Source organism: Ovis aries, chromosome 2 (assembly GCF_016772045.2).
Source record: "Ovis aries strain OAR_USU_Benz2616 breed Rambouillet chromosome 2, ARS-UI_Ramb_v3.0, whole genome shotgun sequence".
Taxonomy (NCBI): domain Eukaryota; kingdom Metazoa; phylum Chordata; class Mammalia; order Artiodactyla; family Bovidae; genus Ovis; species Ovis aries.
The window spans coordinates 243405652-243510765 of NC_056055.1; the positions used below are offsets into that span (position 1 = coordinate 243405652).

General features: G+C 44.3%; 1 protein-coding gene across 9 annotated transcripts; it reads left to right on the top strand.

Moving 5' to 3' along the window:
* Positions 1–3107: 3107 nt before the first annotated feature.
* Positions 3108–104345, top strand: LUZP1 (leucine zipper protein 1). 9 transcript variants are annotated; one of them, XM_060411457.1, is made up of 6 exons: positions 10245–10334; positions 16904–17004; positions 71437–71619; positions 73604–73709; positions 95539–98720; positions 100356–104345. In XM_060411457.1, exons 5-6 carry the CDS (start codon positions 95658–95660, stop codon positions 100509–100511), a joined length of 3219 nt encoding a protein of 1072 aa, XP_060267440.1. In that variant the 5' UTR covers positions 10245–10334; positions 16904–17004; positions 71437–71619; positions 73604–73709; positions 95539–95657; the 3' UTR covers positions 100512–104345. The 9 variants fall into 9 exon arrangements, with proteins under 9 accessions (XP_012007853.3, XP_060267440.1, XP_060267439.1 ...); XM_060411456.1 differs by lacking the exon at positions 16904–17004 and adding an exon at positions 28683–60893; XM_027965544.2 differs by lacking the exon at positions 16904–17004 and adding an exon at positions 74920–75171.
* The last annotated feature ends 769 nt before the right edge of the window (positions 104346–105114 follow it).

Sequence of the window (105114 nt, forward strand, 5' to 3'; positions counted from 1 at the left end):
GTTATCCATAAGACACCTAGGGCACCCCGACAATCTGCCCAGATTACCTAGTGAAGAGAATGCTAAGGCTTGTCTGGACCAAAAGCCAATAAGAGAAATGACCATGTGATACAGGGCCCAGCTGCTGCTGCTGCTGCTGCTGCTGCTGCTGCTAAGTCGCTTCAGTTGTGTCTGACTCTGTGCGACCCCATAGATGGCAGCCCACCAGGCTCCCCCGTCCCTGGGATTCTCCAGGCAAGAACACTGGAGTGGGTTGCCATTTCCTTCTCCAATGCATGAAAGTGAAAAGTGAAAGTGAAGTCGTTCAGTCGTGTCTGACTCTTCGCGACCCCATGGACTGCAGCCTACCAGGCTCCTCCGTCCATGGGATTTTGGGGTGCCATTGCCTTCTCCGACAGGGCCCAGCAGTTGTTATAAATCTGATTAAGACATAGTTCATTGTATTAGTTGGGGTCCCTTATAGAATATATTCCTCTAAGAGTTTAGTAAAGGGAAAAAAAATTGTCTTTTGCAAATCACTGGCCTGATTCTTCCAATCAGACTGTAGCAATAGCTAATTCTTATACAGAATTCACCACATGTGATAGGCCTGTTATGAGATCTGAATATGCCTTGGCTCATTTATCATAAGAGCGTGGTTTTATTTTATATCATCCCCATTTTTTTAATTAAAAAAAAAAAGAAGCGCAGAGAAGTTAAATAACTGCCTAAGTAAGTGGTAGAGCTGGGCTTCAAAGCAACACAATCTGGTTCTGGGGTTTGTGTGGCTAATCAAACATTTACTGCTTCCTATATAATTTGTAACATCCCTTTTCCCTCTTTGCTTTGACTGCCAGGAAACTTGGAGCTGTGGTTTCTTTTTTGCTCTGTCACAGTTGCTATTCTTAGAAAACTTGACCTAGCATTTCTGCTATAATTAGTCAATTTTTCATTTTTCTTGCCTCCTTCTCCACTGGCCTTTGGTCCAGGCTTTCATTACTCCTTGATTCTTGCTCTTTAATTAAGCATCACGTAGGCTTGTGGCTACAATGGAAACCATCTCAAAACCCTTTTGGGAATAGAAAGGATGAAGTGAATCAGTGAGATGAACAGAGACTATTTCTTGCCCAACTGAACCAGCTGGACACAGTCAGTACCAAATGGACATCTTTAAGCAGCTTTTCTATGACCAACACCTTGCTTTGTGAAGTGGAGGTCATAACAATGAACCCAAGTTGGTCCCAGTGTTTGTTAAAGTGATGCCAACTGCCAAAATAGAGAAATCCTGAAGAGATCAACATCTGACACCAGGCAGAAGTTGGTTCAGTGTGGTACCATCCAGTCAAACGACCTGAGTGAAACCGGGGCTGACCAAGGTTCTCCCGTGTTCAGCATGTGATTTCCTGAGTTCGCCTGTGTTGGCATGCAGTTGGCATGCAAGTGTGCTAAGTCAGTCGTGTCCAACTCTTTGAGACCCTATGGACTGTAGCTCACCAGGCTCCTCTGTCCACGAGATTCTCCAGGCAAGAATACTGGAATGGGTTGCCACACCCTCCTCCGGGGGATCTTCCTGACTTAGGGACCGAACCTGAGGCAGTTTCTTTACCAGTAGCGCCACCTGGGAAGCCCATGCCGTTGGCAGACAGAGAGAAAAGACAGAGCTTTGAGACAGCATACATAGTTTTTAACTTGGATTGGGCCTGGACAAGGCACACATCGTCCTGCCCATAGCCCATTGTCACATACTTAGTTGCAAGGGGTGCTGGAATATGTAGTCTGGGCTGCTTTTCTCTGAAACAACTCTACACACGGAAGAGGAACGTCTTTGGTGAATAGCTGGTGTTATTTCAGTTCACAAAGACTTGAAATTATTGAACCTTTGTAAAACGGCTAAGCATACCACGCGGTGTATACTATGGTTATGAGAAGGGCAATGGTCTTCCTCTGTTTACAAGGAACCATGAGCAAAATGAAGTACTTACATTTCAGACCAAACATATTTGTTCAACAGAGGAAAGGATTATGGTGGGAGAGAGTTTGTCATGGTAGGAACTATTGAAGCAGAGGCTGAATTTTCCCTATGATGAAGGCTCCAGAAGGAGTCAGATAAGATGCCTCCTACTAGTCCTGATAACTTTGAGCTTCTCTGCTAGGCTCCAGGGGGCTTCCTGGGTGGTGCAGTGGTAAAGAATGTGCCTGCCAATGCAGGAGGGGCAAGAGATGCAGGTTTGATCCCTAGGTAGGGAAGATGGCAACCCATTCCAGTATTCTTACCTGGAAAAATCCCAGGGACAGAAGAGTCTGGTGGGCTATATAGTCCGTGGGGTTGCAAAGAGCTGGACATGACTGAGCATGTACGCAACACACTAGGCCCCAGAGTCACCTCCGAGCACTTATTTTGTGTCAAGTTCCAAGTGGCGTTTGGGGGACCCAGAAACAAAGGAGACGGGGTTCTGACTCTCAGGTTACTCACTGTCATGAGTTGAAATAGGACATCTGGGAAGCAGGACAGTGGAGTGGCCTGAGCTCCAGAAACACAAGGCTGGCATTTAACTCCTAGCTGTGTGACACTGCAGAAACCACTTGACCTCTCTGGTTCTCAGTTTCTTCATTTATAACATAGGGACAATAGTTATCTTCATAGATTCTGAGGGCTCAGAGACAGTTACTTTAGCGCATTTGTAGCACAGCACCTGGTAGGTAGTGAGCACTTCTTTTTATCAGTAGCAGTGTTTTTATGATGTCACTTCACTTTTTCAGCCTTCGATTTCTCATCTGTAGAATGAAATTAACCAACTTCCATCAGGGATTGGAGTCTCGCTGGGCTGTGGGGTCTGGGGTCTGCCGTTTCTTCTTGCATCGTACTCATTATGTCAGGACGAGAAGATTATGGACCACAACCGGCATCGTCCTGGGACACAGCAGGAACCTGAGCGAACCAGGACGCGATTTCCTGGCTGCGCTCCCAGGAAGGACGTTTGTGCTGGGTCCCATCCCCCGGCCAGTCCGGCTCAGGAAACGCGGAGAGAAAGCCAGGAACCAGGCCTGCCGGCCCCGCGGCCCCTCCGCGCCTCCCCCACTCGGCTGCCCCCGACTGCAGGAAGCCGGCCGGCGGGAACGCCCTGCCCAGCGGGTGGGAACGGCCTCGCCGGCTTCCCAGGCCCGCGGCGGCGCGGAGCTGTCACTGCGGCAGGCGCGCCGCCTCCCCCGCCGCTCGCGCTCCCGCTGCAGCCGGTCCATCAGGATCGCAGGCAAGCGCCGCAGACCCGGTCCCGGGCGCCCGAGCCGAGTGCCCTGGGTCCCGCGGACGCCAGCGCCCACCTGGCACGGAGCCCACGCCGCGGGGGGCCAGACTGGGGAGGGAGAGGTGGCCGAACCTCTCTTTGCGGAGGTGAGACGCTGAGGCCCGAGGGTTTGTAGGTGAGTGGTCCAAGGTCATGGCTAGTAAACTATAGGGCCGGAATTCGATCCATGGGCTGCTTGACTCTAAAGTTTGTGTCTTGAGTCTGTGGACCGGTTCGTGAGGGGCTCGGGAGGGTCCAGGTTGTATGGAGGCCCGAGAACAGGAGGCCTGATTCTGGGGGTAATTGACGACCTCCTAGAGGTCTGTGAACGCCTGGATTTTGTGCAAAGCCTGTTGTAGGTTGCATTTCCCCCGCCTCAGTTTCAAAGTGTCAGTGACTCCAAAACGGTCTTAGCTTTCCAAGGCGCAGGGGTTGATGCTGGCTTTTTTAGGGCCTGAGCCACCTCTATAGTCTATAGCATTTAAGAATGTCTCTGCAGGGGAGGGGCTTGGGATCCTTACAGGTTCCCAGGATCTTTCTCCTGGATCTTGAGAATCTTTTTATGGAGTTCCGGGGTCTGTCTCTGAATGTGAGGTCCTGGTGTCTTGTCTGAGGTTCTGAGAATCTCACTGTAAGGTTCCCGTGGTGTGAGTTCTAAACCTGGGCCTCATGATCCCTATGAACCCCTTGAAACTGCAGGCAAGATTCTGTGGGTCTGTCTGTGTCCATGTAGTTCCTAGGAGAGGTTTCATGGATTTCACCAGATTCTCAAAGAGTGCTCTGACCCCTCAATCTGGGGAAAATATTGCTTTGGAGCATCCTACGTTAGACAGGCCTTGCTCCCTCTCCCTAGTAAGAGTCAGGAAAAAATAGGAGAGAGGAGATAAAAGGTGGTGTTGTCTAGTAGAGGAATATGTGTTTGGGAGTGAGGCCTTCTGGGTTAAAATCCCAGCTTTACCACTTAGCAGCTGTGTGACCTTGAGCAAATTTCTTAACCTCTCTGAGCCTCAAGGCCACCTCCTGTAGGAAACCTTCCCTGTGTCCAGAATTCAATTAGGTCCCCACTCCACATTCCCCAAGCTCTCATTGCACCTGGCCTGATACTCTGGGGGATTTAATGCAGTTGTTATGAAGTAATTGATTGTGCTTAATATTTTCTTGTCCCTCCACCCACCAGTCTTTTTTGTTTGTTTTGGTTTTTGAAACTTTTTTTTTTTTTGAGCACTGCTTTAAAAAAAAAAACCACAAAAACTTTTTATTTACTTATTTGGCTGCCCTGGGTCTTAGTTGCCGTATGGGAGATGTCTGTTGGATCACGCAGGATCTTTCATTGTGGCTCGTGAATTCTCTAGCTGTGGTCCATGGGCCTCTGTAGTGGTGGCATGGGCCTAGTTGTTCTGTAGCATGTGAGAGTTTCGTTCCCAGACCAGGGATTGAACCTGCAGCCCCTGCACTGCAAGGCGGATTCTTAACCACTTCACCACCAGGGAAGTCTCTTCATCAGTCTTAAGGTCCAAGAAGGCAGGGACCTTTGCTGTCTTACACGTTAGGCTCTCAACCATTTGTTATGAAATAAAGAAAAGAATGAAGGAACCGAGGAAACACCAGACCCTGTCCTGGAGGCAGAAAGGGATCAGAAATGAATAAGCATTGTTCCCCTCCTTGAGAAGGTCCCAGGCTAGTGGGGGGACTAATACACGTTTATGTGAGGAAGACTGTCCTAAATGTGTTAATGGGGAGTAAAACATTCGTGGGGATACACACAAACAGGAATGTGCCAAGCAGAATCATTCCCAGAAGAGCTGATGTAACAACTTCTCTTTGTGATACAACTTCAGTTCAGTTCAGTTCAGTCGCTCCGTCATGTCCAACTCTTTGCGACATGAATCGCAGCACGCCAGGCCTCCCTGTCCATCACCAACTCCCAGAGTTCACCCAAAGCCATGTCCATCGAGTCAGTGATGCCATCCAGCCATCTCATCCTCTGTCATCCCCTTCTTCTCCTGCCCTCAATCTTTCCCAGCATCAGGGTCTTTTCCAGTGAGTCAGCTCTTCGCATTAGGTGGCCAAAGTAGTGGAGTTTCAGCCTCAATGTCAGTCCTTACAATGAACACCCAGGACTGATCTCCTTTAGAATGGACTGGTTAGATCTCCTTGCAGTCCAAGAGAAGCTCAAGAGTCTTCTCCAACACCACAGTTCAAAAGCATCAATTCTTTGGCCCTCAGCTTTCTTTATAGTCCAACTCTCACATCCATACATGACCACTGGAAAAACCATAGCCTTGACTAGACAGACCTTGGTTGGCAAAGTAATGTCTCTGCTTTTGAATATGCTGTCTAGGTTGGTCATAACTTACCTTCCAAGGAGTAAGCATCTTTTAATTTCATGGCTGCAGTCACCATCTGCACTGATTTTGGAGCCCAGAAAAATAAAGTCAGCCACTCTTTCCATTGTTTCCCCATCTATCTGCCATGAAGTGATGATGGGACCAGATGCCATGATCTTAGTTTCCTGAATGTTGAGCTTTAAGCCAATTTTTTCACTCTCCTCTTTCACTTTCATCAAGAGGCTCTTTAATTCTTCTTCACTTTCTGCCATAAGGGTGGTGTCATCTGCATATCTGAGGTTATTGATATTTCTCCTGGCAATCTTGATTCCAGCTTGTGCTTCCTCCAGCCCAGCATTTCTCATGATGTACTCTGCATAGAAGTTAAATAAGCAGGGTGACAATATACGGCCTTGATGTACTCCTTTTCCTATTTGGAACCAGTCTGCTGTTCCATGTCCAGTTCTAACTGTTGCTTCCTGACCTGCATACAGGTTTCTCAAGAGGTAGGTCAGTGGTCTGGTATTCCCATCTCTTTCAGAATTTTCCATAGTTTATTGTGATCCACACAGTCAAAGGCTTTGGCATAGTCAATAAAGCAGAAATAGATGTTTTTCTGGAACTCTCTTGCTTTTTCAATGATCCATTGGGTGTTGGCAAAAGCATTTAACTTACGTAAAATATCCAGGTATGCGCTAACTCCCAAGAGATGGGCAAACTGCTCCTGGAAGAGTTCAGGACTTGCCTGAAGCCATGCAGGCAATCACAGTGGCCTGAAGCCACGCAGGCAATCACAGTGGCCTGAGTGCACAGCTCACTCACTTTGGAATTCAGTCCTTATACTTTAGGAATTGGGTTTTAATGTTGTGAAGGTCTTCCTTTAGATTCCTCTAGATGTGAGACTTTGGGCAAGTTACTTTACTTTCTTAAGCCTTGTTTTTCTAATCTGCAAGGTGGGAATAATGACTTTCATAACCTGTGTGGTGCTTGGTTTATAGTGAAGGATCTATAGGTGTTTGTTGAGTGAATGTGTTCACTCACCAAATGCGTGTGTTGATGCGTGGTCTGAAATGTGAGGAGACTTAAAAGCATGCCATTTGAGGGTTGGAGGAGAAACTGAGGGTGATTTTATCCCTTCCCACTCTCACTTTCTATGATCCTGTGAGACTTAAGCACTGGCCTCAACCACATTGTTCGAATGTATTGTTTGCAAACCAACAAAAGTGAACCAACTTGGGCTTGGTTAGCTTTCTATTTACGTGTATCTTTACTGCTTCTTTTCTGATGACCAAGTGATACATCCTTGTAAAAAATTTAAATTACAGAAAGATATAATGAGAGAAATTAGAATGCAGACAGGTTTAGGCACGGTGGGTATAAGATGCTGACAGATTGTTATTTCTTGGGAGGTGGGAATGGGGCACAGGACAGGGAGCAAAAAAAAAAAAAAAAATTCTTCCTGTGTAAAGGTCTCTACTACTGGCCTTGCCATGGTTCCTGGGAATTCTGTTCCGAGTCCTGCTTCTGACTATAGCATTGAAAAGTTCAACTGCAGCTAAGGGCTAGGGAGAAGGAGAAAGTGAGAGTTGTCTAGGTGGGGCTTTCCTTGGAATGCCATGAAGAATGAGATGGAACCTGTAGAATTTTCTATGGCTTATGAAGAGTTGGCCCAGATGTCCACTGCTGGATACACCTTGTAGCTATGTCTTCATCCTTTTTCCTCTCTCTTAGCATTCAGTAGAGTCTTTTTTGAAAATTCCTGCTATATATATATATATACACAGGCACAGAAGAAAGCAAAGCAAAAAGCAAGGAGAAAAGGTGAAGATTTCTTATTTAGTTTTTTATATTCTCCATTAAAAAATTTATTTTTTTCTTCTTTGGCTGTGTCAGGGCTCAGCTGTGGTACCCCAGATCTTCTTTGCCACACAGACTCTCTAGCTGTGGCACACAGGCTTCAGTAGTTGTGATGCGTGGGCTTAGTTCCTACTTAGCATGCAAGGTCTTAGTTCCGACCAGGGTTCGAACCTGCATCACCTGCATCGGAGGGCAGATTCTTAACCATTGGACCACCAAAGCAGTCCTCAATACTCTCCATTTTTAATGCAGGTACTAAGTATATAAGTATAATTATGAGATCCTGCTACACCTGTAATTCTGCAACTTTTGTTTGTTTAACAATATCTGGTAGACACGTTTTATTGGTTATTCATGAAAATCTCCTCCATTCCTTTTACCAAATGAGCTTCTCGTGGTCAGGACTGTTACTTCCAGTCCACATGCCAGCACATGAGAGGCCTTACCGGGAGGTCCTGCTGGAATAGTAACAGCAGCCCCCGTATCCTGACATGAACTAGATGCCAGGCTCTGAACTCAGCTCTTTCACACGTTATACCATTTGATCCTCACAGTCCTTGTGCCACTGTATGAAACAGGCACTGTTATTATTCACATTTTTCAGATGAGAAACAGAGATGCAGACACTTGAAAGCCCAAGGTCACACAACTGGTAAGTGGTGGAATTGAGATTTGAATCCTGATCTGTCCTGTGCCAAGGCTCAAATGAATGAATAAGTGGCTGATGGGGTCATGGGTCCCGGAGAGAAAGTTCTATCTTCAGAACCTCCCCTGTATGTCCTGGGTTCTCACTTCCAAGTGTCTGCAATGCTTGGAATCAGCACATAGGAGGCACTCAGTCAAGGCCCTTTCTTTGCTGGCAGCAATCCTGTGGCTGTGCCTTCCTTTCATGGGAAGTGGCATTTTTGAATCTCTTATTCTAAAAATAAGCTGCAATTTGTTAGGAGCCCTTGAGGACCAGCCCAGGCAATTCAGAACAGCCATTTGCCTGTCAGTCTCACAGGAAATTAATCAGAACCCCAAAGCCTTTTCCCTCTTCCCACAGGCCAGCACTCTGGAAACGCCCAGTGCCTTGCTACAGTTCTGCTAGAAGACTGTCGGGGGTGTCAAGGGCAGTTTAACACAGATCCATCTCTCTGTAAGGAAAATGAGAGGAGAGAGGCCTGAGGGAGGACCGGGTCAGCTCTGCTGCCAAAGATGAGAACTTGGAGTCCACAACCTGGATGGATGCTGAGTGACAGAGACACCCCTGGGTATCAGCTGTGACTCTGCAGAATCCACGTGGGGTCTAGAAACTGGAGTTCCTATCCCAATGGCCATGCTGGGCAAGGCCCCTCTCAGAGAGCCTATTTCTTTCTCAGCTTCTTAAAGTCTCCCACTATGAAATGATTGGGTGTATCATTACTAGGGATGCTATCTGGTGTTAGGAACTAGAAACAGTATTGCTGATAATAATAATAAATACAAATGGCAGCTACATCATTTGTGGAGCACCGTGATTGGCGCTTCCCACACAGTGTCTTCTATGATTTTAAAACAAACGCCACAGTGACTGTCTTAATGTGCCCATTTGACAGATGAGGAGAATGGGTTTCAAAGAGAGGTAGTACGGACCAAAACATGGATATATCATCCCAAGGTTTTCTGACATCAGAACCTGAGCTCCACAAACTTATGTGTGGGTTCTGACCTCAAGGAAGTGAGGAAGTGCTAAGAAACAAAGGGGAGGTCAGTTTGACACAAGTTAAAATGTGTTTGTGCCCACATGAGAGTTAACACAATGCCGTGGGTATTCAGGGAAGGGAGAGTCAGCTTCTGGCTGGGGGAAACTAGGAGGAGTTGTAAACTGAGATGAGACAGTAAGGGCACAGCATGAGCAATGGGCAGATGTGGGAAAGCAGTGGGTGTGCTAGGGGAAGTTTGGATAAACTCTGTGTGTGTGTGTGTGTGTGTGTGTGTGTGTGTAAAGGTAGGAAGAGATCAGACCAGGCCAGGCATTTGGCCTTTATTCCATAGGCAATAAGGAGCTTACACAAGCAATGTCTCAAGAGACCAGCTATGCTGCTGCAGCCGGAGAGGAAGCGGGCCTCCGTGCATCTGTGTCCCGGCTTGTGAATGCAACTCTGTGCCAGTACGTGGGAGGGCACCAGCCAGGAGAGCCTCTGGAGCTGTGTCCTGTACCATGCTGGGGCTGGGTCTTGAACTCCCTTCAAAGGCCCCCCTCCCCACTTCTCTGGGCCCCCAAGGTGCTTTGCACATAGTATAGTTCCACAGGAAAATGTCACAGGATTACTGGAGGGCCCTTTGAGACCGTCTGGTCATGGCCCCCTCCCATTTTAAAGACAACAGTAGGGAATGTAGACAGTAAAGGACTTCCCTAGGATCACACAAGGAATTAATAGCGGAGGTGAGGACTGGAACCCACCATGCCTTCTGAGTTCAAGCTGAGTTCCTTTTCTACATTTTGCTGAGTAATAGAAATAGTATTTGTTGAGAGATTACTCCATACCAGGCTCTGGGCTAAATACCTTTACATGGATTATCTCATTTAATCCCACAATCCCCTGAGAATGCCCCTCTTGAAAACAAGTCTTGTCTTCCATTTCGATTTGCCACCGCGCCTAGCACAGGCGCTGGGCACTCTAGCTCGACCGGCAGTAAAAACTTGGAATAGTTCAAGTCCTAGAGAGGGGGGGAAAGGCAAGACGAAGGGGGCGGGACCGTCTATCAACCCCGCCCCTCAACGAAGCCACGCCTCCCAGAACTCTGACGTCACCAGATAGCCCCGCCCCTCATTGTCAGTCCCGGGAGCCGGAGGAGGCGCCGGCCGCCGGGAGCTGAGCGCCGGAGCCCGTGGCGGGCGGGATCGCGGGCTGGAGCCGCTGAGGTGAGGAGTCCGCGGGGAAGGGGCGGGAGGGCGGCGCGGGAGGCCGGGCGGCCGCGCTGGCGGGCGGAGAGGGGAGAGCGCTCAGAGGGGGCGGCCTGCCACGCCGAAGGGGGTCGGGGCACCCAGGGGTGACCGGGCAGAACCGGCGGGCGCACCCCGGCGAGGGCGGGCGGGAGTGAGGTGTGTGAAGTTGAAGGGGGTAGAGTTTGAGCGGCATTTCGGAGAAAGAGCTCCGAAGGGGACATCTCTGGAGCCAGACCTTGAGAATTCTTTTGGAGTTGAGAGATTCTTTTTCTCCTTTGGAGGGTGGGTGGTGGGGGGGAGGAGGGAAGGTTCTGAGAGACTTCTTGGTGGGAGAGCGAGAATCTGAGGTTAAAAAAAAGGTTCGGGGCCAAGAGCTGAGGGGAACGTGTTTGAGGGGGCAGAGGAGGAGTTTTGGGGTCGAGTTTGGGAGTTGTGTGTGTGGGGGTGGGGGGGGGGAGACGCGCGGGGCGCAGGGGCCCGGTGGGGGGCGGGGCGCGGCTCGGCCGGCAGGGGTGGCTGGGGGAGCCGGGACCGCCGGGGAGGGGGGCTGCGCGGGGCCCGCGGGCACCCGGAGAGGAAGGAAGTGATCTTACAGGAAGAGCCCGGGAGCTCCCGAGGAGGAGGAGGAGAGAAGGAGGAGGAGGAGGAGAGATTTGGGAGCGCGCGGGCCGGCTTGCGGGCAGGGCTGCTGGGCCCGGCGGCGGGGGCGGGGGCGCGGGCCGGGCGGGGGAAGGGCTCCGCCGCAGCCGTCGGTCGGCCGGCAGCTCCGGCCCCGCGCGCCCCGGCCCGATGCTGCTCTCGCGGCCAGACCGCTGGGCCGGGAAGGAATTCGAGGCATTCGCTTTGTTTAAGTTGCCAGTAGACAGTCCTCAGGACTAATTAATGGTGGAATCTGCTGGGGGACGCGGGCGAGCCGGGCCGGGGCCGCCCCTCGCCCGCCCGCCCGCCGGCCGGCCGCCGCGGTGAACTTTCCGCAGCGCGCGCGGCCCGCCTCTCCGCGCACTGCACCCCCAGCCCCGCGCGGGGCGGGGAAGGAGCCATGGCTTCCCGGAGCGCAGGAATGAAGTGCGGTTTCTGGGGCCGGTGGCCTCGGGCGGCGAAGGCTGCTGAAGGAAGCTCGGCGTCCCCGGGGCGGCCGGGCTGGGGGTGTTCGGAGCCGGGAGTAGAGAGCTCCCTGGGGTGCCTGCGGTTTCTGTTAATAACCTTGGAGGAGGCTCTGCAAGCGAGAAAGACCATTTTGCTTTGGAGCATCTGTTTCTTCATCGCGTCAGCCCCTTTCCTTACGCTGCAGAGCTTGTTGTGGCTTGTTTCGGAAATGCCGAGACCAGTGCTCACACTTGAAGGGTGGGAGAGGGGAAGAGAATAGGCAGCGCCCCCCCCCACTCTCTTCCAAAAAAAAAAAAAAAGGAAAAAAAATTCCCTGCAGTGTGATCTCCAGAAAGCCAGAGAGACTGCAGATTCCCCGTCGCACCTCCACTGACTTGAATGACCTTGAATGAAAGGAATTGTGCCTCTAGTGCGTTATCTGTCGAAGAAGGAAAAAATACTCTCTGGACCTCCCTGCCTTTTAGGGAATATTTCGAGAGGTGGGGTTTGTTCAGGGCATTTTACAGACTGCTGCACTTCTGGCCTAAGGAGCTGGACTGGTGTCAGAGCCGGGGGAATTCAGATCGCCTGTTAAGATTTTACTACCTAAGATTAGGGAGGGAGGTGTTTGGTTTTTAGGGGGATGTTTCCCTTCGGAGGATCTGTACAGTATGTTCCAGATGGTTTTCTGTTACTTTGTGTGCAGCCTTGGCGGCATTCATGTGGTTAAAATGAATAACCCCCATTGAAAAAATTCTTTTCTTGTTAGAAATAATTATTTTGCTCAGAATTCCCCTTGGGGCAGATGAAGGTTTTGCTCAATTTACTCAGAAGAATTTTCCAGGTTTCTAAAATTAAATCACTTCTAAACATAGTAACTGAAGTTTGAAGAACTGGAAATGGTGGGATGGGAAGGAAGTTGATGTGGAGTATGAACAAGGCAGAAAATAGGAATTGTAAATTAACTTTGATTAATAGATATTTTCTTACTCTTAAATAATTGAAGACCAAGAAAAGGAACTAATCATGTCGTGCCCAGTAATTGTACTGAGTGGTATTGGTCTCCTATAGTCTTCACAACAATGCTGTGAGATGGTAGTTGGCATCCCTGTTTCACAGATGAGCAAACTGAAGCTGACTTTGCTAAGTGTGTGCATGTAACTAGTAAGAAGTGGGGCTGGAATTCAAACCCAAGTTTGTTTCTAAGGTCCACTGTGCATATTGAGTTGGGAGCCAGGAGGCCTAGTTTCTAGGCCTTTGAGTCAGCTACTGGGTCACCATGGATCCTAGAATGAGTCAATTAAGTCTGTTCCCTGATAATACTGTCTTCTGGTAATGTTGTCAGTAAGTTTTGAGATACTTCGTTTTTTTTTTTTTCCTGATAGATAAACATAAGGCTGTGGTGGTGATATATGCAGTAGGTGCTTAATTTTTTTCTTGTGATGGAAGCATTTATATTAAAATAAATAGCATAGATTTCATTGATGTGATGGAAGATGATGGATAGCTAATGGTCCTTCTGCTGTAGAGGCCATCATTAAGGTGACATTCATAATAAAAAATGGAGCCATTTTTCATGGAACATGGCTTTTGAGGACAATATTAGTTTATGAGTAGAGCATACACATTACATACAGGTAGGACCCAGATAGTCAAGCTGAAAGATGTGATATAAACTTTGATGTACATAGTAGATGCTCAGTAAATATTTGCTGGATGAATGAATGCATGCATTCTCTTGTAAAAAAAAATCAGCTTTATTGAAGTATAATTTACATACAATAAGATTCACCAGTTTGAAATGTACAGTTTAATGAGCTTTGATAAACACATACAGTTGCGTAGTCACCACAACCGCCTTTGTTTGTTTAAACGGTATGTTATCTCTTAGCTGTTGGTTAGCAGAGTGATCATTTGGGAATGCTGTGAAGTTTCTATGCTTAGAATCAATACTGGTGAGATCAGTGAATACTAGAGAGTCAGTGTGCCAACTTTGTAGGAAACAGCGGGAACTATAAGTGTTTAATGGTGAGGTGCATGAGAAGAGTGAGAGGTAGAGATGGGGACCCTTGTCAGATCAGCAGAAAGATAAATTCATGAGGAACCAGGTTTTCCTTACTTTTTAGGACAGGGATACACTGTGGGGAAAATAAAAATTACCTGAAAATTTGTTAATGACATGAACTTTTATTTTTGTATCTTTTTGGAAATGGTAGCTCTTGAAATATGAAACTTAGCATCTTTGGCTATACTTCAGGAGTACCTTACACATTATGGTTGTTCAAATAATTCTGAAGGGTGGGGATGCCATAAAATGATTAAAGGCCTTGCCCTTCCACCTTCGATAGAATATCCTTAGTGTTAATCTCTAACTTGCTTTAGCTAATATTCCACAAAGGGAATGCATTAGGTAGGAACTGCATCTTGCTGGGGAAACATAGATTGTCTTTTCTTCTCTTAATTTCTCAAGTCACTGCACCTGTCCCAGTCTGCTTTAGGACAAGTCTCTGTCTTAGAAAATGCTTGAAACCACTTTATCTGAACTGCTAGAAGACACATGTTTGTCTTTGACCCCTCATATTATTATTATTTTTTTTCCCACTGCACGGCATGGGAATGCAGGGTGTTAGTTCCCCAGCCAGGGATTGAACCTGTGCCCCCTGCAGCGGAAGAGCAGAGTCTTAACCACTGCACTGCCAGGGAAGTTCCTTTCTTGTTTTTCCTTATCCATGCTGTTTCTGTATGTTGACTCTTATATAATTTTCTTCTCCCACCTTTGAATCTTGATAGTGGAAACCGACTTGACCCTCCATATACCATTACTGCTGCTGCTTAGCCACTCAGCCATATACCATTAGGAGATGATAAATTAAAATACCAGTCTACCAACTCAACATTTTAGGTGGTGATAGAAAATAATAACTATGAGGTAGCCATTATCCTCTTTGTCCATGAGGGAGGTGAGCTCAGAGCAGTTACTGCCAGAGCTGGTGAGGGGCAGACTTGATTTCAGCTCAGATATGATTGATGCTCAAGTTTAGAATCTTTCTCTTTCATCACACTGTTGTTTTGGAGTTGGGACAGCAAGAGAAGAGCTTGAAAATGCCATATAAAAATATAAGTTAAAAGATAACAAGCATTGCTAAACTTTTTAGACATTGCTATTTTCATCTATTCTTTTTTTAATTTCTAGAGGTACCTCCTTACATTCTAAGGAATTTATAGCTTATCTTTTATTGTATAACTCCCTTTCTAGACCTAACTTATTCTTTATGAACATGGTACTTTGTATTCACTGGTTGCTTGACTCACCCTTTCCCTTATATTCTATGTTTCTGGAAACTTCCACCAGGTTAATTTGTCAGTCAAGTCCTTCCCTATTTGCATGTGCTCCTCTGTTGCCATTTTATCTGGACAGAGTAATATTTTTAAAACATGTTACTAAAAACTTGCCAAAAAAATTGAAACATTATTACAAGTTTTTATTGAAGTATGTAGTATTTATATGTAGGAAAGTACATATAAGAGTACAACTTGATATTTTTCACAAACTGAATATTCTCATGTAACGAGCACCCAGATCAAGAAACAATGTTACCGGGACCTGGACCTAGAAGAAGCCCCTGTTGAATTTCCTTCAGGTTCTTGCAGCCCTTCCACCCACCAAGGGTAATCACCATCCTGACTTCTATTAGATGCGTTTTTGTACTTCTGTGAAAATGGAATCATACAGCATATATACCCTTTTGAGTCTGCCTCCTTTTATTCAGCAGTGTGTGAGTATGTAGAAACTTTTATTTATTTGGCTGTTCTGGGTCTTCATTGTTGCTCAAGGGCTTTCTGTAGTTGGGGTGAGCGGGGGTTACTCTCTAGTTGTGGTGTGTGGGTTTCTCATTGCAGTGGTTTCTCTTGTTGCAGACCACAGGCGTTTGAGCACATGGGCTTCAGTAGTTGTGGCACGTGGGCTCAGTAGTTGTGGGGAACAGGCTTAGTTGCCCCTCAGCATGTGAAATCTTCCTGGACTAGGGATCGAACCCATGTCCCCTGTGTTGGCCAGCGGATTCTTAACCACTGGCACACAAGAGAAGTCCTGCAGAAACTTTTAATGGTTTTAACTTTCTTTGAGACTTAAATAAAATCCAAATTCGAACTCTGTCTTGGCCTGTAATGCTTTGTATAACCTGGCCCCAGAGTACCACTTCATCTTATGTTAGTTTCATGATCCGTTATGCTCCTCTCACACTAACTGCTTATTTATTTTTAAACACAAGTTCTTTTCCTGTCTCAGGGCCTTTGTACATGTGGCTCTTTTTTGAACACTCTCTCCTTTGCACTTTGCCTGGCTGCCTCCTTCCAGCCTCAGCTTATGATTCAGAGATACTTTTCCCTCATCATCTTATCTTGCTAGTCCTTTCCCGTTATTCCCTGTTACTGGCGTCTGTTGCCTCCCTTTATAACACCTGTTACAATTATAATGATATATCTGCTTGCCTGATTATTATCTGTCTTTCCCAGTAGACTTCACAGGGGCAGGAAACTCATCTGCTTTGATCATCTAGTACGTAACACAGTGATTGACATGTAGTAGGTATTTAATAAATATTTAATGACCATATTCACAATTTAGCACATTTATTTCCACTATCTTTTGTCCTTTTCTCTCTTTTGCTGTTTAATTATTTCATTTTTTCCATCCTTCAGGGCTCAGCTCAGTTCCTCATCTTTGAAGTCTGTCCTGACTTTGCAGTAGTGTTTCTTCTCTAAAATTTTGACATTTATTGCTGATACTCCTCAAGTTCTTGGTTAAGTCACACTAGCTTGTATCTCCTTAGTCAGGTCAGAAGCTTCTCACTTTCTCAAAAATCTTGTGGCTTGTAATGTTCATACCCTTCGTGTTCTTGGTTAATTTGATTAGTTCGTATCTTAATTAATTAATTTGATCAGAAGGTTCTTGATCAGAAGCTGGGTTTGTCTTAACTGGTACTCACCTCAATTCCTTTCACTGAGTTTTGCACATACTAGACCCTCAGTAGAGTTTTAGATGATTGATCATAGTGATGCTTATGTATAGGTAACAGTTTAATTTCTTAGGCTTATTAACATTTTAACAAGAATTCTGCTTAGTGTTTTCTCTAATCGAAAGGCTGAGATGCCCCAGTTGCTTCAGGTGAGAAGGTACAGGAGTCTGTTCATGGTGCAGCTACCTCTTTGGAATCTCACTGGCAAAGAAGTGTACAGTTTCTTCCTGGAATGACCCTTAATCAAGTGTTTGTCTAATGCTCAGATTAAGCTCTTACCTGAAATGAAATACTGGGTATACACCTCATTTGAATTACTTTGTTGAATAACATTTTATTTTGATATCAACAAAGAAAAATTTAAGTCACTTACATCTGTTTAAAGCCACCTTCTCTGACTTGCCAATAAGCTCTCTCAGTAATTATTCTTTTTTATTAAAGGTAGAAAAATGTGGGACTTCCTTGTTGGTCCAGTGGTTAAGATGCTTCCAATTCGAGGGGATCCCACATGCTTCCCAGTGTGGCCAAGAAAAGAAAAAAAGGTAGAAGAGTGTATGTATGCATTTCCTATGTGTTTAAGCCAATTTAAGTGCAAATTTGAATTAGTAGTAACCGGGAGAATTTAACTTAATATAAGTGTAACACAATTGTGTGATAAATATAAATCTGTTTTAAGAGATACCTACTATGTATTCTAAGTTTCTTTTCTTCTTTTTTGGCTGGCTGTGCAGCTTTGGGGATTGACTAGGGATTGGCTCGGGCCCTCAGCAGTGAAAGCACAGTCCTAAACCTACTGGACTGCTTGGGAATTCCTGATACTATGTGTTTTAAAGCAGTGAACATTTGACTTTTCTGATGGAACTATATCAGAAGATTATAGGGTAGCTTAATAATTGTTTTTATGGAGTTATTGGACAGAGGTGTTTATGAAGTTTCTGAGGCAATGCAGTAATTTTTTTAGCTTTCATAATCTTCTGTTACATTATTCTTTAGCAATTTAGGAATATTTTATGAAATCAGTCTACTGGTTTTTAGCTTTTATTCCAATTAGGTCAAGATAATAAGTATAGGTGAAATGCATTTACATTTATCCATATTCAAAACAGTAGTAAACTTCAGTAATCAGAAGTTTCTTTTGAAGTGTGAAGAAACAAATGATAAGCTGTGGTGAATTCATTAAAAAATTTTTTTTTCAGAATATATTACAAAGTTAGTATATATTCAGCCTAATCTCCTACACTTTACACATTCACTGTAGAATTGTTCGTAACATTGGCTTCTAAGCATCATGAGATCTCGAAGTACATTTCTGAATCATTAGATTTTATTCAAATAAAGCTTTATTAATGTGGTTTATTGTTTTCTGATTCTTTGACAGATTATTCATTTGTGTCTTATTTTCATACTTTGACTGTTTTGGTTAAATAGCACCTTACCTTATAATAAGGTTATGTAAAGCTCTTATGATTCCAGTTCTGTAGCCTCAGAAAGCCTTCATTTCCCCATTTTTAAGATAGAGTGGTTGTGAGGATTAAATAATTTAATGTATAAAAGTCTTTCCTGGTGGCTCAATGGTAAGGAATCCTCCTGCCAATGCAGGAGACATGGGTTTGATCCAGACCTGTGGGTTGAAAATATCCCTGGAGAAGGAGATAGCAACCCACTCCAGAATTCTTGCCTGGAAAATCCCATGGATAGAGGCTCCTGGTGGGCTGCAGTCCATGGGGTTGCAAAAGAGTTGAACCCAGACTTAGTGACTAAACAAAACAAATGGATAAAAACACTTAGATCATAATGTTAGGGTGGGTCCCTGGTGGCTAAGATGGTAAAGAATCTGCCTGCAGTACAGGAGACCTGAGTTTGATCCCTGGGTTGGGAAGATCCCCTGAAGAACAGAATGGCAGCCCACTCCAGTATTCTTGCCTGGAGAATCCCATGGACAGAGGAGCCTGGTGGGCTACAGTCCATGGAGTCACAAAGAGTCATTCACCACTGAGGCAACTTAACACACATGTAGTTTACCCAGACTGGTGTGAACCAAATTAAATTTTCAAGAGAAATGGATGTTAATAACCTTATTAAATGCTGTTCCCTCAGAGGCACTCAAGGGAGCAAATATGGAAGCATGATAGTTTAATGGTTCAAATTGAAAGCCTTTAGTCATTATCCACAGTACTATTTTCCTGCTTTACATAGATTCAGTACTAATTCATATTTCTAGTTTTGTTACTATGTAGTTTTTTTTAAATGTTAATTTTTATTTAATTGTTTGGCTGCACTGGGTCTTAGCTGTGGCATGTGGGATCTAGTTCCCTGATCAGAGATTGAACCTGGGCTCCCTGCATTGGGAGCATGGAGTCTTAGCCGTTGGACCATCAGGAAGTCCGTCTGAAGGGTATGTGTAAGGGAATATGACCGCTTTTTAAAAACAGTTTCCAAAATGAATATTTTAATGAGGTTTCCAAACTGAAATATTTGGTATACTTCTTTTGAATGTATCTATATAACATATTTCATGTTCTTAATCCTATTAAGTCTTCGTTTGGGGGAATTATACTTAATTTTTGGAGATAAGTCTGGTGAATGAAGTGAGTAATCAACATTATGTTGGTCATAAATGAGATGTAATTCTCAAGGTGGAGACTAGGATTTTTTTGTGTGTATGAGGCCTGTCTTAAAGAATCTTAGAAATGAAGTTTCGAAAAGGTTTTGAGCCTTGGCGGCATTGTTGAAAGCAAAACTTGCTTCCCAGGATGATTTGTATAACACTACTCATTTGACCCTCTAAAAATAAAAATAATTACATGAACTTATTTAACTTGTATTGTGATTGAGTGGAAACTCTCTCTAATGAAAGCATTATCTTGTGTTAATATTAACATGGTTTTATTTGTAGCCTTTTAAAAATTAATCTTTTTTTTTTTTTTTTTTTTTACTAAAAAAGAAAGTTTTTGAAAAGGGGGAAAAGGAACATTTTTAGTGTGCTGGGAGTCAAATCTATATGGGAACAGATTTGAAATTACTTACAATAAAAAATTCTGAAAGAGATGGGAATACAGACCACCTGACCTGCCTCTTGAGAAACCTATATGCAGGTCAGGAAGCAACAGTTAGAATTGGACATGGAACAGCAGACTGGTTCCAAATAGGAAAAGGATTATGTCAAGGCTGTATATTGTCACCCTGCTTATTTAACTTCTATGCAGAGTACATCATGAGAAATGCTGGGCTGGAAGAAGCACAAGCTGGAATCAAGATTACCATGGGAAATATCAATAACCTCAGATATGCAGATGACACCACCCTTATGGCAGAAAGTGAAGAGGAACTAAAAAGCCTCTTGATGAATGTGAAAAAGGAGAGTGAAAAAGTTGGCTTAAAGCTCACCATTCAGAAAATGAAGATCATGGCATCTGGTCCCATCACTTCATGGGAAATAGATGGGGAAACAGTGGAAACAGTGTCAGACTTTAATTTTTTGGGCTCCAAAATCACTGCAGATGGTGATTGCAGCCATGAAATTAAAAGACGCTTACTCTTTGGAAGGAAAGTTATGACCAACCTAGATAGCATATTCAAAAGCAGGGACATTACTTTGCCAACAAAGGTCCATCTAGTCAAGGCTATGGTTTTTCCTGTGGTCATGTATGGATGTGAGAGTTGGACTATGAAGAAGGCTGAGCGCTGAAGAATTGATGCTTTTGAACTGTGGTGTTGGAGAAGACTCTTGAGAGTCCCTTGGACTGCAAGGAGATCCAACCAGTCCATTCTGAAGGAGATCAGCCCTGGGTGTTCTTTGGAAGGACTGATGCTGAAGCTTAAACTCCAGTACTTTGGCCACCTCATGCGAAGAGCTGACTCATTAGAAAAGACTCTGATGCTGGGAGGGATTGGGGGCAGGAGGAGAAGGGGACGACAGAGGATGAGATGGCTGGATGGCATCACCGACTGGATGGACATGAGTTTGGGTGAACTCCGGGAGATGGTGATGGACAGGGAGGCCTGGCGTGCTGAGATTCATGGGGTCGCAAAGAGTCGGACACGACTGAGTGACTGAACTGAAACAATAAAGATAAAGGTATTTTCCCACTTACCAAGGCATTATTTGTATAGACTTTCTGCAGAGGCTAAAGAGTTCAGATAGAAAAATGACAGCATTTTCCTGTTTTTAAACATGAAATCTCTACTTTCATCCAGTTTCAAGCATTTAACTGGAAAAGTTTAATGCTGAACAAGATAATAGAAGCAGTTTTGGCTCTTTAAGCAGATTTATCACAAATATACTATTTCTAATTACGTGGGATAATTTATCTGGTGTAGGCAATCTGAGTGATTTATATCTAATATCAATGAATCAGCAGCTATTTAAGTCTTATACTTGAAAATTTTTCTAGGGATTCTTTCTTACTGAGGACTAATAATAAAACCTTTCATTTACTGACTGTGTTCCAGCCACTGTACTTAAGTGCTTTTTATATCTTTATTTAATCTTCCTCTTAACAACCCTTTGGGGGCAGATACTGTTAATTATCCCCATTTAATAGATGAAAAAGCCTTAAGATATGGGCTCAGTTTGCCCAGAGTCAACACAACTGGTAAATGCCAAGCTAGGTTTTGACTCCGTCTTTGCTCTTGAAAATTACATTACTCAAAGGAGAAGACGAGATGATTTTATGAACTGTGTGTTTTTAAGATCTTTGTTACCTGAGTAAATGAGGTCAGCTTTGGCTTATGTTCCTTAGGATAGGAAGAATACCATTTTTAGGTCTTGATAAACTTAAAGATTACAGTAAGTGTCTTTAACTGTCATAACTTACAGTAAATGTCTTTAACATGAAAGACTATTATGGAATATACAGAAGCTAATTGAAGACAGAAGATATAACAAATGTAGTCAGGCTGTTTGTGTAACAAAGTAATGAACGCTGGTAAGTTTATGTCAGGAATACCAATTTTTAATACTTTCTACCACAGCTATCCTGGAGTGCAGTATGGGATGGTTTTAATACAGTTTGATAAAATTATGTACTTCTTAACATTTGCTAAATTTCTTTTGGAGTAGGAACTTGAGGACTGGTGATTATGTTAGACTTTTGTTTTTAAGTCTCCATCCCAAGGATCTTATAGTAGTATGTTGGAAAACTAGATGGGTGGGTAGTGAGGCAGTTAATGGAACAAGGAGAAATAAGAAGGAAACAGGGATAAAATTTCAGATTATAAAGAGAGGTGAGAGGGGTGGGATCTGAGCAGAAATACTGGAGGATAGTAGTCGTTCACTAAGTAGGTACAATCCCCAGGGATGCAGAGAACCTTTAGAGAAGAGGAATGGAGAGGAGACAAAGAACACAGGTTTCAGTTACATTTTTGGTCAGTTTCACATTAAATTTTAAAGTCAGGAATTTTGTGAATTTTATTCATTTTATAGTTCTGGTGTTATATTTGATCCAGGCCTAGTTAATGTGGAGAAAACAAAAAGACAAAGGAAGTGCAGTATATAGCCTGTTTTCTTAAGGAATTTAAAATTCTCATTGGGCAGACAGTACGTAGTTTTTAAAAAATGGTTCTGCAAGTCTTGGAGCATATATAAATGCCAAAATGGGGGTTGTAGACTTGTGGTTCCAAAGCTTGGGTTTCATAAAACCAGTCATATTTCAAAAGAGGTTTTTGTTTTCCAAGTAAGGACATGAAAATGGAAAACAGTTTTCTCATCTAATACCACCATTTTGTATTAGATGAGTTTTTTGTATTGAATAATTTAGCCTCATGAAAAGTTTACTTTGGTGGGTTTTGTGTGTGTGTGTGTGTGTGTGTGTGTGTGTGTGTGTGTGTGTGAAAATGCCATTGGATCTGTTGTACAACAGCACTGCTCTAGGAGGTCTGTTATGCTACCAACATATCAAAATGATAGGTCTTAGTTTACTGAGATGAGTCTGGGCTGAAGTGGTCAGTGAGCTTCATGGAAGCAGTTAGACTGGAGTTTACAGTAATGGAAGGGCTTTCCTGATAGCTCAGTTGGTAAAGAATCCTCCTGCAATGCAGGAGACCCTGGTTCCATCCCTCGGTCCTTAAGATCCCCTGAGAAGGGATAGGCTACCCACTCCAGTATTCTGGCCTGGAGAATTTCAGATTGCAAAGAGTCAGACACGACTGAATGACTTTCACTTACAGTGATGGGTGGATAGGATTTGAATAGGCAGAAAGGAAGGGGATAGGTTTCCAGGCCTCAGCAAAGCAAGAGCAAAGACACTGAGATTGGAACAAATTTGTAATATTGTTTGATCCTATAATAGAGTTTAGATTATGGACCGGGAGGAGATAAGATTAGTGAGGTAATGCTCAGTCAGATTATAAACAGTCTTGAGAGTTATACTGAGTAATGTGGACTTGATCTTGCCAACATTTGGGAATCATTGAAAGTTTTGAGTAGGACCATGACTTGATAAGCTTGGAATTACAGGCTGATTAATCAGGAGTGGCTTCCCTTATGGCCCAGCTGGTAAAGAATCCGCCTGCAATGCGGGAGACCTGGGTTCAGTCCCTGGGTTGGGAAGATCCCCTGGAGAAGGGAAAGGCTACCCACCCCAGTATTCTGTCCTGGAGGTTTCCATGGACCGTACAGTCTTTGGGGTGGAAAAGAGTCAGACACAATTAAGCGACCTTCACTTTCATTATGTAGATTGTTAGAAAGGAGGCCAGTTAAGAATTGTTTTAGAAATTCATCTGTGAACACTATTGAGACCTGAATTTTGGAAGTGAAAACTGAAAGGGGGGGATATGTTGGAGAGAAGTTTTGAAGAAGGAAGAGATAGGACTTACTGATGATGTAGAGAAAGAAAGAAATAACTCTAAGATTATAGGACTGGTAAAACTGAGGAACATTTGTGATATTAGTTAACTCTGATGTTGGGGAAAGGGGCAGGATGTAGCCTTTTGCCTCAAATTCTCTGCAGGCTACTTTACATCTCTGTGTTTTTACAACTCCATTTATTTGAGATATGTTGAAAATCTCTGATTCTGCCCTGGTGTTGAAGGTTTCCTCTATTATGGAAGTAATAATTACTGGGGCTTGGGGGGAAGGTGCGTTTTAAAACACTAAGTTCTTAGTTATGGACATTATACCACAAAAATAACATCATCATTAGATTATCAAGCGTGACAGAATTTTTGGAACACATTTTTCCTTTAGAATTTTTTAAAACAGGACTTGTCCTGTGTATATTAGCAGTGTAGCAATAAACTTGTTCACCTTAGATGGCTTAATTTATAATAATATTAGTTGAAATAGTCTTCCAGTTTCTGTTGTTGCAACAAGTTTTAGTAGAATGTATTACCTGATATTTCTTTAGCATCTGCTGTGTAACAGATACTTCCTGTCTAATTCTTTACAACTACCTCATGAAATATAGGTACTGTTATTCTACCTTATAGAGGGGGAAACTGAAACTCATAAGGGCTTGAGAAGTATCCCTGGGGGACTGGTAGTGTTAGGACTCTAGATCGCCATGACAGAAAACACGTGTTCGTTCAGTTCAGTTCACTGAACTGTTCACTCAGTCGTGTCCGACTCTTTGTGACCCCATGGGCTGCAGCACACGAGGCCTCCCTGTCCATCACCGACTTCTGGAGTTCACTCAGACTCATGTCCATTTGAGTCAGTGATGCCATCCAGCCATCTCATCTTCTGTCGTCTCCTGCTGCCGCTTTCAACCTTTCCCAGCATCAGGGTCTTTTCAAATGAGTCAGTTCTTCACATCAGGTGGCCAAAGTATTGGAGTTTCAGCATCAGCATCAGTCCTTCCAATGAATATTCAGGACTGATTTCCTTTAGGATGGACTGGTTGGATCTCTTTGCAGTCCAAGGGACTCTAAGGAGTCTTCTCCAACACCACAGTTGAAAACCATCAATTCTTCAGCACTCAGCTTTCTTCACAGTCCAACTCTCACATCCATACATGACCACTGGAAAAACCATAGCTTTGACTTGATGGACCTTTGTTGACAAAGTAATGTCTCTGCTTTTTAATATGCTGTTTGGGTTGGAACTTTTCTTTCAAGGAGCAAGTGTCTTTTAATTTCATGGCTGAAGTCACCGTCTACAGTGATTTTGGAGCCCCCCAAAATAAAGTCTGTCACTGTTTCCACTGTTTCCCGTCTATTTGCCATGAAGTGATGGGATCAAATGCCAGGGTCTTAGTTTTCTGAATGTTGAGCTTTAAGCCAACTTTTTCACTCTCCTCTTTCACTTTCATCAAGAGGCTCTTTAGCTCTTCTTCACTTTCTGCCATAAGTATGGTGTCATCTGTATATGTGAGGTTATTGATGTTTCTCCTGGCAATCTTAATTCTAGCTTGTGCTTCATCCATTCCAGCATCTCTCATGATGTGCTCTGCATATTAGTTAAATAAGCAGGGTGACAGTATACAGCCTTGACATACTCCTTTCCCGATTTGGAACCAGTCTGTTGTTCCATGTCCAGTTCTAGATGTTGCTTCTTGACCTGCATACAGATTTCTCAGGAGGCAGGTCAGGTGGTCTGGTATTCACATCTCTTGAAGAGTTTTCCAGAGTTTGTTGTGGTCCGCATAGTCAAAGGCTTTGGCTTAGTCAATAAAGCAGAAGTAGATGTTTTCCTGGAACTCTCTTGCTTTTTCGATGATCCAGTGGATGTTGGCAATTTGATCTCTGGTTCCTCTGCCTTTTCTAATCCAGCTTGAACATCTGGAAGTTAACGGTTCATATACTGTTGAAGCCTGGCTTGGAGAATTTCGAGCATTACTTTACCAGCATGTGAGATGAGTGCAATTGTATGGTAGTTTGAGCATTCTTTGGCATTGCCTTTCTTTGGGATTGGAGTGAAAACTAACCTTTTCTAGGCCTGTGGCCACTGCTGAGTTTTCAAAATTTGCTGGCATATTGAGCACAGCAATTTCACAGCATTATCTTTTAGGATTTGAAATAGCTCAACTGGAATTCCATCACCTCCACTAGCTTTGTTCATAGTGATGCTTCCTGAGGCCCACTTGGTTTTGCATTTCAGGATGTCTGGCTCTAGGTGAGTGATCATACCATTGTGGGTTGTGAAGATCTTTTCTGTATAGTTCTTCTGACTATTTTTGCCACCTCTTCTTAATATCTTCTGCTTCTGTTAGGTCTTTACCATTTCTGTCCTTTATTGTGCCCATCTTTGCATGAAAAGTTCCGTTGGTGTATCTCATTTTCTTGACGAGATCTCTAGTCTTTCCCATTCTATTGTTTTCCTCTGCATCTTTGCATTGATCACTGAGGAAAGCTTTCTTATCTCTCCTTGCTATTCTTTGGAACTCTGCATTCAGATTCTTCTATTCACAGCTGTTTGTAAGGCCTCCGCAGACAGCCGTTCTGCCTTTTTGCATTTCTTTGTCTTGGGAATGGTCTTGATCCCTGCCTCCTGTGCAATGTCATGAACCTCCATCCATAGTTCTTCAGGCATTCTATTAGATCTAATTCCTTGAATCTATTTGTCACTTCCACTCTGTTATCATAAGGGATTTGATTTTTAGGTCATACCTGAATGGTTTAGTGGTTTTCCCTACTTTCTTCAGTTTAAGTCTGAATTTGACAATAAGGAGTTCATGATCTGAGCCACAGTCAGCTCCCCGTCTTGGTTTTGCTGACTGTATAGAGCTTCTCCGTCTTTGGCTATGAGGAATATAATCAATCTGATTTCGGTATTTTGTGTTCTTTATACTATTCTGTTCTTGAATTAGACCTCTTAAGAATAAAAATAAAGTGTGGGTTGGTTGAGATAATTGATTAGGTGGCAGTTCAGATTAGTGAAGTGCTCCCCAGATTTAACTGTTGTTATCTACCCTTTTCCATCCTGTCTGTGTGGGTGGGGTGGGGTGGAGTCAGCTTAAAAGACCACAAATAGGGTCTGTAGCTCTAGTTCTAGTCAATCACACTCACTTATATTTTGGATGATGTTCCTCAGATCCTTTTGTAGAGTGCTTAGCAAATCCTTATTAAGAACAAATGTTCAATTCAGAAAACAAAAAAACCCCAAACTTTTGAGACCGTTCAGCAAATTGCTAATCTTGGCAAATGAAATAAAAGGAAGTTTCAGGGTCCAGCTTCTGGGAAAGTGGGGCTGAAGATCATTCTACTTGGAAGTGTAGTTCGTGCCGGAGACACACTGTTGGGGATCCTCAGCTCTTTTTTGGTCTGTTCCTCTCTTCATTCCTCTATCAGCTGCAGCCATAAAATTCTTTAGCTTGCTCTTCTTCATGTTTGCCATTGATAATTACTTCAGAATTCTATTTTTACCGTCTCCTCAACATTATACGTCTAAGCGCTATCCATTTCCACCTCATTTCTGGTGTTCCTTTACGAGCTGCTTCTTCTGGATCTGGTAAAACCTGTGCACAAATGTGAGCTGAGTCCTAGGCTCTTAATCTTTTCTCCCAGTGTTTCTCCATCTCTTAACCCATAACTGAAAACTCTTCTCTCTGATGAGAAGAGTTACTCCTATTTTTGCTGATTGAATACGGGGATAGGTTAATAGACGTATTTCTGGTTCTTCACTGTCACTTCCAGACCATTGTTTGCCTGTTACTTGTGGCTTTTGAGTTTTCAAAGCCCCTACCGGCTGCCCTCTCCATTTTCGCTGCATCTGTCTGGTGACTTTTAGGGTCCGCATGGGTCACTTGTCCCCTCCATTCCAGTCCCTAGGGTCCACTTTGTTTAGTACCTCCCTCTTAGCACTTGCTCTCTTTCTCTTGTATTTTTAGCTTCACTATTCAAAAACAAACAGACAAACACATGTTTATTTCTGAGTCTTTGCTGCCCTTGGGCTTCCTCTAGCTGTTCGTGGGTGCTCCTCTTCATTGTGGTGTGTGGGCTTCCCACGGCAGAGGCTTCTCCTGTGGAGCATGGGCTCCCGGTCAGGTGTGGGCGCAGTAGTTGTGGCCCATGGCTTACTTGCCCCGTGGCATGTGGCATCTTCCCAGACCAGGGATCAGTCCCGTGTCCTCTGCATTGGCAGTTGGATTCTTAACCTCTGGACCACCAGGGAAGTCTGGCTCCACTCTTTATTGAGTCTTTCCTTTCAGATTATAAATACACTGAGGTCTTTGCTATCCTAAAACAAAGAAAAATCTCTTTGCCTGTCTATCTCTTAGAGTTATTGGGATTTTTTTTCTTTCACTCTGAAACATCTTTAAAAAGGGGGCATTTTGTATGCAGCTTTTTCTTTTATGCTCATTGGCTTATTCTTTAACATCTTTCCTGTCTTGTTTCTGTCCCTAACATTTTATTGTAAAGACCCTTTCAGAAGATCCATGTCCTTGTATTCAGGCATTTTCATAACCTTAATCTCTTGATCCTTAATCTCTCTGCAGTATTTAAGATATTGATCATCTTCCTCCTTGAACCTCTGTTATTTGATTCGGAGTTAAAAAAATGTGTTTGACCCCATCGAGCCTGGTAGGGCCATTTTACTCAAAACTTGGCTGGTTGTTGAGGACTCTGTTGTTCATCTTGTAGCCTCTACTGACTAGAAGAGAAGGGGTGGAGCAGATTGGCACTGTGCAGCTTACAGAGCTCTGTGCCTTGTGGACTTTTAAATAAATAATTGATTTGACTTGCCAGTCATCCTGTCTCTTTCTCTTTCCCTGATTCTGCTTGCATGTAACATGGATTCTAGTCTTAACTCTGGTTATACTATAATGCCAGAACAAACATATCTCTTTTAGAGCAGACTTTTTGAAAGAGTGGTATGAATTGAGTTCTCTGGTAAACTCATGTGAGATTTGAAATGCTCCAGAAAATTTGGGAAAATTGAATGAAAATTAACGGAATGAATGAGAAAAATTTTGTCTTCTTTCTTACTTGAGAATGATTTTCATGAAAAGGTATTTCTAGAAAAACAGATTGGCTTCTATCACAGCAAAAATAACTATACTGAGAATGTCAGTAGAGTTTCTAAGCCCTGCTTATTAAAATTTTCAGGAGCATTTGCTATAGTAACACTGTGCTGTTCTCCGGAGCTTATTAGGATTTTGACCTGACTTTGCCAAGACAGTTTCAGAAAGTTGCAGAAACAGCTGGGAAGGAGTAACCTGAGTACCTATGGGTTAGCCTAACACAGTTAGAACTGGATATGGAACAACAGACTGGTTCCAAATAGGAAAAGGAGTACGTCAAGGCTGTATATTGTCACCTTGCTTATTTAACTTCTATGCAGAGTACATCATGAGAAATGCTGGGCTGGAAGAAGCACAAGCTGGAATCAAGATTGCCGGGAGGAAATATCCATAACCTCAGATATGCAGATGACACCACCCTTATGGCAGAAAGTGAAGAGGAATTAAAAAGCCTCTTGATGAAAGTGAAAGAGAAGAGTGATAAAGTTGGCTTAAAGCTCACCATTCAGAAAACGAAGATCATGGCATCTGGTCCCATCACTTTATGGCAAATAGATGGGGAAACAGTGGAAACAGTGTCAGACTTTAATTTTTGGGGATCCAAAATCACTGTAGATGATTGCAGCCATGAAATTAAAAGACGCTTACTCCGTGGAAGGAAAGTTATGATCAACCTAGATAGCATATTCAAAAGCAGGGACATTACTTTGCCAACAAAGGTCCATCTAGTCAAGGCTATGGTTTTTCCAGTAGTCATGTATGGATGTGAGAGTTGGACTGTGAAGAAAGCTGAATGCTGAAGAATTGATGTTTTGAACTGTGGTGTTGGAAAAGCCTCTTGAGAGTCCCTTGGACTGCAAGGAGATCCAACCAGTCCATTCTAAAGGAGATCAGTCCTGGGTGTTATTGGAAGGACTGATGCTAAAGCTGAAATTCCAGTACTTTGGCCACCTCATGCAAAGAGTTGACTCGTTGGAAAAGACTCTGATGCTGGGAGGGACTGGGAGGAGGAGGAGAAGGGGGCAACAGAGGATGAGATGGCTGGATGGCATCACCAACTCGATGGACATGAGTTTGGACACATCTGGGAGTTGGTGATGGACAGGGAGGCCTGGCATGCTGCAGTTCATGGGGTCACAAAGAGTCAGACACGACTGAGTGACTGAACTGAACTGAACACAAATAGAGTAAATTTTTTGAGATAATATGATTTTTTGGGGAAGGAAACAGTACTGAGTAATGCCACTTTTTTTGTTGTTTGTTTTTGCTATATTAAATGAACATTGAAGCCTTGCATCCTGTTTGTTTGTGTTTTTTCACCCTTAGAGGTTTTGAGTCATTCTCTGTTCTCTGATGTTTATCACCTTTTCCTGACAGGAAATGGAATTATTTAGCCCAGAGAGATGATAAAGAACTTTGGACTGGGTCTGGAGGTTTTGGCTGAGTCTTTGTCATAATCTAGCTCTACAAACTTGAGCAAGTTATAGTTTGGACTTCAGATTTGTCAAATGAGGAGCTGGAGTAATTAGTTTCTAAGAAGATACTACCATTTAATTGGGGGAGTTTGCAATATGTTGTTTGACATGTAAGAAATACAGTGTAGCATGAATTCCTTGTGGTAGGTATTACAGCTGTCTTATATGCGAGGACCTTGAGGCACAGTTAGTAACTTGTCTGTGTTCTTCTTCAGAGTGACATGTTATCTGTGACCAGCTCCTGTGTCCTGCATAGCTGTCTCTGTTACATGTTAATTTTATAATGCTACAGACGATGGCATATGGTGCTGGGAACAAGGTAGAATTGAGATACTTGTTGCATATTTGACTAGGTCATTGAGTTGCTTCCTTAAGCCATGTGTTATAATATTCTAACATATTTTCCATTACATATTACATTAGTATAGAAATATATACTCACAGTTGTTAACCAGTACACCTCAGTTTGTAGTTCTGCCATATTATATTTGCATAAACTTGGAAAAGAACTCCATCTCTTTGTGCCTCAGTTTACTCATCTAAAAAATGAGGTTAATGTTATCTGCCTCATGCCATTGTTGTGAGAAATAAAGGAAGTCTAGGCTTAGACTGACACTAAGTAGACATACAATAAATGCTAGTTATTGTTATTATATTATGCTTTTAACTTTCCCAAGTACTTTAAATAACGTTTCCTTCACACATTCCTATGAAAGGGGTAAACATACAGAGTCAAGCATATTTAGTCCTGTTTTACAAATAAATGCATGAAGAAACTTTTGTAAGAATATGATAACAAAATTAAATGGAATAAAATTTAAAAGTATATTTGACCAAAAAATTGGTTTGAAATGAGTGTCCTAATAGTCGCCTCTTTTATGTAGGTAGGACAAACCTGAGGTGTTCGGAATGGGAAAGAAAGCCATTCCCAGCTACCCTTTCTTCTTCTCGGCCTTGGTTCTCTTCCTGCTGTTAGCAGGGAGCTGAGGGGGACGTTGCTGCGTCATTCCTCTGTCTTAGGCTAGCCATCTAGCAAGCTGAGAAATGCATCCGATTTGCTGCAAGCTGAGGAAACAGCCTACCTTTTCTGTGGGAAAACAAGGTGGAATGTGTGGGAGTCGCCAGCAGGAGCCCTTGGCTGTGGGGAGCTGCTGTCACGGGCTTAACTCTTGCACTGCTTCGGCTTGGTACCGCGTCGTGATCTTCCGTCTGTGTCAGTTTCCTGCTCTGGTCTAACTCTTCAGTGCGTCTGTGTTTCCCTCCCCGCCCCTTACACCGCTTGTTATCTCTCAGCTGTCAGCCCCTGATTTTGCGGCAGTGTGTACCGCATGATCTCTGCATTGCTGTAACCAGATCATGGTCAGGCTTGCCCTTTCCATCTTTTTGATGAAAAGATTTCTTCGCATCTCTCACTCAGGGGTCTGCTGTAGTCGGCTGTAGCTTTGGAGGCTCTTTCCTACCTCTTGGAAAAATCTGAAGAGAAAAGAATTTTCGAGATGTCACCTTGTTTGGTGGTGTCTCCTGGCTAAGATTTCTCCTGTTAACCTTTACTTAGGTCTAATACAAAAATTGGGGGCGGGAGGAGAAGGGGATGACAGAGGATGAGATGGCTGGATGGCATCACCGACTCGATGGACATGAGTTTGAGTGAACTCTGGGAGTTGGTGATGGACAGGGAGGCCTGGCGTGCTGCAATTCACGGGGTCTCAAAGAGTCGGACACGACTGAGCGACTGAACTGAACTGAATACAGAGAAACAGTGTCTTCAGCAGATGTATGTTGTGCTTGTTCATGTAAGAGACCACTACTCCTAGTCACTGGAAATAGAGTATAAACGTTGAAGCATATTGAATTAGACTGAATAATGATTAAGGATAGATGAAGCAGATGATCTGTGTATTGGGAAGATCCCCTTGGAGAAGGGCATGGCAACCCTCTCCAGTGTTCTTGCCTGGAGAACTCCATGGACAGAGGAGCCTGGCAGGCTGCAGTCCATAGGGTTGCAAAGAGTTAGACATGACTGAAGTGACTTGGCATGCATACATGCATAGATGAAGCAATATATCTAGAAAAAAAAAGCTTCAGGATCAAGCAGGCCTGGACTTAATTCCCAGTCCTGCCTTTCTATTACCAGTGCTACTCCAGGCAAATTGCTTAAACTCCTCGAATCTTAGTTTTCTTATATACAAAACAGAAGTACTGGTAATACGTGGTCCTGAGGGGTTTTTTTTTTGGCTGCGCGGGGTCTTAGTTGCGGCACATGGTGTCTTCCGTGTTTATTGCAGCGTGCAAGATCTTTAGTTGCAGCAGCTGGGATCGAATTCCCTGACCAGAGATCAGACCTGGCTCCCCTGCATTGGAGTGTGGAGTCTTAACCACTGGACCACCAGGGAAGTCCCCTTAGGGTTGTTCTCAGGATTAATTGAGAGAATGAATTTATGACACTGAACAGAATGCATAGGTATAGTATTGTGAGCTGTTACTAACTTTCTGAAGTTGAGTTCCTCTTTGAAATCATTAAGACTTAGTTCAAGTTTGTTGTAAAGATTAAGTGAGGACAGAAAGATAGATAGCTGACATAGATTTTACATGTGCAAGAAACAACTGAAATACTTACTGTAGGCAGTATTTCTTTGGAAGAAACAAATTAAAATGCTGCCCAGGCCATACCAACATGAGCACCTAGTCAGTGCTACTTTAGCGGTCTGTTTAGGATTCTTTTGCTGTGCTGAGCTAAATATGTGCATTTCTAATTGTATTTTGCCCTTGATTCATTGTTTCCTCGGTTTGTCTCAAAGTCCAGTCCCTTCTTTTTTATACATAATCATATTCTACTCATTTTCAAAGACCATTAAATTTCACCATGAAACTCTTTTGAATCACTCCAGAGAAATGATTTGCCCCACTTTTAAATGCCTTTATGACACAGCTTGGACTGATAAATATATAAAAGTTTTGCTTCCATTATCTGTCTGGAGATAATCTAGTTATCTAGTTTAGTCTTCTATGAAATCTTTCTTTACTCCATAATCATCTTCTGTACTTTTTTCACCTTTTGTTGTGGTTGTATCCTGTTGTGTTGTAATTATTTGCTTACCTTTGTATACTTACAGTCTTACGAATATCCTGAGAACAGAATATTTCTGAATTCCCACCTTTAAAAAAAATGATTTAAAAAATGTATTTATTTTTGGCTGTGCTGGGTCTTTGTTGTTGCCGCAAGTGGGGCTGGTCTTCCTTGCCTTGCTCAGGCTTCCCGTTGCAATGGTTTCTTCTGTTGCGGAGCACAGGCTTGAGGGCACCGAGCTTCAGTAGTTGTGACAAGTAGGCTCAAGAGCTGTGGTTCTTGGGCTCTAGTGCAGAGGCTCAGTAGTTGTGGCCAGTGGGCTGAGTTGCTCTGTGGCATCTGGAATCTTTCTGGATCAGGGATCGAACTCCAGTCTCTGCATTGGTGGGCGGATTCTTTACCACTGACCCACCAGGGAAACCCCTGAATTCCCACTTTTACAACACATGCCTTGCTCAATAACTGCTGAGGCTGATGCGTTAACTTTGTGTTGGTATTCTTTTCACAACCCGAGAGGGAATGAGTGGGGATTTCACTTTGATGTCTCTCTGTGTGTTTTAAAACAAAACAAATAAAAGCATATATTGATTTGATTCACATACCATAAAATTCACCATTTGAAGGCATGCAATTCACTTTTCTAAAAAAAGTATATTTACAGAGTTTGTGCAATCATCATCACTAATTTCAGAATATTTCCATCACTGCAAAAAGAAGCCCCATGCCCATTAGCAGTCACTGTCCACTCTTTTCTGCCTCCAGTCTCTTTCAGCCATAATGTACTTTATAATATCTTTATGGATTTACCTATTCTGGACATTCCACACAAATGAAAACATGCAGTCTGTAGGCTTTGTTTGTCTGGCTTCTTTTCACAGTGTTTTCAAGGCTCATCTGCATTACAGCTCGTATCAGCGCTTCCTTCATTTCTAGGGCTGAGTGGTATCCTGTTGTATAATGCACCACATTTTGTTGATCTGCTCATGGGTTAGTAGACATTAGGATTGCTGTAACTCTTGGCTCTTGCGAGTGTTACTGTACAAGCTTTTATATGGGTGTAAGTTGTCTTTTCTCTTCAGTGTGCGCCTAGTGCAGAATTGCTGGATCATATGGTGCCAGCAGTTGGCTTTCTGCAGGGCTCCGCGTCTGTTTCCACGGCACCTGCACCATTTTGCATTCCCACCGGTAATGCACGAGGCTTCCAGTGTCTCCACGTTCTCGCCAGACTTGTTCTTGTCCTCCTTGTCGATTGCTTATGGCTATATTAGTGGGTGTGAAGTGGCGTCCGTTGTGACTGTGATTTGCATTTCCCTAGTGACTAGTGATGTAGGAGCATCTTTTCATGGTTTATTGGCCATTTGTGTATCTTCTTGGGAGACATGGCTGTGCACATCCTTTGCCTGTTTAAATTTGTCGCCTTTTAATTGTTGAATTATAAGAGCTCTCTCTAAACTTTGGGTACTAGTGTCTTATCACATATTTGCAAGTATTCTCTGGGAGTTTTTGGATTTATTTGCCTAGAATTCTTTGCCCATCTCATACTACATATGATCTAGTGGAACTAGAGGTCCTGGAAGAGCATGTGTTGGTTGAAGTGGTTGCTACTGCAGGTAGCCCTGCAGTTAGATAGTTCCAGGAGCCTTGGGTTACAGGAAGGATGGCATTTGACTGGGAACTGGGGAAACAGGGTTTCAGTCTTGGCATTACCACACCCAGATAATATCTGTAAAGTGGTTTGGATTAGATGGTAGTTATTAATCAGTCCTGAATACTCATTGGAAGGACTGATGCTGAAGCTGAAACTCCCAATACTTTGGCCACCTGATGCGAAAAGCTGACTCATTTGAAGAGACCCTGATGCTGGGAAAGATTGAGGGCAGGAGGAGAAGGGGATGACAGAGGATGAGATGGTTGGATGGCATCACCGACTCAATGGACATGGGTTTCAGTGAACTCTGGGAGTTGGTGATGGGCAGGGAGGTCTGGTGTGCTGTGGTTTATGGGGTCATGAAGAGTCAGACACAACTGAGCACCTGACCTGAACTGAATTAAGGTCACCATTAAAGTTGTTTGAGTTGATAAGGTCCTTGGGGGCACATGCATTGTAAGTCAAACTATATTCCATCTCACTTGTTCTTAAAAAGACGTACAGGTTTGTACATCCCTTTCCTGTGTTTTATGTTTTTAATGTCATATTTTATATCTTCATGTTTATCACTTCACTCTTTATTGTGGTAATAGTTGCTTTCTGCCAGTTAACCAGTGTGTTTTCAGTGAGACTTGCTCCACAGGTGTATTCTTCATGTTTTCACGGGGGGAGGTGAGCCCCACGTTGTCCTCTCCCACTGTCTCCCTTTCTCTCATTTGTTAACACTTAACTCTTCTTCATGTTGTTACTTTTGCTGGAAAACATTTTTTCTGTTTGATCAAGGACCCTCTCTTTAAAATTACTCATAATTAATTCTGACCACCTCCAGTCGTATTAATAAACCTAGGTTTTGTTAAAGAATTTATAGCTTAAAAGAGACCTTCAGAGATTTTTTTAATCCTGTGTTCTCTATTACAAATGAATTAGAAGTTCAAAAAAGTTAGGTTTATGGATTTAACATCCCATTTGCTGGGTGTTTACTATGATCCTGGGTCAGGATGTTTGACTAGTTAGTGGCAGAATTGAGATGAGAATTGAGGTGTCCTGGACTCCAGTTCACTACTGTTTCTAGTATACTACTTTGTCATGGATAATTAAATTGGAATTTAGTTGAGATGTAGTATCAGAAATTTGTTAGTATTTCAGCTAAGGGCTACAATAATTTGCCTCCGAATTCTGATTCCTAATTAATTTGGATTTTTCTGACCCAGGGATTGAAACCTGGTCTCCTGCAATGCAGGCCAATTCTTTACCGTCTGAGACACCAGGGGAACCCAAATAATTTGTAGTATCAAATAGAACTGGCATATTTGTTACCTTTCAGATGTACATTGAAGCATAGTTCTGATCTTTAATCATGACTGCTAGAAAAACCATAGCTTTGAATATACAGACCTTTGTCAGTAAAGTGATGTCTCTGCTTTTTAATACACTGTGTAGGTTTGCCATGGCTTTTCTTCCAGGGGGCAAGGGTCTTTTCATTTCATGGCTGCAGTCACCCTCTGCAGTGATTTTGAAGCCCAAGACAATAAAATCTGCCCCTGCTGCCTCTTTCCGCCCTTCTGTTTGCCATGAGTTGATGGGACCAGATGCCATGATCTTCATTTTGTTTCTGTTTTTTGCATTTCGCTCATTCATTTTGGCTGTGCTGGGTCATTCTGTTGCTGCACGGACTTTTCTCTAGTTGTAGTGAGTGGGCTTCCACTGCAGTGCCTTCTCTTGTAGTTTCGGCTCCCGGGCTCTAGAGCACAGGCGTTAATGGTTGTGGCATATGGGATCTTCCCAGATCAGGGGTTGGACCTGTGTCTTTTGCGTTAGCAGACAAATTCTTTACCACTGAGCCATCAGGGAAGCCCCATCTTCGTTTTTTGAATGTTGAGTTTTAAGCCAGTTTTTTCACTCTCTTCTTTCACCCTCGTCAAGAGGCTTTTTAGTTCCTCTTTGCTTTCTGGCATTAGAGTGGTATCATCTGCATATCTGAGGTTCTCCTGGCATTCTTGATTCCAGCTTGTGATTTGTCCAGCCTGGCGTTTCATATGATATGCTCTGCCTTTAAGTTAAATAAGCAGGATGATAGTATACAGCCTTGACATGCTGCTTTCCCAGTTTTGACCCAGTCTGTTGTGACTTTTACATAAGATTATTCCTTATCTGGTTCTAACTGTTGCTTCTTGACCTGCATACAGGTTTCTCAGGAGACAGGTAAGGTGGTCTGGTATTCCCATCACTTTAAGAATTTTCTAATGTAATCCACACAGTCAAAGGCTTTAGTGTAATCAATGAAGCAGAAGTAGATATTTTTCTGGAATTCCCTTGCTCTCTCTGTGATCCAGTGAATGTTGGCAATTTGATCTCTGATTCCTTCCTCTGCGTTTTCTGAATCCTTCTTTCACATCTGTAAAGTTCTTGGTTCATGTACTGTTGAAGTCTAGCTTAAAGAATTTTGAGCATTACCTTGCTAGCATGTGAAATAAGTATACAATTGTATGGTAGTTTGAACATTCTTTGGCATTACCCTTCTTTGGGATTGGAATGAAAACTGATCTTTTCAAGGGTTGTGGCCAATCCTGAGTTTTCCAAATTTGCCAACATAATGAGTGCAGCAACAGGATCATCTTTTAGGATTTGAAATAGCTCAGCTGCAATTCATCACCTCCACTAGCTTTCTTCATAGTAATGCTTCCTAAGGCCCACTTGAGTTCACACTCCAGGATGTCTGGCTCTAGGTTAGTGACCACACCATCATGGTTATTCAGGTCATTAAGACCATTTTTTTTTAATGTTCTTTATATTCTTGCAACCTCTTAATCTCTTCTGTTAGGTCCTTAGTGTTTCTGTTTTTAATCATGCCCATGCTTGCATGAAATATTCCCTTGATATCTCTAATTTTCTTGAAGAGATCTCTAGTCTTTCGCATTCTATTGTTTTCCTCTGTATTGTTCACTTAAGAAGGTTTTCTTATCTCTTCTTGCTATTGTCTGGAACTCTGCATTCAGCTGGGTAGTTAGTATTATGAGTACTCATATATCTTTCCACCTACATTGGTGGTTCTGGAAGGGTTATTCACAGGTTGTCAGGAGGTACCCAAGACCTTTTAAGGGGATTTGCAAAATCAAACTATTTTCATAATACTAAGATATAATTTGCATTTTTCACTGTGGTGACATTTGTGCTGATGATGCAAAAGCAGTCAGTGGTGGATAAAGCTGCTTGTGTTATCAGCACAAATCAATATAGCGGTATCAAATTGTAATAGTAATAATTGTGTTTGTAACATACTTGCTGTAAAACAAAAATGCTGTTTTCACTTAAGAATATCCTTGATGAAGCAGTAAAAATGATTAATCTTGAACTTTGAGTAAACATCTTTTTAATATTCTATGTGATGAAATGAGAAGTACTTCCTTGCATCAAGATAGTGTGATTATTTGAGGAAAAATACTAGTATGAGTGTTTGAGTTGCAAGCTAAACTAACCTCTTTTTTCATGAAACATCATTTTTACTTGAAATAATGATTGACAGATTAACTGGTTATTCAGATCTGGGTATTTGGTAGACATTTTCTTGGGAATGAATGAAATGATGCTTGTTACTTCAAGGAAAATAACTGACAGTATCTGTTGTCAATGATAAGATTAGAACTTTCAAGGAAAAATTCGAATTGGGGTAACTTATTTGCCATGGTGAGCTTGGCAGCTTCCCAGCACTTAGTCTTTTCTTTTTCTTTGGCTCTGTCGCTGTGAATGGGCTTTCTCCAGTTGCACTGAGTGAGGGGCTACTCTCTAGGAGCAGTGTGCAGGCTTCCCAGGGAGGCGGCTTCTCTCGTTGCGGGGCACAGGCTCTCGGGTGCATGGGCTTCAGCAGTTGTGGCACATGGTAGTTGCCCTGCAGGATGTGGAATCTTCCCAGACTAGAAGGTGGATTTGCAACTACTGGACCACCAGAGGAGTCCAGTGTTCAAGTCTTTTCTGATGAGATTGATGGTGATAATAACAAAAGTGATTTTTTTTTGATGTTGTACAATGAAATGTGTCAAGAGATCTGCATATCTGTCAACTTAGTGAACCAGTATTTTCCAAATGATCAATACATGGCTTTTTAAGATCATGCCTGGGTAAAAGATCCATTCAAACTGCAAGATAGGCCAATGGATTTTAATGTAACACAGTCTGAATAGCTGATACATTTGGCTTCAGATTCCACAGTGTAACTAATGTGTAAGAAACTGCCACTTGTGAAGTGGTGTTATCAAAGAAGAATTATCTCTAATCATCTTAAAAGACCTAAAATACTCAATTTTTGGGTACGTATTTTGTGAAATTGGATTTTCTTCATATACTTAAAATACTTTAAGGCTTGAATGCAGAAGCAGATGAGAATGGAACAGACATTCAAAGAAATTTGCAAAAGTCTAAAAGCCAATGTAACCTTTACTAAGTTTTTTGTTTTTGAAAAGTGTAGCTACTTTTCATAAAAATATCTTATTTGTGTTACGATAGAATGAATGAGCTTGTTGTTACTTTAAAATTGACACATGTTTAAACACTGTCTCAGTTTTCATTTCTTAGACAGCAAATGTATGTAGATATAACTCATGAACTAAAGTCTTTTGGGGACTTTGGCAGTCTTTAAGAGTAAATGAGTCCTGAGATAATCAAGTTTGAGAACTACTAACTCAGATTCACAGTTAATATTTTGTTAACATTTGCTTTATTTGCTTTTTTCTGAAACACTTGAAAACAAGTACATCATGACTTACAACACCAAGATACTCTGCATTCAACATTCAACGACGTCTCATAATAATTAGTTCATGTTCAGATCTCTCTTTTGGTCCATAAATGTTCTTTGTAGCTTTCCCTCCCCTTCAGAATTCACTTTAAGAATTTCTTGTTACATTTATTGTTGTGTCTTTTAGTCTAGAGCAGATTAGCAAACTTCTGTAAAGGACCAAATGGTAAGATATTTTTTTTAATTTATTTAAAATTTTAAATTTTTTAGTGATTAAGTATTTTTTACTTTGGGGATCATACTGTCTCTTGCAAGAGAAAAACAGCCATAGACAAATGTGTAAATCAATGGGTATGCTCGTTCTCCAATAAAACTTTAGTTTGAAGACTCTTTATTTAGAACAGCCCCACTCTTTTTTTTTTTTCCCTGTATATGTCTTTAACAATAGTTTTCTTTTTAAGAGTCAGGGCCGGTTATAGTGTCCTGTAAATTGGATTTTTCTTATTGTTTTCTCATGCTTAAATTCAGGGTAAACATTTTTGGTGAGACATATTACATGGATGATGCTGTCCACTTCCGCTTGTGTCATATTGGGAGGCACATGATATTAGTCTGTCCCACTATTGTTGATGATAAGTGTGATCTCATCATTGTAAAGGGACCTGCTTAATCCCCTTTGTAAGTAATCTGTGGGGTGACTTTGAGACAATGTGAATATCTTTTCTCCTACCAAATAGTTTTAGGATCCACTGCTGAGGATTGCCTGCATCGGTGTTTTTGTTTTCATTGTTGTCATTTGTCTGTGCCGTTTGGCTGTGCTATCTTATCTTAGTTCCTTGAACAGGGATCGAACCTGGGTCACAGCAGTGAAAGCACTGAGTCCTAACCACTGAACTACCAGGGAATTCCCTGAATCAGTTATTACTATGGTGGTTGTGATTATAGTTCTTAATATCTGCTTAAGTAACAACAGCGATAAAGATCGAATTGTATTTTCAAAATTCTCATGAGCTTATTTAGAAAGCCCTATTTGTATATATTGTTCTTGTGGTTCTGTGGTTTAATTTCCCATCGTAGACTATGTCTGGGAGAGTGAGGCTGAAAGATTGGGTTTGCATGCGTTGTGCTGAACAACTGCCTTCTAGAAACAGGATTTCAAAATACCTTTTTTCTTCCACGGCTGCTTAAGAAGAAGGGACTGGTCTAGTCTAGACTAGAAATTGCCTTTGCTTAGGGTAGTTTTTCCTTTCCCTGACCTCTTTTGTCATCACTTCTTGTATTTTAATGGTTGTGAATCCTGTGGTACTCTCTGGACCAATTATATGTTAAAGCTTGTATTGAAAACCAGCCAGTAGTTATAGCTTAGAGAAATGCACATATTAATATTTTAAGAGAAACATTTTTTCTCCCATCAATTTCTTAGGAAAAAAATCTCAAACTTATAGAAAAGCTAGGCTTCTCCGGTGGCTCAGTAGTGAAGAGTCGGCCTGCTAATGCAGGAGACGTGGGTTCCATCCCTGGTCCGGGAAGATCCTCCATGCTGCGGAGCAACTAAGCCCGTGCCCCACAGCCGCTGAGTCTGTGCTCTGGAGCCTGGGAGCTGCGGCTGCTGAAGACCACGCTCTGCAGCAAGAGAAGCCACCGCCCTGAGAAGCCCTGCGCACCGCAGCGAGGAGTGGCCCTTGCTCACTGCAGCTGGGGAACAACCCACGCAGCAGCGACGACCCAGCACAGCCAAGAAGAGAGAGACAAGTAAAACAACATACATGCAAAAGAAAAGCTAATACAGTAGTCTAAGTAATGCTCATATGTTTACTTGGATTCATTAATTAGCTATTGGCTTTATTATACCTGAGTAGCTGCAAATCTGTATATATATCCATTTTTTTGCTTAATTACCCGATAACTGCAGATGTGTAACTCCCTAAAATAAGGACGCTTCACTCCATAGTCACCATACCATTATTACACCTAAAAAAATTATGTTTCTAATGTGTAATACCAGTCCAAGTTCAAATATCTCCACATTTCTCAAGGATGTCTCATAGTTTTTTTTAAAATTGAAGTATAGTTGATTTATAATATTGTGTTAATTTCAGGTGTATAGCATAGTGATTCAGTATTTTTGCAGGTTATATTCCATTATAGGTTATTACAAAATGATGGGTATAATTTCCTGTGGTATCCAGTATATCTTTGTTGCTTATCTTTCTATATACAGTAGTTTGTATTTGTTCATTCCTTACCCCGAATTTGTTCCGCTCTTTCCCTTTCCCCTTTGGTGACCATAAATTTATTTTCTGTATCTGTGAGTCTTTTTTCTGTTTTCTATATACATTCATTTGTATTATTTTTTAGATTCTACATAGAAATGATATATTATTTGTCTTTATTTGACTTCACTAAGCATAATATCCATGTTGTTGGAAATGACATTGTTTCATTCTTTTTATGGCCAAGTAATATTCCATTGGATACATACACACCATATTTTCTTAAACCAGTCGTCTGTAGATGGGTACTTGGGTTGCTTCCATTCTTGCCTGTGGAGTTGCTGGATCATGTGGTCGAAAGGAACCTCCATACTGCTTTCTGCAGTGGTCGCACCAGTTTGCATCTCCGCCAACCCTGAATAAGGACTCCCTTTTCTCTGCATTCTCTCCAACAGTGAGAGATGAGAGATTGAACAGTATGTGGTCTCTGGTATAGAAAATAACTGCAATTGGCCTTCTATATCTGTGGATTCAGCCTACCACAGTGGAAAATAATTCGGGGGAAAATTCCCTGAGAGTTCTAGAAAGCAAAACTTGAATTTGCCGTGCATGAGACAACTACCTACCTAGCCTTTGCATTGTATTTACATAGCATTTATGCTGTATTAGGGATTATAAGTGGTCTGGAATTGATATGGGAGGATGTGTCTAGGTTATATGAAAATGCTACATCTTTTTATATTAGACTTGGGCATTGACAAATTTTGGTATCCATAGGGTGGGTGGTGATTTTAAGATGACTGTACTAAGTTTTTATGGTGTCTTGCAGGTAGCTGCAATAAGTTACATTTCATTGATCAAAAAAATGAGGTCATTTGAGTGTCAGGGAGGGGATTCAGGTCGTCTTTAGCTTATGACCAAGTATTGGATCATTCAAAATATCAGTCATGAACACGATAAATTAGGAAAGTAAGAAATTAGGATGATACCTCACCCTAATGCTGGTGCCTGGCTCATAGTCAGTACTTAAGATCTGTGACTTAAAGATATAAATGGAAGGGCGTGTGCAGTCAGTCACTTGTTGAGTGACTAATGCATTCAGTCTGCTAGGCGCTCTGGGAGATAAAGGTGTAGGAAACAGTATTCACACTCCTGAGAACTACAGTGTTAGCTGAGGGGGAACCCCGTTTTTTTTTTTTTTTTTTTCCGGTTAATGTTTATTGACTGTTTTCTATGTGCTGGGTAGCTTTTTAGGCACTGGAATACAGTGGTGAACAAGACTGGCAAAGTTCTTGCCCTCATGGAGTTTATATACTAACTAGTTGGGAGAGATAAGCAGCAGACCTATGTCATCGAGATAATTCAGATATAAAGGAAAAGAAAATAGCTTGATACAGTAGAAGTAATGGGAGGAAGGGAGTATACCTTTAACTAGGATTGTCAGGAAGGCGTCCCGAGGAAGTGACATTGGAACTGTGACTAGGATTACCAGGAGGCAGCAGCCATGGGGATTTCTGGTAGAAGCAGAGGAAGCTGAGGGTACAAAGACCCTGAGGTTGTGATTGAGCTGGCCTCGGTGAGGAGCCAAGGAAGCCAGTGTGTAGGGAGCAGAGGGATCAGAGAGAGTGCTGGAAGAATATGATGGGAGACGAAGGCGATGACCACATCGTGGAGGGTTTTTATTTTAAGTGATAGGAAACCATTGAGAAATACAAATTGTACTGTATAAAATAACTGAAGGATTTAGATCATTGATAATGGCCTGATTTTAATATTAACGATATAGCCTGAGGATACTGCTCTCTACTTTCCTTTATTGAAAACCTCTTACATTTATAACATGCATTTATAAATGCAAAGAAACAATAAGTCCATACTGCATCTTAGTTGGACATTGTACTTACATTGTAGTTGGAGTAATAGGGTGTACATGCAGAAATTATGGCTGTGTGGTGTATCAGAGAACAGTGCGTCCACCATATATGAGCATGTGTGCTGAACGGCAGAAGGCGCTCAGGAAGGGAGGGGCTAAGGTGCAGTGGGTGTGGGAGGGCTGCGCTGAAGAGGTGGTATTGGATTGTTTCTTGAATAGTTTTGACGGAGATGGAGGTAATTCCAGGCAGGGGAAGTGTCTGAGTAAAGATGCAATGTGAGCAATTGGTCCTTAGGAAATAATGAGTAGGTCACTCTGTCTGGAGAAGGAGAAAGCTAATGGCCAGCATGCTTAGGGCCTGGCATAACAGACTAAGGAATTCAGACTGTGATCTGCTGTTGCAGTGGGCGCTCCTCACAGACCTGACTTGTGCGTTAGTCACTTGTATGCTGTTTAGTCAGCTAACATTTATGGTCTTCTGTTTGCACTTGTATTCTGTGAAATTGTAACAGCCTCGATCACTTGGAGACATAAAATTGAGTTATGATTCTGGTACATAGAGAAACGTGCAGAAGATTAATGAACCAGGAAAAAAATACTTTTAAGAGACCTTATTCCCTTAGGTAGGTTTGATGGAGTGGGATTTGTATCACTGGTAGGTGCTGAATAGTTAGTTATAGGATTTTATTGACTGATGGATTGGGGGAAACGTTGAAACTATAAGAAGGCTATGCTGATGTAAAAATATGTTGCAAGATTCCAGATCTCATTGTTATCGTTATATTCTGGATCTTGATAAGCAATGGTTGTTAACATTTAAGGGGCTGAAAATAAGAGAATGGTGAGCCTAATGATGAGACTTTCTTATCTTGATCGTTATTTAAAATACAACCACAGGGGCTTCTCCGGTGGCCCAGTGGTTAAGAATCTGCCTTGCAATCAGTGCAAGGGACACAGGCTCAAATCCTGTTTGGGAATTAAGAACCCGCATGCAACTAAGTCTACACGACACAACCAGAGAGACAGCTAGAGAGTTCGTGCGCCGCAATGGAAGATGCCGAATAACACAAGGAGGACCCCACAGCAGCATTAAAAAATACAGCGTGTGTGACAAACATGCGGTCCCAGTAGCTCCTTAACTAATTGGTTCCTTCCCTCTCCCTCCCCTTTTCCTTCTCCCTCTCCCCATATCTCCTACCCAAGCCCCATGGGCTTTAAAAAGACATTTATCATTCCTTACCAATTGCAATGATGTCACTGATAAACGCACTTTATAGCATTAATTAGGACCATTGCTCTAATCTCTTATTTAACATTATTGAGAGTCTTGTGTATTTGCTGTTTAGCTTATGGAGCACTGAGCCGATATAGGCATATGCTGGTAATGTTTATTGGCTTTCCTAAGAATTACAGCTTTCATAGCTGGAAGAAATCATTTTGACTCTTTTTCACCCCATTTTATAGATCTGACAACTGTTATTCCTTATCCGGAAGGAGGGGATTATTATTTGGATATAGAGGAGCCTGCCTTTCCCATACCCTCTGTGCATTGTAATGAAGTCATTGTTGGTTCTTCTCAAAACATAGCAAGATATTGATGCTCACATCCTAGTTCTCTGTTATTAAAATGGCAGTTGAAGAGATAAGACTTAGACATAAAAAGATTAGTAATGGGTAAGCCATGAAAGAGTTAGTTGCTCAGTCATGTCCTACTCTTTGCAACCCCATGGACTGTAGCCCACGAGGCTCTTCTGTCCATGGAATTCTGCAGGCAAGAATGCTGGAATGGGTAGACATTGCCTTCTCCAGAGGATCTGCCCAACCCAGGGATCAAACCCGGTCTCCTACATTGCAGGCAGATTCTTTACTGTCTGAGCCACCACGGAAGTCCAAGACTTAGACATAAAAAGATTAATAATGGGTAAGCCATATCCTTTTTTTAATTAAGGATAAACTAGTTAGGGTTTAGGACACTTACCTCTTTCCACACTCCAGCTATAGTGGGACTTTTAATAATGCTGTCCTTATTGGTTAATAGTCTTATTTATATCAGGTGTTTATCCTGTCATCAGGTTCAAATTATACTAGCAATTATCTTTGTATAACATGTTATATACATATATGTATAACATAATATGAAGCCGGGTGAAGGCTAAGAGAGTTTTGCCAAGAGAACGAACTGGTTATTGTAAACACCCTCTTCGAACAACACAAGAGAAGACTGTACACATGGACATCACCAGATGGTCAATACGGAAATCAGATTAATTTTATTCTTTACAGCCAAAGATGGAGAAGTTCTATACAGTCAGCAGAAACAAGACTGGGAGCTGACTGTGTCTCAGACCATGAACTCCTTATTGCTAAATTCAGACTTAAATTGAAGAAAGTAGGGAAAGCCACTAGACCATTCAGGTATGACCTAAATCAAATTCCTTACGATTATATGGTGGAAGTGACGAATAGATTCAAGGGATTAGATCTGATAGACAGAGTGCCTGAAGAACTATGGATGGAGGTTCCTGACATTGTACAGGAGGCAGGGATCAAGACCATCCCAAGGAAAAGAAATGCAGAAAGGCCAAATGGTTGTCTGAGGAGGCCTTAGAAATAACTGTGAATAGAAGAGAAGCGAAAGGCAAAGAAGAAAAGGAAAGATATACCCAATTAAATGCAGAGTTCCAAAGAATAGCAAGGAGAGATAAGAAAGCCTTTCTCAGTAATTAATGCAAAGAAGTAGAGGAAAACATTAGAATGGGAAAGACTAGAGAACTCTTCAAGAAAATTAGAGATACCAAGGGAACTTTTCATGCAAAGACGGGCACAGTAAAGGACAGAAATGGTATGGACCTAACAGAAGCAGAAGATATTAAAAAGAGGTGGCAAGAATAGTCAGAAGAATTATACAAAAAAGATCTTCACGACCCAGATAATCACAATGCTGTGATCACTCACCTAGAGCCAGACATTCTGGAATGTAGTCAAGTGGGCCTTAGGAAGCATCACTATGAACAAAGCTAGTGGAGGTGATGGAATTCCAGTTTTGAGTTATTTCAAATCCTAAAAGATGATGCTGTGAAAGTGCTGCACTCAATATGTTAGCAAATTTGGAAAACTCAGCAGTGGCCACCGGACTGGAAAAGGTCAGTTTTCATTCGAATCCCAAAGAAGGGCAATGCCAAAGAATTTTCAAACTACTGCACAGTTGCACTCATCTCACACGCTAGCAAAATAATGCTAAAAATTCTCTAAGCCAGGCTTCAGCAGTATGTGAACTTCTAGATGTTCAAGCTGAATTTAGAAAAGGCAGAGGAACCAGAGATCAAATTGCCAACATCCACTGGATCATCAAAAAAGCAAAAGAGTTTCAGGAAATCATCTACTTCTGCTTTATTCACTACGCCAAAGCCTTTGACTGTGTGGTTCACAACAAACTGTGGAAAATTCTTCAAGAGATGTGAATACCAGACCACCTGACCTGCCTCCTGAGAAATCTGTATTCAGGTCAGGAAGCAACAGAATTGGACATGGAACAACAGACTGGTTCCAAATAGGAAAAGGAGTATATCAAGGCTGTATATTGTCACCCTGCTTATTTAACTTATATGCAGAGTACGTCATGAGAAACGCTGGGCTGAATGAAGCACAAGCTGTAATTAAGATTGCCAGGAGAAATATCAATAACCTCAGATATGCAGATGACACCATACTTATGGCAGAAAGTGAAAAAGAACTAAAGAGCCTCTTGATGAAAGTGAAAGAGGAGAGTGAAAAAGTGAAAAAGCTGGCTTAAAACTCAACATTCAGAAAACAAAGGTCATGTATCTGGTCCCATCAGTTCATGGCAAATAGATGGGAAAACAGTGACAGACTTTATTTTGGGGGGCTCCAAAATCACTGCAGATGGTGACTGCAGCCATGAAATTAAAAGATGCTTGCTCCTTAGAGGAAAAGTTATGACAGACGGCACATTAAAGAGCAGAGACATTACTTTGCTGATAAAAGTCCATCTAGTCAAAACTATGGTTTTTCCAGTGGTCATGTATGGTTGTGAGAGTTGGGCTGTAAAGAAAGCTGAGTGCTGAAGAATTGATGTTTTTTAACAGTGGTGTTGGAGAAGATTCTTGAGAGTCCCTTGGACTGCAAGGAGATCCAACCAGTCCATCCTAAAGGAAATCAGTCCTGAATATTCATTGGAAGGACTGATGCTGAAGCTCCAGTACTTTGGCCACCTGACGCGAAGAGCTGACTCATTTGAAAAGACCCTGATGCTGGGAAAGACTGAAGGCAGGAGGAGAAGGGGACGACAGAAGATGAGATGGTTGGATAGCATCACCGACTCAGTGCACATGAGTTTGAGTAAACTCCGGGAGTTGTTGATGAACAGGGAGGCCTGGTGGGCTGCAGTCCATGGGGTCGCAAAGAGTCTGACTCGACTGAGCAACTGAACTGAATGTGTTAGTTACAGTTTTTGAAGTGTTGTATAGGCATTATCATGTTTGCATTTTAGGGCACTATTGTTAGTTGGAGGGGCAGGAGAATTTGGAAAGTGCACTGCTTCTGTGATTTCATTTGCTTTATATACATTTCTCCATAGTAATGAATCATGTTTTGATAGTTTCAATTGGGAGTAAATCCAGTATTTCTATTTATTTAAGGTATTTGCTGCACTGGGTCTTACTTGCTGCGCTCGGGATCTCTGAATTTTGTTCCGCATATTGGCTCTTTTAGCTGTGGTGTGCAGAATCTTTAGTAATGGTGTGTGGGGTCTAGTTCCTTGACCAAGAATCAAACCGAGGCCCCCTACATTGGGAACCTGAAGTCTTAGCCACTTGGCCACCAGGGAAGCCCCAACCCAATATTTTTTAAACTGAAAAAGCTGTATTTTCCGTTCCATTTTTAAAAATTATTCAAAGGGAATTGAATTAACTTGATTAATTTGGTTTTTAAAAGGTGAAGGACTGAAGAATTTGATCTTAGGTGATTTCTTGAGTTTGAATTAAAATATCCTATTTAACACTTGTGGATCCAGCAAATGTGTATCGCATGTCTTTTATGTGCCAGGCTTAGTACAGGGCGAGGGAGATAGTGTGTGGGGGGTGTGGGGAGGGGTGTGGTGGGGCTTAAGAGTCAAAGTGTTAGAATGGAAAAAGCAAGAATTTAAAGTCAAGTAGAGGGACTTCCCTTTTTGGTTATGGGTTTCATCCATGGTTCCAAAAGATCCCACATGCCTTTGGGCGGCTAAGCCGGTGGGCTGCAACTACTGAGCCTGCGCTCTAGAGCCTGTGAGCCATAACTGGAGAAGCCAGCCCCTAGAGAAGCCCATGCATGGCAGCGCAGAAGCTACGCTGCCACTTGCTGCAGCTAGAGAAGGCCCACACACAGCAGCGAAGACCCCGCGCAGCCAAAAATAATAAATACAGTAAAAAGTTGGGTAGACCTGCATTCAAATCCCAGCCTGCTACTTATTAGTTGCAAGTTGCTTAACTTTTTAGTTGCAAATTTTCTGTAGGGTTTTCCGGATTGGGGTGATGTTTATAGAGCATATAAAGTATGTGCTCTATAGGATATCGTTGCACATAATGGACGAACGTGTGGTGAGAGCTGAGTTTTGACAGAAAGTGTTTGGCTGACTTAACGTAGAATAGAGTAAGGTGGTTCTGGCTGCCAGCATACTATGTTTTGCTTTGTCAAAACTTGCAGCTTTCACGTTGGTGTTTGCCAGCAGTGTGTTTGACTTCTCGCATGGTAGGAGTCACATCATTCTTATGGAGGGTAAGTCATTTGGAAATATCTGTAGCCTAGACCTTTGAAAACTCTATTGTAGTTTAGTTGGAAAAAAATCTCACATTACTATTGGGTAGTGAAAGTCACATGGTGGGGAGCCTTCCTGGGCTGACACCTAGATTGAATTTTCTGAATGATGTCACCATCGAAAGGAAGAATTATCATCACCCAGGCTGTAAAGTCCTGTGACAGTGAGTAAATCGAATAGGACAAAAGACCAAGAACCTGCTTTGTTTTCTGAAATGGTGCTTTACTTATAAACATTTATTGAGTACCTACTATATGCTAGGCACTGTTTTGGTGCAGGGAATACAGTGGAGGAGGGGGACCCCCTTTTCTAATAGAGCTTACCTTCCAATGAGGGAAGAGTGTAAATAAATGTTAAATATAAAGTACAATGAATCTTAGGTGATGCTAAGTACTGTCAAGAGAAATAAAGCAGGAGAAACAGGTTGCAGGTTAGAGAAGGGGTGCCTATTTTCAGATAGGATCTCTTTTTTTTTAACTTAGAGACTTTTAAAACTGATTTGTTTATTATTCATTTATTTTGCTAGATCTTAGTTGTGACATGTGAGATATAGTTCCCTGACCAGGGATTGAACCAAGGCCCCCTGCAATGGGATTTCAGAGCCTGGACCGACGGGGAAGTCCCAGGTTTAGCTAGGGTGTCATGGAAGACTTCCTGGAGAGGTCTCAGAATGAAGCCAGTGAGTGACCCTCTAAGATAAGGAGCGAGGCTCTTTGATATAAGGAGTGGAAGAAGCACTGACTTGAGAAGTTGCTTTAGGAGGTCGAAGGTAGAATGACCTTAAGTGATTGAAATCAACCCGTATTTATTCTCAAGAACCTATTGAAGGGAAGGAGCAGGTTCAGTTCTATTGAAAATCAGCCTGCATGCTGTCTTTGGAATATATATTGTAGGTTGCACCACTTAAGAAAATGTACACTTTGGTGTCTAGGAGACCTAACAATTCCAACCCCCGCCCCCCCCCCCCCCCCGCAATAGTATTTTTACAGGTATAGTGTTTTTATCATCTGAATCAGGATACGAATGGGAACTGACAAATAGAAATTGGACCTCCACAACAGGTCCAGTTAACCAAAATTTATGTGGATGGTACTTGGGAATTTGCAATTTTCGCAAGTAATTCCATATCCATACTGAAATTTGAAAATTACTGTTCGTTACCTCGTTGATAGGAATCAACTTTATTTCTGGCTTAGTGGGTGGGTAGGCAAGTCCTTGCTTAGTTAAGATTCATTACTTTTAATAATTTATGCTGGAGTTTCCATTTCCTTTTATATTGATTTAATTTTTGTCTTAAATCTCTGATAGACTGTAACTTCCATATTACGATATGTTGATGAGAGACCAGAAAATGAGACTCTTTTCCTCTTTGCTTACATTGTTTTGCGTTTTCCCCATTAGCCACATCCCTGGGAAGGAGCACCCACTGAGCAAGGAGAACACTGAGTTGGCTATGTAGACTGATATGGTTTAGAACAGAGCTTGCCTACACTTAGTAGTGTTTTCATTTTCTATTAATTGAACATTAGAGTTTTTAACTTGTATTTGGTTGCACTGGGGTTTAGTTGTATCATGTAGGATCCTTCGTTGTGGTGCGTGGACTCTCTAGTTGTGGTACGTGGGCTTAGTTGCTCTGAGGCATGTGGGATCTTAGTTCCCTGTGCAGGGATCGAACCCATGTCCCCTGCGTCACAAAGATTACTCTTAGCCGCTGAACCAGGGGAAGGCCCTCTAGTTATTTATTTGTGATTAAAGTTTTTTTTTTAATTTCTTTCATAGGTCTTTAAATCTCTAATATGCAAAATGCTGAATGAAAGAGTAAAACAGAATGAGGATATTGAGAAAGTGTTTAATATGTCTAATGGTAGACACTCAATAAATAGGGTTTTGCTGGTAGTTCAAACAGTAAAGAATCTGCCTGCGATGTGAGAGACCCAGTTTCTTTCCCTGGGTTAGGAAGATTCCCTGGAGAAGGGAATGGCGACCCACTTTCAGTATTTTTTCCTGGAGAATCCCTTGGACAGAGGACCCTGGTTGGCTGCAGGCTTTTAGAAGTTGTCTTTTAAAAATGTGCCCTCTTCCCCCAGAGGATTTTATTTTTCTGTTTAAGGGTTCTTGTAGTGTTTCATCCCTGTATTTGGTTGATTTTTAAAAACGTTCGTTTGTTTACTCGGCTGAGCTGGGTCTTGGTTGTGGTGTGTGGAGTCGTCAGTCTCACTGCAGCAGGCACACTCTTTAGCTGTGGCACATGGGATCTAGGTCCCTGACCATGGATCGAACCCGGCTCCCCTGCATTGGAGTGTTTAGCCACTGGACCACCAGGGAAGTCCCTTGGTTGACTTTTGGCTTTGCTCATCCAGTGATGAGGAGGCCCTATTAGTGTGTGAATGGCAGTACGTATCTTGCTTTTAGTAAAAATTCCCCAGTGGCTCAGTGGTGAAGAATCCACCTGATGGTGCAGGAGATGCAGGAGACGCAGGTTTGATCCCTGGATTGGGAAGATCCCTTGAAAGAGGAAATGGCAATCCACTCCAGGATTCTTGCCTGGGAAATCCGATAGACAGGAACTTGGCAGGCTACAGTCCAAAGGGTTGCAAAGAGCCAGCTGTGACTGAGCACAGAGCATGGAAATTTAATATTTAAGAGACAAGCTCTTAAAATTAAGGCATTTGGAGGAGCAGTAACTGGCCCTGCGAATTGTCCTGCTCCAGCAGCAGAGGAGAATTCTCAGAGTTGGTCTCTTTGTTTGGCACCTCTTTTTTTTTCTTTCCTTTCCCATAGCCACTTGACTCCCATAAACTCAGTCTTCAGCGGAGGTATGGTGTGGCGTTAAGAGTCCTGAATTGGGAGTCTGGACACCTAGGTCTTAGGTTCAGCTTTGCGCCAAGCCTCCATTTCCTTTCCTCTGACCTTATTTTTCCTACTTTTAAAATGAAAATCAGGGAATTGCCTGGCAGTCCAGGAGTTAGGACTCTGCAATTCCACTGCAGGGGTCCAGGTTCCATTCCTGGTTGGGGAGCTAAGATCCTGCAAGCCACATAGCCTGGCCAAAAAATAAATAAATAAAGTGAAAATCAGGACTGGATAATTGACCCCCAGAGATCTTTCCAGCTCTGATAATTCTTTGATTTCATGAATCCTAGAAGGGCCACAACTTGTACTTTGCTCTCACAGCATAGGATTCTGCGTTGGAACTTTACCACAGTGAAGGCTTTTTCTTTTTTCAGGGATAATGTTTCTGAGAGTATACATTTTATAGATAAGCCAGTTTTTGTTTTGTTTTAAAGAGATGCGTGCGTGCCAAGTCGCTTAGGTCGTGTTCGATTCTCTTCGACCCCTTAGACTATAGCCCACCAGGCTTGTCTGTCCATTGGATTCTCCAGGCAAGAATACAGGAGTGGGTTGCTGTGCCCTCCTCCAAGGGATCTTCCCAACCCAGGGATCGAACTTGCGTCTCTTTAACGTTTATGCCCATTGGCAGGTGGGTTCTTCACCACTAGTGCCACCTGGGAAGAGATAGTAAAAGGTTAAAAATAGGAGTTAGAGAACATCCCTGGTGGTCCAGTGGTTAGGGATCCGCCTGCCAGCACAGGGGACTTGGGTTCCATCCTTGATCCAGGAGGATCCCACGTGCCGTGGAGCAACTAAGGCCACACGCCACAACTGCTGAGCTTGTGCTCTAGGCGTAGCTACTAAGCCCGTGTGCTGCACCTGCTGAGGCCCACGGGCCTAGAGCAGAGCTCCGCAAGAGAAGCCCCGCAGTGGGAAGCCTGAGCTCTGCGGTGAAGAGCAGCCCCACTTACTACTGCTAGAGAGGGCCCTCTCGCAGCGACGGAGACCCATCACAACCACAAACAAATGAGTGAAGTAAGAATGGAGAAGACTTGAAAGTTGGGTCTTTGGAAAGGAGCTGTTCTGCAACAGCAGGTGCTTTGTTAGGTCCATAGAGGGTGGCCGAGTATTGTGGCATTCTCTTGATGCTGTTGCAGGGAAAATGGGGCCATGAGGAAGTTCAAAGTCCGTGTTAGTTTCCACCTCTGGAAAAGGCTTTCCTGTTATCAGGGCTTCACTGATAGCTCAGTTGGTAAAGAATCCTCCTGCAATGCAGGAGACCCCGGTTTGATTCCTGGGTCAGGAAGATCTGCTGGAGAGGAATAGGCTACCCACTCTAATATTCTTGGGCTTCCCTTGTAGCTCAGCTGGTAAAGAATCTGCTTGCAATGCGGGAGACCTGGGTTCGATCCCTGGTTTGGGAAGATCCCCTGGAGAAGGGAAAGGCAACCCACTCCAGTACTCTGGCCTGGAAAATTCCATGGACTGTATGGCTATGGGGTCACAAAGAGTCTGACACGACTGAGCAACTTTGACTTGGAAAAGGAATGCTGGTTTATCTCCAGGACATGAGAGGAGGAGAGCTTCTGATGATTCGGGCCCCTCTCTCGGCACTCTGTAGTTCCCTGGTCACTCAGTTGGTAAAGATTCTGCCTGCAGTACAGGTGACCCAGGTTTGATTTCTGGGTCGGAAAGCTCCCCTGGAGAAGGAAATGGCATTCCATTCTAGTATTCTTGCCTGGGAAATTCCACGGACAGAGGAGCCTGGTGGGCTACAGCCAGATGTGACTTAGCAACTAAACCACCACCACTCAGCACCTGATGACTAGAAAGTCTGCAATTTAACCCTGACTTGTTTGATTTAGGTTATGGAAGTTTGTTTCCCCTAAAAATGTCATTTCAACCTAGAACAGACTAATGGTTCTTGTGGGATACTCAGGGCTCTTTGGGTATGCATTTGTCCCCAGAGGAGGCTTGATGGCTGTATTGTCAGATGATAAGGTACAGTCTTACTCTGTGCTGGAAACCATTCACCCTTAAGCTTTATTTTTCTAAGCGGGTGGAGTTCCTTCCATTTCTGCCTGAATGAAAAGCATGTACCAACTTCCTGATCATGCCCTGTCTTGTCCTTCATTTTTCCTTTGCTTTTCATTATTAGCTGCAGCTCAGCCCATCGTCCATTTGTGGCTCAACACAGGGCAGGGGCCACAAAGCTTTGTACATGCTTGTTGTTTAAAAGCTTGAGTTGGAAAAAGGGTTTATGTCTCTTGCTGCAGTCACAAGGTTAGGATGAAGAGAGAAGCTGGAGGACATGGGGAGACTTGGATCCAGTAAAACACTCTGGATGAAGGATTTGAGGACATGGAATTTTGGGTTCCTGACAGGGCAGAAATAGTTGAGGAATGCTCCCGATTTGATAAATAGGTTATTTTTAGCTTGCTGAAAAAGAGTAATTTCATCAGTGTAGTGGAATCTTGCAGTTGTGTTTATAATCTAAACTAATCGGCTTAGGTTGTGCCAGAAAAGTGTCAGGTGGCAGGCTCGTTTCCTCCTCACCTTGAGTGCAGCCGGGTTTAACTCCTGCAGCCCTGTGTCTGGACTTCAGGACAGTGGCTGGGGTGGAACCGGGGGGAGGGACAGCTACTGCTGATCTGGCTGCTGGTAGAGGAGAGAGAATTGTGAGGTAGCTTCCTGCCCTAATGCAAGCTCTTGGGCTCTGGAGTCTCTGCTGTGGGTGGCGTGCAGTGCTTAAAACCAGCGATTCCTTGTGAGACCCCCCCCAGCTATGACTTTGGGTGGGACTGACTTAGAATCAGACTTGTTTTTTTTCCAGTTAATTTGGCATTCTGTTTCCATTTCTCCTGGTTCTTGGTGACTTTATCCTGCTTTAATGATTTTTAGTGAATTTTGGGCTCTCAGTTATCATTCAGTCAGCTCAGTATTACTGAGTTCCCGCTCAGATGTGTGCTTTGTTTTTTAGAGACTCTAGATTTTATATGTTATTATGTTTAGAATGCCAACTTGCTAACTACTTAAAACTGTTTAATATCTTAAGTAATTTTAAAAAGTGTTTACCTTTTTAATTTTGGGAAAGGCCGTTTATGTAAATTACAAGGTCAGAAAAACATGGTCCACTTTTGGTTTGGGTACTGTGTGCTCATTTATAGGAGACAGACCTGCCCAACTGGAATAGGTGACCTTTGCTCTTGAAGAATTTGCTGTGGTGAGGAGAAAACGTAGACAGTGCAAATTGTTGAAGAAAATATAAAAACAAGTACAACCTAAATCCGCTATGCATAACTGCTTGCTTGCTGCAGGCGTGTTTGGTTAGTAGGCTCACTCCTCCATGCTGGAACAAGTCTTGCTCTTACCTCTAGCTTTACACACAAGGACATTAGCAAGAAGCTGTTGAGTATGGCTGTTTGTAGACATGAGATTTTTCTCCTTAGACTCGATTTATTTTTTCTTAAAACGTAAAAATAATCCATATGACTGATTCTCATAGGGACAAGGAAAATTTACAAGGTAGTCAGCTCTGTAATCTTGCCTGGAAAATCCCATGGACGGAGGAGCCTGGTAGGCTGCAGTCCGTGGGGTCGCTAAGAGTCGGACACGACTGAGATTCTGAGCTATATAAGTACATGTATACTTACAAGAACAAAAGTATAGGCACTCATAATTTGCAGCTATTTTAACTAATGAACATTTAATGAATTATTATTGTGTGCCAGATTCTATGCATATGCTTTGATTCAGAAACAAAATATATAATCCTGGCCTTTCAAGAGCTCTAGGTTTGGTGGGAGGAGATAAACCCACCAGTAGGTAATTACAGTACAGAATGATAAGTGCTGTGCTAGAGATAAACCTAGGGTCCTTCAAAAAGGCTTGTTCTTACTTGATCCCTCTCACCTTCCTCTCCAAACTGTTTAAAAATTGAAGAGATCTTAGCGGGGCCTCGGAGAAGGCAGTGGCAACCCACTCCAGTACTCTTGCCTGGAAACTCCCATGGATGGAGGAGCCTGGTAGGCTGCTGTCTGTGGGGTCTTGAAGAGTCAGACACGACTGAGTGACTTCGCTTTCACTTTTCACTTTCATGCATTGGAGAAGGAAATGGCAACCCACTGCAGTGTTCTTGTCTGGAGAATCCCAGGGACGGAGGAGCCTGGTGGGCTGCCGTCTATGGGATCGCACAGAGTCGGACACGACTGAAGCGACTTAGCGGCAGCAGCAGCAACGGAGCCTAGAGAAAGGAAGCAGTTTGTGGAAGGCCATGGCCATAGCTAGTCAGAAGTGAAGCTGGAACTAGAATCTGAGTTGTCATGCCCACTATCTCTTTCAGCTGTATTCCTTTTTTTAGCTCTGTCAGCGCTGACTTTGGTTTTTTCCTCCCTTGTTCTGAATTCTTACTTTTAAATTTCAAAAAGTACCCCTCGCTCACTCCCTGTACCACCATCTTTCCAAGCTTCAGTTTTATTTTTTAATTGCCTTGTCTCACAGTTACTATTGAAGTAGAATTAGGAAGACCTGGGAGTCTTAAGTTTGAGCCTGTTGAGGTAGATCATGTAGTTGGGGATGGACAGGGAGGCCTGGTGTGCTGCAGTCCATGGAGTCGCAAAGAGCTGGACACGGCTGAGTGACTGAACTGAACTGTGGAGGTAGACGAATGTTTCTTAGCATTGGTTGCACATTAGGATTGCTTCTAGAGCTTTTATAAAAATACGATACCTAAGATTCTGATTTTTACTCCAATATTTGTTTGTTATTGAATATATCTATGCTGAAGTACACAAAAATACTCAATGATTTTTATATGTGTAAGCAGTCATGTGAGGACTACTCACATCAAGATATGCACTGGATCAAAATACATAACATTTCAAAACTCCAGAAGGCTCCCCCATGCTTGTTCCTTATCAGTTACTGGCTGCCTAAGTAATCACTTGGACTTCCCTGGTGGCTCAGATGGTAAAGAATCTGCAACGCAGGAGACCTGGGTTTGATCCTTGGCTCAGGAAGATTCCCTTGAGAAGGAAATGGCTACTCACCTCAGTATTCTTGCCTGGAGAATGCCATGGACAGAGAAGCTTGGTGGGCTACAGTCCATGGGGTTGCAAAACGTAGGACATGACTGAGTGACTAACACACTTTCAAATAGTCACGTAGTCTGACTTCTGTCATCATTGATTCTTTGCGACCCCATGAACCGCAGCATGCCAGGCCTCCCTGCCCATCACCAACTCCCTGAGCCCACCCAAACCCATGTCCATTGTGTTGGTGATGCCATCCAACTATCTCATCCTCTGTCGTCCCCTTCTCCTGCTCCCAATCTTTCCCAGCATCAGAGTCTTTTCAAATGAGTCAGCTCTTCGCATCAGGTGGCCAGTGGAGTTGGAGTTTCAAGCTTTAGCATCAGTCCTTCCAATGAATATTCAGGACTGATTTCCTTTAGGATGGACTGGTTGGATCTCCTTGCAGTCCAAGGGACTCTCAAGAGTCTTCTCCAACACCACAGTTCAAAAGCATCAATTCTTCAACCCTCAGCTTTCTTCACAGTCCAACTTTCACATCCATACATGACCACAGGAAAAACCATAGCCTTGGCTGGATGGACCTTTGTTGGCAAAGTAATGTCTCTGCTTTTGAATATGCTGTCTGGGTTGGTCATAACTTTCCTTCCAGGGAGTAAGTGTCTTTTAATTTCATGGCTGCAGTCACCATCTGCAGTGATTTTGGAGCCTAAAGAAGTAAAGTCAGCCACTGTTTCAACTGTTTCCCCATCTATTTGCCATGAAGTGATGGGACCAGATGCTATGATCTTAGTTTTCTGAATGTTGAGCGTTAAGCCAACTTTTTCACTCTCCCCTTTCACTTTCATCAAGAGACTCTTTAGTTCTTCACTTTCTGCCATAAGGGTGGTGTCATCTGCATATCTGAGGTTATTGGTATTTCTCCTGGCAATCTTGATTCCAGCTTGTGCTTCTTCCAGCCCAGCGTTTCTCATGATGTACTCTGCATAGAAGTTAAATAAGCAGGGTGACAATATACAGCCTTGACGTACTCCTTTTCCTATTTGGAACCAGTCTGTTGTTCCATGTCCAGTTCTAAATGTTGTTTCCTGACCTGCATATAGGTTTCTCAAGAGGCAGGTCATGTGGTCTGGTATTCGCATCTCCTTCAGAATTTTCCAGTTTGTCAAAGGCTTTGGCATAGTCAATAAAGCAGAAATAGATGTTTTTCTGGAACTCTCTTGCTTTTTCAGTGATCCAGCAGATGTTGGCAGTTTGATCTCTGGTTCCTCTGCCTTTTCTACAACCAGCTTGAACATCTGGAAGTTCATGCTTTACATATTGCTGAAGCCTGGCTTGGAGAATTTTGAGCATTACTTTACTAGCGTCAATATGAACTTCAAAGATTGATTCTCCAACCTAAAAATCAGAGAGACTGACACGAAAAAGCAGATATGATCTCTTCCTTGTTGAAGTTTTTTTCGTGGGGAACTGTCGACCTGAGATTTTCTTTTTTAATTAGCTGAACAAAATTGAAGATTAGAAAATAGGTCATACCAGTTGAGATACTTGAGGTGTAATGAAAGAAAGCTGTAAGGGGTTAAAAAATTAAATTTGCACACAGCATAGGGAGCAAATGTTAAAATACTTATACTGGCCAGATACTGGTGTGCCCTAAGGGTGGCCAAAATAAAGCACAGCAGGTAATGGTTTCCTATATGAGGGAGCCCTAGGGCGGTTCCTCCTAGTTTTGGCCAGGTGGTTCGGTCGCTAAGTTGTGTCTGACTCTCTGTGACCCCATGGACTTGCAGCACACCAGGCTTCCCTGTCCGTTCTTTGAGTCAGGGATGCCATCCAACCATCTCATTCTCTCTTGCTCCCTTCTCCTCCAGCCCTTGGTCTTTCATAGCATCAGAGTCTTTTCTGGTGAGTCAGGTCTTTCTCTCAGGTGGCCAAATTATTGGAGCATCAGCTCCAGCATCTGTCCTTCTCGTGAATATTCAGGGTTGATTTCCTTTAGTATTGAGTGGTTTGATCTCCTTGCAGTCCAAGGGGCCAAGAGGCTTCTCCAGCACCACAGTTCGAACAGTTGTCTCAAGGATCTTCTAGCAATTAGCCATCACATCCCTCCACCCACCAGGGCTGCATTGTTTAAATTATCTTATTTTAACTAACTCATCAGCTGTAGGTGCTCAGTGGAGTTTTTGTGGGAAAATGATAATGTAGGTCACTGGCATGGACTGAAATGTTAAATCCAGTTCACGAAACCTGGGGAAGGTTAGAGCATAGGGTGTGAGGTGCTGTGGGCTCAGATTATTGGAACTAGGAGGACCCTTGGGTCTTGGATTTTACTCATCCCTCCCTCTTAGGCTTTTTGTTACAGAGAGTTTGAAACTTAAACAAAAGGAAACTTCATAACAAATTCCCATGTACCCACACAGCTGAAGAGTTATAAACTTATGGCCATCTTGTTTCATTTTTATAATTTATACCCTCATCCACTTGACCCCATCCTGTATTATTTTGAAACCCCATCCTGTATTATTTTGAAGCAAATTCCAGACATCATATAATTTCATCTGTAACCATTTCAGTGTGTATCTTTAAATAAAAGTTAACTTAAAAAAAAAAAAAGTAACCTGGGAATTCCTTGGCAGTCCAATGGTTAGGATGCCATACTCTCATTGACAAGGGCCTAATTTCAGTCCCTGGTCCGGGAACTGAGACAACCCCCACCACCCCGCACCCTGCTCCCCGCCCCAAACTGCACGGTGCAATCACAAAAACAAACAAAAAAACCAACCAAGCAAACCCACAATTTTAATTTCATATCAAAAAGTTAATAAGAATTCTTTAATATCATCAGATATCTAGCCATTCAACTTCTAATTACTTCATCAGTGTAATGATTCTGTTTTTTTACAATTTTAATGTGGTCCATACTTTGTGATTGGTATGCCATTTAAGAATCTTTTAATCCATAGCTTCTCTCCATCCACCCACCCTGTTTTGTTTTGTTTTTTAATACCAGAGTGTCTCTGTTATATGTTGCCATATAACACAATTTAACAGCATAAAACAATATGCATTTATTATATCACAACTTCTGTGGGTTAGGAGCCTGGGCAGGGCTTAGCTGGGTCCCCTGCTTCAGGATCTCATACCGGGCTGCAGTCACCTCATCATGTGCCAGCTTCAAAGTTCTCTCAGTGGTCATTGGCAGGATTCAATTCTTCTGGGGTGTGGGACTGAGAACCTCAGTTGTTTGTTGGTTGGTGGGTGGTTGTGAGCATTCTGAGTCGCTTCAATTGTGTCTGACTCTTTGTGAGCCTATGAACCGTAGCCCACCAGGCTCCTCTGTCCAAGGAATTCTCCAAGCAAGAATACTGGAATGGGTTGCTGTTTCCTTCTCCAGGTGATCTTCCTGACCCAAGAATCAAATCTGGGTCTCTTATATTGCAGGCAGACATTCAGTTCCTTTCCACATGGGCCTCTCCAGGGTAGCAGCTAGCTTCATCAGATAAGAGGTGGAGAGAGAGGGAGTGAAGAGCAAGAAGGAGCGAGAGACAGGCAGCAAGAAAGAATTCAGTCCTTTGTGCCTAACCTCAGAAATGACTCTCATAACTCTTGCCGTTTTCTGTTACTAGAAGCAAATCATTCGGTCCAGCCCACACTCAAGGGGAGGAGCCCCCATGGAACATGGAGAGCAGGAGGTGGAGACCGCTGGGAGCCGATTTGGAAGATCGCTTCCCTTCTAGAGATGAGCTTAGAGTCCAGGCCTGCTGCCTCTGCCTTTTGACCATGTTATTGATGCCACTGGGGAGAAAAAGTGCCTCTAAGCCCTGCATTCCACTTGCTTCTATCCATGTAATAACTCTGTTATATAATTTCCTTCTATGAAGTCTGATAAATGTCATGTTTATTTACGTCAGTAACCATTGGCAGTTGTTAAAAATCACAAGTAGGATAGGTTGATTGGCTCAGAGGTTGATCAATATAAAAAAATCTTAAGAAATGAACTAATCACCAGTTCTTAAGAAAATACTGTGTTTCCCATTCTACCAGGCTTAGGGAGCTACAAAAGGAATATGAAAGGATAAGATAGCATATACTTACTGTGTGGAATCGACAGGAAGTGCAGAAAATGAGAAATCAGCATTGAGTCAATTCAGCCAGTACTTTTTGAGTGCTCTCTGTGTACAGACCTCCATGTTAAGTGCTGTGGGGAATGTTAAACTCAGTAAGACAACCTTCTGCTCTCTCCTTAGGAGATGATATGAGATAAAGCTTCAATGCAGGGTAGACTGGGAATTACTCGAGTAGCAAGAGGAAGTGCTTTGAAAGGTAGGATGGAGAGGCTTAGAACATCCAAGCCCAAAGGGCCCTTTCAGATCAAGTCTAACGTCTTTTACTTTTTTGGGGACATGGAACAATTTAGTCAGAGAAGTTCAAGAAACCTTGCTAAGATAAGGGAATCATGTGGAATTAGAAAGAATATAGATTTTTCAGGTGCTAGGGACAGAGGGACTTGGGTTGGAGATAGGTAGCCTTGGGTCATAGAACAGAGTACAGCAGAACTAGGGACGTTTTCAGTCAAACTTACACCTAAACTGGGGTAAACTCTGTAACTGCTTTGTGGACCTATCATATAACAATAACCGCATGTCATAGTGTGCAAAGTACTTTCACATTATTTCACTTGATACTGTCACTCTTGTAGTCACGGCAGATGGTTATTTCTGTCTTAACAAATGAGGAAACTTTGAGTAAAGTTTTTCTGAGTAAGAGAATTAGAGTAATTCTCTTCAAGGGTCCAGAACTAATAAATGGGAGAAAGGCTAGGACCTAGGATCCTTCTGTACATCCCAGTATGTCTGTATGAGTGTTTTGTTTATTTTTAATACTGAAGACATTGGCTTGACACTTGTTGGCAGGCATGACTTACTAAAAGAGCATGATACAGAGACACAGCCTCAACTGCAAGAAGGAGCTTGGAGGGGGTCATGGGAGACCCTGGCAGGGAGCCTGACCTGTTTCTTCTCACTCAGGAATCCTCCCTGCCCTTTGAGGTGTTGCTTGGTTACACCTCCAGCCCCACCCATCCGCCTTTTTTTAGCACTGCTTTAAAACTCTATAGGTTGGAACTGGGCAAGTTAATTTCTCAAGCTTCTTCCCTTTTTCCTGGTGTACATAGAGGAAAAGAGAGACTAAATGAACTTGGGCAGGGGATGTAAGGTTTAATCAGAATGGTAATGAGAAAAAAATTGAATTAACATTTGTAGCATGTATTTGATGCTAGGCCTGTGTGCTTAGGCACTTACATAACTCTTACAACAAACACTCCCATGAAGTTTGGATATTATCATTTCTGTATCCACTTGGAAACAACTGAGATCGTGAGATTTAGCCCCTGACCTGATAGGAGACTGAATTATAGTGGGAACCCAGATTCCCAACTCCTAAGACTATGTGTGCTCTTTCCATTATAGTGTGTTGCCCGGGGAGCAGGCAGGGTGGAGAGGGAGTGTGGAAGAAAGACAAAGGGGAGTGCTCTCGGGGCTATAAAATGGAAAGAGCCTTCTTGGTGGGGTAGAAATAATGCCCCCCTCTCCCCTGTTGTGCCTTGAAGTTAAAATGGCAGCAGAAAGCCTTTAAAACGCAGGCCTTTTGGTAAGAAAGCCCAGTATTCTGTTCCTGACAACACTTAGTGAAAGAATATAGAAGGGCGTTTTTATCTTGCACTGTGGTGAGGGAGATGAGATGTACATGTAAACAAAAACTTGTAGCGACTCTAGGCATTTCAGAACCAGTCTGAGGCAGGCGGTGTCCTGAGCTGGGTGCGAGCGCGTGAAACTTCTGGGTGGCTTGCAGCGTGTGAATGCCGCAGTGCTGCTTGGATGAGTGACCCAAGAAACAAAGCAACTCTTTAAACAGAAACAGAACAACTCTTCTTCCTCAACCCCACATTCTCTCTAATCCATCACCTTTGCTTCCAAATAGCCAAACTTTTCAAGAAAAAAGCTGTCTATACTCGCTGCCTCACTCCCCGCACTCAGCCTGCCCCCGTCTGGCTTCTGCTCTTAGCGTTTCAGTGCAACGCCTCTTACTCAGGTCACTAGTGTTCTCCATGAAGCTGAATTCAACAGACACTTTCCGTCTTTAATTTTCTCGGTGAAGATGACACTGTTGACCACCCAGTTTTTCCGGAAACAAGCCCTCTCTTCTCTTGGCTCCTGTTCTTCCTCGTTGTTTTTGCAGGCGCATCCTCCATTCTTCAGCTGTTAAGTGCTCTGCTCTCCCAGGCCCTCCTCTCTCCTTGTAGTGGACGCTCTCCCTCGGTGATATCATCCGCCCCATTGACTTCAGTAGCCACACCCCTTACACATGACTCATAAATGCATGTCTCCAGCCTAGATCACTTCCCTGTGCTGAAGATTCATCTCTTTATTGTCAGACCTTGGGGATACCGTGAAGGGCTAACCGAAGGTGATGTTAGGGGTGGGGAGGAAGAGGCAAGCAATGAACAAATAGACAAAGTGTCAGATAGGGTGGAGTGTTAAGCTGAGCATAAACTAGGGTGATAGGTTAGAGGGTGAGAGCTACTTTAAATCAGCTGGTCAAGTCTTCACAGAGGTGGTGAAATTTAAGCTGAGTCTTTAGTGACCAAAAGGAGCCAGCTGTATAAAGGGAAAAGGGAACGGTGCAGAGACCCTAAGATGACAATGAACAATGTGTGTGCAAGGAACAGGAAGTGAGGAGGGAACCTGGTGGGAGATGAGGTCCGAGAAGTAGGGGCCAGATTATGTAGGGTCTTGTAGGCCGTGATGAGGACTTTGGATTATACTAAGTGAAAGGGAAAGCCATTAGCGATTAGAGTCTTGATCTGATTAAATTTTTAGAAATTTAATTCACCATTATGTGGTGAATGAGGACAGCTGGTAGCAGGGAGACTTAAGGAAAGGCTACTGTAGTTGGTAGGGTGAGAGTCTAGGTGTTTGGACCAGAGTGCTTATTTGGAGTGTGGAGGGCAGGGGGACAGAGGCCAGAAAACCTGAAAGTAGAGTTGATGGGACTTGCTGGTGCATTTGCATGCAGCATGTGAGGGAAAGAAGAATCCAGGATGATTCCAGGTGTTTGGCCTGGACAGTTGGGTGGATGGTGTGGCTGTGAACTGAGATGGGGAAAGAGGAATGGCATTGGGGAGAGAAGAGTAGACAGCAAAGACCAACAAGAGTATAAGAAGGTTTTTCACAAAAATGGCACCGAAGGTGAAGAAGGAAGCCCCTGCCCCTTCCAAAGCCAAAGCAAAGGCTTTTAAGGCCAAGAAAACAGTGTTGAAAGGCATCCACAACCACAAAAAATAGAAGATCCAGACGTTGCCCACCTTCCGGTGGCCCAAAACACTGCAGCTAAGGAGGCAGCCCAAATATCCTTGGAAGAGCCGGCCCTTGGAGAAACAAACTTGACCACTCACTACGCCATCATCAAATTCCGCGGCCCCCACCCCCCCCCATCAGCCGTGAAGAAAATAGAGAACAGCAGCACCCTGGTGTTCACTGAGGATGTCGGGACCAGCAAGCACCAAAGTAAACAGGCTGTGAGAAGCTCTAGGACCCTGATGAGACTAAGGTCAACACCCTGATCAGGCCCAACCTGAGGGAAGGCATTTGATTGGCTTCTGACTAGGATGCTTTGGCTGTTGCCAACAAATTGGGATCATCTAAACTGCGTTCAGCTGGCTAATTCCAAATATAAAAGTTTTCAGTAAATTTAAAAAATATATGAGACTGCATGGCTCTGATGTTGACTAGATGTCTGGGTAGGGATGTCAGGTGGCTTGTTGGATATGCTGCTGGAGTTTGGGGGGTGGTCACTGCTGGGGAAAGCTTTTGCAGCCATTGTGCTTCAAAAGTGCTGGGACTGGATGAGGTTACCCAGAGAAATGAGGTTCCGGATAAAGCGGCTCAGGACTGGCCCTTGTCGAGTAGAGGAGCAGCCATCAAAAATGAATAACAGGGAGCCAGTGGAGTAGGAAGAAGCTCAGGAAAGTATGATATCCTGGAATTAAGGAAGAAAGTGTTTTTTGATGGAGAAAGAGTGGTTATTTGTGTTAATGCTATTTAGAGGTCAAAGAGATGGTCTAGAATTTGGCAACACGGAGGCCTTTGACCCTTATGGACAGTTCTGGGGTGCTGAGGGTAGAGGACTGGTTGGAGTGAACTGAGAGGAGGAGAGAGGAGGAACAGAGTGTAGACAGCCTTTCAAGAGAAGAGACATTGGAGCTGGAGTGGCGGAGGAAGTGAGCTCGAGAGAGTTTATTCTTTTTCTTTTTTGGTCTTGTTTTTTTAAGATGAGAAATCCTAGAATCTTGCTTCTCAAATGTGGCCTTGGATCTGAAAGTGTGAGGTAAAAGTGCTAGTCGCTTGGTCGTGTCTGACTCTTTGCGACCCCATCGACTGTAGCCCGCCAGGCTCCTCTGTCCAGGGGATTCTCCAGGCAAGAATACTGGGAGTGAGTTGCTATTTCCTTCTTCAGGGGATCTTCCCAACCCAGGGATCAAACCCAGGTCTTCTGCATTGTGGGCGGACTCTACCATCTGAGGCTCCAGGGAAGCCCATGTATGGGAGTACTATGTATGGTCTGTGCATAGCTCACTTCACACATGACTCACTGTTTGAGTTCACCAGTATCCTTACTGGTCTACCATTTGAGAAGTCCACTGATCATGTGCTTGGATGTCACAGCAGTGTCATGTTGCCACACAAATGTCTACATACTTCCTCTCAATTGCTGTACCTATAGTGGTACAGAAATAGTCAAATGGTTATTCCAGTAGTCATGTATGGATGTGAGAGTTGAACCATAAAGAAGGCTGAGTGTGAAAGAATCAGTGTTTTTCAACTGTGGTATTGGAGAGTCCGTCCCTTGGACTGCAAGGAGGTCAAAGTTGTCAATCCTAAAGGAAATCAATCCTGAATATTTATTAGAGGGACTGATGTTGAAGCTGAAACTCCAGTACTTTGGCCACCTGATGCAGAGAGCCGACTCATTGGAAAAGACCCTGATGCTGGGAAAGACTGAAGGCAGGAGGAGAAGGGGACGACAGAGGACAGGATGATTGGATGGCATCACTGACTCAATGGACATGAGTTTGAGCAAGTTCTGGAGATGGTGATGCTTGGTGTGCTGCATCCATGGGGTCGCAAAGAGGTGGACGTGACTGAACGACTGAACAGTATCATACTGGTAACAGTTTGTGAGCCAGTGCCAAATTTGTGGGTCAAACTTCAAGTGGCCAATTTCTTGAGCATATTTGTATGCTGCTGGACGTGAATCTTTAAAGAGAGCAAACAATGATGTAAGAGGGAGTGGGGATAACTGTATATGAAGCTAAGAGGAAACCAGAGCCATAGTAGGTATGAAAGGTTGTACTTTATATACCAGTGGAGACTCTTCATTTTCGCAGTAGGGGAAGCAGAATGCCGGTGTGTGGGTAGATTTGAAGTTAGGGAAATGATGGTCTGACTGTTGCTTCTTGGTTTTGATACTGTTTCAGATTTGACTGGGGAGCCACCTTGATGTCAACTTGTTATTTAACAAAAGTTCCATTTCAGCAAGGATACATGCATATCAGATAAAGAACACAGTAAACTGGATACTACTGGGTGTTGCCTCTTGGGGACAGGGTTATTAGCTGCTGGGGGCTGGAGGTTTATCGGGAGGGAAAAAAGGTGTGAATCATTTTGGGGAGTAGAAAAGTGACCCTACTAAGAGAAATGTAGCAGGATTGCTGACAGCGTTGAGAGAACATTGTTGGAAACTTGTGGCGATCAATTTAAAATCTCATCAGTCAATACGGTGATGTTTTCTCTAGAGATACACGTTAGTTTATAATTCAGATGCCTTGGTGTGGGCCTGGAGAGGCGGTTAGTTTGATTTAACAAGGACTGAAGTTTTACTGGTTGAATATGAAGAGGGGAATGCGCAGGACTAACCGGGAGGGATGTAATCCCGTTAAGTTTCTTAACGTTACATCTATTTAGTACTGATAATAGTGTCTGTCTCACAGAGTTGCTGTGAGGATTAAGTCAGTTCATATAATGGCCCCGGACAGGGCCTGGTGCATCGTGTGTTCGCGGGGGCATCATGTCATGCGCCCTGTTCCTGCTGCTTCTGGACCCCAGGACCCGCCTCCTTTCTGATCTCTTGGCACCATCTTTACCTCCTTCATCTGTTGTTCATACTGAAGGCAAAGTGATCTTGAAATGTGTACATTTCAAAAGTTATCTCTTTTTAACACTTAGTTGACTTAAACTATTTCGATAAAGACGCAAACCCGTAATTTGGGCTCCAGGGGCTTACATGGTATGCCTCTCTCCAAATGTCTCCCGCCTCATCGTGTCTCTTGTGTTTAATGTCTCTCCCTTCTTTGGTTTCATAGACTTACTTTAGTTCCGCTAGCTCAACTGTGCTTCTGCTTCTACTTGGAACGTTCTCACCCTGGTTGGAGCTTTCATAGACCTACGCCAGCGGGTCACTTTCTATTAATGGCATTTTCATGTATTTTGTATTTTATATGATTCTTTAGTCCTCTCCCACATGGTCTAGCAGTTAGGATTCCTGGTTTTCACCCAGGCGGCCCGGGTTTGACTCCCAGTGTGGAAAGGAGGAACTTTCTGGGCTTCCCAGGTGGCGCTAGGGGTAGGTACAGCAGGAGTCATAAGAGACGCGAGCTTGATCCCTGGGTTGAGAAGATCCTCTGGAGGAGGGCATGGAAACCCATTCCAGTATTCTTGTCTGAAGAACCCCATGGACAGAGGAGCCTGGCGAGCTGCAGTCCACGGGGTTGCAGAGAGCAGTCAGCGCTTAGAAAAGTATCGTATTAAACAGTAAATGCCTTGAAGACAATCTGTTTCTACTCACTGTTTTATTCCCAGTGCCTGCCCCAGAGCCTAATGCATTGTCAGCCAATATTTGAGTGAATGAACAAACTACCCATCAACCTCATGAAGGTTTGTGACGTTTGGACTGTGGATCAGGACTGACTTTTCTTTGGGTGAGATCTGAGAGCTGATTGCTTAGAGAGTTATAATGGAGAGGAGAAAGCAAATTTTGGGACAGAAATAGCTAGGTGAGACTCCACTTATCAGTTACCACTTATTAGCTCCATGACTTTGAACCTTTAATTTCCTCTCATTTACAAAATCAGCGTGATGGTATTTTCCTGATAGGGTGACGGTGAAGATTAGGTTACAGAAGCACTTCGGTTCCTGTCTTCTTGGGGTAATTTCTGCGACTCGCTGTTGAAGTGCATCCACCATTGTTGTTGTTTAGGTGCTCGGTCACGTCCAGCTCTTTGTGACCCCATGGACTGTAGTCCATCAGGCTCCTTCAGTCCATGGGGTTTCTCAGGCGAAAATACTGGTGCGGGTTGCCATTTCCTTCTCCAGGGGATCTTCCTGACCAGGGATCAAACCTGCATCTCCTGCATTGGCAGGCAGGCTCTTTACCCCTGAGCCACCAGGGAAGCCCATTTGCCATTACTTGATGCAATCCTTGTGGCTCCTTGATGCCCTAATGATAGGCTTCTAGAGGTTAAAGGCAGCCAGCATGTTCTTCTGAAGCAGCCAACTTTGTTAAAGCAGGTGACTAACCAACAATTTCAGGCATGTGGTTCGGTTGCTAAACCCCACAAACATGGGCTAATTGCAAGGAGGCCTAGTCTCAGTTATAACCTAATAGTTAGGAAAGGAAGCCGAGAGCCAGGTGGCATCCTCGAGGGCCTGCATTTAAACAGAAATGCTAATCGCAAGCTAGTCTGCCCAGTTGTTTGTTAGTAATAAGTTCTTAAGAGCCTAAGCCCTTTCTTTTCAATTCCAGTCTGTGTTTTTAACCCTTTGTTGGGCAAAGCTTCTTTAGTGAAGTGAAGAAAAACCCTGTAGCTCAGAGGTGGGATTACTAGATACCAGTCCTGTCTCTGTTTCCTAAAAGGTTTCCTAAAAGGGTCACATGGCTCTCAGTCTGTTTGCTCATCTGTCATATGGAGGATAAGAGAGTATCTTCTTCTCATCTTAAGAGTTTCAGGAGTAATAAGTTATCCTGGGAGGAGCAGAAAAGGAAAGACATTATTCGAGCAGAGATAATTTGAGCAGACATTATCCTCCGTCAGAGATAAGTGTTGAAATCTCTGTTATTAACACAATTTAAGACTTAATCGCAGCTCTTGAAGACAGAGCACTTGTACTGGATTCTCTTGCCTGCGGGCAGGTGGCCTAGGTGGAAAGGCGGGGCTTACGGAAACGGACAAGTCTTGCAGCTGAACTCCAACGCGATGACCTACGTGTGGGGTGCTGGCCGCTGGTGGCACGAGGTTGGCCATCACCAAGTTGCTCTCTTCAGCTCCAGACCACCGTCTGGTTGGTCCCACCCCATCCTGCTAGTAGCCTGTTTCCTAGGTTGGATTTTTGTTGAAGAGACCGAACAGGGCAGAGAAAGGTTAAAATCCCTCCTGACTCTTTTCACTAATAATCCTGAGAATGCCACGTCAGCAGTTATAGGGGAAGACCTGACTATCTCCTGGCTTCTCAGTACAGACGGTGGAGCATTAGATTCGAATCTGAGGACTTTGAATAGTCTGGTTGTCTCAGGTTTACATCTTTCCCCTGCCTTCTCATTTTTCACATTTATACTTTCTTCTTCGCTTATGTTTGAAAGGCCGCAAGAGGTTAATTAGTAGATGGGGGTAACCTGGTCCAAAAGAATTGCAGGTAGTGGTTTCTCTGTGATCCTTAGTCATTCTGGTTCTCTCTGATACCTGCTTGTCTGGTAACAGAAAATAATCACTGCATATTCTTAGGTGAAAGGCCTGAGGATGAATTTTCTAGAGACTGTGGATGACCCAGTTATTTCAGTTTGAATAATTTCTCTTGATCTACAAGTTCCATTGAGTCTTCTGTGTGATCTCCATTCTCTTCTTAAGCCCACCCATTCAGAGAACTTTAAAATTTCAGAACCTGCATTTCTGTTCTAAAATGTCCACCCCCCTCCCCGGCCCCCCTCCCCCACCACCGTCAATTTCTCTGCTTTTAATAGCTGTTACAGTAGCTGCTTTAATATCCTTGTCTGATAATCCCAGCATCTGGGGCATCTTCGTGTTGCCCTCTGTGGGTTTGTTGTTGTTTCCCTCTTGCAAAGGGGCTTACTTCTTTTAGTTCTTCATGTAATTTGGGATTGTGTCCTTGACATGGATGCGTGTGAATGTAACGTTACAGAGGCTGGTTTCCGTTGCTGTGTCTATTTCAGCGGGCAGGTGCCTTGCTCAGACTTCAGTTGCACGTTCTGTCTCACGTGTGGCAGGTGGCAGGCCACATCTCAGTCCGGTCCTTTTGTCCTTGGCTGAGGTCCTTGGATTCTACCCTGTGAAGTTGTGGTTCAGGGGTCAGCTGGAGGCTGGGCAGAGCATCACGCAGAACCTGGGCGCTCCATCTCTGGCTGTCTTCTTCTTATTGTCTGCAGCTGCCCTGGTCTCCCTGTCCTCCGGTTCCAGTGAGCAGAAAGCCTTGGGTTGATTTTTAATTGGAACCTCAGCTGGACAACCCTCAAGTCATACCCTGCCAGTCCTTTCTTCCAGTTTTCCAACTCTCTAAATTCTGCTGCTAGCCATTATGCACTTCAGATAGTCATTTCTTTTTATATTTTATTCAGAGCATTTGGTTGTTTGTCCATGACAGGAGTGTACTGGAGGCAGAACTCCCCACTAGCATTTTTAGCCATTATTAAAGTGTTTTGGGAACAGAGGTGATACACATTTAAGAGAGTTTTGCTGTTATGTGAATTAACTCATGTATTCTAGGTTAGCACCATTTCAAATGGTGGTGCTCCTCCTGGTCCTTCAGCCCCTCAGTCTTCTGATGCTGGCTTTACTGTGACAGCGGAAGGAGCGCTGCAGGTCCGCGCACCACAGCGCCAGCTACACTCTCACGCAGAAGCGCAGGGCGAGTGGCCCGCAGACCGGCTCTGCATCTTGGTTTTGCCACAGAAGGAGCAAGTGTGCTTGGCGTGCTGGCTGATGCCAGCTTCGCCGGTCTCCTGACGGGGTTATTAATACTGTAATGGGTCCTGTGCTTACCCACGATTCTGACCTTGCTGCCTTTAGTCATGTCACCGCAACCTAGGTCTGAGCCCAAAGAGTAAGAGAACTTTTACATTCAGCAGTCAAATGAGGATGGACTGATGCGTGTCCTTCCTGTGTCTTGTTAATCATCTCAGGTGGACTCAATGTGTTCACTTCAGCCAGCTTTGCTACCTTGGGCCAGTTTCTTCTCCTTTGCTGGGACTCTGTTTCGTCTCTGGAAGATGAGGCAGTTGGACTCCCCGTGATCTGTAAGGGTCCTTTTATCTCTTTTCCTAGACAAATAGCACATGCACGCAGAACCACCACCACTAGCACCAGAAGAAATGCCTCAGGGAAGCGGCGTGGCGAGATCTGTCAGGGCGGAAAGGCTCTGAAGAGGCAGCGCTGAAGAGTTGGAGGATGTTTACAGTTATCCTTTGTTTCTGGGGACAGAGGACCAGTACACCGAGGATGCGAGAAGTAAGTGGCATTCAGGAGCAAAGGAAAGAAATCATCTGCCCTTAGAAGTACGGAGAGACCCTGTGTCAGTGGGAAACGAATGAGGATCATCTGGAGTTCCTGTTTGTTTGATTTTTGGCAGGGTGCTCTTTCCTGTTTGGAAGAGACGGGCTCCTGGGCTTCACCAGCCCGCCAGCAGGTTTGCCTGGAGGTGGGGGCAGCAGCTTCAGTAGAGGCGCCGCTGTCACTGTCAGGGCTGCAGAGGCCTTGGTCGTGGCAGACCAGATTGATGGGGCCATTTCTTGGAGTTTAGAATTTTTATGTAGGAAAGGTTCTAGCCTATGCAAAGGAAGGGATGTGTATGTGTGTAAAAGGGGGTGGAGGGGGCAGGACAGAAGGTCTGTGGGCCAGTGCTGCTGTTGGAATAGCAACCACACTTAATCTGCTTCGACTGATTTCTTTTTTTGAAGCCCGCCCGCCCAAGCCATCCCTCAGGTGCTTAGTACAGGTCCTTTTTCTACTTCTTTTCTAGCTGTGTTCATTGCTTATCAGTAATTCTCTCTTAGGTCTTACTGGCTTGAGGCTTCAACCCCCATCTTTTTAAAGGTCATTTGGGAAAAGCTATCATTTTATTACTTCTCCATCTTTATTCTAGCCTTTCTCCCCAGGAGAATGGAGGTACAGGCAGATTCTGTATATGTGAATGTGTTATGGGGTTGGTAGTGGAGGTGTGGAAATTGGATTAAAGGGGACCAGGCAACCTTGCAGGGAGGTCACAGGGTGGTCTGCGGGGTGTGCAAGGGAGGGATGGGAGCTGTGATGGAAGGGGGTGCCATGGGTGCAGGACCAGGTACGGAAGCCTCTAAGCTTGCCACTGGCTTAGAAGCCATCTTCCCATTCTTCCTTAAGACCGGGAGAGACAGATGTTTAACCCAGGTCTTCCACCTTCATTTACTCTTCTCTAGAGCTGGGGTGAGACTGAGTGGGTTAGCAGGCTTTTCAGCTCTCTTATAGAAGGTTTGTTACAAAACTGGGGAGGCTCTATTTTTTAAATTCTATTTTCTTTTCTATTTGGCTGCCCTGAGTCTTGGCTGCTGCACGGACTTCCTCTAGTTGTGAGCAGGGGCTGCTCGCTAGTTTTGGTGCCCAGCCTTCTCCTTGCAGTGGCTCCTCTTTGTGGAGCATGGGCCCGAGGACACATGGGCATCAGTGGTTCAGTGTGCAGGCTCAGTAGTTGCTGCGTATGGGCTTACTGGCCCCGAGGCATGTGGGATCTTCCCAGAGCAGGGATCAAACCCGTGTCCCCCGCATTGGCAGGCAGATTCTTAACCACTGAGCCACCAGGAAAGTTCAGGAGGCTCTGTTTTTGTTCTAATTGATATTGGCTGGTTCAGGGCTGTTTTGAGAACCAAGTCTGGAAGGTACCCCAGTGAGAGTCAGCATGGTGTCATGACTTTTGTAATTGGACAGTCTTGGATTTAAAGTCTCTGTCACTCACAGCTAAGATGCTGGACAAGTCACTTGTCTTGTTGGAATTTAGATTCTTTGTCTATAAGGGGGTGGCGTTATTGTGGAATTGTCTGGTGTAAAACATAAAACCTACTGTCCAGGGTGTGGTGGATACTCCACAGATGTTTGGGTTTTTTCCCTTGCCCGTATTCCAGAACGTCTGATTGTTAGTGGAATCCCAGCTTCAGCCCTAAGCAGTTGTGTGGCTCACCCTTTCCAAGTTTAGTTTCCTTCCTTAAAATGAGGGCATTGAACTAGACTTCTGAGATCCCTTCTGGATGTAAGCTGCCGTATGAATGTTTAGGCCACTGGGGAATGTATAGGTCTGTTAATTTCAGGAATGACAGTGTAGTCTCGGGACCATGCCATCTGATAGGAAAGGGGAAGTTTCCGGAGCCAGATGCCCCCTCTTCCCTGAGGAGGGAGACAGGCTCAGCCCAGTCTTGTGTAATTCACATTTTACCTATCTCTACCCTTCTATTTATATTCTCTCCAGGTCAAGAGGCAGCTGCCACTGCAATATAGTGCGTGACCGTGTCCACGACAGCAAGCATCAGGGGAGCAGCCAGAAGCATTGACAGGACACTTCAGTCCCCTAAATGGTAAGTGTGCTCAGCCGCCCTGGGGCGAGAGGGAGGTTTCTGCAGTCTCTGCAGTTTCTCCTCCATTGCGAGAGGGGGAGGTGTTCGTCGATGCTCTGTTCTGAACCAGGTGCTGTGCTAAGCACCTCACATGCTTTCTCATTCAGTCTATCAGCCAGTCTACCATTTACTGAACACTTACTATAAGCCAGGCATTATCTCCCTTCATATTTACACCAACCCTGTGAGGTAAGTGTTGTTATTTACACCACAAACAAGTGAGCTTTCAGAGGTTAAATAACTTCTCTAAGTTCATACACGTAGCAGATGGCAGAACTAGATTTTAAACCTGGTTATTTTCATTTCACTAAGTTTCTCTTTCGAGGAAGCCACTTTTTGGTTGAGGGAGTGACTGACAGCTAGTTCCTTTTCCTAGCCTGTCTGGATTCTGTGTGCCAGTGTTTTATTGGTGGTGCTGAATAAGGAAGTGGAGGGCACTAATGAAACAGAAGATGCTTGAGCAGGCCAGAGGACCTCATGGTCTTGGGCCCTAGTTGGTAGCTGTGGACTCGTTGGAGCAGGGTTCTCTGGAAGGTGGGGCAATGGGGCAACCAGAGGGTGAGTCTGGGAAATGGGTTCTATGCATGGGAGTGACTGGACATAGGAAAGGAATCTTAGTGAGAGTTCTCAGTCTCACAGGAGCTCCTGGAAGCAGGCACAGTTAGGGACAGGACAGGCTCTTCTTGAGAGAGTGGAGAACTTTAAGACAAATTCTTGATCTGTTAATTGGTTCAGGATTCTTGTTCTGTTCCTTTCCCTGGAGCATTTTTCCTACCTCAGGGAACTGGGTAGGTAATGAAATTCATTTTTGGTTGGGTGGAGTGGCAGTCAGTATTCATTTGTTCATTGATCATTCTGAGGGTGCTTTAGTCTCTTTTTATTGGAGCACCCCTCTTTCTTTTTTTTTTAATATACTTGGTGAATTTGGGAGGAGGGAGTAATCATTTTCATCAATAAAATTTATTACATGTACCTCTCATACATATTTTGCCATGTACCGCGCTTATGTCCTGAGGGTACCACATGCCTAGCATGGTTCTTAGAGCTAAGTATTCAGCATTGAACAAAACAGAAAAAAATTCTTGTTCTCAGGGAATATACTCTAACGGGTCGAAACATTAGAAAAGTGAACAGTTAGATACAGTAAATAAGTAACACCTATATGTCGTAGGTGCGCAGGAGAACAAAAGCGGGGTACGGTGGTAATTGGAACTGACGAGGAGCTGGGAGACTGCTGCTTTATGTCAGGTCATCTGGAAAGGTCTCTGATGAGGTGATACTTTAAGCCAAGATCTGAAAGAAGTGAGAAACACACTCAAGAAATTACGTGGGAGAAGAGCATTCCAGGCAGAGGGAAGAGCAGATGGAGAAGCCCGGAGACACAAGCGTGAGTGTTCCTGTCTCAGGACTGGCAGGGCCGCCGGTAGGTACGCAGGAGAGGAGTAGCGCTGGAGAGGAGTAGAGGGGAAAGCGCGGAGGGGACCGGAGCAGAGCAGAGCCGGCCGCCGCTCACCCCGGGCCCGAGAGCGGGGGAAGGACCTTTGCAGTCAGTGCATTTTATTCTGAGATAGGAGCCACTGGGGAGTGAACAGCAGAAGAGAGACACGACTTGACTTGTTTGTTTCTGTTTTTCTTTTTAATAAATGCTCATCTGTTTGGCTGTGCCAGGTCTTGGTTGTAGCATTCAGGGTCTTTTTTGACTGTGAATGTAGGATCTTCAGTGGCGGCGTGTGAGCTCTAGTTCCCGGATCAAACCTGGGCACTCTGCAGTGGGAGTGCAGAATCTTAGCCACTGGACAAGCATGGAAGTCCTGACTTAGGTTTTAAAAGGCTTACTCTGTTTCACGCTGGGGAATAGACTGTGGAGGATGGGGGAAGTGGGCGATGGCGGAAGCCAGGAGACCAGGCAGGAAGCTTCTGCCTCTGTCAGTGGTCAGGACAGCGATGAGGATGGCAGTGCTGGGTAGCCAGAAAGGAATGGATTCTGGACATCGCTTGAAGGCAGCGTCAAATTCTGATCGTCCCTGTAGAGATGTTTGATTTATCTGGAGTTAACCTTTAGGTCACATGGGCTTGAGAGTATCATGAGAAACTTGACAGTGATCCCTGGTAGAATTCTAAAACAGATTAAGCAAAGGATAAGAGCACAGAGAGATGACCCTGCAAGTCACTAACTCATACAAGCTGATAATGTTTTTTTCCGTTAGGTTTTGCCATGATTTTGTGTAAATTGTAAAATCAGTACAAGTTTTTAATTGAAATACTAGGGGGTGGAAATCACACCATCCAGGGATAATTAACCATATATCTAGCACTTTGATTATATCAGGGCAGTTCATTTTTTGGAAAAGGCTCCTAGGCTGGACTGGGGGGTTCAGAAATGTCCTAAAAAAGTAATATGTCTCAAGTGCTGAAATTAGGGATTTAACATTTTCTCATGTGACCCCAAGACAGAATTTGGGGCCGGCTTGCATGTAGGTGATGTGCAAGTACTGGTTAACAGATTGATGTTTATCTAGAGGGGTTGTTTTTAATGGCATTCTGGAGGGCTTTTCTTGGTTATATTTTATTTAACAATTTGAAAATCAATTTGGATGAAGATACAGAAAAGATGTACTTGTTAGATAAACAAACAGTGAATGCTTATAAATTGGAAGGTGTAGAAAATATTTAAACAGTTGAAACTATTGATCGAAACTAACTTTCAGGTTGAAATGAAAAAAAAAAAAGGTAAATAATGTAACTGTAAGATGGATCAGGTCAACCAGAAATATTAAATGGATAACTCCAGAAATAAACGGAGGCTTTCCTCATGGCTCAGCAGGTAAAGAATCTGCCTGCAGTGCAGGAGACGCCAGAGAAGCGGGTTTGATCCCTGGGTCAGGAAGATCCTCTGAAGGAGGTAATGGCAACCCATTCCAGTATTCTTGCCTGAAAAATTCCATGGACAGAGAGCCTGGCAGGCTATAGTCCAAAAGGTCACAAAGAGTTGGACATAACTAAGAACACGTACACAGAAATAAAGAATTTATAACTTTGAGTTGCCTGCTGTTCTCAGTAATATGAATGAATTCTTGACCCAGCCTTTATCCAGTTGACTCTTGAACAGTGCAGGTTTGAACTGTGTGGGTCTATTTTTATGTGGATGCTTTTCAGTAGTAAGTACTACAGTACAGCATGGTCTGCAGTTGGTTGAATCCACAGACCCAGAACCCAGGATGCGGAGGAACTGAATATATGGAGGGCCACCTGTAAGGTATACACAGATTTCTGAGTTCTTAAAAGGTCGTTGCCCCTAACCCACGTTCTTCCAGGGTCAAGTGTATAGGAAAAAACATGGTATATAGAGAGTTTGGTACTGTGTGTGGTTTCAGGCATCCACCAGGGGTCTTGAAACATATCACGTGTGCCTAAGAGGGGAGTTTTGTATCTACAAGTTTTAGGGCTGTGTGCTTTTGTTGGAGGAGGGGCTGTTTGAACAGAGTTCAGAAAACTGCAGTGAGAGATGACCAACCATCAGAATGGGGCAGCGGAGGCTTGGAAGAAAGAGGCAAAGGGAAAGGGCAGAATTCTAAGTGTGCTCCTCAAACATGACCACTTCAGCCTCTGCACTTGCTGTGAGATTTCAGGGGCTTCTGTGTGGTGCCAGCCATGCCAGTTTACCCGCCCTGCCGCTCCCCTGTGCCTGTCATGCCGGTACTGCCGAGTCACTTAAAGTCCCCCAAACGCATCATTGTTTTACTTGCCTGCCCTCCCTTCCTTCCTCTCTGTAAATGATTACTTTATACCATTTTTGTACTGCTATTCAAACTGCTAGAAAGGCAGCAGTTAAAAAGAGGTACCCCTGCAAAAAACCCCCCAAACCATGTTCCTGACCTCGTAGATCATATGATCTAGTAAAGAGATAGTAAGCAAATACACAAAGAATTAAGTGGTAAAATGTACCGAGAAGAAACAAGTAGAGTATCTTGCCTTAGAGCTGTCTGAAGATGAAATGAGTTGCCTTGGGAGGAAATGAGTATCCTTCCTGTCATTAGAATTGTTTGAATAGGAGCTGAATGACTACTTGCTAGATAATTTCTTCATTGAGTGGGAGGTTGGATCAGATGATCTCTAGATCCTGTCCAACCCGGAGAATCTCTACATGCTAGTTGGGCTCCCAACCCTAAGGTTTGCATATATAAAATATGAATATCTAAATCTAAAATCCAAAAATGCCTATCTAAAATGAATTTATGATTCTGGGAAAAATAATTTAAAAGTTCAGTAATTAAATAGAAACACTCAAGAAGTGATGGTGAGATGTGGGTAGCCAAAGGTTTTAAGACAGGTAACTAGGAATTGTCAGGAGGAAGCTACTTTAAAATAGTTCTCCTGTTTTCCTTTAGCTTAGGGACTTGCAAACTGGTCCACAGGCCCACTGCCTGTTTTTGTAAATAAAGTTTAGTTGAAACACAGACACATCATTTGCTTACGTACTGTGTATTGCTGCTTCACACCGCGATGGCAGAGTTGAGTAGTTGGACAGAGGCCTTAGGGCTTGCGAAGCCTAAAATACTTGTTGTCAAGCTAAGTCATATACTTATATGGATACCATCAAACTTGAAAGAAAAAATTTGCAGATCCTTTACTTTAAATGACTGTTGAGAACAGGAAGTGAATCATGGCAGCTGTGTTGGGGGAAAGGGCAGGCCAAGTTTGATGATGTACTATTTCAGACCTTCCTGGCCCACCAGGACAGGAAAGAGAGCCAGCTTCCAGAATGCTGGACAGGGCCACTAGGAGCTAGGTTCTAAACCTTTGGCAGAAAGGGGCTCATGAGAGACAGTTGGTGGAGCATCTTGCTGCTATGAGTTGGAGCTGAGGAAGACACCGGCGGGGAGGGGGAAGTTGGTATTAAAGAATGGTTTCCCGGTCCTGTTCCTCACTTTCCTATGATTTCTGAGGCTTAATATACATAATTTCCTTCCCAGACACACCCTTGGGCACAGTTAATTGCTTCTTCTAAGCTCCCAGCACATTTATCAGGTGGTGAAATGTATTAAGTGGAAAAAAAAAAAACAGGACAGGAGAACAAGGAGCCAGAAGAGTAGGTGCTGTGTTTTGTGAGATGGTCAGAGAGGCCTCTTTATTCTTGATTTATAGTTAGGTCTACTTTTCTGATTCATTAAAGGCAGGGGTTGAGTTTTAACCATCTCTCTCTAGCACTTGGCTAGATGGTGGGTTCATCATGGATGTTCCATAGATGTCTCCAAAATAAATGAGTTAACTGGAGACACATACTTGATGGGGAATGCAGTAGGACTGGAAGGAAAGGCATCTGTGTCTTCCCTTTGTGGATGGTCCTGGAAGAGCAAAGCATCTCTTTCTCTGGCTATATGTAGGGCCGAAAGGGCAGAGATAAGTGACACTAACCGCATTTTCAATCCATTTCCTTGTTTTCCCAGGGTGGAGGGCTGATGTTAGTGAGTTGTTCTTTTTAGAAGGATTCTGCCTAGTGAAATTTACCTTAGGTATGCATAGGACTTTCCAAAGGGCTTTTGCTGACCTTAACTTTTGCTGTGAAGTAGGTGGGGTTGATAAGGCATGGAGAAGATCAATGAGTTGGTCAACAGGGTAGCATTCTAAAAGGAGTATGGTCTTTAGAACTTGGGTTCACCATCTAGCTGTCCTGCTTACTAGCTGTGTGACCTCAGGCAAGTTTGAGGGTCCCTATTACAAAAGGTTATTGCATAAGCTGAGTAGTTAATGTTAGCTGCTCAGCTGTGTCCAACTCTTTGCAACCCCATAGACTGTAGCGGGCCAGGCTCTTTGTCCATGGTATTCTTCAGAGAAGAATACTGGAGTGGGTTGCCATTCCCTTCTCCAGGGGATCTTCCAGACCCAGGGATTGACCCGGAGCCTCCAGCATTGCACATAGATTCTTTACCGTCTGAGCCACAAGTAATAGTAATAGCTGCTATTTGTTGTACTTGTGTGGGAGGCATTCTGCTAAGTGCTAAGTGCATTCCATGCCAGGGGATTACCATATTGTCTTTGGATGGATGAAAAAACATTCAGAGAACTAATTTATTCAAGTAGATTGATTAGGGATTCCTAGAGAAAGCCTGTATGTGAAGCTCGCTCAGTCGTGTCCAACTCTTTGCGACCCCATGGACTGTAGCCTACCAATCTCCTCCGTCCGTGGGATTCTCCAGGCAAGAATACTGGAGTGGGTTGCCATTTCCTTCTTCAGAAGATCTTCCCAACCCAGGGACTGAACCCGGGTCTCCCACATTGTAGGCAGACACTTTACCATCTGAGCCTCCAGGGAAGCTCCTGTATAGTAACTTCTTAATATATTCTCTGTAGTATAGTCGTGCTCAGTTTGGGACTGTCCTGTATTTGTTCCCTTTATACCTGTTACTGGTCTGTATATAATCAGAACTCCTCACTTTGTAAAAATGCTGAAGAATTTGTAGGGAAGTGATTTAACCCAGTGTGAAGAGTTCTGGGTAGTCAGGAGACTAAAGTCCTTGATTTTGCTAAGTTGCTGGAGAGATCTCAAGTCTCAGTTCTTTCATTTTTAAAATTAGAGGATTAGGCCAAACAAGCAGTTTTATTTTAAATAAAAGCGGTAGAACTCGTTGGTTACAGTCATATGGGGGAAGCCCAATATGTTAGGACCTTCCCTGATAGCTCAGTTGGTAAAGAGGAGTCTTACCAATTCCCACCATTGCAGGAGTCCCCGGTTCGATTCCTGGGTCTGGAAGATCTGCTGGAGAAGGGATAGGCTACCCACTCCGGTATTCTTGGGCTTTCCTGGTGGCTCAGCTGGTAAAGAATCCGCCTGCAATGTGGGAGACCTGGGTTCAATCCCTGGGTTGGGAAGCTCCCCTGGAGAAGAAAAAGGCTACCCACTCCAGTATTCTGGCCTGGAGAATTGCATGGACTGTGTAGTCTATGGGGTCGCAAAGAGTCAGGCACAACCAGGGACTTTCACTTTCACTATGTTAAGAAACTAAAATCAGCTTTTTTGGTTGACAAGAGAGAGGGTCCCTGACAGCCTGCCCAGACCTTTGCCCCTCTCTTTTCCCTGAGGTGGACCCCAGGGTGCAAGTTGCTGAGTCCAGTTTGAAAGTCAGTGGACTGAATGATATTTTAGCTGTATTTTGGCTCTGAAATCACTTTTGAAGGAGAGGAAGAAGATCCAGAATTTTTTTTTGCTTCAACACTTTCTCCAGTAGTGAGAGTCTGTGTGAATGGTGTGGTTTTCTGGTATTTATGTCGTAGTTCCATGGCATAGACCTGAAAGCCAGATGGGTCATTGTCCAGCAGGGAGAAGCACTGTGCAGGCGGCTTGGGGCTTGGGGGGAGACCTTTCAGAGGATCACCGCTGGGCCTGGTGTCTGTGCCGGCCGTTCTTGTCAGTTGTTTTCTGCATTGTAATTCATGAGTAACTGACTCCTTGACATCATTTATTATTATTATTTTCTGTTAATGGTTAGTGCCAAAGGACTGATCAGCTTTTTAATAATTAGGGGGCACATTCAGCCATTCATTCATCAAATTTTAAGCATTAATTATGTGCTAGGCTTCCTGCTGGGTGCTGAGAATACAGTGATGAATAGGGAACAGGCTGGGGAGATAAGATGAGCAAATAAAACCTGAATGCATTGTGGTGGGTGCTGTGGTGGGCCCAATACAGCACACTAAAGTGCGTGGAAGTGGCGCCTGATCGTGTTCAGGGTTTCAGGAAGGACATGCTCCAGGAGGAGGCGCCTACGGTGGGATTTGAAGCATATGAGAAGGGATGATTACCAACCTAGAGAAGGCCTGGAGGTGAGAGAGAGCGCACGGTTTGTGGAACTTGGAGAATGCACAGCCTGTGTGGAGGTTGAAGATGAGGCTGAAGAGATAGGCAAGGTGGATTGTGAAGGACCTCACGTGCCATTTGGAGAAGGAAATGGCAACCCACTTCAGTATTCTCGCCTGGAGAATTCCATGGACAGAGCAGCCTGGCAGGCTGCAGTCCATGGGGTTGCAAAGAGTTGGATGCAACTGAGCAATTCACTCACATGCCATGCTGGGGGGTTTGGGTTTGGGCTTTGCCCTGAGAGTAATAAGGCTGTTTAAAAGGACTTTGAGTAGTGGTGTGTGATAACTGTTTATATTTGCTGTCTAATCAGTGCCTGCTGCAGTCCATGGGGCTGTAAAGAGCTGGCCACGACTGAGTGACTGAAGACAGCCACAGCAGTGTGTGCTCAGCTGCTTGGTTGTGCCTGACTCTTTGCGGCCCCATGGACTGTAATCTACCAGGTTCCTCTGTCCTTGGGATTTTCCAGGCAGGAATACTGGAGCAGGTTGGCATTTCTGTTCCAGAGAATCTTCCCAACCCTGAGATCAAACCCACAACTCTTGGCAGATTCTTGACCACTAGTGCCACCTGGGAAGCCCGATATATACCATGGGTTTGGTTTTTTTCATTCTTTGATTCATATCAGAGTCTTGAATAAGACATGTAGGTGCAATTAACACTAAATCCAAATGAATTTAGGAAAGCAGTTATCCCTGGACTCTACTAATTCCAAATTCTAATTTATAGATGGGACTATACTTAAGTTTAACATTTCCCTCTTCTAAGGGATTTGTTTATGAAAAATGTAGTATAAATTAGTATAAATAAGACATATTGAGGAGGATGTTTCAGTTTGGCATAAGCTGAACAGTTCCTCTCATGAAGTTCCTGTCTTTAAAGTATACAGTTTTATCATATTTATGAGGGTAAGTTGTTTTAAAGCATTTTGTTGAAGCATCATTTATCATTTGTCCTCCAATAACTGCTGTGCATTGGCAGTCATAGATCCTTTGTATCTATGTATCTATGTATCTTTGTATCTATGTATCCTTTGTATCTAGTCACTTAAAAGTGATTTATGGCCCATACTTAGTTCAGTCCCCCATCCCCTCCACCCTTCGTATAAAATTGGTAGTTAAAAAATTCATAAAGCAATTATCTTTCAATTAAAAAATAAATTTAAAAAATTGTAATTTTCTTTCTTCTTTCTTTTTTTTTTTTTTTTTTACTGTCGTTCAGTCTCTAAGTTGTGTTCAGCTCTGTTTCACTCTGTGGACTGCAGCATACCATGCTCTGCTGTTCTCCACCACCTCCCGGAGCTTGCTCAGATTCATGTCCATTGAGTTGGTGATGCCATCCAACTATCTTATCCTCTGCTGCCTCCCTTCTCTTTTTGTCTTCAATCTTTCCCAGCATCACGGTCTTTTCTAATGAGTCAGTTCTTTGCATCAGGTGGCCAAAGTATTGGAGCTTCAGCATCAGTCCTTCCCGTGAATATTCAAGATTGATTTCCTTTAGGATTGACTGGTTGGATCTCCTTGCAGTCCAAGGGACTCTCAAGAGTCTTCTCCAGCACCACAGTTCAAAAGCATCGGTTCTTTGGTGTTCACCCTTCTTTATGGTCCAACTCTCACATCCATACAGGACTACTGGAAAAACCATAGCTTTGACTGTGCAGACCTTTGTCAGCAAAGTGATGTCTCTGCTTTTTAATACACTGTTTGGGTTTGTTAAAGCTTTCCTTCTAAGGAGCAAGCATCTTTTAATTTCGTGGCTGCAGTCACCGCCTGCAGTGATTTTGGAGCCCAAGAAAATACAATCTGTCACTGCTTTTACTTTGTCCTCTTCTGTCTGCCCTGAAGTTTTGGAGCTGGATGCCATGATCTTAGTGGTTTTAATGTTGAGTTTCAAGCCAGCTTTTCTACTCTCTTCTTTAACCCTTATTAAGGGGCTTTGTGGGTTTTTTTTTTTTTTTAACTGCTGTTGTTTAGTCTCTTAAGTCATGTCTGAGTCTTTGAGGCTTCAGGGCCTGTGGCCTGCCGGGCTTCTCTGTCCATGGGATTTCCCAGTGAAGAATACTGAAGTGGCCTAAAGATAATTTATAGGGTCCTGTAAGGCAGTCAGCCCCCTGCCTGCGTTTCTGTTCATTCACAGCCTGCCACTCTTCCCACGCACACGTGGGATTTCTTCCCTCCCTTCCTCCATGGCAGTTTAAAAAAATAAAATACTGGAGTGGGTTGTCATTTCCTTCTCTAGATCTTCCTGACCCAAGGATCGAACCTGCATCTCCTGCATTGGCAAGTGGCTTTACTGCTGAGCCACCAGGGGAGTATGAAGACGATGTGTGTGTGTGTTTACATTAATATACTTTGTTGTGCTGGGCCTTGGTTGCAGCGTGTGGGATCTCCCATCTTCGTTGCTGTATGGGAGCTCTTTTGTCATAGTACATGGGGTCTAGTTCCCCCATCAGGGATTGAATCTGGGCCTCCTGCACTGGGAGCTTGGAATCTCAGCCACTGGACCACCGGGGAGGTCCCAAAACAAGTGCTTTGGTATGTGGAAATGTAGATGGGAATAAGGAAAGAGGTTTCTTTCTTATAAAAATACCACTGAAGGGGTATTTTACTCTCCATTCTTGAGAATGAGGAAGCCTGTGAGCTTGGGGAAAGGAGAAGGGGAGACCAAAAGAACCGAAAGTGAGAAGACAGAGATCATACACAGGGGAGCCAAGTGGCGGAGAGGGAAGAATAATCCTGGAGTGGCCATGAGCTGAGAGGCCGAGGGAGGGAGACCATTTCCAACACCTCTGAGCTTAGTGTTTCTCAAAAGCTGAACATGGGCTCCACCTGGTGGCTGTAGGCTTTAAGTATAATTAATGGGGGAGATCTTGGGGTTGGAGAGAGGTAAGTAGCATTTGTCATCTCCTCAAATCCCTCTTGGGCTTCCCTGGTGGCTCAGATGGTAAAGAATCCACCTGCAAAGTGGGAGACCTGGGTTCAGTCCCTTGTTTGGGAAGATCCCCTGGAGGGGGGCATGGCAACCCTCTTCAGTATCCTCGCCTGGAGAATCCCACGGACAGAGTCTGGCGGGCTGCATGTCCAGGAGTCAGACATGACTGAAGTGATCATCATGCATTTTGTGGTTGTTGTTCAGTTGCTCAGTCATGTCCAACTCTTGGCGACCCCATGGACTGCAGCACGCCAGGCCTCCCTGTCCATCACCATCTCCCAGAGCTTGCTCAAACTCATGTCCATCGCGTTGGCAATGCCATCCAACCATCTCATCCTCTGTCCCCTTCTCCTCCTGCCTTCAATCTTTTCCAGCATCAGGGTCTTTTCAAATGAGTCAGTTCTTCACATAAGGTGGCCAAAGTATTGGAGCTTCTAGCTTCAGCATCAGTCCTTGCAGTGAATATTCAGGACTGATTTCCTTTAGGATGGACTGGTTGGATCTCCTTGCAGTCCAAGGGACTCTCAAGAGCCTTCTCCAACACCACAGTTCAAAAATATCAATTCTTCGGTGCTCAGCCTTCTTTATGGTCCAACTCTCACATCCATACATGACCACAGGAAAAACCATAGCTTTGACTAGACGGACCTTTGTTGGCAAAGTAATGTCTCTGCTTTTTAATATGCTGTCTAGGTTGGTCATAGCTTTTTCCCCAAGGAGCAAGCATCCTTTAATTTCATGGCTGTAGTCACCATCTGCAAGCTTCCCTGGTGGCTCAGAAGGTAAAGCGTCTTCCTGCAGTGTGGGAGACCTGGGTTCAATCCCTGGGTTTGGAAGATCCCCTGGACAAGGAAATAGCAAACCACTCCAGTTCTCTCGCCTGGAAAACTCTATGGATGAAGGAGCCTGGTAGGCTATAGTCCATGGCGTTGCAAAGAGTTGAACATGACTAAGTGACTTCACTTTCAGTCACCATCTGCAGTGATTTTGGAGCCCAAGAAAATAAAGTCAGTCACAGTTTCCATGCAATGCAGGAGACCCCGGTTCAACTCCTAGGTTGGGAATATCTGCTGGAGAAGGGATAGGCTACCCACTCTAGTGAATTCTTGAACTTCCCTTATAGCTCAGCTGGTAAAGAATCCACCTGCATTGTGGGAGATCTGGGTTTGATCCTTGGGTTGGGAAGATCCCCTGGAGAAGGGAAAGGCTACCCACTCTAGTATTATGGCCTGGAGAATTCCATGGATTGTATAGTCCATGGGGTCGCAAAGAGTCAGACATGACTGAGCGATTTTCACTTTCACTGTTTCCACTGTTTCCCCATCTGTTTGCCATGAAGTGATGGGACCGGATGCCATGATGTTAGTTTTTTGAATGTTGACTTTTAAGCGAGCTTTTCACTCTCCTCTTTCACCTTCATCAAAAGGCTCTTTAGTTCCTCTTTGCTTTCTGCCAAAATGGTGGTGTCATCTTCATATCTGAGGTTATTGACATTTCTCCTGGCAGTCTTGATTCCAGATTGTGCTTAATCCAGCCTGGCATTTCGCATGATGTGCTTTACATATAAGTTAAATAAGCAGGGTGACAATATGTAGTCTTGACATACTCCTTTCCCAATTTTGAAACACTCCGTTATTTCGTGTCCAGTTATAACCATTATTTCTTGGCCTGCATATTGGTTAGTCAGGAGTCAAGTGAGGTGGTCTGGTATTCCCATCTCTTTAAGAATTTTTCACAATTTGTTGTGGAAAACAAATTGTCAGTGAAGCAGAAGTAGATGTTTTCTGGAATTCTCTTGCTTTTTCTGTGATCCAGTGGATGTTGGAAATTTGACCTCTGCCTTTTCTAAAACCAGCTTGAACACCTCGAAGTTCTCTGCTCAAGAGAGAACTGTTGAAGCCTGGCTTGGAGAATTTTGAGCATTACTTTACTAGTCTGTGAGATGAGTGCAATTGTGCAGTAGTTTGAGCATTCTTTGGTGTTGCCTTTCTTTGGGATTGGAATGAAAACTGACCTTTTCCAGTCCTGTGGCCACTGCTGAGTTTTCCAGATTTGCTAGCTTACTGAGTGCAGCACCTTCACAGTGTCATCTTGCAGGATTTGAAATAGCTCAACTGGAATTCCATCACCTCCACTAGCTTTGTTCATAGTAATGGTTCCTAAGGCCCAGTTGACTTAACATTCCGGGATGTCTGGCTCTAGGTGAGTGATCACAGGATCGTGATTATCTGGGTGGTGAAGATCTTTCTTGTACAGTTCTTCTGTGTATTCTTGCCACCTCTTCTTAATATCTTCTGCTTCTGTTAGGTCCATACCATTTCTGTCCTTTATTGAGCCCATCTTTGCATGAAATGTTCCCTTGGTATCTCTGATTTTCTTGAAGAGAGCTCTCGTCTTTCCCATTCTATTGTTTTCCTTTATTTCTTTGCACTGATCACTGAGGAAGGCTTTCTTATCTCTCCTTGCAATTCTTTGGAACTCTGCACTCAGATGGGTGTATCTTTCCTTTTCTCCTTGCCTTTAGCTTCTCTTAAGGTCCCCTGTTGAAGGAAAAGGCTACCCACTGCAGTATTCTGGCCTGAAGAACTCCATGCACTGTGTATAGTCCGTGGGGGTCGCAAAGAGTCTGACACAACTAAACGACTTTCACTTCACTTCACTTCTTTTCTCAGCTATTTGTAAGGCTTCATCAGACAACCATTTTGCCTCTCTGCGTTTGTTTTTCTTGGCGATGGTTTTGATCACCGCCTCCTGTACAATATTACGAACCTTTGCCCGTAGTTCTTCAGGCACTCTATCAGATCTAATCTGTTGAATCTATTTGTCACTTCCACTGTATAATTGTAAGAGATTTGCAAATCCCGTTTAAGGTTCTGTGAGTTTGATAGCTTGTGTTTCTGAAGAAATTGATCTGTTTCATGTATAGTTATCAAACATGTATATATAGTTATTCATAATATTCCTTTATTATCAGTGAAATCTGTAGTGATTGTCCTTTTATTTCTGATAGGAGTAATTTGTGTTTTCTCTCTCTTTCATTTTCATTCATTTCCAACACTTGAAATTTTTCGTGTTCGTTGGATTTCCAGCTATCTTTGTGGTATTGATTTCTAGTTTCCTTCCATCGTGGTCTGCGAGCAGACACTGTATGATGTGTATTCTTTTAAATTTGTTCGGGTATTTATGACCCAGAGTGTAGTCTGTCTTGGTGAATGTTTCCTGTAAACTTGAGAAGGTTGTTTATTCTGTTGTATGAAATAGTCTATAGATGTCCACTATATCCCATTGATTGATGGTACTGCTGAGTTCAGCTGTGTCCTTTATACTAATTGTCTGCCTGCTGGATCTGCCACTTAAGATAGAGAGCTGTTGAATTCTCCAGCTATAGTAATTGATTTATCTCTTTCTCCTCGCAGTTCCATCAGTTTTTTGCCTCACGTATTTTGATGCACACACACATTTAAGGACTATTATGTCTTCTTGGAGAATTGACCCTTTGTGGTCATGTGATATTCTCCCTTTGCCCTTGATAACATTCCTTGTTCTGAAATCTGCCATCTGATATTAATGTAGGTACTATCTTTTGATTAGTGTTAGATAGTGTATCTTTCTCCATCTCTTCACTTTTAAACTATATCTTTATTAAAATTTAAAGTGGGTTTTTGTAGACAGCGTATGTTTGACTCTTAGTTTTTGACCCACACAGATAGTCTGTTTTTTAATTGGTGGATGTAGATTCAGTTCAGTTCAGTCGCTCAGTTGTGTCCGACTCTCTGTGACCCCATGAATCACAGCACTCCAGGCCTCCCTGTCCATCACCAACTCCCGGAGTTCACTCAAACTCATGTCCATCGAGTCCGTGATGCCATCCAACCATCTCATCCTCTGTTGTCCCCTTCTCCTCCTGACCCCAATCCCTCCCAGCATCAGGGTCTTTTCCAATGAGTCAACTCTTCACATGAGGTGGCCAAAGGATTGGAGTTTCAGCTTTAGCATCAGTCCTTCCAGTGAACACCCAGGGCTGATCTCCTTTAGGATGGACTAGTTTGATCTTGCAGTCCAAGGAACTCTCAAGAGTCTTCTCCAACACCACAGTTCAAAAGCATCAATTCTTTGGCGCTCAGCTTTCTTCACAGTCCAACTCTCACATCCATACATGACCACTGGAAAAACCATAGCCTTGACTAGACGGACCTTGTTGCCAAAGTAATGTCTCTGCTTTTGAATATGCTATCTAGTTTGGTCATAATTTTCCTTCCATCGTGTAAGCGTCTTTTAATTTCATGGCTACAGTCACCATCTGCAGCAATCTTGGAGCCCAGAAAAATAAAGTCAGCCACTGTTTCCACTGTTTCCCCATCTATTTGCCATGAAGTGATGGGACTGGATGCCACGATCTTAGTTTTCTGAATGTTGAGCTTTAAGCCAACTTTTTCACTCTCTTCTCTCACTTTCATCAAGAGGCTCTTTAGTTCTTCTTCACTTTCTGCCATAATGGTGGTGTCATCTGCATATCTGAGGTTACTGATATTTCTCCCGGCAATCCTGATTCCAGCTTGTGCCTCCTCCAGCCCAGAGTTTCTTATGATGTACTCTGCATATAAGTTAAATAAACAGGGTGACAATGTACAGCCTTGATGTACTCCTTTTCCTATTTGGAACCGATCTGTTGTTCCATGTCCAGTTATAACTGTTGCTTCCTGACCTGCATACAGGTTTCTCAAGAGGCAGGTCAGGTGGTCTGGTATTCCCGTCTCTTTCAGAATTTTCCACACAAGAGAAGAGTCTACACATGGACATCACGAGATGGTGTACACCAAAATCAGATTGATTATATTCTTTGCAGCCAAAGATGGAGAAGCTCTTATACAGTCAGCAAAAACAAGACTGGGAGCTGACTGTGGCTCAGATCATGAACTCCTTATTGCCAAATTCAGACTGAAATTGAAGAAAGTGGGGAAAACCACTAGACCATTCAGGTATGACCTAAATCTAATCCCTTATGACTATACAGTGGAAGTGAGAAATAGATTTAAGGGACTAGATCTGATAGAGTGCCCGATGAACTATGGATGGAGGTACGTGACATTGTACAGGAGACAGGAATCAAGACCATCTCCAAGAAAAAGAAATGCAAAAAAGCAAAATGGCTGTCTGGGGAGGCCTTACAAATAGTTGTGAAAAGAAGGAAAGTGAAAAGCAAAGGAGGAAAGGAAAGATACACCCATTTGAATGCAGAGTTCCAAAGAATTGCAAGGAGAGATAAGAAAGCTTTCCTCAGCGATCAATGCAAAGAAATAGAGGAAAACAAGAGAATTGGAAAGACTAGAGATCTCTTCAAGAAAATCAGAGATACCAAGGGAACATTTCATGCAAAGATGAGCTCAGTAAAGGACAGATATGGTATGGACCTAACAGAAGCAGAAGATATTAAGAAGAGGTGGCAAGAATACACAGAAGAACTGTACAAGAAAGATCTTCACCACCCAGATAATCACGATCCTGTGATCACTCACCTAGAGCCAGACATCCTGGAATGTTAAGTCAACTGGGCCTTAGGAACCATTACTATGAACAAAGCTAGTGGAGGTGATGGAATTCCAGTTGAGCTATTTCAAATCCTGCAAGATGACACTGTGAAGGTGCTGCACTCAGTAAGCTAGCAAATTTGGAAAACTCAGCAGTGGCCACAGGACTTGAAAAGGTCAATTTTAGTTCCAGTTCCAAAGAAAGGCAACACCAAAGAATGCTCAAACTACCGCACAATTGCAGTCATCTCACAGGCTAGTAAAGTAATGCTCAAAATGATCCAAGCCAGGCTTCAGAAATACGTGAACCGTGAACTTCCAGATGTTCAAGCTGGTTTTAGAAAAGGCAGAGGAACCAGAGATCAAATTGCCAACATCCGCTGGGTCATCAGAAAAAAGCACTCATCTCACACGCTAGTAAAGTGATGTTTAAAATTCTCCAAGCCAGGCTTCAGCAATACATGAACTGTGAGCTTCCAGATGTTCAAGCTGGTTTTAGAAAAGGCAGAGGAAGCAGAGATCAAATTGCCAACATCTGCTGGATCATCGAAAAAGCAAGAGAGTTCCAGAAAAACATCTATTTCTGCTTTATTGACTATGCCAAAGCTTTGACTGTATGGTTCATGATAAACTGGAAAATTCTGAAAGAGATGGCTGTACCAGACCACGTGACCTGCCTCTTGGGAAACCTGTATGCAGGTCAGGAAGCAACAGTTATAACTGGATATGGAAAAACAGACTGGTTCCAAATAGGAAAAGGAGTACGTCAAGGCTGAATATTCTCACCCTGCCTGTTTAGCTTCTATGCAGAGTACATGATGAGAAACTCTGGGCTGGAGGAAGCACAAGCTGGAATCAAGATTGCTGGGAGAAATATCAGTAACCTCAGATACGAAGATGACACCACCCTTATGGCAGAAAATGAAGAACTAAAGAGCCTCTTGATGAAAGTGAAAGAGGAGAGTGAAAAAGTTGGCTTAAAACTCAACATTCAGAAAACTAAGATCATCTGGTCCCATCACTTCATGGCAAATAGATGGGGAAACAGTGGAAAACAGTGGCTGACTGTATTTTTCTGGGCTCCAAGATTGCTGCAGATGGTGATTGCAGCCATAAAATTAAAAGATGCTTATTCCTTGGAAGGAAGCTTATGAGCAACCTAGACAACATATTCAAAAGCAGAGACATTACTTTGCCAACAAAGGTCCATCTTGTCAAGGCTATGGTTTTTCCAGTAGTCATGTATGGATGTGAGAGTTGGACTATAAAGAAAGCTGAGTGCCCAAGAATTGATGCTTTTGAACTGTGGTGTTGGAGAAGACTCTTGAGAAGTCTCTTGGACTGCAAGGAGATCCAACCAGTCCATCCTAAAGGAGATCAGTCCTGGGTGTTCACTGGAAGGACTGATGCTGAAGCTGAAACTCCAATACTTTGGCCACCTGATGTGAAGAACTTACTCATTGGAAAAGGCCCTGATGCTGGGAAAGATTGAAGGCAGGAGGAGAAGGGGACGACAGAGGATGAGATGGTTGGATGGCATCACTGACACAATGGACATGAGTTTGGGTGGACTCCAGGAGCTGGTGATGGACAGGGGAGCCTGGCGTGCTGTGGTTCATGGGGTCACAAAGAGTTGGACACGACTGAGCGACTGAACTGAACTGAACTGAACTAAAGAATTTCTTTTAACATTTCTTGTAAAGTGGATCTACTGGCAACAGATCCCCTCAATTTTTATTTCTCCTCCAGAGTGTTTATTTCATCTTCATTGCTGAAGGACAGTTTTGTAGGGTACAAAAATCTAGATTGGTGGTGTTTTTCTCTCAACATTTAAAATATTTCACTCTATACTTTTCTCATGGGCTTGATTTCTGAGAAGTCAGATGTTACTTCTTAACTTTGTTTTTCTATAGGTTAGGTATTTTTTCCTCTGAGTTCTTTCAGGATTTTTTCCATTTATCTTTGATTTTCTGCAGTGTGAATATGATATGCCTTGGTGTTTTTGTTTTAGTATTTATCCTGGTTTTGGTGTTCTGAGCTTCCTGAATCTGTGGTGTGCTTTCTGACAATTTTGGGAAGTTATGTCATTATTGCTTCAGATTTTTGTTCTCTTCTTCTTCGTCTGATAGTCCCATTACATTTGTGTTAAACTTCTTGTAGCTATCCCACACTTCTTGGATATTCTGTTCTGTTCCCCCCCCCCGCCCCATCGCCTTTTTTTTCCCCTCTGCCTTTCAGATTTAGAAGTTTCTACTGACATATCCTCAAGTGCAGAGACTCTACCAGCTGTGTCTGGTCTACTAGTGAGACAGTCAAAGACATTCTTCATTCGTTAGTGATTTTCACCTCTAACATTTCCTTTTGATGCTTTACTATAATTTCCATTTCTTTGCTTACCTTACCCATATGTTCTTGGATGTTGTCTACTTTTTCCATTAGAGTCTTTAGCATATTATAGTTTTGAATTTCTGTCTAATAATTCCAACAGCTCTGCCATGTCTGAGTCTGGTTTTGATTGTTGCTCTGTTTCTTTAAAAACTGTATTTTTAAATACAGTTTTTAGTATGTTTTGTAATTTTTGTTGAAAGCTGAGCATGATGGGTGAAAAGCAGTTAGGTGAGCAGGCCTCTCCTGATGTGGTGCTCAGGTGCAGGGGAAGCGCTCTCCTGTTCCATGGTTAGGTCTCAGTCTTCAGTGAGCCTGAGCCCCCGGGGCTGTGAATTTCACAAGTGCTTCTCATTGTCAGGTCTGCATGCCACCCCTCTCCCTACCCGACTCCCTAGGTAATACGTGGTGGCTGGAGTTGGGCATATTCCTTCCTCCATGCGGAAGGTTAGAGAGAGCTGCAGTTAGGTATTTTCCTTCCCCCAGGTCAGTTAGGTTTGGATAAGACTCCAGTAGCTGTGACGCTGGTTTCATAATGGTTAATTTTACCCTCCTCCAGCTGGCAGCACGAGGGGATTTTTCTCCCATGTTCACTGGGAACCTGGTACAGTTCCTGGAGTTACAGCTCACAAAGTGTGGAGCATCCCTCCCAACTGCCCCCCTCCCCCCCAAAACAACTGAGACAAACTGCCTGTTGGTAGACTCCCAACGTTGTCCACACTGAGCCTCCAGCAGATTGTCAGTGCAGTTTAGGTTTTCCTACTCTAGCACTAGTTCCCATGGAGGTTTCTACCTATGCATTCATGCTCCGGTAAACTGTGATTCTCTGTATCAGCTTGTCTGTCTAACTTGGGGGAAGCAGTTTTCTCTGAGACCTCAGTTCTCTGATGGATCTGAGAAGAGTTGCTGATGTTGTTTGTTCAGCTTTTTATTGTCAGAAAGAAGTGATGGTTTTAGAAGCTCCCTACATGCTGGGCCCAGAACTAAAAGTCTACCCTACTTCTCTATGCTTTTTACTTCTTTTGTGCCTTAACATTTAAAAAAAAATTTTTTTATTTTGGCAAAAAATGCATAAAATGTGTCATCTTAGCCATTTCTGAATGTACGCTTTATTGGTGTTTCATATATATTCACATTGTTGTTCAGCCAATATCTGGAGCATTTTTTATCTTGCAGAACTGAAACTTTATACCCATTGAACAAGTCCCTTTCCTCTTTGCCTCAGCCTCTGGCAATCACCATTCTATTTTATTTCTATGAATTTGACTATTCCAGTGAAGTGAAAGTGTTAGTTGCTTAGTCCATGTCCTGTTCTTTGCGACCCCACTAGGCTTTGCTGTCCATGGAATTCTCCAGCAAGAATACTGGAGCGGGTTGCCATTTCCTTCTCCAGAGACTCTCCTTGACCCAGGGATTGAACCTGGGTCTCCCGCATTGCAGGTAGATTCTCTGCTGTCTGAGCAACCAGGGAAGCCTTGTCCCAGGCACCTCATATGAGTGAGATCGCACGCTAGTTCGTCTTTCGTGGCAGCAGTATTTCACGTAGTTCAGTGTCCTCAAGGTGCATGCATGTTGCTTCATTTTTGCGACTGAATAACGTTTCCTGGAATGTGTGTGCATTTTGTGTGTGCATTCACCCACTGGTGCACACCTAGGTTGTGTGCACACCTAGGTTGCTTCCACCTTTTGGCTTTTGTGAAAAATGCTGCTATGATCACAGGTATGGGGAATTCCCTTGTGGTCCAGTGGTTAGAACTCTGCACCTCTGTGCTTCCACTGGTGGGGGCCTGGGGTTCGATCCCTGGTTGGGGAATCGAGATCCTGCAAGCTATGTGGTATGGTGCCACCAGGGCGGGGGGGAAAAGCCAAAAAACACGTGTGCAAATATCTGAGATCATTCTTTTATTTTTTTGAATATATACGCAGAAGTGGAATTGCTAGATCATATGGTAATTCTCCTTCTAAGTTTCTGAGGAACCATCATGTTTTTTCATATAACAGTTTCATATAACAGTTTCATATAATAGTAGCTGTCTTTGGATATCATCTTTGGAGAAATGTATGTAAATCCTCTGCCCATTTTAAAATCAGGTTCTTTTTTGTTGTTAAGTTGTAGGAGTTCTTAATATATTCTGCTTATTAATGCCTTATCAGATACATGATTACTATCTATTCTTAATAAGGTTCTAAGGTTAGTTGTAAGAGCACTGTCCTCTTCCCCAAGAACAGAACATTTTAAGACACCTGAATTCTGATTGCTGTCTTTATGACTGACATGTTGTTATTGTTTAGTGTTTAGTTCCCCTTTGGTTTTATCCTGTTACTTCTTCCCAGTCCTCAGGTGATCTTTAGTGTTTTACTGAATCAATGCTTGTTCAGGTTAATTTTTCTGTCTTGCGTCTCATGCCTTCTTTAAGAGATCAGTTTCTATATTTTGAAGTATATCCATAAATTGATCTTTCAGTGACCGTCTGTTAATAATAAACACTTAAGGCTTTAGTTTCCTCTTGGTCTCAAAACCTGTCTCTAATTGTATCTTTTTTTCATAGTTCCTCTGGGTATTTACTTCTAGGTTACAGTTATTTTCTCTTATAACTTTTTAAAGATATGATTATCATGTCTTATTATCTTCTACTTGACACCCACTTAAAAGTCTCTGCTGAGAATCCAGTTCAGTTGTTTTTTCTTTCTTCATAGAATATTTTCCCTTTTCTACCCCCAACTTAGGCTTTTAAAAAGATCTTGTGGTACTTTGCTGAAACCTTATGATGCGTAAATGCAGATTTTATTTTTATCCTTTTAGGTTGGGAGTTTGCTTCCTGAACATGGAACAGTTGGTCATGTGAATGAGGCATTTTTCTGTCTTTCTGCAGTGCTGCCATTGGTGGCATTCTTCATTAGGGTGAAACTAGGCATCAGCCATAAAGAACCAGTGCCTTCCTGCACGTTTAGTCAGATTTACTCATTCAGTAAATTTGAATACTTACCATGTTCTAGGCTCAAGAATTGCAAATGGGAACTCTTGCAACTGGGAGCTGAGGTGGAGACTTCAGATTTGCCGCCTAACATGCTTTCTGCTTTCCTTCTGTAGACTGAGAATGGTCTCCAACTGCCAAAGAAGATTGTGGGTGCCAAGAGAAAGGTAACCGTTTCTTATCACCACGAGTGGAATTGGTCGCCTCTGGGAGCCCACTTTGGCTGGCAGTAGACATGGCTGAGTTTACAAGCTACAAAGACACTGCTTCCAGCCGCCACCTGCGGTTCAAGTTACAGAGTCTAAGCCGCCGCCTTGATGAGTTGGAGGAAGCCACAAAAAACCTCCAGAAAGCAGAGGATGAGCTCCTGGACCTCCAGGACAAGGTGATTCAGGCAGAAGGCAGCAACTCCAGCATGTTAGCCGAGATTGAAGTGCTGCGCCAGCGAGTGCTGAGAATCGAAGGCAAAGATGAGGAAATTAAGAAAGCAGAGGACCTTTGTCAGCTGATGAAGGAGAAGCTTGAAGAGGAGGAAAACCTCACCCGGGAGCTGAAGTCTGAGATTGAGCGGCTCCAGAAACGGATGGCAGAACTGGAGAAGCTGGAGGAGGCCTTTAGCAGGAGTAAGAATGACTGCACCCAGCTCTGTCTGAGCCTGAACGAGGAGAGAAATCTGACGAAGAAAATCTCCTCTGAGCTGGAAATGCTCCGGATCAAAGTGAAAGAACTGGAATCTTCCGAGGACCGGCTGGATAAAACTGAGCAGAGTTTAGTGTCAGAGTTAGAAAAGCTGAAATCACTAACTCTGAGCTTTGTAAGTGAGAGAAAGTACTTGAATGAAAAGGAGAAAGAAAACGAGAAACTGATAAAAGAGCTTACTCAAAAACTGGAGCAGAACAAAAAAATGAACCGCGATTACACCAGGAATGCTTCTAATCTTCTGGAAAGGAATGACCTGCGGATTGAGGATGGTATCTCTTCCCCGCTGCCGTCCAAAGAAGCAAGAAGGAAGGGCGCTCTGGACTATCTAAAGCAGGCAGAGAATGAAGCCAGAAACAAGTCAGAAAACGAAAAGAACCGCAATCAGGAAGACAACAAAGTAAAAGACCTCAACCAAGAGATTGAGAAACTCAAGACGCAGATCAAACATTTTGAATCCTTGGAGGAAGAGCTTAAGAAAATGAGGGCCAAAAACAATGATCTTCAGGATAATTACCTAAGTGAACAAAATAAAAACAAACTCTTAGCCAGCCAGCTGGAGGAGATAAAGCTACAAATCAAGAAACAGAAAGAATTAGAGAATGGGGAGGTGGAAGGGGAAGACACTTTCCTGTCCAGCAGAGGCAGGCACGAGAGGACTAAGCTTAGAGGCCATGGGAATGAGGCATCCGTGAAGCACACGGCCCGGGAACTGTCCCCCCAGCATAAGCGGGAAAGGCACCGGAACAGGGAACTGGCCCTCAGCAATGAAAACCCTCTGAACAGCAGGCAGGTCTCCTCTCCCAGCTTTACCAACAGGAGGACCGCCAAAGCTTCCCACGCAGGGGCAGGCGCCGACAGTGGGGCTCAGGAGGCGAGGAGAACCGAAGACCGGTTCACAGCTGGCTTCTCGCAGAGCGAAGGGAAGAAGTCCCGGGAGCAGCCGCCGGTGCTCAGCCGCTACCCGCCCGCCGCTCAGGAGCACAGTAAGGTCTGGAAGGGCGCTCCCAGGCCAGGCACCGAGAGTGCGCTGAAGGGAAGAGTAGAGAAGGCGACGCGAACGTTTAGTGACAGCAGCCATGGATCTGTTTCCAATGACGTGTCGGGGAGAGGCGACAAGGCTTCTGACACCTCTGCTGAGGCCCCCTTTGGCAAGAGGGGGCAGGTGCCTGGCAGTGGAAGTCAAATCACTCCGGCTGCAGATGCTGGCAGTTCTAAAGCCACTGGAGCCCTGGCCACATCTCGACGCTCTTCCTCAGAAGGGCTCTCTAAGGGGAAAAAGGCTGCCAGTGGCCTGGAGCCCGACATCAGCTTCCCCGGCTCCAAGACGCCATCTCTATCCAAGTATCCTTATAGCTCCAGAAGCCAAGAGAACATCCTTCAGGGATTTTCAACCCCAAGTAAAGAAGGAGCTGAACAACCTGTGGCAGTTGTGATGGAAGACAGTAGTCAGCACGAGGCCCTGAGGTGTCGAGTCACCAAGTCCAGCGGCAGGGAGAAGCTGGACTCAGACGACGACGTGGACATGGTGTCTCTTGTTACTGCCAAACTGGTGAACACGACCATCACTCCAGAGCCAGAGCCCCCGCAGCAGCCCCAGTCGAGAGAAAAGGCCAAATCCCGAGGAGCGGTTAGAGCCTCCCTGTTTGAGAACGATAAGGATGTAGGAACAGAAAATGAATCTGGGAAAGCTGTCAGAGCCTCCGCCAATGCCGCGGAGCTCCCAGAGGCCAACGGCCCCGGGGCAAAAAGCCAGCGGCCCTTCAGCCCCAGAGAGGCCTTGCGGTCTAGAGCCATCATCAAGCCTGTCATCATTGATAAGGATGTGAAAAAAATCATGGGAGGATCTGGAACCGAGGCCGCATTGGAAAAACAGAAATCTGCTTCCAAACCGGGGCCAAACAAAGTGACCAGCAGCATAACTATCTACCCCTCGGACAGCGGCAGCCCGCGAGCCACTCCGGGCGAGGCCGCGCGGGAGAGGCACACGTCCACCAGCAACATCCAGGTCGGGCTGCCAGAGCTCGCCTCGGTGAGCAACCACGTCAGCTCCCCCTTTGAGCTCTCCATTCACAAACATGACATCACCCTGCAGCTCAGCGAAGCGGAGAGAACGGGAGATGGGTCCCTGAAGAACAGGCCACAGGAAACGGTGGTCTCTCGGAGCAGCATTGTAATCAAGCCGTCGGACCCGGTGGAGAGGAACAGCCATGCACCCCCAGCGGAGACAATCAGGTGGAAAAGCCATAGTGCGCCTTTAGAAGCGGGCTCTTCAGACGCCAGACACGTCACTGTGCGCAACGCCTGGAAGAGCAGGCGCGACTTGAACTCTGCAGAAGACTCCCCAGGTCGTGCAGGTAGACACGTGGAGTCTCCCAACCCCCACGCTCAGAGATCGTCCACAGACTGTCCAGACCCTGAACAGCCTGGCTCATACCTTTCTGAGCAGGGCACTCGAAGGGGCGGAACCTCAGGGGATGTCCCCGAGCTCGCCTCCAGAAGGACCCAGAGCAGCCTCACCGTGTCGGAGGTGTTCACGCGGCGGAGTCGGGCAGGGGACGCCGTCCCGGCTGAGGCCTGGAACCACTCGGCAGGCACGGTAGGTCCCGCTTCTCCTCCTTGCCCCCTCTCCTCCCACCTTCCCCCTTTCCTTCTGCGCTTTCTTCTTGATTCTCCTCTGCCCCGGCCTGTGTGACTCGGGATGCTGGAGACTTTGGGGTTAGGAAACACTGAGCCAGACCTGAGTGGTCCAGAGGGCTGCTGAACATAGGGCAGATTGGGCTGGAAAGAAGAGGGAAGTACCTTGAAGAAGGTATTTGGCAGAGAGCAGCGTGAATTTCCAAAATCCTCTTTCCCAATTTCCTCCATACATGAAGGGTACAGGAAAGGAGAGATGTGGCCTGTTCTTGCAGTTTGCCGGAGCAGCCAGAGGCTCTGGGTTCCTGGCCCCGCAGAGGAGCACGCGGGCTGCCGGGAGGTGCTGGTGAAATGGGGAAACCCTGCGCCCTCTCTGTAGGCAGAGGCGGGCCGAGGCAGGGAGCTGTTTGGCTGCCTCCTCAGTTTAGACCGCAGAGTTTTGCCAGCCGCTGGCATGTAGGGGCTGAGGAGAGCTAGGGCTGCCACCGGGCCTACAGTGATAAGCTTTATGCCCGAGCATCGCTGTCCCCCGCATCTATCTAGCCCATTACACCACCAGTTTGAGGGCAGGGCTGGTCGGCTCCGTGTGGCCTGTTACTGAACAGACAGACCCAGAATCTCCCCTTACCCAAGGGTCAGAGCGCCAGATCAGCGTGTGGTGGGAAGCCCCTGGGAGTCTCAGATGTGAGTCCTGTGATGAAGAAAGACATCTTCGAATAAGATATTGTTCCCTTCTTTTAAAAGGCAGGGGGTGACTGTATTGAGTTAAAAAGCCCTGGCAGGCTTTACAGGGTACTCAATACCGGACAAAGCACTTCTCCACCCAGCGTATCCTTCATTCTGTCCAGCAGCCCTGGGGGGATGTGTGGGGGCTATATTATTCCTCTGTTTTAAGACACGGAAGCTGAGGGTCAGAGACACAAGGTGCCTCCCCCAAGGCCACCCAGGTGAGTTACTGGAAGAGCTGAGATCTGAATCCACGGTTCTGACCTCTAAACCCAGTGCTCGTTTACCTTGCCAACGGGAACTTCTCGCTCAAACTTGCATGCTCTGATCTGCATTCGCTTGGGTGGGTAGACCAACAAGAACATTCCAAAGGCAGAATTCTGCAAGGAGTGGAAAAAGTTGGATGAAGCTGAAGCTGTGGTTGTCTGAGAAGTGTAGGGTGAAGGGCACATACGGGATACGGTAGGAAAGTCATGTGAGCCTTTGGTAGTCTGTGGGCGGGAAGTCGGATAGAGCTGGCCGTCTTTCTCACACCTTCCTGCCTGTCCGCCAAGCACTTGTCTCTGACCCGAGAGGCACATGCAGCCCTACAGGACTGCTGGCCCCCATTGGGGGCACCGCCCCAGTGCCCCTGCTTCTGGCACTGTCCATCTTGGGGTTCCCCTTCAGCCGTGGGCCTCCAGTCTATCTCGGGAGCCCTGAGTATCTCGGAGCTGGCACGGGAGCTTGTCTGCTGGCCTCCCCTTTCCAGCTCTGCCACGGGCTCTCTACCCCATCTCCCCCCGCAGGGAAGGACCACAGGGCTGGGCGTGCGGGTGCTTGATCCTCACTTGGGTTGTTCTGCGCGGCTGACTTTGTCCTGTTGGCACAGGAGGAAGGGGACGACTGCACCCTCAGCGTCTACAGACGACTGCACAACTCCCTCGAGAGGTCTGAACTGTCCGTGACACAGGGGCTGCCGGAGCCCGGGCGCACGCGGGCTGAGCAGCGGCTGCGGCCCACCAGGCCCTGTGCCGAGGACAACTGAGCCAGCCGGGCGACGCCTGCCGTCTCCTCTGCCCCTGCTTCTCAGCTCATCCACCTTCCCGCCCTGAGGAGGAGCCAGGCCAGCCCCCAGGCCTTGCCTAGGAGACTGTGGCAGAGAGCCCGGCTGTGGCCCATTGCTTGCCACTTGGCCAGAGGGGATCAGAAACTACAAGCTGTGCGTGCTCACCCGGGCTCTGCCTTCACTGATGCATGAGCTTTCTCTCCTTATCCCCGTCCCCCAGGTAGGATGGGCCAGTCCGGCCCCCAAATGAGGAAAGACCTAGAAAATATCTTGGATCGCCACCACACAACAGCAGCCAAATCTCTTCCCAGCTCCTCTGTGGGTTCTGTGTTGTAGGGCAGCCCCTTCTGTGTGATTAAGATTCCGATTCCTTAGTATCCTCACCATATCCAACTCACTCGTTTGCCCAAGGGGCCTGCGCACCCACCAGCCATCAGCTCCATCTGCGGGGCCTCCGTTTCTTCCCCTGTGGAGTTCCTCAGACTTCTACAGCGAGAGAGATCTGTGTAGCCTCTAAGGGTTTACGGAACTACCCTTTAGGTTGATGTTTCTCTGACTTGTCCCCCTGGCTGACCGTTTTCCGGGGGCAGAGCACACGGGTACCCTACCTACTGGAATGGCATCGTCCCTCGTCACCAACCCCGGCTCTCTGCTCACCTTCCAAAGGCAAATGGGAGCGCACGAGCCTCATGCGCCTCCTTCCCCTGGGCACCCACCGTGCTGCTGGCCCGGCCTGCTCCTCTTCTGAGGCTGGAGACCTCAGGCTGACTGCATCATCTCCTCCTCTGGAATATTCCCAGACTCCACTGGGCCAGACCCAGCATCCTCTGCCTTCTAGGAAGTGCCAGCGTCGGGGAGAGTGGACAGGAAGAAGCGATTTCCCTTTAGTCACTCCATAAAGCAATAGCTCCATGAAAAACGCGTGGACTTTGTTCCTCCTGGTCCCCCGAGGAGGAGGTATCGCACTTTACCAGGCTGATGCATCCTACCCGAAGCTGGCCCGTGAGCGCTGCAAGGCAGCGATCGTTGTGATGACTTTGGAGGATAGGTGAACACGCCCATTGAGAGCCCCAGGCTTAACGGTTCAGAAATCAGCAAGCCTTTCAGGAAGCCATGGAAAGAAAAACCGATTACAGTTTCCTTACACCAGTCCCCTGGGGAAGAACCATATATTCTTCGCACTGCTTTTTCTATAGCATTCTCTCAGTTCAAAGGGATCCCTTTTCAAAGGCTACCTTTATGAAGCCGACACTGTTCCTTCATAATGAAAGACGGCACTGGAGTAGAAGTTGAGAAAGCTATTTTCTTCATGGCTTTATACTTCCCTCCTGTGTGACCTTAGGCAAATCATTGTCCTCTTGGGGGCTCTGTTTCCCTATCTATAAAGTTAGTTCTTTAAAATGGATGGTCTCCAAGGGTCCTAAACATGGCATTTTAAGTTTGGTTTCCACCCTGTAGGGGGGTGATTCTCACTGTTGGAAGGTGTTGTCCAAATGGGTTTACATGTGTCCTTCCCGCTGCCTTTGTTTTTCTGGGCCTTATTCTTTCCAGTTTCCTGTGTTTTAATGTCGAGAGGATAAACTCAAGAGAAGTTGCCTTGGCCCTGTTTTTCTAGTCTGTAAAATGGAAGGGTTAGATTAGATGGTCTCTGTGGCCCTTCTCAATACCAACCTTGCCCAGTGCTGCACAGCAGGCCGTGTGCTTTCCATGACACGATTTGGTATATCTCCAGTTCCATTGCTTCTTGAATCTTCTCTGCCTCCACTCAGGGTGGGAACCAGCATTCACCCCTCCCTTGTCTGCATCAGTTTTGGTGGTCTTGGAGGCGGCTTCGGGAGCACCTACCTGACTTTGACGGACAGGCGTGTTTTGCTCATACTTCCATTTCCCGGAGGTTTGCCGATCCAAGGGTTGTAATGTGGTTTGCCTTTTCTCCTCATCGCTGCCTCAGATGCTCAGGACGCTGTCTTCAGAATCTCTTCCTGCTGCTTTTCCTGGCTCAAGGCTGCAGCCCCTCACTGTAGCCTCCCTGCCACTCTGCACTGGTCAGCAACCCTGAGAGTCCAGAGGAAACAGACCTCTATGGTAGTCAGCTGAGACTATATGAAGTTAGGTCTGTGGCTCTTTGTGGGTGGAAACAGGCGCCAGACCATGCATGCCTGCAAAGGTCTTGCCAATAATTCTTGTCTCTTTGGGCGTTTGGAGCCCTGGATTCTGGTGCTGTAGCTCCTGGTGCCAAAGTCTGGATCTTTCCACAGTTCAGCAGCACCAGCATCTGCCACCGCCCAGAATGCTCTGTGGGAGAGGGACAGCTGTGGTGCCCTCTTGCTGGGGCTGCTGACTTAAACTCTGAGTGCAATAGGGTTTGATTGTACAATTATTTCAGGATAAATATTGTTTCCTTATTCTGCACACTTTCTAGAGCCCGCTGTAAAATAGATTTTATTTTTAAACATCCTCAACATTGCAGAAAATACTATTTGTAATAGCAAGTGAAGGCTAGAGGCGCAGTTCCTCTGGGCTTCAAATGGCTGGCAAGGCTGGCTCTCAAATTCCAAAGTTAGAAGGCCCGTTTCCGAAAAGCAATCTAGGCATGACTGGCCCCAGACCTCACCATCAGAGGTCCTGGAGGAAACTTCCAAATGGGAGACCTAGGAATTGAATAATTGTCTTATCAAGCCAAATATTCCCACTGTCCCAGCCAACACACCCACTTTGTATGACCAGCCTCTTCCACAGCCTGGCTCTGACTCGGACTTTTCCTGGCAGATGTGTGGTTGTGGGAGGGCTCCTAGGAGGGTCGGGGAACCTGGCACTCCAAGAGCTGCTCAGCTGGAGGAAGGGGCGCTGGAGGCAGAGCTGGCCACACGCGAGGAGCTGGTCTCCGCCACCTGCTGCCGCCTGTCTCACCACTCGTGATACTCGGAACCACCAGAGAAAGAAAGGATGGGATGGTGGACAAGGAAGCCGTGGCTGTTCTGCTTTTGTGTGGCAAGGAAACAGTTACAGGGTGGGTTGAAGGGCTCTGCAGTGGGGCCAAGGACTCCAACAGCCACAGGCGAGCTTGCACATAACTCATCCTCTCCTGTGGGGTGGGGGCATCTGTACTGATCTTGGACTTGTCATCTCGGGGCAGTTTTACTTCTTTACATTCAGTGGGTTAGTGCCAAGTGCTCCCACTCCCCAGGAAAGGACTGGGGACCCCGTGTCTGGGTCCCCAGCTGCCTTTGTTGGTGTGGGCTTATTGTTACTCTGACAAGACTGCTTTGGAAGAGCTGCTTTTAGGGATTCCCTTTTAAGTACCCCAGGTTGGGAACAGGGTTCTCACAGCCTCACAGACAAGAGCATAGGAAAGGGGCCCTATTTTCCTGCTGCTTCACAGCTCAGAACATGTACTGAATGGAATGTATTTTTAAGAGAATAAAGTCTATTTTTTTTTTTTTTTTTGTATTTTAAAGATTGGGAGGGCTAGGGAAGTAGCCCTCAAATAAACTGTTATTACCTTATAGGCCCCTTCGCTGGGGACACATCAGTGTGTCGGTCTGCACCTACTCGCTCAGGCAGGTCCTCTGGCCGCTCCCTTGCCCCTTGGAGGCTGGGTGCAGCAGCTTCTTACATTCCTGCTCCAAGCACGGGACCAAGGAGGCCAGACCCTGTTGCTGGAAACCAGGGCAAAGCCATGAGCAATGACTCAGGGCTCCTGGGTGCATGTGAATAGTTGAAGCTGCCTGTCTGCATGTATCCTCTGGCTCTAATGCGGTCTGCTGGCTCTGCAGTACAGTATGTAACCAATAAAGCTCCCCAGTTTCCACATGCTCTGTGTGAGTGTGGGTCAGTGATGCCATTTTCCTTGATGTCATCTCTGTGTACAGCTGTTGCTATGCATTGGTGCAGCTAGTATATTTCACTGTTTTACTGAAAATACTCAGCCAATTACAGATGTCATTAAGGACTGGAAACATAGCTGAGGCTATGGACGTTTCCTCAGACTCATATAAGTGGAGTTAGAATCATAAAGCAGTTATTTCATTACTTTTAGGCTTATCTGTCATCAGATACACACAAAACCACCATCTGTTATCTCCCAGGCTGCCTACGTCATTAAATAACACAAACTCTTTTAAAAAGCATGTATCACTACATCAGACAGCTAAGCCCCTGAGGTAACAGATGTTCATGGCAAAGCTAGGGTTCAAATACAGGTTGTATTCCAAAGTCAGTATACTTTCTACTCCATGTTCTCACCTTTACATTATGGTTACACCACTTGTCCTAATCCTGGTGTGCAAATTTTCCCACGGTTGTCATTCATTCCAATTAGGGAAAATGCCCTCTCCATCTCCACCTTCCAGTCGGACTATAATGTCCTTAAATCTTACTAAGGATAAAACCTCATTTAAATTATTTTTAGGAAAGAATTGACTAACAGGAGTAAAATCCAACTTACTGAAGCAGATTATGTACCTATACTTACATAGTTTGTTAGGAGCCCTTTGGAAGAAACAGGTGCAGTTCCTTTTTTGTAAAAACATTTTAACCTTACATGGTGAGGACGACTTGGCAAATGTGACTAAGCATTCTG

Bases quoted from the DNA above. Each gene is read 5' to 3' on its own strand.
- LUZP1 (XM_012152463.5), top strand. From the start codon at position 95,658: ATGGCTGAGTTTACAAGCTACAAAGACACTGCTTCCAGCCGCCACCTG. The intron at 98,721-100,355 runs GTAGGTCCCGCT...CTGTTGGCACAG, and splicing joins GGAACCACTCGGCAGGCACG to GAGGAAGGGGACGACTGCAC.